Source organism: Hylobates moloch, unplaced genomic scaffold, assembly GCF_009828535.3.
Source record: "Hylobates moloch isolate HMO894 unplaced genomic scaffold, HMol_V3 SCAFFOLD_3, whole genome shotgun sequence".
In the NCBI taxonomy this organism is placed as follows: domain Eukaryota; kingdom Metazoa; phylum Chordata; class Mammalia; order Primates; family Hylobatidae; genus Hylobates; species Hylobates moloch.
In genome coordinates this window covers 143,704,961-143,821,336 of record NW_026652278.1, presented here as the reverse complement: position 1 = coordinate 143,821,336, position 116,376 = coordinate 143,704,961, and the positions used below count along the sequence as shown (strand labels likewise).

The 116,376-nt window shown below is 42.8% G+C and overlaps 1 protein-coding gene across 1 annotated transcript; it reads left to right on the top strand.

Moving 5' to 3' along the window:
* Window positions 1–29,112: 29,112 nt before the first annotated feature.
* On the top strand, window positions 29,113–91,115 carry TMEM154 (transmembrane protein 154). Its single transcript, XM_032148337.2, has 7 exons — window positions 29,113–29,240; window positions 56,760–57,020; window positions 57,111–57,149; window positions 65,292–65,319; window positions 66,575–66,660; window positions 68,748–68,805; window positions 81,245–91,115. The coding sequence occupies exons 1-7, from the start codon at window positions 29,177–29,179 to the stop codon at window positions 81,258–81,260; spliced, it is 552 nt and encodes a 183-aa protein (XP_032004228.1). The 5' UTR covers window positions 29,113–29,176; the 3' UTR covers window positions 81,261–91,115.
* The last annotated feature ends 25,261 nt before the right edge of the window (window positions 91,116–116,376 follow it).

Genomic DNA, 116,376 nt, shown 5'->3' with positions numbered 1-116,376 from the left:
ACAATCAGCAAAATTTTCAAACCAAATGCCAAATCTACAGAAGCAAAGCTGGGGTTCAGTAGAAATCTGGGTTGACAAATGCTCAGTGTCAGGTCTCTGAGCCCAAGCTAAGCCATCATATCCCCTGTGACCTGCACATACACATCCAGATGGCTGGTTCCTGCCTTCACTGATGACATTCCACCACCAAAGAAGTGAAAATGGCCTGTTCCTGCCCTAACTGATGACACTGTCTTGTGAAATTCCTTCTCCTGGCTCATCCTGGCTCAAAAGCTCCCCCACTGAGTACCTTGTGACCCCCAGTCTGCCCGCCAGAGAACAACCCTCCTTTGACTGTAATTTTCCTTTACCTACCCAAATCCTGTAAAACTGCCCCACCCCTATCTCCCTTCGTTGACTCTCTTTTCGGATTCAGCCCGCCTGCACCCAGGTGATTAAAAGCTTTTATTGCTCACACAAAGCCTGTTTGGTGGTCTCTTCACAGGGACACGCATGAAACTCAGTACTTGGAGGAGCTGTCTTTGGAGCATTCTAGTGTTCAGAACTAGGAAAACCAGTTTCCTGAAATCTCTAGATCTGGTCAACAGTTTGTTTACAAGCCAGAACACAGACATTCACCGAGAAAACTAGGCTTTAGACCACTAATTCACTCCCAGGGAAATGCAGCACAAAGGAGAAACCACTGATTAGGGCCTGGTGGCTCCAGGAGGACTAGGGTCCAGCCAGCGTGCTCTGAAGGCTATAGTGCCCACCCCTCAAGGGCAGCGACCACGAGCGAGGGTTAGAGGGTTAAGTGGTGCTGTATGAAGGGCAGGTGAGCGGCCAAGCAGAGTTGACACACTCTCCATGAAGCTATTCCTTTCATTTTCTCCTCAATCCGTGAACATTTCCCCCTCAATGTTTCCTTCGTCCTCTGAATACTAACATGCCCCAGGCTCTCTTATAACCCCACCCCCCAAAATTCCTAAATTTCTCTCACCTTGAACTGCTGGCACTCATTTTTCCTTTTACTACCAAAATTCTCAAAAAAAGAGGTATCTACACTCCATGTTTCTCCACTTCCTCATAACTCTCTCATTCTGTGACTTTCTCTGATGCTTCTTAACTGAAATTGCTGCCAAAGATGACCACGACTTCACCAAGTTCCCAAATCAACCGTCTCCAATTCATTCTTATCCTTCTTGACATTTTGTTAGCATTTGACACTGATGACCACTGCTATCACTTCCTTTTTGACCTCAGGGACTTCTCAGTATCTTGATTTCCTATCCCTGGGGCCTTTCTCTATTTCCTTCTTCAACTAATTTCTCTCCCACTGCTTGCCGACCTCACTGAGTGGGACAGTATACTCCAGTGGTCACAAATCTGCACTTGGCAGTGCTCAAGCCAGTGCCTGGCACATTGTGAGCATTAGAAAGATGTAAGATTACATGGAAAGAATCTACCCCCTCTGGGCCCTCCCTCCTCAGTGCTCTCATCTACCTAAGGGTTTCCCCACCTCAATCTGCAACCCCTTCCACTGCAATGCTGGAATCTGTTAACGCAGGAGGGGCACGTTTCCTCCATGGATCTGACAACTCCACGGGGAGGAACCCCATCTTTCTCACTTTTGTAGCCCCAGTGAGTAGCACAGCGTAGACTACCAGAGAGTCTCGTTTTTGTTTGCTTGTTTGTAGGAAAAATGAAATAACTCAGTGTAGGTAACCTAAATGTCTGTCTCCAGGAGGCCTTTGCTTTTTTTTTTTTTTTTTTTTTGAGACAGAGCTTTGCTCTTGTTGCCCAGACTGGAGTGCAATGACATGATCTCAGCTCACTGCAACCTCTGTCCCCCAGGTTCAAGTGATTCTCCTGCCTCAGCCTCCCAAGTAGCTGGGATTACAGGCACCCGCCACTACGCCTGCCCAACTTTCATATTTTTAGTAGAGATGGGGTCCCACCGTGTTGCTAAGGCTGGTCTCAAACTCCTGACCTCAGGTGATCCACCTCCCTTGGCATCCCAAAGTGCTGGGATTACAGGCGTGAGCCACCATGCCCAGCTGAGCCCTTTGGTTTTAAAGCTGCAGATTAATGTCTCTGCGGCCTGCTGGACATTTCCACATAAGTGTTTCAGTTTAACTAAAACCAAACTCATGGATCAGAACTGCCATTCTCTCAGAAAGACTCAAAATTGCAGCATGATCATTGTCCTCTCTCCATCACCCCGACATACAGATACCTGGTCCTGGGGTGTCTTCTTCCCCTGTTCCTTCATCTAACCTACATTTTCTATCCCTGGAACTCCAACCTGGCTGAGGTTTGCACACCTCAATCGATACAGTGGCCTCCTACCTGTTCTCTTTACCTCCTGACTCACTCCACTGTTCCATCAAAGCATATTGCCGCCAAATCAATCATAAAGCACCATCTTGGTTCTGATGTCTGTATCCCTAATTAGCTACCAAATATCATTCCGGTAGTATTAAGTCAAGACAGGCCTCTGGCCTCCCTTCACATCCTCCAGTTCCATTCCTCCTGACATGAAGACTGAGACTTCCTTTCTCCAAAGACACACTGGACATTCCTACCCTGTGGCTTTACTCCAGTCATTCCTTCTTTTTGGAATATCTCCCTTGCTTTTGCCCTAGCCAGCTCCCAGCTGTCATTCAGGTAACCACCACCTGCCTTCCTGTATAGTTTTTTCTTCTGGCCATAAATGAGTGCTATATCAGTTTGTGTCTTGCTCTCCCTTGAGGGAAGGGACTGTATTCACAGTGCCTTGCACGTTTCAGGGCATAAACATTCATTTGCATGATTGAATTGTCACTTTATCACAACTTTGTATCCAGAGATCTGTGGTTTCCACAGCTACCAGTACCAGCTCATTTCTACCCTAGATGGGTCTGTGATAGCTGGGCCCCACAGAAAAAAGATCCTATTCAAGTTATCCCATAACCCATTTTTTTCTTTTTACCTGCATCCTTGTAGTCCACCTTTTTTCACCATAACCCATTTTTGCAGTCTAAGTTCCAAACTTCCCAGGAACCAAGATACAGTATTAAGGCAGCAAACAAGAGAAACAGTAGATATTTTGCCAACAGGAGGCGCTGTTCTTGACAGGCTAAAATCTGACACCACCTAGCTCTAACACCAATCCTAGTTTCAAGGGAGCATTTGGGGTGTTCAGTAGGAGGCCCTGGTTAATTCAGAATAGCTGCAGGGGATCTCCAGGAGAGAAGACGACTTGCATTAGCCTGTACTTAGTAGAGTTTTATAGATAGTGGTTAAACACTTGTTAAAAAGCAATTATTAAACAACTAAACACCTGCGAATGACCCCTTGAAGTGTGCAGTCTGAAGACAGCAGCATCCAATCATCTGCGAGCTTGCTGGAAATGCAGTCTCAAGTCTTGTCCCCAGCCTACTGAATCAGAATCTGCATTTTACATGACCCTCTGATGATTTGTGTCCACGTCAAAGGTTAAGAAGCACTGCCATAAACATTCTTTATTAATCTCTTTAAAAACATATTCTAAGAGTCAGTGTTATAAAAGTTGTCAGCAACCTACTGCTCTACAGGGACTTGCTTTGTCCTCAAAGGGCAAACAGTGGGAAATACTCATGACATGAAAGGTGTCACTGTTGACCTGTCCCATTCCTCCCAGTTGCTATCTGGTCCCTTCTCTTCCTGGCTCAAGTCAAGGGGCAGTTGTGATCTGAGAGGCTGTTGAAATAGAGGTGGTGGGGAAGAGCAGGGAGAAGTGGAGGGGTTGTATGGAGATGCGACCACCTCTCCTCACACATCTTCCTGCACTCTGTGGAGTGACTCTCCTGCTCCCCACTGCAGCAAGTCAGAAGCGGCCAGAGCAAGAAGCCTTGGCAGCAAGGAGTGCTGGGTGTTTTCTGAAGGACCACCAGCCCAGCTGGTTGAAGAGAAAGGCTTCCCCAAACCTGGAAGCAATGTAAACATCCACCAACAGATGAACAGATAAAGAAATTATGGTATAGCCATATGATGGAATATACACTCAGCAAGAAAACAGAATAAATTGTCGATACATGCAGCAATATAGATAAATCTCAAGATAACTTTTCTAAGTGAAAGCAGACAGACTAGAGAGAGAAAGAGGGAGAGAGAGAGAGAGAGAGAACATATACTGTATGATTGTATTTATGTAAAACTCTAGAAAATGCAGACTAATCCCTAGTGACAGGCAACAGATTGGTGCTTCTTGGGAATGGGGGGCAGGCAAGGGCAGGAAGGAGGGATGACCCAGGGTGCACAAGGAGACTTTTGGGGGCAATGGATGTGTTCTCTATCTTGATTTGGTGGTGATGGTTACCTGGGTATATATGAATGTCAAAATTTATCAAATTGTACAGTTAAATGCTCAGCTTATTTCATGTCAATGATACCTTAATAATGCCATTTAATAAACAAAGAGAGAGAGAGAAAGCTGCTGGTCAGATTAGCCAAGATCTAGGAACAAACGACAAGAGAAGAATAATGGAGAGAAGCCTGGAAGCCCAGAGCTGGGACAAGGTGGAAGCAGGAAGTCAGGTGCACCTCCTGGCCCCCACTGGCCTCCGTGCTGTAGGGAGGTGGTCTGCCTCGGTAGGGCTCCACCCTGGGCATGGCTGACTGGACAGGAACTCATCTGGCAGAGCAATCCAGGCCCCACTTCATCTCTGGTCCAAAGGATTCTTTCCAGAACCAGTGGAAGGCTGGCTTCCAGAAACATATGCTTCCTGTGATGGAGAGAAGCCACCTTCCCAAACTGGCTCTGAGAAGGACCTTGCCCATCATGGAAACAAGGGACATTTGGGGCCTATCCATTTGGAGTGATGCCTGGCTCTGTCTTTTCTAAGTCAAAGTCAGATGGCTGTTTGGCTGAAGAGTGCAGCATTGCTCACAAGGACAGCGGCCCCATGGCATGCAGTACTTTTTTGGGATGAGGGAAGAATGGAGTTAGCTGGATTTAGGGGCCTACTTAAGCTTGTCAGGTGCTGACCACCGGGTAGGCAGGGCTGCCTCCAATCCCTTTCACCCTGGAGCCTAGGTGAGAAATGGCTTATGGTGGCCATGATCAACCTCAGTGACTTCCACTTTGTGTGTGATCACTGAGGATATGTCACCGTGTATAAAGGGCAGCCCTGACAGAGCCCCTTCCCTGTCTATTTAGCCAGCGTCCCAAGCTGGCTTTCTTTACTAGTGTCACTTCTGCTAACTAAGCAGCCATAGCAATTTCCTCCAGGGCTGGAAGCCTGTGGGAAACCTGCATTTGGTCTTCAGTGACTCTGAAAGGGGACAGAGAAGCATGGACAAGCCCCACTGAAGAAGACTGAACATAGATATGGCATCACAGGAATTTACATGATCTGCTGAAGACAAACGCCAATGCTGGCTTCATATTTTGAAGATTAAAGTGTAATTTCCATATGGTAAAATTCATCGTAAGTGAATAGGTCAGTGAGTTTTGATGAATGTGTACCGTAGTGTAACAATCAATAAAATTAAGACATAGATCCACTCCATTACTCCCAGGATTTTCTCAGATTCTTCTAGTCAATCCCTCTCCCCTACCCCCAGTCCCTGGCAACTACTGGTCTGTTTTCTGTCCCTAAACATTTTCTTTTGCACAAATAAAACTCTAGAAAATGCAGACTAAACCATAAATCTGTAACCAAATAATATGCAGACTTTTGAGTCTGGCCTCTTTCATTTAGCATGTTTTTGAGGTTTATCCATGTTGCAGCATGAATCACTAATCATTCCTTCGTATTACTAAGTAATATTTCATTGTATAGATGTACCATAGTTTGTTCATCCATTTCAGTTGAAGGGCATTTGGGTTTCCAGACCTTGACAATTTTGAATAAAGCCACCATTAACATTCATGCAAAGCTTGTTATGTGAACAAAGGATTTTATTTCAGTTAGGAGTGAGATTGTTGGGTCACATGGTAAGTGCATGTTTAACTGTAAAAAGAAACTGTCAAACTGTTTTCCAAGGTGGTTGTACCATTTTGTATTCTGATTAGCAGTAGAAGAGAGTTCCAACTGCTTCACAACATCCTGACCAGCACTTAGCATTTATTGTTAGTTAGTTTTTATTTATTTATTCATTTATTTAAAAATTTTTTTGAGACAAGGTCTTGTTCTGTCACCCAGGCTGGAGTGCAGTGGCAGAATCATGGCTCACTGTAGTTTCCACCTCCCGGGCTCAAGCAATCCTCCTGCCTCAGCCTCCTGAGAGGCTGGAACTACAGACCTGTGCCACTCACCATGTGTGGTTAATTTTAAAATATTTTGTAGAGACTGGTCTCACTATGTTACCCAGGCTGGTCTTGAACTTCTGACTCCAGAGACCTCACTGGTATAAGCCATTGTGCCCAGCCAGTTTTTTTTTTTTTTTTAAAAGCCATTTGGATGGTCGTGATGGCTCATGCCTATAATCCCAGCACTTTGGGAAGCCAAGGAGGGCGGATCACTTGAGTCCAGGAGTTCGAGACCAGCCTGGGCAATGTGTTGAAACCCCATCTCTAAAAAAAAATACAAAAAAATGGGGGGTGTGGTGGTTGGTGCACGCCCATAGTCCCAGCTATTTGGGAGGCTGAGGTGAGAGAATCACCTGAGCCTGAGCCCAGGAGGCAGAGGTTGCAGCCAGCCGAGATTGCACCACTGCACTCCAACCTGGGTGACAGAATGAGAGCCATCCTAGTAGCTATGTGGTGGTATCCTGTTGTGTTTTTTGTTTGTTTGTTTGTTTGTTTGTTTGAGACGGAGTCTTGCTGTGTCACCCAGGCTAGAGTGTAGTAGCTTGATCTCAGCTCACTGCAACCTCTGCCTTCTGGGGTTAAGTGATCCTCTTTCCTCAGCCTCTCAAGTAGCTGGGACTAAAGGTACACACCGCCATGCCCGGCTAATTTTTTTGTACTTTTTGGTAGAGACAGGGTTTCTCCATGGTGGTCAGGCTGGTCTTGAACTCCTGACCTCAGGTGGTCTGGTCTGCCTGCCTTGGCCTCCCAAAGTGCTGGGATTACAAGCATGAGCCACCGCGCCCGGCATGGCCTTGTTATAGTTTTAATTTGCATTTTGCCAATGGTAAATGATGTTGAACATCTTTTCATGTGTTAGTTTGCCATCCATTAAGCATTTACACATTAGGCCAGTGGCTTGATTGGGGTTTCTGAGGGAATGTCAAGGCAGGGCAGGGTGGACAGTGTGGTAGTGGCTGGTTTGGATATAATTTTGGTGGGCTCCGAGCTGTAGTGGTGGTCCTAGGTTCCTGATACCAGGCCTGGGGATGATTAAATAGTGGAATATTGCCTCCTGAGGGCCAGGTAGAGGAGATGTGGCTCTGGATTGGTTAGTCTTCTTATCAAAGGCATGTTCCCCACTGGGTCCTTTGCTACCTCTAAGAATTGGCTAGCTCCTGGAGGGGCAGTCTCTCCCCAGCCAGAAAGGTTAAGATGTCAAAACATCGCAATATACAGAAAATCTGAAAAATATTTACAATACACCATGGGAAACCTGCTACAGTGTTGAATTTGCAGTAGGAAGAAAAGCTGCGGTGGAGAGTGGAAGATCACCAAAAGATCATCTCAAAGAGGATGTGAGTCTGGGATGGAGTTGGTTCAACATTAGGGCCCAGATATTATTCAGGAGAAATATTTTCAGCAAGCACCCACTGGAAATGTAGCAATGTGGTGCCTGGCTCTCAGCCATCAGATGCCCAGCTGCCAATAGATGTCATGCCCCCTAACCTGCGGGGGAGGGGCTGTGAAGTCATTTTTAATCTGCATGCCCCACTCCCACAAGACAGTCTGACAGTGATGGATACGGCTCAAGAGAAGTGCTGAGAATGCCACAGGCTGACTCTCCCAGATAAAGAACATGAAATGATTTCATTACTTTTGCTCTCCCTGAGAGCTCTCTAGAAAACAATCATTGGTTTAAGCAATCAGCCTCCAGGCCAGAACCAGCAGGCCTAGGGAAGGAGTGACTTTTTTGTTTTTCTCGGGAGGATTGTCTAGGTGAAGTGCTTAGGGCATGAGACCTGGGCCAGAAATGGCTTTTACTCTCATGGTCCTATTCTGAAGATTTATTTGCAGGCTTAGGGATGTTCTAGTTGCAAATAATTCTCTTTGCTCAGTGAATGATTCCCCATCCTCATCCCTTACATGAATCACATGAAAGAAGGCATATTTCTTCCCTTTCTAGCCCCAATGGCATTAGAGGTCACGGTTGGTTTCTTCTTGGGGATACAGGAATAGCCACCCACTCCCTTTAACTGGGTGCATGGTTTGGCCCAAGGCATGGGGTGTGACCGAATGAACTTATCCCAACCCAGGCCATTCACCTGATGGTTTGTGTTCTGCTGGAGAAAGATCTCCACTGGAAAAGGCCTGGACCTGAGGCTCATTCCAAAGGGCCCTGGCTTAACACTGCAGAATCCTCCTTCCAACCTGCACAGCTTTGAGCCTTCACTGTACCAGGGTCTCTAGCAGACTTACACGGATAGAGAATTTACTACTCTATCGAGGGCTTCGAACTCTAGCCATTAATTTTTGAATGTTTTTAAGGCACTACTGCAACGTGTACGTTTTGTTCATTGATTTCTTTAAGTATTTATTGTGGTATATATGCTGTTGTTATAAATTATTTAGGTTTATGAGTTGGTGCATTCCATTCTTATGCATGCCCTGCAGAGCCTAAGAACCCTAAAGAGATAATTATTATATATGCTCAGTTCTTAGATGTCCTTGAATAGTGTTCTCACCACGCATAGAAAACACGAGCCCCAGGGGAGTTTTGGTAGCCAGCTTGTTTTCTCCTTGAACTGGACATAGATGGGAGGATGTTTTTTTTCCTTCCTGCTCCCAAATAACTCTTCTTTTCTTGCATATAGAAGAATACAGAACTAAATATTTAATTAGGAGAATAAACACCAGGAGCTTGTAAAGAACTCAGTGTGAAGAGAGAGAGATAAGAAGTTTAAGGCAGGTGAAGAAGCCTTCTTACACATATCCATCAAGAAAAATCATAACATTTTGTCCAGTCATGGTGGCTCATGCCTATAATCCCAGCACTGTGGAAGTTTGAGGTGGATGGATGGCCTGAGCTCAGGAGTTTGAGACCAGCCTGGGCAACATGGTGAAACTCTGTCTTCAATAAAGAGACAGAAAAAAAAGAAAAGCAAAAATCATAACATTTAGAAAAGCAAAATAAAGAATATGTAAAAGTCACCCATAATTTCACCACTCTGAGTTCATCATTGCTCACATTTTGGTGTATACTCTTCTAGGCTGTGTAGGTTGCAATGTGTGAATGTGCATTTTTGCATGCATGTGTTTTTTTTTTTTTAACAAAAAGTAGTACACTGTGCATGATTGTAACTTGCTTTTTAAAATTCAAATATATTGCCTGACAAAGACAAGTAAAAATAAAATAAAATTCAAATATATCACAACCATTTTTTATGTCCATGTACAACAGCATATGGATGTGCCACAATTTACCCAACTAATTCCCTCTAGGTTAGGTCTTTGCATCAAACTAAATAGACAACTAATAAGTCCTAAATGATTCTGGCACCAAAGTTCAGAAAAGAGCTTTATGAATTAGACAGAAATTAAGTGCAATGCCCATAGGCTGAAGACGGGAGGCTCACTAACCCTGAAGAATGGGGGAGAGAAATGTGCTGAGGGGCTAAAAATTAGGGTGGATAGAATACAAGTTAGGGAATGGATCTAAAATAGTTGAATCTGTGATGTCAAAAAAATATATAATTTGGAAGCTGAATATTCTAGTTGTTTTCCTAGGAAAGTTGTGTAACCCCTTTGAGCCTCAACTTCTTCCTCTGTAAAATGGGAATAATTGTTTCTCTATCAGAGTGACTGTAAACATAAGGAGTTATACAAGACTCTGAACACTGCCTGTCATAGAACAAGTGCTCAATATTTCTTAGTTCCCCTGCTCCACTTCTACCTCTTTGGGTTGTATTGCTCTGGGAAAGTGTGTGGAGGCGAGGTTTGGACTCTGCACTGTGAGTGGACTTGTGTGCTAATGTGTTCTGATAACACAGGGGCCAGTTGCTTGGAAGGTGGTCAGAAATCAGTGAGTTTCATGCAGATGATTTTTCAAGTTAAAACAAACTTCTCCGAGTCTGAGGTCTTAATGAAAATTCTCTGGGTCTGAGGTCTTACTGAAGTGTTTTCCTTTCACAGCTTTAGTTGGCTGGCAGGTGTGGTGTAACACACTCGTTCTCAGAGTGCGGTTCCCAGACAGCAGCAGCATTACCTGGAACTTGTTGGAAATGCAAATTCTCAGGCTCCACCCAAGACCTACAGAGTCAGAAACTCTGGGGCTGGAACCAGCAATCCATGTTTCAACAAGCCCTGCAGGTGATTCTGATCTCAGAGATTGACTAGTGTGGCAAGAGTCCTGGAAACCCAGAATCGCTAGGTCTGGAATATACTCCAGCTCACCATTCACCGTGGGGCTTGGGCAGGTCACTTCCTTCCTCTAAACCTTCATTTTCTCACCTGGACAATGGGGAGATACTATCTTCCTCGTGACCTCAAATGATTGTTTCACAGGCCCAATGAGTTTAGAAAGGAGAAAGACATTCAATTAATGTATTCTAGAAATGGAAGATATACTTATTATTCTTGGTTCTTAGGCAGGGCAATGTAGAAAGCATCCCTATTTGATGAAGAACGGTTCTATTTTGATCATTAAAAGAAGAGTCTGTGCCCTCCTTGGAAAATCTCATTGGATGATTTAACAGCCACCATGGCAGTTTCTCCTGTGTAAACCTAAATCCCTGTGCAAAGACAGTCAGTATCTCAAAATGCAAGGATGATATCAGTCACTGGCAAGAAAAAAATTCTGGCAAAGTAAAAAGCCCTTAGACATGCAGAATAATGTTTATGATTTGTTCTCCTTTTTCAGCTCTTAGTGAAAATAGAGAACAGCAAGTCACCCGTTAGAGGTGCACACCCCTCGTCTACATGAATGGTATTACGTTGTCTCAGCCCTCCTTTCTTTCCGGCTGCACAGTTGTGCTTTCTTTCACCTCTGCTCAAAGGCTTTATTGTGCTCCCCTTTATTAGTCATCTTGGTTTCTCTTCTCTGAACCCTTTCCAGCTTCTTTAGCCACAGCCTCCTATGACATTCAGTCCTCTTCAGTTCTGGAGCCCAACATATACTTATTAGGCTGGTGCAAAAGTAATTGCTGTTTTTGCAACTAAAAGTAATAGAACCATCAGAGAGGGTGAGCACCATCAGAGAGGGTGACCTCATGGTTCTAGCACACTCCACGGACAAAGCACTGCCCTGATGCCTCAGATGAAGGCTATGGCTCCCAGAGAAGCACTGGTGTGGATCAGTTTTACCCTAATTTTTCTTGTCATTCATGTTTTATTTTCATTTCCCTTTGTGTACCATCTTTTGTTTGTGTCTAATGATATTTTCTGTTCTCCCAACTTCTTTGATTTCCTAAACAGAAAGTAAATTTAATATATTTATATTTGCACAGATATTTAGAATAAATGCGCCTAAAAAGATTGGAGGGAGAAACACCAGTATCTTAAAAGTAATTTTCCTTGGAAAGTGAGATTACAAGTGATTTCATTTGTTTTCTTCTTGCTTCTCTGAATATTTAAGTTTTTTGATGGTTGACACATCTATTGTTTAATTTTTTAAAGAAAATGAAAATTGGAAAATTAACTCTCTGCATGCTCACAAAACAAAGATTTAAAACAAAATGCTTAAAACCAATGCTTGTGTTAAGTGAGGTCTCATAGACCCACATGAAAGTGTCTTCTCCTGCAAGACACAAAGCTGTGCTTGGTCACAAGACTGTTGAGGACTGTCTCAGTTTTAGCCCTTGGAACTAGGCAAACCAGGACAGGTGGTCACCCTCTCTCCCAGCCCCCTCCATCCTCTTTTTGTCTGTTAAACCGCCATGGCTGCCCACTGGTCTGTTAGGGCCCATCTCTCTTGGATCTTGCTTTGTCATTTCTAGGGAAGTTCAGCTCAATTGAGCCTTGAGGTAGGAAGACACCTCAGGAGCAATATTTGTGTCTGCTGGTTCAGGTGAGGCTTAGCGGGAGTCAGAAGGCAAATATGAAGAAGCAATGGAACCAAGCTCCCTACCAGGGAGAGAGGGAGAGCAAAGCCTTTGGGCCACCAAGAAAAGATGAAGGTCCAGTGGAAGAATAAATGTTGCTACGGGAGCTATTGAGAGTGCTTTGTGGACCCACCTCTTGAGAGCGTGAAGACAGAGTAAGCAAAGTCCAGGCTTTCTTCCCACTGACATTATTTGGGAACTTTTGTTACCTGTATTTCTCTCTTCTATTTTAAATATGTTATTTTTTTTATCCAGAGATCTAAGTTTATGAATGTTTCACTCTAAATCAGTGGTTCTCAATGCTGGCTGCCCAGGAAAATCACCTGAGAACCTTCTAAAATGCTCAGGCCCCATCCTAGACCACTAAAATATATATTATTTTCATTCTTTTTTTTTTTTTTTTTGAGACGGAGTCTCGCTCTGTCACCCAGGCTGGAGTGCAGTGGCGCGATCTCGGCTCACTGCAAGCTCCGCCTCCCGGGTTCACGCCATTCTCCTGCCTCAGCCTCTCCGAGTAGCTGGGACTACAGGCGCCCGCCACCATGCCGGGCTAATTTTTTGCATTTTTAGTAGAGACGGGGTTTCACCGTAGTCTCGATCTCCTGACCTCGTGATCCGCCCGCCTCGGCCTCCCAAAGTGCTGGGATTACAAGCGTGAGCCACCACGCCCGGCCTATTTTCATTTTTCATATGTGTATATATATGTATATACACACACATATCTAATGATTACATATAACATATAATTATTATAAAAGAATTTACATATAATATTGTAATTACATAGTATATAGAGATGTTCCTTGAATTATGATGGGTATATGTCCCAATAAGCCCATCATAAGTTGAAAATATCATAAGCTGAAAATCCATCTAATATCTCAATAAACCCAGTGTAAAGTCAAAAAAATCGTATGTTGAACCATTACAAGTTGGGCACCATCTGCATAATATTTTATACATATGTAAAATTAGGGTTGCTTCCTACGAGGTGGACCGGCCCAGGCTGGAAGTGAGGACATTATGTTCCCATCAGTGTGTGTTTATTTATTTATTTATTTTTAAGAGACAGAGTCTCACTGTTGCCCAGGCTGGAGTGCAGTGGCGAGATCATGGCTCACTGCAGTCTCAACCTCCTGTGCTCAAGCGATCCCCCTACTCAGTCTCCCAAAGTGTTGGGATTATAATCATAAGCCACCATGCTCAGCCCCATCAGTGTTTAGAAAGCACAAGAGACGTCAGTCAAGAATTTCAACCTTGGCCTATGCTTTTCCACACTGAGAGCCCACAATCTGGGATCCAGATGGAGTAATTTGAGGGTCAGAGGCTGGTATGCAGGGCAGGTATACGTAGACCTGCTGGAGAAAAGATGTGAGCTGCGTGCATACTTGTTTTATGTTTCCTCCAAAGCTTATAGCCAGGCTGTTGAGGAACATGGGCAGCAAGTGTGAGGTCAAGGAAGCTATCAAGGGCCGGGCGCGGTGGCTCACGCAGCCACTTTGGGAGGCCGAGGCGGGCGGATCACGAGGTCAGGAGATCGAGACCATCCTGGCTAAAACGGTGAAACCCCGTCTCTACTAAAAATACAAAAAATTAGCCGGGCGTGGTGGCGGGCGGCTGTAGTCCCAGCTACTCGGGAGGCTGAGGCGGGAGAATGGCGTGAACCCGGGAGGTGGAGCTTGCAGTGAGCCGAGATTGCGCCACTGCACTCCGGCCTGGGCGACAGAGCGAGACTCCGTCTCAAAAAAAAAAAAAAAAAAAGAAAAGAAAGCTATCAAGAGCAAGAGGCCTCTTCAACCTCACCTCTCAACCTAGAAGCTCTAAGCCAATGGTTCAAAACCATGGCTATACAATAGGAGCACCTAAGAGATTTCCTAAAAATACAGAGGCCAGTTCCTCATGCTCAAGGTTCTGACTTGCTTGGTTTGAGGAAGGGGCTGGTTTATCCACATTATTTAAATATTCTCCAGGTGATTCTAAAGTGTAGCCAGAATGAGAACCGCTCATTTTAACTTTGGTAGGGCAACCAACTAGGTGGTCAGCCAGGACGTGGGGCAGGGGAGTGGGGAGGGGTAAAGTGGCTCAGAGAACCGTGTTTGCCCAGCAAAAAGATGTTAACCCTGGAATCGGTCTAGATGCTGATTTTTATTTGGCCCTTTTGCCTACTGATTTTTTTTCATTTTACAATTTTTTTTTTTTTTGACATGGAGTCTTGCTCTGTTGCTCTGGCTGGAGTGCAGTGGCACAATCTCGGCTCACTGCAAACTCTGCCTCCTGGGTTCAAGCGATTCTCCTGCCTCAGCCTGCCAAGTAGCTGGGATTACAGGCATGTACCACCAACCTGGCTAATTTTTGTATTTTTAATGGAGACAGGGTTTCACCATGTTGGCCAGGCTAGTCTCGAACTCCTGACCTCAGGTGATCTGCCCACCTGGGCCTCTCAAAGTGCTGGGATTACAGGCATGAGCCACCGTGGTGGCCTCATTTTACAATTTTTAATGTTTTAAAGTGTCTATTTTTCTTTTGGATTCACAGGTGTTAGCTACATCAATTCCTGGGGATTCTGTTGGCTCTGGAGGACTTGTTAAAACAGATTGCTGGGCCCCACCCCCAAGGTTTCTGATTCAGTAGCCCTGGGGTGGGGCCCAGTATTTGCATTTCTAGCAAGTTCCCGGTTTATGCTGGTGCTTCTAGCCAAAGAACCATCCTTTGAGAACTGCTGGGCTTAATTTATTTTATCGTTTCATCTTTTCGATATCTTAGTTTTCTGGATTTAATGTTTCAGTTAGATCTCAATTTTCCTCAGCTTTTGTTTTCCTCTTCTCATTAAACTATGCGATATTTAAATTTTTTCTTAATCTGTATTTTAATCTGGATTCTTATATTAATTTTAACTCTAATTTTTACTCCATTTTTGTTTTACTAGTCATTTCCCCCACTTTTTAAAGTAGTTTTTGAGAATTCAACACATTGTTATTAACTATTCTCACCCTGTTCTAAAATAAGTTCATGATAGCTCTCTTGAACTTATTGTCTATCTAACTGAAATTTTGTATCCTTTGACCAACATCTCCCCAACCCCCATCAGTAGTTTTTAAATTTGCCCTTTTAAACCATATATGACAGACACCCTTAGTTGCCCACTCAAGATTCATTTTGCGCCCCCCTCTTTCTGTTAACCAAACCCCTATTTTGTTGAGGTATTGGGTAACAATGTGTTTCATGAGCCCCTTTCCAGTCTTAGGGGTGATTCTTGATTAGGCTAAACCAATTAGGTAATTCCATTTCCTTTGCCAGTGACAATGGTGATGGAGTGTGAAGGGAAGCCAGCTAGTGCTCTCTGAGAGTTTTTCTTATAACTCAGAAACATCATCTTTTCCAAACTTCAGACACTGTTGTGTAAGGGTTTGATCCTTGGAAGAGAAATAGTCACCTGGCATCTATGAGGAAACAAACCTTAGGACCAAAAGTCAATAAAATGTTGAAGATGGCAGAGCAGAAAGACAGAAGGAACCCATGTCCTTGATGATGTTGTTTAAGCATTCTTTGGACCAGTAAGCCCTGGAACTGCCTTATCTGCAGACTTTTTTTTTTTTTTTTTTTTAAGAGATGGAGTCTCGTTATGTTGCCCAGGCTGGACCTGAACTACTGGGCTCAAGCAATCCTCCTGCCTCAGACTCACTAGTAGCTGGGACTACAGGTGTGCCACCATGCCTGACTGGGACTTTTTTTTATGTGAGATTCTCTATGTTTTTTAAGCATTTTAAGTGAGGTCTTCTGTTGCTTGAAGCTAAAAGCATCCTCAATGAAGTATGTCTTTTTAACCTTCTTAAAATAACTATATTTTTATTTGTCTGTAGATATTCATAGTTATATCTCATAATAAGTTCCTTGAGGCTGGGAATCATGACATTTTACCTGGAGTTTCCCAAGATCTTGAATACAGTACAATGTTGTTTGAGAGAACAGGCGAATTATTTCATTTGCATAAACATTAAGATTTCCTTCATGTCCATTTCCTGCTAATGACTGGAAACACTAAAATAAAATTGAGCATATAGCACTTTTTTTTTCTTTTTTGAGACAAGGTCTGTCTGTTGCCCAGACTGGAATGCAGTGATGCTATCTTGGCTCACTGCAATCTCTGCCTCTCAGGCTCAAGAGATCCTCCCACCTCAGCCTCCGCAGTAGCTGGGACCACAAGTGTGTGCCTCTAAGCCTGGCTAATTTTTGCATTTTTTTGTAGAGCAGGGTTTCACCACATTCAGGCTGGTCTTGAACTCCTGGGCTCAAGTGATCTTTCGACCTCAGCCTCCCAAAATGCTGGGATTACAGGTGTGAGCCACCGTGCCTGGCCCACGTAGCACTTTTGATTGTACAAAACAAAAACAAAGTGTCTAACTGCCTTAAGGGGAAAGGAAAGAGGGACTTTATTATAAGGCCGTCTGTGGATGGACCTAGCGCACTCTCAGCCCTACCGCTGATTCTCTCTGTGTCGCCCTCTCATCTGACCCAGGCGTTCTCTCTCGTTGACCTCTCCTTCTAGCTCCATGTTTGTGAGTTTCACCCTTTTCACTGCCAATTGTCCAATGGGCCACAAATCCTTCAGTCCAGATTTCAGAAGGACAAGTTAGATTTGCTCATTATCACTCCTCTAGGGCAGAAGACCTCAGGCCCGCTACCTTGTGGATCACTGGACAGCTTTAGGTCAAGTGCCACCTTTGATCTAAGCAGTGTTTACTTTAGAACAATAAAGTATCCTGATGCATCTTCTCTGAAACTGTAAGAGGAAGTTAGGAATAAAAGGCACTATGATTAATGTGTTTAGAAGGGCAATTTAGATAATAACTCTGGAAAGAAATGTATCGTGGTGAATAGTGGGTGACTCTTTTATTTTCTGCCTTTTTTTTTTTTTTTGGAGACGGAGTTTCGCTCTTGTTGCCCAGGCTGGAGTGCAATGGCGCCATCTCGGCTCACTGCAACCTCCGCCTCCCAGGTTCAAGCAATTCTCCTACCTCAGCCTCCCAAGTAGCTGGGATTACAGACATGCACCACCACACCTGGCTAATTTTGTATTTTTAGTAGAGACGGGGTTTCTCCATGTTGAGGCTGGTCTCAAACTCCTGACCTCAGGTGATCCGCCCACCTCGGCCTCCCAAGGTGCTGGGATTACAGGCGTGAGCCACCACTCCTGGCCTATTTTCTGCCTTTTACTTATCTGCATTTTTCCAGTTTATCTACAGTGAGCATGTAGTACCTGAAAAAATATTAAAATGTTTATTAAAATAAGAGTTGTAAGTAATTAAAAGGTAAAGACAGTCACTATTGGGTTTCATGCACAGCATGATACCGTGAGTAACTAAGTGCTTTCCTTTCTTACACTTTTTAGGGTGATGATCTCCATTTCAGAGACAGCAAATGTAAATGACACTAGATCCCCTGTGTACACACTGTAGGCTATTTTGGTTCATTTGAGTGTAGCATTGTAGTAATAAACCTATTTGGGTTAGTGTCAGGTGATTGCTGCTCGTAAGAGTGTTTGTGCTATGACTTCACTTACTATGTATTTAAATAGGCACCCAAAAGGACAGCCTGTGCAGGAGGCTATTTTCATCTGCTTCCAATTTCTCTGTAAGTTCTGTCATCCAAATTGTAGCAGACTACTCAGCCCTCAGTGAAAACCCACCAACATCAAATGCAATGCTTTTAAAAGCAATCAGTTTTATAATATGGGCAAGAGGAATAAATGTGATTTCAAAGAAAATGTCCTTCATGGAGTGGAGACTTTCTAAAACACTGGTCAAGTCATGTCACTACTGCCTTCAAAATGTCCAGGGCTCGTGGTTGCTGACTCTGATCTGCAATACCAAGATAGATGCTCCTTTACCAGTTATGACTGACCCCAAGGTTAAGGAAACAAAAGTTACCCACAGGTTGAGGGTTCAGGACCTGGCTGGCATGTAGAAATTTCTAAATTTCTATAGCTACAAACACACACACACACACACTCTTATTAAACACACTAACAATACCCCTCCTAACTCTGATTTACAACCCAGGCCACTATGACTCTGACTGGCCAGAGGACCGGCCTTACAAACATTCTTTTCTGATAAGCAATTGCAGACCTTAAGCCAGTTTCAGGCAGCTTATAAAGGCTGCATACAAACTGTTTTTGTGTTCTATAGTTCACTTTTTGATGTAAACAGCCAAATTCCAGCTCATTTTAATGCTAAAACCCCACCCCAAAGTGAACACAGGATGTATATTACATATGTTTACCCATTGCGCATGCACTTTGCTCCCCTTATAAATACGTACAACTTTTGCCCCCAAACCTGCTGAATATGTGTGATACAGGCTGTGCAAGGCATAAAACTCAACCTGTCCTTCCCCTCTTCAAAGAGACAGCACCTTCAATCCACACTTTATCTTCTCAGCTTGCAAACCAGTTATGTCCAATAAAGCTCCCCTTTCTACAGTTTGGCCAATTAGGTGGTTTTTTGGACGACACGACCTAATCTAGTTCTACTTTTCACTTGATCTCCAGGATCGTGTCTCTGCTTTCCAACCTTACTGTCTGCCACATCTCTTTCAACACCTCCACTTTCTAACTGCATGTACTTGTCCTTCCTTGAGCAAGTCAAGCACTTTCAGGTCTCTGTGTATGAAAAATTCCTGTGGGTGTATGACAAAATGAGACCAAGAGCCACCACCAAGGGGAACCCATTGTAGCTGTTTCACTGGCACTTGAGCAATTTTCCATCAGTCCCTTTCAGTAATGTCACCCCTGGCACTGTGACTTTTCTACTTTTGCTTCAGTGGCAGCCCCTCTCCCTGTCACCTTCTGGGGCATGGCACATATTCACCCAAGCATCTAGTTCAGAGATGACTTTGGTATGCCACGTGGGACAGGAGAGTCAGCAGAGTGTGGAGACAGGGCCAAAGACCTGGACTCCAGGCCGTGTGCCCTTGGATCTGTTGCTGAACTCCTACTTCCTCAGCAGCCACAGGGAAATAGAGAAGTCTGCCCTGCCAACTCACTAGGTTTGTGATGGGGAGCAAATGGATGTGGAAACACCTAGTAAACTGTGAAGCACACACAATGTGAGGCATTAACTGCTCAGCAATCTCATTATTCACTTTTTAGTACAGGGTTTCTCACACTCCATACTTCTGACATTTGGGGTGAAATAATTCTTTGTGGTTGAGGGCTGGCCTCTGTGTTACACGGTGTCTACCCACTAGATGCCAGTAGCACCACGAAGTTGTGACAACTGAAAATGTCTCCAGACATTAACAAATACCCCAGTCGAGAACCACTGGGGTTTAGAATGAGCTTTTAGAGTTGCATTCTGGTCACCCTTCCATCTCTTCCCTCCAACTGTGCCTCCAGCCTCACCCAGAGCCTTTTCTGGTCATCAAATAAAGCTTTAAAAAAATTCCATGTTGGGATGCCTTCCCCTATCCCACACCGATGTTTCATAAAGATATGCTTCCAGTTATCTATGTACGGACTCAGTAGCTTCTCTGGATTCTGTCCACAGAATCTTCTGCAACAAAACTTCATGGCCGGGTGCAGTGGCTCACGCCTGTAATCTGAACACTTTGGGAGGCTGAGGCAGGTGGATCACCTGAGGTCAGGAGTTCCAGACCAGCCTGGCCAACATGGTGAAACCCTGTCTCTACTAAAAATACACACACACACACACACACACAAAATTAGCCGGGCGTGGTGATGGGCGCCTGTCATCCCAGCTACTCGGGAGCCTGAGACAGGAGAATCGCTTGAACCTGGGAAGCAGAAGTTGCAGTGAACCAAGATCGTGCCATCACACTGCAGCCTGGGCTACAGAGCGAGATTCCATCTCAAAACAAAACAAAACAAAACAAAACTTCCTGACTTAAAGATGCTTTCTCTTTTCTTTCTCATCCCTTTGGTTTTTGTTTACTAGGCAATCCTACTTTTGACTTATAATTTCTGACTTTGATACATAGTTTCTCTTAAAAATCCAAGTTTTTTTAATTGAGTCATCTGTCTTCCTTTTCCACTGGTGTCACCAACCTACTTAGGGGCCCAAAAGTCATTGCATAATTGTACGTCTCTTTTTTTCTCCTTACACTTCTTTTCTTATTTGGTTTTTAATATTAAGAAGGTAATACACAGTATTAATCTTTTTTCAAATAGTACACAAGTGTATTAAGGGAAACCTGCCTCCTTTATTTTCCCTCCTGCTCCTCCTCCCTGCCCTGTCTCACCTCAGGTTTCAATCTCCTTCTCCAGAGGTGCACTCTTAATTCCTGGAGGATCCCATCCTTCCAGTTTTCTATGCATATGCAAGCATATTTTTTCTCCTTGCTTTTCAACACGCTAATGTTTTTATGTGAAGACAATGCTTTTTCTCTTATTTTGTCCCCAGCCAGAAAAATCCTCAATCCCTAAAGACGATCAAAGAGGGAGGTTTTATGAGTGCTCTACAAGCATCTAAAATAAGCTTCCTCTCCTGCCAAAGCCCCACAGGAGCATGGCATGCACTGTAATTGATGACAGCCTGAACAAGCTCCAGACATCACCAAGCAAACACCTTTAGGTATTCACACACAAAAGCCAGGCATTCAAACCTCCATCCTATTGGATCTTTTTTTTTTTTTTTAAGAGGCAATGTGGCAATGTGTTTTGCAAAGGACCCTGAGGAGAAAGGACAAACAGGTTTATGCAATGGAGAAAAACAACTCAACACCAGAGGAGGAGAATGTAGGCAGGGTGGGTGTACTGGGCTCATTCCAGCGAACGGCCTCCCTTGCAAAGGTTCAGGAGTTAATCTCCTGGCAGGGAGACAGTAAGAATTGTTTTATTTGTCCCTGATTCAGTAACTTGTGACCATCTACAAACGTAGGTGCCTATATGCAAGAAGAGATTTTTTAAACTCATTTGAATAAGGGCCATTTTAAGATTCTTTAATTCTTGTATTCATTTAACATGTATTACTTGGCTCTAGGCTCGCCTGGAGGGCAGGGCTTTGAGTAGAAGGAAGTCATAAAGTTAACTCAGGTATGGATCCTGCTTTCCAGAAGCATTTCCAGAAGCGTATTATCAATTAGTGCAGAAAGAGATCATCTAAATTATATCATCTGAATATAATGTGATAAAGATCACAAGTACAGCTTAAATGCTGCAAGTGCTATTAATATCCTTTCAGTCCAATAAACACTTCTGTGAACACGGGTTCTAACACAACTGTCCAGTGACTCAGGAATCCAAGATGCCATGGGTGAAAACATAGCACGACCCAGCTGAATATAATTGCTGGCTCTAGACTGAGCAGTGGTTCCTGCAGGAGAAGGGAAAAAGATGACCGTGGCAAGTTAAGTGTGAACAGTCCTATCTTCCAAAGGCTTTACAGTGTAACCTGACAGCCAATTTCTCGAAGTTTTTCTCTGCTTACCAAAAGCAGTTCTTATTTTCTTCTCTGACTTTCTTCACTCAGGTTTGCAACTCCTGAATGAAGAATCCTAAGAGATAAATCAATTCGCTATTGCTGCACTAATGCTACGGAACAATCTTATATCCCTCCATAGCCCATAATCATAACCACTTAGTTTCATGCTCATGGGTCTGCAGCTGAGGTTTGGTTGACTTAGGCTATACTAGCCTGGAGTCTGGGTTTCTGATTTTGTGTTCTGCTTCACATCATGGGGCTCATCTTCGAAGATCATAGAAATGCAAGATCCCAGAAAGACAAGAAGGCAAGTCAAAGTCTGTGATGGCTCTTAGAGACCTTTACCCACACCCAGCACAGTGTCTCTCCCATCCATATATCTTTGATCAGAGCAAGTCATACATGGCCTGGCCCAGCATCAAAAAGGCAGGGACATAAACTTTGCCAACTCTAGTGGAAGGAACTACCAAGTTGCAAGGACATAGATGAACAACTGTAATTCAGAAAAGGCACGAAGAACTGGGAACGATGATCTAGTCTACTCTAACGGATTGCCATTTTTCACGAAGAGAGAATGTAATAATGAGATATGTAAGCAAGTGACCTCTTGCCGCATAGCAAAGTTGTTGTGGACCTTTGGGTGCTAAAGCATTGTTACCAACACCAGTGCTTTTTTTTATGTGGTCGTAGCTGAGACGATCATCACTGTGGATATGAAGACTTTTGTTCCTGGTCTCAGATAAGCTTTGCACTTGCTGCTTTGCAGATAGCGAAGCAACCACGTCATGTTTCTTTTCGGTGTATTTTCCTGTTTATTTCCTTCCTCCTGCCCTGATTTCACAACTGTCATGCTTCTCCAGCCCACCCTGTTTATGGCTGTCTATTTCAATTCAGTGATACCCAGCTGTTTGGCAGTTCTGGAAGGCACCACCCTCTATTCTTACCCTGACAGGGCTGTGATGTTGCTGTAAATACAGGCCTTCGTTTCTGGATCTCAGTGATGATGGAAAGTCTTGAGGACCTGGCTGGGTTGTTTGTAGCAGGTCCATGTCTTTAGAAGCTGAGGTCTACCTTTGCCCCTGAAAATCTTTGTATGTGCCTCCCCACCGGGAATCTGATAGACTCATGGGATGTGAGTGCCGGGTCTTAGAGATCATCTACTCAGCCCTACTGTTTTACATATAAGGCAAATGAAGGCAAGAGAATCCAATTAGTGAAAGAACTAAGACTGGGACCTTGGACTTCTGGTGCTCAATCCAGTGGACCCACCATGTCTCACCACATCCATCCTTCCTTGGAGACAGTGCATTGCATTTTTACTGAAATTATCATGAATATAAGTGGCAGGATAGTAAATGAAATTCTATAAACATAATATGTGTTTGGGAGTCCTGGACAGTCTCTGTTTATACACCTACCTAAACCCATCCAAACTAGGAAATTAGACCATTTGATCTACAAAAAGGAGGCCATTCTAAAATATAAACATAAGGAGTCAATTCTTAGCTCTTGATCCTCTAAGGGCTGAAGAACCAGTGTTGTATTTTAGAGACAACTTTCCCTATCAACTCTTTAGCATTCTGGAGGCAATTCTAGAGAAAAACGGAAGTGGGGATAAAGGATGGAGCAAGGGAGAGACCCAGAAATAACTGAAGTTAATCCCAAATAACTGGGAAATCACTAAACTGATTGTATTAGTAAGTGACTGCATTTGGTTTACCACTAGCAGAAGAATTGGAATTCAAAGTTGATGCTATAATAGAAAACTAGAGCAAGTTACCATTTTCCCATATCTAAATTTGTTACCTGTGAATTCTATACCTCCGGCCAGTTAGCAGGATTGTAATACCAACCGCTAGTACAGGAAACAAAGTGGAAAAATACTGCTAGTTAATATGTATAGAAAAAGATCTGGAAGAATTTAAAAACAGAATAATTTTGATTCTTCTTTTTATGTATTTTTAGTTTTTCCACAACAAACATGTATTGTCTCTGTAATATGAAAAATAAGTTATTTAAATTGAAAACTAGTCACCTGTTACCTTTTCTCACCTGGTACAATATCCTTTCAAGTTTTGCTTATTTCTGGCACTACCCACATATATACCTTGGCACTGGAGTTCCTCCTAGCATCTTTCCTAATTATTTTATTTTATTTTATTATTTTTTGAGATAGGGGCTCCCTCCATTGCCCAGGCTGGAGTGCAATGATGCAATCATAGCTCACAGCAGCCTTGAACTCCCAGGCTCCAGTGATCCTCCTGCCTTAGCCTCCTGAGTAGCTGGGACTACAGGTAGGTGCCACCATGCCTGGCTAATTTTTTTATTTTTTGTAGAGATGGGATCTCACTGTATTGTCCAGGCTTTCTTTTATAATTTGCTGCATCCTCCACATCTTTGTTCCTTTGTTTTTTCTAGGTCTATTGGTGTTGAAGATTTAGTTGGCAAGGGCACTATCAACTGTGAATCGGGAAAGTCAAATTCAACAGAAAAGCAAAAGAAGAAACATTGAGGCCATCAATCTGCATGTATCATTCTGGAGTGGACTTTGGTATAAATACTGTATATTTATTAATGAGGTATGTCCTACTTGCAAAATGTGTGGAGAGACTTGGGGGGAAAAGGCCTTAAGATATGATTTGATCAAAAACAAAACAGCAATAGGAGAAGAAGTCTAGTTCCTTTTAACAGATGCAGGAGACCACAGATGAGTGAGACTAGGGTAATCAAGGTGGGGAGACAGAGACACAGCCAGGTCTTCTGGATGTATTCTGATGGGTGTAATGTGGGTGGCAGTAAAAGATGAGCATTTTGTTCAGCTTGGGTTAGGGGGAGGAGGAAGGCTTCTAAGATATCTCCCTGCTGGACATGTCTTCTAAATTAGGGCTAGACAGATGAGTTACAGTTAGCCAGGAAAAGAAATATTCCTAGAAATGGTAAAGGCACCTGGGCTAATAAAAATTACACAACCAAGCTTAAACTTTTAGTTCCAGGCTTCCTGGCAGTCAAGGCAAAACAGGAAAATACAATGTGCTTTTTATTTCTCACCTTTGGAGAAAAAGGATCTTTCTAGGAACTAGCAATAATTTCCAGGAACTAACTAACAAATGATTCTCAAGTTTTATCTATTATGCATAAAAATCCCCTCAAACATTACGAATACAGAGTTCTGGACCTCAGCTCTAGGGATTCTGACTCAATAGTTCTGGCATAGGGTCCAGGACTCTGCATTTTAACAAGCTCCCCTGAATAATTCTAACATAGGTGGCCCCCTCCAGTGCACTTCAAAAAATACCACTGTAAAGGGATTTTCCCCCCATTTACTCACTTCTCTGTTCTCTGTCCTAAATGCTGAGGATAGACTGGAGAGCAAGACAGAGAATGCCATTGCTCTCAGAGGGCAATTAGAGGAGGACCACGGATGTTCACCAGTGAGCTGATGCTCTGCCTCTTCTCAGATGAGCCACAGCACCCTCTAGCCCAGAGCTCTGCAGTCTGTCCCATGTGTCAACTGCCTCTTTAACTCCTAATCACAATCCTTTACAGTTTCATGTTGTGGTGACCAGGCCATCTGCCCAGGCCTTGGAAGACCCTCTCATGGAAGCCCCTAGGATTATCCAAACCTTGCAATAGCTCGTCTGAAGAGTATTGGCAGCCGGGATGCAGAGACAGAGACCCCCAAGGGTGGAGATAGGCTGGTCAAGATGAACCTGGCTGTGCAGGCTCCAGCTGCTCCCACTTCACATGCAGCGAAATTGCTGTCAGCCCCTCTCCTGGCTGTGGCTTCTCTGCACACCCTAAGTTTCAGCCTAATCCTTCTGCCCCAGCCTCTGCCCTGCCCGGCTACCTCTCTGGGCATTCCTTCAGAACCTGGGACTTCAATCTGCCTCCTCCCTGCACCTTCCTAGCTGGCTTCAGAGCAATACACAGGCCCCATCTGATGTCACTATTATCTTGTCTGAGGGCCAGCCCACAGCCAACCAAACACCCAGGAGCCATCCACTGCCACTAGCTGGCATTTAGACAGAGAAAGAAGCCCCAGAACATTTGTGTGTGAGTGTCAATGTGAGAGTGTGTGTGTGTGAGCATGTGTGCACATTTCTGAGTATGTGAGTGTGCCTGTGGGTGTGTGTTGGGAGACTGGAGGTACAAATGGACAGTGGCCAAATAATATATGCAAAAACAGAACGCTGACTCCCAGCTTGCAGCAACTAACCCCGGAAACCAATTCACTATCTTCAATAGCAAGTCTAGGAAGCCAGCCTGCTAGAAATCAAACTTGTAGGAGGTCAGAGCACCTCCTGACAGATTCCCTTATTTTTATCTCCTCTTCTGATCTAGCAGCAGCAAAATATGCACCCCCTTACCAATCACTAGAATTTGCTGCTGGTTCCCCATGCCAGCAGCCTCCCTTCAGGCCATACCTGAGCCTTGCTATTTTTTTTTTTTTTTTTTGAGACGGACTCTTGCTCTGTCGCCCAGGCTGGAGTGCAATAGTGGGATCTCGGCTCACTGCAACCTCCACCTCTCAGGTACAAGTGATTCTCCCGCCTCAGCCTCCTGAGTAGCTGGGATTACAGGTACCCTGCATCATGCCCAGCTAATTTTTGTATTTTTGTAGGGATGGGGTTTTACTATATTGGCCAGGCCGGTCTTGAACTCCTGACCTCAGATGATTCGCCCACCTTGGCCTCCCAAAGTGCTGGGATTACAGGCGTGAGCCACTGCACCTGGCCCCAAGCCTTCCTTTTATCCACTATAAAGTTTTCTCATTCCTTGGCCTGCCTTTAGGTCTTTGCCAAAATGCAGTGATGGTGATTGACTCTCTTGCTATGTCAAGCTCTGAATTAAATATCCATTGCTTGGTTTCATTTGCTTGTGCTCATTTAGTCTTCATTTATTTCCACCATGTGCATGAATGTGTGTGTGAGAGATAGCTGTGTGTGTATCTGAGTGCATGTGCACATCTGCGTGTATTGGGAATGGCAGGATTGGAGTGTGAAGAGGAATGCGGAGAAGGCTGTCTGCACTCACTGGAAGATCCTATCATTTATCTGGATTTGTTCCCTTGGAGTCCCTCTTCTTTTATGGCCCATGGAGTTGGTGGTGGGGAGGGGGCGGGGGGAAGGGAGGGAGGATTGGATGAGAGTCACTTTTGTAGTACAGACAGTTGATTGTAAAAGTCACACTCCTTTGTGTAAAGTAATAAAGAGTCCCTAGACATGGTTCCCAGTGTCCCTTCCTGCCCTTCTGAACATGATGACGCACCATACTTCTTTCCTGCTTTCAGACAGCCAATGGCAGTCTCCAAAGTGACATTACCCCTGCCTGTGTGCCACTCACTCTGAGGTTCCCCTGTGCCCGACATCTGGGATGGAGGCCCTGACTTCCTGCCACCAGTGCATCGGGATTTAATCTGAGGCCGGGTGGCTACTTGCGTAAATTAATGGTTGCTAAAATTAAAACAGAGGTAAATAGCCCTTTACCTACCACACAGCCTCCCTGGGATTTTAACTGCAGCAAAGAGATCATTGAGGTGTTACAATTTTCTGATCAATGATGGTAATATTCTTGCCCCTAAGATCAGCTTAATCATGCTAAGGGTCTTAGAGAGCACAGGGGTCAAAAGAAAATTATATGGTTGGGCAGGATTTCTCTGCAGCTCCGGTTTATTTTGTACCCCACTCTGATTTAGTGTTGCACTGCTCAGAAGCAACGCATAGTGCACTTGTTGAAACTGTAATGAACTGTTTGGCCATGTCATGGGGCTCAGCAGAGGTCCACAGAATAAGACAGTCTATGGTCCAATCCACAGATACCTGACTGCAAAAGCTTCCACAGGGAGCTGAAGTTTAAGATGAAAGAAACGAAGGCTGACAACGTTGCCCTTGCCAAACATTTGCCTCCAGCCTGGGATTCAACAATGTTTTAAGAACATTTAATAATATTTTAATAGGGCATAAATGGTAAAATGGAGAGAACTCCCAAGCCCTGGGCCTGCTCTCTTGCACGTGTGTGTCACAGCTGCAGAAACACGTGCTTGTACAGGAATAATTGCCACCCCAACTCTGTACCAGCAGGTCTTGGAGCCCGTGGTCTATTCACATGCTCAGCAAGTGTTTAATTAATAGTTCTTTCTCTGTTGTTTTCAAATCAATCACCCAGTTTTGAGCATGTCTATTTTCTCCTGCTGTTTGTTCTGTATTGTCACCTATGGTGCAAAAAGCATATTTTATCAAGAGTTGACTTAATTGCCAGTTTAAAACATTTCAGTGCATACTGTAAATCCATTAACAAACTGATCATTACATGAATCACCGACCTATTTCTTGTGGATAATAACTGAGATAAACAGTGACTAATGACACTGAAAAGCAGCAATGCATTAAAGAAAAAATTAACAGCTATGTCAGGGGCTAAGGAATTCCAGTCACCTCATATGTTTGCACCAACCAGATCACTGAAGACAAACGACGGGAAGTGGTGACTCAGATGGTAATCTGCAGGGAAAGGTTTAGAGATGAGATGTGTCTGATGCCTCAACACTACCCCTCTCTCCATCTGTCTGTCTCTCTTGGCACCACGGTTATGAAACTGTATTCTGAATGCTTAGGCCCTAAACCTAAACCAAGGGAAGGACCTCCAATAGAACACCCAACACACACTAATCTCCCCTGTATACTAGACATGACCTTTCTGTATTGTTTCGATTGGATAGGATTTCCACCATTATTCTATTTCAATTCAGTCCTGTTTGGTTTGTTGTCTGAGAACTTGATTGTCAAGTAAGAAGGAAGGAAGGTGAGATGCACCTACCTCCACCCTCAGAGCATATTCTCCTTTGGAAATGGACCTTGAAAAGATCATTTCTCTCTGGGGAAGCAGAACATAACCTTCAGGTGTGGGTGTGGCATCCACCTCCATGTGGCGTGGGCCTTGGTGGGAGGCGGGCATTGGAGGGTGGAGAAAGGAGAATGGGCCTGGCTAGAGAGAAGTGGTCTGGCAGTTTTCTGATGATGCAGTTGTCCCTGCTGTCTGGGCCTGCGCTATCCAACACAGCAGCCACTAGCCACTTGGAGTTATTAAAATTTTATAAAAATTCAATACAATTTAAAATGCCATCAGCACTAGCCTCATTTCAAATGCTCAGTGGCCAATGTGGCTGATACTGTATTGGACGGCACAGACTTGGAATATTTCCATCAGGGCAGAAAGTTCTACAGGACAGCTTCTTCCTAGGCTCTAGGCAGCCCCGGAGCCTCACCTGGGGGATAAGCAAAATCACAGCGTGTGGTCCAGGACCCCTCCCAGTCCCAGGTGCCGAATGACATCTGAGCAAGGGACTCTGTTGCCCCGGGGACGGTTTCAAAAGCTGGAGGCCGAGACTCCAAAGGGCTGGAGAGGCGTGCTAATAGAATCAGTGCTTCAACAGCAACTTCTCTTTTGCAATCCTTGCTGGTCTGACAGGCTTCTGCAGAATTACATCACTTCCTAAAAAACAGGCACACACCTCTCCTTCAAGTCAGCACCGACCCAAACAAGCAGGAAACAGGAAATGTTCACGTTTCAGAGACGCTGCAGCCCGGCGCAGCATCCTGAGCGCGCCTCTCCCGAGGCGAGCGGACATGCAGGCTCCCCGCGCAGCCCTAGTCTTCGCCCTGGTGATCGCGCTCGTTCCCGTCAGCCGGGGTAAGCCGCCTCCACTTCCTACTCCTGGGAAGGAGGATCGCAAAAGCTGGTAGGGTGCCCGAGGCTACAGAACTCTGCCGGGGAGGGTGACACCCAGAAAATCTAATCCTTTCTGTGAAAGAAGTGGAGAAAATTAGAACTCCCTTTTTTGGGGGGTGGGATGGAGGGGGGACTTTGCTTATCGCTGCAGCTGTCTAGTCTGGCTCCAGCTCTCTCACTTCACTTAACCCTCTTTCAGTCTTTGTCCTCTAGGATGTGTGCGTCCCTGTAATTTACCAGCTTTAATGGGCATGTTAAGAAAACCATAAACTTTTTGGCAGTTTAGGTAAAAGAAAAAAAAGCTTCAATCGGCTGAAACAGAGACATGATTAATTTGCTTTTAATAGTGTGGGCTGAGAAGTCTGCTAGTTCCAAAATCTCCTGGAAAAACTGGGGTGTGAAAATTTACTACTAGAAAGCATACTAAGGAAACGACATAAACTTAAAAAAAAAAAAAAAAGGAAACGGGAAATTATCCGAAGAGCTACCAAAGAGCTGTGTTAGAGGGTACCCCCCTAACACATCAAGTGAGCTCTTTCATCTACTTTTATTGCACCTTGTTACTTTTACAGATTTTTTTTTTGCATTGATTGTTACTAATGAAGATTTGTTTGAAAAAGTAATATGATTGGAGCCAATCAAAGGTAATGAAAAAAAACAAAATACTGAATCTCATTATTATGGCTAAAAGCAACAACTGATTTACACCCTTGCCAGTTGCTACAACAAGCACAAGTACCCTCAGCTGCCTCTCTTGTTGACTTGCCCTTGGGCAGATACGCTGGCTGCCCATTGTTTCTGTCAATGAACACCTACTGCTTCTAGTGTAGGGCAGTATTTATCAAGCAAAAGGAAAGTTCTCAAGCTACAGTTGTTTAGATAGAATGAAGGACATCAGCCACAACCTAACAGATGTGACAGCTTCCTGGAGGTCAGCAGCCAGCACCCAGCCACCCCACCCCATCAATTTCTCTTCCCCTGGGTGTTCTCCATGTGGTCCCCCAGGCATCTGAGGTAGAAAACAAAGTGGAAGGCAAATCATTCCAGCTGAAAAGAGGTCTCATTAAATTGAGTTTAGTGTTCAGAGTGGGTTTGGAAGTTGATGTGTTGTTTTATGCCCAGTGTTTTGGAGCTGGAAGGGAACTTGAAGATGATGCAGCTCAAACCATACTAGGCACACAGGTGAAGAAACAGTGGTGGAAGAAGGGAGATGTCTGGGTCTTGCTGCTAGTCAGCTCTCCTGGCTTCTACTCCAGAGTTCTTTGAGCTCCTTCACACCCCCACCACCACTCCCGCTCTCCCCTCTCCCAGCCCCCAAACCAATTACTGTCTCTGCCAAGAGCTCTGGAACCTTTGGTAGTAGGACATCAGGGAAGAAAAGCCTAGCCATCCTCCTTCCACTTCTTCTATTGCGCAACACTGCCACAGGTGCCTCAAACACTCCCTTAATACTAATTCATCTTGCCTGAACTTTTTTTTTAGCTTCTAAAAAATGATTGAGTCCTAGTGTCTGCAATTCAGGAGATGCGAAAAGAGAATCCAAAGAGACTCGGTTAAAGTTGCCTTTCTAACACCTGAATCTGATCACGCACATCTTCCCCCTTAAGGACCCCTCATTTATGCCCCTTCACTTGTTCCTCATTTTTGCCCCTTAGACTCTCACTGCAACCTCCTTCCCGGTGGCACCTCCTTCCAGCTGTCTTCCCACTCCGTGGCTCTTGCCTATAATGAATACATTCTTTTTCCTACCTAGCAAATTCTTATATCACCTTAAAGGGATCAAACTAAATGTGATCTCCTCCTTGATGTCTCCTTTCTCTGCCCCTTCCCTGGAGCTCTACTCGTACCTGCTGCTGTGCCCTCATAGACCTAAACTTCTGCTAATCACTTTGAACCATAATTGTGTCCATGCCTCCCAACTGGCTGTGAACAACTCCAGGGAAAATCCTCTGTAGTTCATCTTTGACTTTCCAAAATCCTGTAAGGGCTCAGTATAAATTAGAAAATAATTGTTGATAAATATGAAAATCATCCCTAGAATGGATATGAGGCTGATTACAAAAAAAAAAACAAAAAAAACTGATAGCTCCTGTAAACAGGTAGTGTTGGAATGTAAAGAGAAGTCAAAGAGGAAAAGTTGCATTTCAGTAGAGTGCAGGGATTACCTAAATAATCCAACATGCTCATTGGGCCCTGCCGGGATTCCCAATGTCTGAAAAATGCCCACTTGCAAAAGCTGTTGAATGAAAGCTATGACTTTGAGATGATTCATCATGGAAAAGGTGATTTTAAATTAAAGATTTTTAAGATTAATGTACACTACTTTTAGCTAATAGTGCCTAAGGCTTCAGGATATGAGTTACTTTCTAGGTGTCACAGGTATATTTCCTTGAATTCTTCAAAAAATACCTGGGGATGTTTGTTAGAAGAATCCAACCTACTGAACGGCCTGACACTCTGTTTGTGAGTACACTCTGAGATGCATCTCAAATTAAGCCTTTATTAACAACGAGCAGGCAACATGAGATAATATCTGCAGTTGCATGAGACCAGCACTGTTACCTCTGAGGCAGCGACCTCTTCTCTTTTTAGAGATAGATAGCCTGACACAGAATTGAGTTCTACCCCAAGAGAAATAATTCACTTGGAAGTTACCAGGAGAGAAATAAGAAAGCAGCATTTCTGGAACTATAATCAAATGGGTGAGCACAGTTAAAGGAAAGCTTGGGCCTAGGTGTCTTGGCCAGTGTAGAATCCTAAGAAAGTTCAAACTCAAGGAGATGTTCTGCTCATGGAGTGAAGCGGGGCAGGGGTGTCCCCATCTCTGTTCTTTATGCCCTGTCAGTGTCAGCTTAACACTATCAGAAAACCAAAAGCAATTTCCTAAATACCAAAAGCATGGGATTTATTAGTTGCTACAAGCAGAATTGTTGCAGAAGGGAGAGCTAAAGGCCATGAGGCAGAAACAAGGATGCTGTGACTGTTTTGGTGGCCAAACAGAGAGGAATGGGAGATTTTCTGTGCTGGTTCAGAAGAATAAGAATTATATAAGTATTGGATGAATCTTGACAAGGAGAGAAAGAATAGTAGAAAATACTAGCTGTGTAAGTAAGGCTACACATTCTGACACTGTGGTATCTCATATCTTATTTTAATGAACATGGCTGACATCTGCTATTTCCTGGGACAGTCCCAATTTCAAGTATTAATAACAATGGTAGCTCACATATATAGAACTCATTATAGGTCAGGCACTGTTCTAAATGCTACATACACTAACTTGTTTAATTCTCAGGACAACCTTATAAGGTGGGCACTATTATCCCTGTTTTTACATTTGAGAAAACTGAGGCACAGAGAGGCTAAGTGACTTGCCCAAGGTCACACAGCTAATTAGTGAATCTAAGTAAGATTCTGCCTCAGGAGTCCACACTCTAACCATACTCTATACTACCTCTGGGTTTCCAGGCTCTGCCAGGCTACTCGTCTAGTTTTGGGTTTAGAAAACTGTGATTGTTGAACCTTTCCAGCTGTAGGTGCGGCACAGAACTCTTGGCTAGGCTTTGCGGTTGCTGCATGTCAATTATACAGCTGCATTTGTTTGCACTGGGGCAGAGACTGGCTGACAGGAAGAGGAATGATGAGAGTTGGGTTAAAACTCAGACTACTCAGGAGGAAGGGAGGGGCTGAAAGAGGTGCAGAGTGAGCACAAGAGAATCTGGGGATTTAAGACTAGAAGCAGGAAAAACAGAACGTTGAAGTCACTGGGTAAGAGGCTTCAGGGTGTGGGAACCAGCGAGGAGAAGAACAGCCTTATGTCAGGCAGTCACTGTGGGAGAGCCCTACTGAGAACTGGCCTTTACGACCAAATACTCTCAGGGACTCCCCCAAAAAACAGACAGAGAGGATGAGCTTTAAAGTCCTTCTGTGTCTGAAATTTGGAATCCCAGGAAACCATAAGAGGGAAGATATTGACTGGGATGGGCTCAATTCTGTAATGAAACAGTGCAAACTGCAGCTTGCCTATTCGTATGTAGTTTGTACCACTCTCAAATGTCGGCAAAGACATGGAGAGACAGGAACTCTGCACTACTGGTCCAAGGGCAGATTAGTGCAATCACCTTGTCTATTTTGATGGTCAAGCCATCCATTGGGCTTTTAATTTTAGTCATCATTATTTGGCATTTCTAGAAAATTTGTTCTTTTTTTCTTTTTGAGACAGAGTTTCACTCTTGTTGCCCTGGCTGGAGTGCAATGGCATGATCTTGGCTCACCGCAACCTCTGCCTCGCGGGTTCAAGCGATTCTCCTGCCTCAGCCTCCGGAGTAGCTGGGATTACAGGCATGCACCAGCACACCCGGCTAATTTTGTATTTTTGGTAGAGATGGGGTTTCTCCATGTTGGTCAGGCGGGTCTCAAACTCCCAATAGCAGGAGATCCACCCTCCTCGGCCTCCCAAAGTGCTAGGATTACAGGCGTGAGCCACCGCACCTGGCTTATGTGTTCTTTTTTTATACACATTGTGCTTTGGGTTTTTTTCCCTTGTGTTATTTATTCCTTCTTTTATGTCATTATTTTAAACATCTTATTATCTATTTGGTAACTTTTAGCTAAAGTTTGTGTAGGTATAATCTTGCTGCTTGTCATATCTGTTGCCTCACATTCTTTTTTTTTTTTTTTTTTTTTTGAGATGGAGTCTTGCTCTGCTGCCCAGGCTGGAGCACAGTGGTGTGATCTCGGCTCACTGCAACCTCCACTTCCTGGGTTCAAGCCAATTCTCCTGCCTCAGCCTCCCCAGTAGCTGGGATTACAGGTGCATGCCACCACACCTGGCTGATTTTTGTATTTTTAGTACAGACAGGGTTTCACCATGTTGGCCAGGCTGGTCTTGAACTCCTGACTTCAGGTGATCCACTCACCTCGGCCTCCCAAAGTGCTGGGATTACAGGCATAAGCCACCACGCCCGGCCTTGCCTCTCATTCTTGATGGAAATCCTGGGGGCCCTGAGAGCAGAACCTGGTACACCGAGAATGGCTCACCCTACTTAGTGGAACCCCAAATTATCTGATCCCATCACCAAGGTACTATAAAGTGCTCTAAGCCCCAATTCTTTTCTAATATAACCCCAGCCTTGTCATCACAAACCAGGATTTGGAAGAAACTGAGACAGGGGTGTGCTTAAGGGAGCCCATGATTGGACCTCAGGCTTAATCCCCAGCCTTGAATGGGAAGTGGCAGGCATCAGAGGTCAGCTTCCAAGAGCTGCAGGAGGAAGCAACAAAGCCTCCATGAAGGGGTAAGCTGGCCGACCAGAGCCGGCAGTAGAGCCAAGCCAGGCGCCAGAAGTAGGTAACCAAGGAGACTGAACTGATTGCCCTCAAGAAAGAAGAAAGGAATAGAGCAATCCTAACTGAAAATCAGAGGAGGGACCACGTTCCACAGGTGTCAGGATGATGGCAAGATCAGCCTGGGGTAGCTGACCTGACTCTGAACTTTTTTCTTATACCATGGTCTGAAGTTTTAGCTTTAACTCTTGACCCAGTGAATGGACAGGAGCTCCCTGAAAACATTATATAGCCTGTTATCTCCCTGGGCCCACACCTTTGTTGAGGAAATCCCCATTGGTAGATATAACTCCGAATTTCAACTTCCTCTAAGCATTTCAAAATATATATCTCTCCTAAGCCTTAGGCATTTTCTTGCTTTCTTGAGATTTCTTTATGCATTTAAAAGATTGCCTTTTATGTTTCCTTCAATATTTCTAGGTGTTGCACATTGGGAGAATTTTCAGGTTACCACGTTTATCAGATTATATGAAAAAGGAAATTTTTCTATACAACCATTCTGGAGAATAATTTGGAAATATTACATAAGCAGAAGATGTTCATGCGCCACAATCCCAAGAACTGACTCCTAGCTCACTCACAAATGTGCAGTCAAAAGATATGGCTGAAGTTGCTGATGATAACATTGTTTGTAAAAATGAAGAACAAAGCAAAACAAAATGAAAGCAACCTAAATGTCTATCAACAAAAGGAAAAATAAAATTAAGTATAGTCACAGAATGAGTACAAGATAACAAGTAAAATTAATGAATTCCAGCCAACTGTATCAGGGTGAATCAGTCTCAAAAGTCATGTTGATACATGTGTCAAATGTATAAAACCAAATGTATCAAAAGTCATGTTGACGAAAAAGTCAGTTAAAGATTATTATGCCACCAGGGATGGTGGCTCAGGACTGTAATCCCAGCACTTTGGGAGGCAGAGGCAGGCAGATCACTTGAGGTCAGGAGTTCGAGACTAGCTTGACCAATGTGGTGAAATTCCATCTCTACTAAAATTACAAAAATTAGCTGGGCATGGTGGTGCACGCCTGTAGTCCCAGCTACTCGGAAGGCTAAGGCAGGAGAATTGCTTGAACCTGGGAGACAATAGTTGCAGTGAGCTGAGATTGTGCCACCTCACTCCAGCCTGGGCAACAGAGTGAGATTCTGTCTCAAAACAAATAAAGAAGTAAATAAAATTATTATGCAGAGGCGGGGTGGGAAAAAAAAGATTATTATGCATAGAATAATTATACTTATTTAAACATTTTTAAATATCCAAAATTAAGCTATATATTGCATAGGGACATAGACATGTTTGAAAAGTGGGAATGATACACAGTAACTTTAGGACAATAATTACCTTTGATGAGTGAGGAAGAGAAATGAGATCAGGGAGGGGCATATAGAGGGCTTCAATTATATCCAAAATATTGTTTCTGTCAGCAAAAAGATGGTAGTCCAGGGCTCAGCAAACTAAGACCCATGGGCCAAACCCAGCCAGCTTCCTTTATTTCCAAGCTAAGATTGATTTTTACATTTGTAAATGTTTATATCTTTAATGTTTATATAAATAAGTGCTTTCATAATAGCTGGTATTTGCCTCTTGGCCTAAAAAATCTAAAATGTTTACTCTCTAGCCTTTTAAGAGAAAGTTTGCCAACCTCTGCTCTTGTCAGTATGGAAAAATTTAAGATAATTAGGGGATGAGTGCCTTGTTATTTGTTAAATCATTCTCTATTCTTTTCAGTAGGTATACTTTCATAATGAAAAATAATGAGAGAGCCTGTGATTTCTTCTTGCTCTTCTCCATCTTTCTTTTTCATGTCTCCCAGTCTCTTTGAAGATGGTCAATACACTCTTATTTTCTCGCATTCCATTCATTTCTCAATCCTCTGCCATGTGGCTACTGTGTCAGGTACAGATTTCAAATAGCTCTGTCTCCATCACCAGTGCCTCCTAAAATCTAAACCCAAAAGACCCATTTCTGTGCTTATTTTATGTTTTTCTCCATAGCACTTGTCCTAATTAATCAGTGATTGCAGCTCTCTTATCCTTGATCTTCACGATGCTCTTTTCTTCTGGGTCTCCTACTGTGACTCTGATTGCTTCTTTCCAGTGTTTGGTTATGAATCTTTCTCTACCACCTGCTCATTTCATGTCAATGTTCTTTTCTTTTATCACTCCTTACACCAGTCCTGGTTCATGACAACCCTTTTCTTTGTTTTTTTTTTAAGGGTTTCACTTTGTCACTCAGGCTGTTTAGTACAGTGGCACGATCCTGGATTCAAGCCTCTGGGTTCAAGCAATCCTCCCACCTCAGCCTCCTGAATAGCTGGGACTACAGGCGCATGCCACCATGCCTGGCTAATTTTTGCTTTTTTTTTTTTTGTAGAGATAGGGTCTCTCTATGTTGCTCAGCTGGTCTTGAACTTTTGGGCTCAAGCCGTCCTCTCACTTAGGCATCCCAAAGCGCTGGGATTATAGGCGTGAGACATTGAGCCCAGCCACACCCACTTTCATCTCACTCCTGGGTTGAGGATTCCCAAATAACCACCTCCAGCCAGACCTATCTGCCCAACCTGGTATTTTCATCACCAGGTTTCCCTGGACATGTCACAGGGGCCTTCAACTCAGTTCCAAAACAATGCTCATTCTTTGCTCCCTGCCAGTTCAGACTCCTGTGGGCTCTCACCTAGGCTATTTTCTTAACTTCTTAACCAGTCTTCTTGCCTCTAGTCTCATCTCCAACCCATTTTCACATAACCTCCAGCGTGATGGTTCTGCAATAAAAATGGAATGATTTCCTCCTGTACTCATCCCTCAGTGGTTCTTCATCTCCTTGAGATAGAGTCCAATCCTCTTGGCATCATTACAAGCTAATGATGAGCTGGTCTTGAGTTCCTTTCCTGCTTTACATTCGCTACTTCCTGCTTCCCACCATGAACCCTATAATACAGCCACTTGAGTGTGCCAAGCTCTGTCAGGCCACTGAGTCTTTCTGTATGCTGTGCCCTCAACTGTAATGCCTTTCTCTTCCCTCTTTGCTTGGAGAACTCCCAAGGTTCAACTGACTGGTCCACTCCCCTGCATCAAATACCTGAGTACCCCTTAGCCCCAAATGCAATGAATGTCTTCTTCTCCCATGTGCTCATGAGACTTTGTATACAAACACATGATGACTTTTATTAATCTGTATTATAATTACTGACTTGCATGCCATCGTCCCTACTTAACAGCCACTTCCCTGGGAGGCAGAAGCTGGTCTCATTCACCTTCACTTGCCAAAGCTTAGAATGGCGACTTGCACGTTAATAGGCACACAACAAAAGTGTAGTGGCTGACTCAATGAACGCATAAACAACATGAAATTTATCAAATGCCCCAAGATTTACTTGTATTTATGAGGAGATTATAATCATTTAAATAATAAAATCAAAATATAGCAATACTTGGATAAATGTTATTTTTAGTTAACCCAGCTTTATAATTTTATTCCAGAATATTAGCTAACTATCCCAAATCTTTTATTTATTTAGTTAGTTATTTTATTTTATTTTTATTTTTTTGAGATGGAGTCTCACTCTGTTGCCCAGGCTGGAGTGTAGTGGTGCGATCTCTGCTCCTGCAACCTCCGGCTCCTGGGTTCAAGCGATTCTCCTGCCTCAGCCTCCCGAGTAGCTGGGATTACAGGCACCTGCCACCAAGCCCAGCTAATTTTTTTGTATTTTCAGTAGAGATGGTGTTTTACCATGTTGACCAGGCCGGTCTCAAACTCCTGACCTCAAGTAATCTGCCCACTCGGGCCTCCCAAAGTGCTGGGATTACAGATTACAGGCGTGAGCCACTGCACCCGGCCTCCCAAATCTTTTAATGTATGAACAGTTCACTTCTGTCCCTTCAAACCAAAACAATTATTGCACTCCACCCCCACCAGCCTTCCTGGAGAAAATACTATGTAGCTGCAGAGAAAACGTTTTTACCCATCTTCTGAAAATATGAACACAAGTTCAGACCCAGAAAAATACACATTAAGTGGCAAAATTATTTACAGAAAGGACACACAGTTACAAGCATTTTGGGGAGACATTTGAAAGGAAAACAAAGGAAATACAAGTTCCATAGATACTTAACTTCAAGCCAGTAACAGCTGATTTGATAGCTTTAAAAATAACTAAACTTTGTGTAACATAAAACTCATGGGAAAATCTACTTCAGTTGTTGAGGAAAACACAGACATATTTCCTGAGTAATTAAAGAAGGTGGTTAAAAAAAGAGTTACCTAACAGAACAGTATTCTGGTAGTTGTTCTGCCATCTTTTCCTTAAAACCAATAAATCTAGTTTGTTTCTGAATTTTTTCTATGTTTCATATGAGTTAAAACCATCGTTGTTATTTTCTACTTCACACTACGCTGTAATTTTCAGAAACGGGATTCCAATGGTTGCCAAGGTTTGCTGACATGTTATCATTCCCTGACAACACTAAATTCATTCATTTAAAAATTGATTTATTCTTTTCTAAGACTTACACTTGTTTGCTTATTTGTTTATGATTAAGATTGCCAAATTTAGCAAAAATAAATAGGACAACCAGTTAAATGTGAATTTCAGATAAGCAATGCTTTTCTTTAGTATAAGGATGTCCTTTACGATTTAGTATAAGTATTTAGTACAAATATTACATGGGACATACTAATACTAAAAATGTTTCATTGTTTATCTGATACTCAAATTTAACTAGGCATCCTGTATTTTACCTAGTAATTTTATTTTGGATTATGATTATCTTTTATCAGGCAAAGACCATCTCTGTGTTGGTTCTGGTTCATCACTAACGTCATAGACATGTTGGTTATGTACTGCTACATATTAGAATAATATTTAGGCTGAGTCCTAGATCAACCATTCAAATAAAAAGAGACCATTTCTGAAAAAAAAATACTGATAATTACATAGAATAAAACCAGGAATTCAAGAGCAGGTCAACTTTTAAAAAATCTATGAATGTAATCACATCAAAAACTAAGTTAGGAAAAAATAAGTTTGTATTAATAAATGCACAAGAGAGATTGACAGAGTGAGACTAGCACCACATCGATAGCTCCAGCCACGATAGGAAAATTCAGAGTGCTTGAGCCTAGGAGGCTGTTCAGGATGGAAAGGCAGGATTGATTCTCTTTGAAAAGATAAAATAGGACCAGAAGCCCAGTTGCTTTAGGGATCTGTTCGGGGCTTAACTGATCCAAGGAAATGCGACCCACGATTCTTCAAAACCTCAGCAACTTGTTTCCTTCTTCAGCCTCTTGTAGGAAAGCATCAAACGCTGTTGCTCCTATGCTCCTGATTAGGCTGGCGACGGGGACTCTGGTGCACATCCTCTCCCTGTTGTTCCTCCTTCACTCTTGGTGGTGACCAAGCCCCTGGCGTGGCAGCCCACAGCGTTCCCTGGTTTCCTGTTCTTTAACTTATCACGAGCACACACCTACCAGTTGTTGTTTTGTTTGTCTGTCTTCCAGTTTTTCTCTCTGGCAATGCTGAGCTTGTGCTGAGCTGAGCAAGGAGTGGGATGCCCATGTACCCCATGAAAGAGCTCTTCACCTATGGAATGGGGTGGCGGTGTCTTCCCACCCTGCCTCAGAGGCCAGGGAGACAGCAGATGTCTTGAGGCAAGGGCATGGCTGGGAGTATCTGTTTTCTTTTCTTTTTTTTTTTTTTTTTTTGAGACGGAGTCTCGCCCTGTCACCCAGGCTGGAATGCAGTGGCGAGATCTCGGCTCACTGCAAGCTCCGCCTCCCGGGTTCACGCCATTCTCCTGCCTCAGCCAGGCCCGCCACCACACCTGGTAATTTTTTTTGTTTTTTAGTAGACGGGGTTTCACCGTTTAGCCAGGATGGTCTCGATCCTGACCTCGTGATCCCCCCGCGGCCTCCGATGTGGATTACAGGTTAACCCACCTTCAAGTTACTCTTTTCAATTGTAATTTTGAAATTGGCCCTTGAAAAGAAGAAATATAATAAAATAAGTAGAAATATAATAAAATTGGGAAAGTATTCAGTTTGGCAATAACGATCATTTAATAATCTTTTTTTTTTTTTCATTTCAAAGCACTTTCATGTGGCTTATCTCATTGATGGTACGAAGGACTTTTTTAAAGTTTTAAAATGTAAAAATACACATTCTTTAAAACTGCCAGGTGCTACAGGCTACTGTAGGATTCCAGTGTATAAAAAGGTAGTCAGGTGGTCAAAAATGCAGCTTCCCCAAGTGAGTGACTTCAAACCAGAAACAGCCTTGGGGCCTGAGCAAATCTGATTAAATGTGAGCAAGCTTCCTCTTAAAAAGACATCAAAATAAAAGTTTAAATGAAAAAGACATTGGAACATTGTGGGTCTCCCCATTGTAAAACATGTTTTAATCTGATAGTAAATTACAGTTGCAGGTGTGCTTCTCAATTCAAGGAGGTAAAAATACAACAAACCCTCACAAGTAATTTCCCAGAGCAGACTACTGGCTGAAAGTGTTTTACCAGACAACCTCCTCAAAACTAGAAAAAAGAATCCTTTCTTTATGTTCTTTTGAGGCAAGGCATCATCACCTCTACTTATCTGGTGGCTGAAGAGAAAAAGTGTACAAAACACAGGCATTGCTTGATGATCTCAAATACCTTTCTATACTTACAAGCTGCCATTAACCTTCAATGCTTCTGCCTTGTATCTGTTCAACCACCTATTTATTCTGTCCATATGTTCTTCAAGTAAATTAGTCAGAAAAAAAAATTAGGTGAAGGCATTCACTTAATAAAATTGGCAAATATGTAGAACAATTGAGCTTATAAGAAAACAGCAATCCCTCCTCTTCTCGAGTCCTGGTCCCAGACAGAATCAAGTCACCTGACATTTACATGGGGGCAAATGCATGAACCACCCTTATTGTTCCTGCCAAAAAAACTATGAACAGGAAATCTCATCATTTAGGATGCATAAGTTGTTATTAAGCAATTCCTCCATTCCCTAGTGTGTTTGAAAAATTTAGATGGCTTTTTGAGAGAAAACCACTTTAGATTTCTCTTTCTTTGTGAATAGAGATACACCGTGTGTGTATGACTGAAAGGAAGTTGTTAGGGGAAGGAGGAGATCAGACTGGCGAAAAAGGTGAGAGCGTGACTGGCAATTTCATCACAGACCCACCAGGCCTATTGGACATTTCCTTCAGTCATTCCTTCCACACACAGCAGATGGGGTTGCAGGTGCTGGGGTTACGTACAAAACAGTGAAGGAGACAGATGGTAGACAAGCACAGAAATGAAGTAATTCTAGATAATAAATAATAAGTTAGTACCGTTTGGAAATGAACTAGAGAAAAGTACAGAGCACTTCAGAGCAGCATCTGTAGTCCATGAGCATTGGTGTCCTTGTAGCACTGTCTGCAGTCCATGAGCAATGGTGTCCCATCACCACCATCTATAGTCTGTGAGCGTTGGTGTCCCAGTGCCACTGTCTGTGGTCCATGAGCAACAGTGTCTCAGTGGTGTCATCCGTCCACTTGGAGTTAGTGTCTCTATGCAAACACAACCTCCCACAGCCAGGCTGTGTCCTGAAGAGTCTGGCATGGTTATTCTCATTTTAGTCTCATTCTGTCCCTGACCACATCACAATCAGATTCCACAGATGCTGAACAATTGATTTCTAAAAAGAGATCAACTGAAGAGTTAAACTGTTTAATGGTGCATACTCCAAAATGCAAATTCTGGTAGGACTTGGTGGCTCATACCTGTAATCCTGGCAGTTTGGGAGGCTGAAGCAGGAGGATTGCTTGAGCCCAGTAATTTGAGACCAGCCTGGGTAATGAAGTGAGACTCCCTGTCTCTACAGAATTTAATTTTGTTCCCAAAGGCTTCTGTGGATGGTTCTCTAATCACATTTAAAACTAATGAGGACTGTCTTCATGAACAATGGCAAATTAAAATAAAGTCCACTCAGTTATTATTTAACTCAGTCATTCTCAACCTAACATACATACTTACTAGAGTTATTTGGGGGAGCTTTTAAGAAATACTGTTACCCAGGCCACACCCCCAGATATTCTCAAATAACTAATTTGGTTAGGGCTTAAAAACTTCCCAGGTGATGCTGATGCACAGTAAATGTGGAGAACAACAACAGGTGTGACTGATAAGTAGCCACAACTAAATGAGATTGTTTGAGCAACTTCAACCAGTATGCCCTGCAGACCAGCAGCATCAGCACAACCTGATTACTTGTTCAAAATGCAAATTCTGGTAGGACTTGGTGGCTCATGCCTGTAATCCTGGCAATTTGGGAGGCTGAAGCAGGAGGATCGCTTGAGCGCAGTAGTTTGAGACCAGCCTGGGTAACAAAGTGAGACTCCCTGTTTCTACAGAAAATGCAAAAATTAGGCGTGGTGGCGCACGTCTATAGTCCCACCTACTTGGTGGGCTGAGGTGGGAGGTTTGCTTGAGCCAAGGAGTGCAAGGCTGCAGTGAGCCACGTTCATACCACTGCACTCCAGGCTGGGCAACCGAGTGAGACCCTGTCTCAAAAAGAAAAAAGCAAATTCTTGGGCCCCCTCCCAGACCTATTACATCAGAAACTATAAGACTACCCCCAGCAATCTGTGTTTTAAGAAGGGCTGTAGGTGTTTCCGGTACACATTAAGGTGTGAGGACCACTGGCTTAAAGCACCGACCAAAGCTATTGCTGATAGCTGTTCTATTAGCCATAACACTTTCTGGATATGCAGGGTTTAAACCCTGGCATGCATCTCACTAATTCAGGCTTATTCAGGAAGGTGTGATGGTCACAGCCCTCTCTCATATCCTAGCTAGACTCTTCCAGGTTCTTGAAACTTCAGTGATGATTTTTAAGCTGTTGTGTTCTGGTGATAGAGTTGGCAGCTGCTAGGCAAGCCTTTGGCATCCAACTCCTTGACCTTGATTTTTCTCAAATTCACCAAGGAGCATAGAGAACAAGACAGGGAATGATCTGGTGTGGCTCAGGGGAGGCCAGAAGTGGGCAGGGTCTAGAGAAGTGAGTCTCAACTTCAGCTGCATCCTGGAGCCACAAGGAGAAATGTAAAAATTATTGAGACTTGGGTTCTACCCCTAAATATTTTGGTTGATTGATATTTAGAACAGGGTCTTGCTCTGTTACCCAGGCTAGAGTGCACTGGTGTGATCATAGCTCATTCAGCCTTGGACTGGACTCAAGTGATCCTCCTGCTTCAGCATCCCTAGAAGCTGTACCCTCAGGTATTTTGATGTAATGAGTTTGGGGTATGATGTGGGCATCAGGTTGTTGAAAGATGCCTCAGTGATTTTATGTGAAGACTAGGCTGAGAACCACTGGAAGACTTCTTGGTTTGTTTTTCTCTCCTCCTTCTAATGATAATCAGGCTCTTTGTTGTATACTGAGGTACAGAAAAGAATGAAAAGGAGTCAGGCTTTTGGGTTTGATTTCTTGATCATCCTGAAATTCAAACATGTCAGTTACTCCACAAAGCAGGGAAGAGTTTGAAGCCTTGACATCTGACATGTTTTCTTTCATTTCACCATCTTAACTATAAAATTGTTTAAATAATTTGCGCATGGAGTTCACATAATTGACAAATGAAACAATGGGGCATCTGACTGTGGTCCAACATGCTTCATGACATCCTGAGTTTAGTAGTATTCTCTTGTCATTGTTTTATTTCACATTGTATTATTAATGTGACAGTCTTTCAGTCAATTTATAATACTTTCTTCTAACTTTAAAAGCTACAGCTTGGTTGCAGTTTTTAAACATGTTTTTGTGTTTATTAATTAAGCTTCAAAAAAATTTTACTTTAAATTCCAGTGTGCAGGTTTGTTACATAGGTATATGTGTGGCATGGCAGTTTGTTACACCTATCAACCCATCATATAGGTTTTAAGCCCTGCATGCATTAGGTATTTGTCCTAATGCACTCCCTCCGCTTGCACCCCACCCCCCGACAGACCCCAGTGTGTGTTGTTCCCCTCCCTGTGTCCATGTATTCTCATTGTTCACGTCCCACTTATGAGTGAGAACATGTGGTGTTTGGTTTTCTGTTCCTGTGTTAGTTTGCTGAGAATGATGGCTTCCAGCTTCATCCATGTCCCTGCAAAGGGCCTGATCTCATTCTTTTATATGGTTGCATAGTATTCCATGGTGTGTATGTACCACATTTTCTCTATCCAGTCTATCATTGATGGGCATTTGGGTTGGTTCCATGTCTTTGCTATTGTAAATAGTGCATGTACATGTTGGTTGCACATTTGTTTCACTTTCAGAAAAAGAGAAGTTAGCTAGTTTGCTTCCTGGAGAAGCAGAGTCATTTCCACTTAGTGATGATGCCCTGAGCAGGGATAATGCGGACACTGTGCTGCCCAGCTGTTGGGGCTACCAAGCGTTACCTCAAACATTTCTTCTCATTTACAAGGATTTCCCCGTACATCCTCACCAGATGTGTGAAAGATGAGTCCCAGATGTGTTTGTGTGAATATTGTCAATAAGTATGTGTAAGTGACTCTCTACACTGTGCAGTTTATTATCGACTGATCTTAAGATTTTTGGATTAACAATAAAGTGAAGTATTGCAGCTTAGTTTCATCATTCACATGACTGACCACTTCCCTTATCTCTTTAAAATGCTACATTATCTGAGCAGAGAAAAAGAGAAATGGTGAAATGGAGGGAGACTTCCTGGGAGAGTTTGTGTTGGGGTCACTTGAGATGACTGTGACTTGGCCACCTAACAGGAGTGGCTTTTGCCAAATCTGCAGCTTATGAGCCCACCAGCCTCGGCCCTCACACCCAGTGATCTGGGAGTTTGGTCCCATGCAGGGCGTGAAGCCACGCAAGACTGACCTTTACCCACCTTTCTGCTTCTAACCTGTTGTCTTCCTTATTTCTTCTCTTCTATTCTTTTGCTTGTTAATGCCTCTTTCTTTGCCCTCTCACCCTGTGTCCTATTTCTGTCTTCTGCAGCTTTGCTAGTTTTACCTCTAGCCCCACCTCTTTTACCCTGAAATATGCCCAAATTTAGATAAGGAAGTAAAGTAGCAGTAAAATGAGGAAGTTATACCAGGCAGATTAACCTTCTGGGGAACAGCAGAGAAACAGGCAAGTACAGAGCTGGGGGAAAGAGAACAGGCGATGGATGAAGAAAATAACAAAGACACAAATACCTGGCCTATGTGTGGTACTTTATGGCTCCTAAAGCATTTTAACAGTTCTTATTTCACTTACTTTCATATGAACACTATGGGCTAGACACAGCAGAAGGCCTACTTTTTTGGCTTTTAGGAAATGGAGAATTAGAGAGGGAGGGAATTCTTCCCAGGCCCCAAGGGTGCAGAGGGCAGCAGCCAGTCTCAAGCCTAGCTCTTCTGAATTCAAATCCTGTCTTCCTTCCACGATGCTATGGTTATGTCCTTGGAGTCCTGGAGCACAGCACAGGAAATACCACTGGGTGTTCTGGGGGGTTCACCTCCAGACTTATTTCCTGAAAGAGAGTTCTGCCTTCCTCCCAGTGGCTGGACTCCCGAGGTTGTAAAAGGTCACTTTCACCCAAGAAGCCCAGGATGCCGCCCGCAGGAAATCTCCATGGATGATTATGGGCCTTAGTCAGTGTTTCTTTAAACACAGTGGTTTTAGGGAGCCCCATGTCCACTGGATTAAGAGTGGCTGTTAACCCATAGGCCATGGGAGGGACACCTGTCATGTTTTGGGGAAAAATCCCTCGAGCTGCCCTCTGCATCCATACTTTTGTGGCCTTTGGCACCTCCTCTGGTTTCCACCCTGTTGGTGTACACTTCCGATTTTCTTCCTAACTCTTACCCTTGTCACCTTGGCAACCCACTCCTGGCTGCTGATCTGATTCTATGGCTCATCTTTGTTTGCCAGCCCCCCTTTTGATGACATTTGATTCCTCCTTGCACAAACTCTTGGAGCTGATCCCCAGTGTTTTCAACTTTCCTCCCTTTGACATCCCAGACTCCCTGCACACCCGGTTCTTCCCTTAGTTTCTGCCAATTCTTATTATGTGAAAACTGGAGTACTAGGGTTGTCTTAGAGAATTTTTCAGATCAGACCACCAAGAGTAGTTCGATGCTGTCCCTCCCTACCCTGCACCTAACACCCTCTCATGCTCTCCCCATTTTTAGATACACTGTAGAACGTGCTTGCCTATGTGCAAACTGAAGGATGAACAGAGGTTTATTGCAGTATTGTTGGAAACACAACAGAACCTAAATCTCTATCAATAGGAATAGATTATAATACATTCAAACAATGGGGAAAAAAGCTCTCTATACAGTCGTGGAATGATCTTCAAGTAAAATTTTAAGTGAAAAAAGCAAGGGGCAGAAAGTATATACATTGTGCTACCATTTGTGTCAAAACAAGAAAACAGGAAACAATACTTATACTTGTATATGCATAGAGTTTCTGTCAAAGGAGCAGAAACGGTGGTTACTTCTGGGGAAGGAAACTGAGTAACCTGGGGAAAGGGTGGTAGTGAAACTTCCTTTCTGAACTAAGTACCATGTGCAGATTACCTATTCAAAAACTTTACTTAAAAACAAGGTAGAACACTTTGGAATCAACAGAGATGTGGAAATAGATGGGACCTTGGGGATCGCTCCTCAATTGTACAGATTAGAGCATTAAGTCATTAAGGGAAAAGTAATTTGTCCAAATTCTATAAGTATGAAGTGACAGAGCTATGACCAGACCCTCATCTGTTATTTGTCACCTATGCTTGAAGAAATGCACCTTCAAAACCCAGTAGAAATTAACAATATAAATGACAGGATTGCACCCCAGGGCAAGACATTCAAGATTCAGTTTCTTCATCTGTAAAATGTGGGCAATAAAGTTGTGAAGATCGAATTAGATAGCACATGTTTATCCTAGCAGCTAGCACATACTAAGCATTCAATACATCCCAGTTACTGTTATTTATTATTTCGAAGCTATCATAGAGTTGGGGGGAGAGAGAGAGAGAGAGAGAGAGAGAGAGAATGAGAACAATCCCTTGATTCTCATTTATTTAGCCACTAGAGAATCTGAGAGAGCAAATGATGCTTAATGCGGAAAACACATGTGAGGGCATGTGGGAGGGGGCATTGCAGAGAGAACGTTCAGCCTCTTTAACTCCACCGTTCCACCAAGGGCCACCTGTGAACAGCGTTGTCTCATGCTGAAAAGTAAATGTACACAGTCCAGGACCATCTGGTATGCTTCTTTCTGTTTCTCTTTTATTCCCGACTGTCTAGATGTCCCCATTATTCTTGTTAGCTTGTTTCCTTTCCTATTTTCTCTTTTCCCGGGGCCACAGGTCAAATGGTGACTAAGAGTGCAAAGTGTTCCTCTAGGGACTTCATTCACCTTCCTCAGAGAGGCACTGAAAAGACCCTGTCCTTCTGGGCAGCTTTGCTGGCAACGCATCTGAGCTGAGGAGCCTTAGCATGAGCCCCAGCAAAGCCGAGGTTTCTGGGAACCCTTTCCTCTGTCCTGTCTTCTGCCAGAAAGCCACCTCCTGGTATAGGCAGAGGAATGGGAGCAGGACGTTCCCTCTCATTCACCACTTTATGGCCAAACTTGATGATTTGCAAGCATTGCATTCCTCCCTGAGGGAGGGAAAACTCTGTGTGGGGTTATAAGCTCTGGTTCTGCCATCGGCCCCCTGGTTTCAAATCATCACTCCTCCATGTGAGCTCTGTGATCTTGGGCAAGTTGTGTAACCTCTTTGCCCTAATATCTATCTGAAAAAATGGTGAGGACAAAATGAGATAATCAATAATCTGGGTACAAGGCAGAGCATAGAGATTGGTTCTTTTTTTTTTTTTTTTTTTTTTTTGTGAGCAACATGGCTGTTTATTTCACCTGGGTCGAGATTGGTTCTTAGTAAATTCTCAAAAAAAGACGCTGAAATAGTAACAGCAGCTACAGCATTCATAGAAGTAACCAAAAGAAGTAAAGTGAGGGGGGCGGGGTCTGCATACTCAAGGAAGATTCACTGACCTCTAGGTAAAAGGATTATTACCACTAACCGCACCAACCACCAACCCCATTCCCCACCCCACACCCAAACTCATCATACCCATATGTACCAGTCTTCACTGGCCAAGGTTACCAGTGAAAATGCTATTTGATCTGGCTGCAGTAGTTCTCCAAGCAGAATCATTTTAATGAGGAGGTTTTCTTTACTAGTTCAGGGCGATACATGATATATCAAAGGCTTTAACATATATGTGAATACATTATTGACTTACCCAATTTTAAAGCCTTAAAAAGTAGTCCCCCCTTATCCACAGTTTTGTTTTTCGTGGTTTCAGTTACCCATGGTCAACCATGGCCAAAAATAGTACAGTACAATAAGATATTTTGAGAGAGAGAGATCACATGCACATACTTTTGTGTAGTATATTGTTGTAATTGTTCTATTTTATTACTAGTTATTCATTGCTTACTGTGCCTAATTTATAAATTAAACTTTATCATAGGTATGTTTAGAAAAAAAACACAGTTTATGTGGGGTTCAGCATTACCCATAATTTCAGGCATCTTCTGGGGCCTTGAAACATGTTCCGCTTGGATAATGGGGGACTACTGTAAATGTAGGACAAAGCCACTTAACTCAGAAGGCAGAGATCAGTAAGTGGTAGATTTTTATTGACACATAATATTTTACATACTTATAGGGCACATGTGATATTTTTTGTTACATGGATAGAATCTATAATGATTAAGTCAGTGTATTGGGGGTATCCATCACTTTGAGTATTTATCATTTCTATGTGCTGAGAACATTTCAAGTCCTGTCTTCTAGCTACCTTGAAATATAAAATATATTATTGTTAACTACAGTCATCCTACTCTACTATTGAACATTATAATTTATACTGTCTATCTAACTGTATGTTTCTACCCATTAACCAATCTCTCTTCTTCCCCCACTCTTACCCAAACACCCTTCCAAGCCTCTGATATTTATAATTCTACCCTCTACCTTTGTAAAATCAACTTTTTTAGCTCCCACATATGAGCGAGAACATAAGATATTTGTCTTTCTGTGCCTGTCTTATTTTACTTAAAATAATGACCTCCAGCTCTATCTATGTTGCAGCATAAGATATGATTTCATTCTTTTTTATGACTGAATAATATTCCATTGTGTATATATACCACATTTTCTTTATCCATTCATCCATTGATAGATACTTCGGTTGATTTTATATCTTGGCTATTGTAAATAGTGCTGCAATGAACATGCGAATGCAATTATTCCTTTGATATATTGATTTATTTTCCTTTGGATAAATGCCCAGTAGTGAGATTGAGGATTGTATGGTAGTTCTCTTGTTAGTTTTTTGAGAAATTGCCATACTGTTTTCCATAGTGGCTGTACTAATTTACATTCCCACTGACAGTGTGTAAGAGTTCCCTTATCTCTGCATTCTTGCCAGCATCTACTGCTTTTGCCTTCTCAACAATAACCTTTTTTTTTTTTTCTTTTGAGATGGAATCTTGCTCTGTCACCCAGGCTGGAGTGCAGTGGTGTGATCTTAATTCACTACAACCTCCACCTCCTGGGTTGAAGTGATCCTCCCGCCTCAGCCTCCCAAGTAGCTGGAACTACAGACTTGTGCCACCATGCCCAGCTAGTTTTTGTATTTTTAGTAAAGCTAAAAATTTTGTATTTTTAGCTGGCCAGGCTGGTCTCAAACTCCTGACTTCAGGTGATCCTCCTGTCTTGACCTCCAAAAATGCTGAGATTATAGGCATGAGCCACTGTGCTCAAAAATAACCATTCAATGAAATGATATCTCATTGTAGTGTTGATAGTTTGTTTTTTGTTTGTTTTTAGTCTCTATTTCATTTAGTTCTGCTCTGATCTTTATTATTTCTTTCCTTCTACTAATTTTGGGTTTGATTTGCTCTTGCTTTTCTAGTTCCTTGAGATGCATCATTAGATTGTCTGTTTAAAATCTTTCTACTTCTTTGATGTAGGTATTTGTTACTATAAACTTCCCTCTTAGCACTGCTTTTGCTGTATCCCACAGGTTTTAGCATGGTGTGTTTCCATTTTTATTTGTTTCAGGCCTTTTTAAAAAAATTTCCTTGTTAATTTCTTTCGTGATTCGGTGGTCATTCAGGAGCATGTTATTTAATTTCCATGTATTTGTACAGTCTCCAAAGTTGTTCTTATTATTGACTTGTAGTTTTATTCCATTGTGGTCTGAGAAGATATTTGATATGATTTCAATTTTTAAAAATGTGTTGAGCTTGTTTTGTGTTCTAACATTGTTTTCATGGTGATAAATGTTGTTCTTTTGCTTCTCAGTGGACTCCCTTAAGTGTTTCTTTTAGGGCCAGTCTAGTGGTAATGAATTCCCTCAGCTTTTGCATGTCTGGGAAAGACTTTGTTTTTCCTTTGTTTTTGAAGGATAACTATGCTGGGTATAGAATCCTTGGTCGACAGGGTTTTTGTTGTCATTGTTTTGTTTTCTTTCAGCCCTTTGACTATATCATCCCGTTCTTTCCTGGCCTGTAAGATTTCTGCTGAGAAATTAACTGTTAGTCTGACAGGGGTTCCTTTATAGGTGACTACATGCGTTTCTCTTGCTGATTTTGGATTCTTTCTTTGTCTTTGATGTTTGACAGTTTGACTATAATGTGCTGTGGAGAAGTCCTTTGTTGAATTGTATCTATTTGGAGAATTCTGAGCTTCCTGTATCTGGATGTCTAAATCTCTTGCTAAACTTGGGAAGTTTTCATCTATTGTTTCATTAAACAGGTCTTCTTTTTCTTTTTCTTTTTTTTTCAGGCAGGATCTGGCTCTGTTGCTGAGGCTGAACTACAGTGGCATGATCTCAGCTCACTGCAACCTCTGCCTCCAGGGCTCAGATGCTCCTCCTGCCTCAGCCTCCTGAGTACCTGGGTTTTCAGAAGCATGCCACCACACCCAGCTAATTTTTGTATTTTTAGTAGAGATGGGGTTTTGCCATGTTGCCCAGGCTGGCCTTGAACTCATGAGCTCAAGCAATCTTCCGTCCTTGGCCTCCCAAAGTGCTGGGATTGCAGGCATGAGCCACTGCATCTGGCCTTGTTTCATTAAATAGGTTTTCTAACACTCATTTTCTCTTTGTCTTCTTGCTTTATGGTATCTCATATGTCACACAGGCTTTTCTCATTCTTTTTTCTTTATTTTTATCTGACTAGGTTATTTCAAAAGACCTGTCTTCAAATTCTGAGATTCTTCCTTCTGCTTGATTTAGTCTATTGTTGAAGCTTTCAAGTATATTTTATTTTATTTTATGAATTCTTCAGGTCCAGAATTTGTTTGGTTCTTTTTTATTATCTCTATCTCTTTGGTGAATTTCTCTCATTCGTACCCTGAATTGTTTTCTAATTTTGGGTATTGTTTTTCTGTATCCTCTCATGGCTGGAGTGCAATGGCATGATCTTGGCTCACTGCAACCTCCGCCTCCCAGGTTCAAACGATTCTCCTGCCTCAGCCTCCCGAGTAGCTGGGATTACAGGCATGCACCACCATGCCCAGCTAATTTTGTATTTTTAGTAGAGATGGGGTTTCTCCATGTTGGTCAGGCTGGTCTTGAACTCCCAACCTCAGGTGATCCACCTGCCTCAGCCTCCCAAAATGCTGGGATTACAGGCATGAGCCACTGCGCCCGGCCTCTGAATTTACTTTCATAGGAGAGGAAAAAGTTCTCCCCTATGAAAGTAAGGTGTTTCTATGGTGCTGGTTAGGTAGAGTGCTTTGGCTTTGATTCTGGGTATGTACATTAGTTAGTGTAGTCTCCGTATGATTTATTCTGCTAGAACCAGTACCAGCAGTATCTGTGGCTTCCCCAGCAGCTTAGGATGTGGTTGCTAGTGGAGGCTGTGGTGAAGTATTGCTGGGGACTAGGATACCAGGTGGGCCAGTCTTCAGGCTCCAGTGGTGACAGAGGTGGGTTGAGCATATCTGTCCTTGGATCCCAAGGCAGCACACACTGGCACTGGTGTTAGTATGTCCAGGCAGGCTGGTTCTTGGGCTTCCAGGTATCTTGCTTGGGTGCTAGAAATGGTAGTGGTTAGCCAGGCAGGTAGGCAGATTAGCGTGGGTGTTGGCAGTATCAGTGGTAGGACAACACTCTGGGTCCCAAGTACCCGTGCTGGTGTTGGCAGTGGTTGCAATGGACTGGGCAGGCCAGTCCCCAGGCCTGTAGCTGGTACATGAGGGTGGATGCCAACTATGATGGTGGCAGCAGAGTGGGTAGTCCCAGCCTCAGGCATCTGGGAGGAATGCTGTGGTGCCAGTGGTGATGGGCTGGACTGGGCTGGGCGATCACCAGGCCCCAAATGGCACAGTCAAGTACTGCACTGGGAGACAGCTGGCCTGTGCAGACCTGTTCTTTGACTCTCTGGTGGGGCATGCAGTATCTGGTTGTAATAGGCAGGGGTGAAGCAATCCCCAGGCTGCTGATAGAAAGCTCAGGTGAAGGCAGCAGTGACTACATTGCTGCCCGCTACTGCAGAGGATGGGATTGCTTTCAGTGGGAGCAACCATAGGCAGCCAGCTGGGGCAGGGGCATGCTTTTCTCATGCTTTGGCCCTAGCAGCAGCAGTTTATAGCAGCAATAGCTGTGAACAGTGGAGTTTGTCCTTGAGGCACATAAACATGTGTGAGCGCCCCTCTGCTGGCCAGGGGTGGGGGGAGGGGTGCTGCCAGTGGCTCCTACCTTGGCCCTGGCAGCAGCAGCCAGCAGCAGTGGTGGCTGCAGGCAGGGGCTCCAGAGACATGGAGATGCAGGGGCTGTTGGGCCCTAGGGCAGGATACAGTCTGGTGGGGGCTGGGCCCTCAAAGTGGCACTGTGCTACAGCCACTAGGGCTCAGGGGTGTGTGGGACTCCGCATAAAGTCCCTCTCTGGAGCAATGCCATTGCACAGTCTACAGGCAGCTCTCAGTGTTAGTCTCAGGGCCTGTGAGAGTTGAGGGGCTCTCCCATGGCTAGGCTGCAGGAGTCTGCAGTGGAAATATGGACCACTTACCCTTTCCCCACATTGGGGAGCTTCTCCTGGCTCCCAGCCAGTCTCAGCCAAGAAGGATGCCTTATTTCCCTCTTCTTCCTTGCTTTAAGTGTTGACTGTTACTACTCTGTTGAATTCCAGTGTTCTCCCTTAAATGATCAATTCAAAATGTAGCTTATCTACTCACTATTTTTGTTATTTTTTGTGAAGAGATGAGTGCCAGATGCATCTAGTCAGCCATCTTGAAGCCCCTCCTCTCTTCAAAAATTGATAGTTTTTTTTTTCAATCCTGCCTTTGGCATATACACGTGAGAAGCACCAGTGAGTTTACTCTACAGTTTGTAATTGATTCTGATGGTTTGGGGTTGCATTTACTAAAGGGATTATCAAATGAATTCCCTGATGTGGGAGACTGAAGTATTTATTCATACAGTCAACACAATTAGATTCTTACTGTCTTAGCTCAGATGCCATAACAAAATACCACAGACTGCGAGACTTAAACAACAGACATTTATTTCTCACAGTTCTGGAGCCTGGGAAGTTCAAGATCAAAGGTGCTAGAAGATTCAGTATTTGGTGAGAACTCTCTTCCTGGCCTGCAGTCGCCACCTTTCCATATCCGCACATGGCAAGGAGAAAGAACTCTGGTTTTCTTATCTTCTCATAGGAGCAATAATCCCATCATAGGGTCCCCACTCTCATGACCTCATCTAAACCTAATGACCTCTCAAAGGCCTCACCTCTTAGCCCTAATCCATCATATTGAGGATTAGGGCTTCAATATATGAATTTGAGGGGAATGCAAACATGCAATTCATAGCAGTGACCAAACATTTTTATTGTTTCAACCAAAATCAGAGGACTCCATTGTCATGGGATTATGAAGATAGATGAAATATTGAATTGGCTCTGCAATGTCCAGTTTGATCATTCTATAAAGTAATTGCCTAACCTATACCGCAGAGTGTGGTTTAAAGCAGCTGACTTCTCTATTTGCATAGTTCCTTTCACCTTAGAATAACTTTCTTATAAATTATCTCATTTGATAATTTTTCTGTAGCATCAACTTACAAGGTATTTTCCTCAGTTGGCCCCTTCTGAAAGGTAGCAACATTATACAATATTAGGACAAAGACCTTCAGCTTACCTTACCATGATTACTGCTCAGACAAGTAGGGAAAAGTTTTTCAGACAGTCATCAAGTCAGTAGTCCTTTCTCATCCTGATAATTTTTATTTTCCTTTTCTTTTTTCTTTTTCTTTTTTGTTGAGATGGAGTGTCGCTCTTGTTGCCCAGGCTGAAGTGCAATGGCACGATCATGGCTGACTGCAACCTCTGCTTCCTGGGTTCAAGCGATTCTCTTGCCTCAGCCTCCCAAGTAGCTGGGATTACAGGCATGCACCACCACGCCCAGCTAATTTTTGTATTTTTAGTAACGACAGGGTTTCACCATGTTGGTCAGGCTGGCCTCAAACTCCTGACCTCAGGTGACCTGCCCTCCTTGGCCTCCCAAAGTGTTGGGATTACAGGCATGAGCCACTATGCCCAGCCAGGATGGTTTTTCAATATACTCTGAGGTTCAAATAGAATAAAGGTACTTACAGTTTGACAGTAGGGAAAGCTCTACAGATGCATGTAATAAATAAATTTAAATATTGATGTCATTTCCTTAGTCCCTAAGGGAACTGTCCCTTGAGAATTTTACTTTACCAATGAGATATGCATCATATTTTTATTTAGAGTCCAGGAGGATTTCTGTCAGATAATCTCAGAAGCAGACTCAGCTCTATGCAGAAAGTGAGACCTTATACTGAAATCTGAGCAGTCAATTCATTTTCTTTTCTTTTCTTTCTTTCTTTTTCTTTTCTTTTCTTTCTTTTCTTTTCCTTTCTTTTCTTTTCCTTTCTTTCTTTCTTTCTTTCTTTCTCTCTTCTTCTTCTTCTTCTCTTCTTCTTCTTCTTCTTCTTTTTCCTTCTCTCTCTCTCCTTTTTTTTTTTTTTTTTTTGGACAGACTTCCAATGGCGCAATCTCAGCTCACTGCAACCTCCACCTCCTGGTTTCAAGCGATTCTCCCACCTCAGCCTCCCAAGTAGCTGAGATTACAGGCAGCCGCCACTATGCCCAGCTAATTTTTGTATTTTAGTAGAGATGGGCTTTCACCATGTTGGTCAGGCTGGTCTCGACCTCTTGACCTCAGGTGATCTGCCCACCTCAGCCTCCCATAGTGCTGGGATTACAGGCGTGAACCACCGTGCCCGGCACAGTCAATTCATTTTCAAAGAATTATTTTCCATTGGTAGGTAACCTTTTATTTAAATATTAGGACACAGACAGGCGCAGTGGCTCACACCTGCAATTCTAGCACTTTGGTAGGCTGAGGCAGGTGGATCACTTGAGGCATGGAGTTCGAGACCAGCCTGGCCAACATGGTGAAACCCTGTCTCTACTAAAAATACAAAAATTAGCTGGGTATGGTGGCACGTGTCTGTAATCCCAGCTACTCTGGAGGCTGAGGCACGAGAATCGCTTGAACCCAGGAGGTGGAGGTGCAGTGAGCTGAGATCATGCCACTGCACTCCAGCCTGGGCAATGGAGCAAGACTGTGCCTAAAAAAAAAAAAAAAAAATTAGGACACAGAGTGCACTTCTTTACATCTAAAAGTGCTGTATGGCATGTACTTAACTTTTAGTAAATGTGAATTTAAATTTATTCGGACATTTTATTAAAACATTATCATATCCTATAGGAGATGTCCTGTAATATCACATAACTTGGCTTGGAAAATCACCTTTAACATGAGGAAGCTTCCGAATGCACTTTGCTTAAGCGTATCTAAAACGTCTGGTCAATGCAAAACTGCCTACCTTTGTGCGAGGTTTTTCTCTGAGCTCTGATTCCATATTCAATATACTCCCAGATTGAGCTTCATTTATGTTAAATCAATGTTCTGTGTCACACTTAGCTTGGAGGCCAAGTATAGTGGGTCAAATTTGTCACAGAATGTATCTAGGAATAATTTTAAAATCATTGACAATATAACATACTAACTTTGTCTCCATGGCAATTTCAATTTTGTATCTGTTCCCACAGGTAATTATGAGGAATTAGAAAACTCAGGAGATACAACTGAGGAATCTGAAAGACCAAATAAAGTGACTATTCCAAGCACATTTGCTGCAGTGACCATCAAAGAAACATTAACTGCAAATATAAATTCTACCAACATTGCTCCGGACGAAAATCAGTTAGAGTTTATACTGATGGTGTTGATCCCATTGATTTTATTGGTCCTCTTACTTTTATCCGGGGTATTCCTTGCAACATACTATAAAAGAAAAAGAACTAAACAAGGTAAATATTTGGTGTATTCCCATTTCCAGAAAATTGCTTCATGTGTTAGTGAACAATCAATAAAACAAAATATTCTTTGCTTTGATACAGAACCTTCTAGCCAAGGATCTCAGAGTGCTTTACAGACATGTGAGTATTATCCTAAAACCTGCCTACAGGTGGGGGTGGGATTGGAGAAGGAGCAGAGATGTTTTAAAATTAAGCAACAAGGACTACATATAATAGTAAGCGATAAATAATACGTTTCATTGAAATTTTCCAGAAGTGAATATATGCATATTCCTTTCTTAAAAAAAAAGTTTAATTGAATTTTAAAATACAGGTGCACCTTGTTTGGTTGCACTTTGCTTTATTGCACTTTACAGGTATTGCTTTTTTTTTTTTTTTTAACAAATTGAAGTTTTGTGGCAACCATTGCATCGAACCAGTCTATTGGTATCATTTTTTCAACAGCAGATGTTTACTTTGTGTCTTTGCATTACATTTTTGATAATACTCACAATATTTCAAATGTTTTCATACTACTATACCTGTTATGGTGATCTGTGATCATGATCTTTGATATTACTGTTGTAATTGTTTTGGGGTGCCTGAAACCATGCTCACGGAAGACAGTGAACTTAATTGATAAACATTGTGTGTGTTCTGACTGCTTCACCAACAGGCCATTCCCCATCTCTCTCCCTGTCTTCAGGCCTCTCTATTCCCTGATACAGAACAATATTGAAATTAGGCCAATTCATAACCCTACAATGGCATCTAAGTGTTCAAATGGAAGGAAGAGTCACATATCTCTCATTTTAAGTGAAAAGCTAGAAATGATTAAGCCTTGTGAGGAAGGCAAGTTGAAAGCTGAGATAGGCTGAAAACCAGGCCTCTTGTGCCAAACATTTAGCCAAGTTGTAAACGCAAAGAAAAAGTTCTTGAAGGAAACTAAAAGTGCTAGTCGTGAACACACAATGATAGGAAAGCAAAGCAGTGTTATTGTTGATATAAAGAACGTTTCAGTGGTCTGGGTAGAAGATCAAACCAGTCACAGCATTCTCTTAAGCCTAAGCCTAATCCAGAGCAAGGCCTTAATTCTCCTTAATTCTACAAAGGCTGAGAGAGGTGAGGAAGCTGCAGAAGAAAAATTGGAAGCTAGCAGATGGTGGTTCATGAGGTTTAAGGGGAAAAGCCATTTCTATAACATAACAGTGCAAGATGAAGCAGCAAGGACTGATGTAGGAGCTGCAGCGAGTTATCTAGAAGACCTAGTTCAAATCATTGATGGAGGTGGCTACACTCAACCATAGATTTTCAATGTAGATGAAGCAGTCCTCTATTGGAAGAAGATGCCATCTGACTGGGCATGGTGGCTCACGCCTGTAATCTCAGCACTGTGGGAAGCTGAGGCAGATCATTTGAGGTCAGGAGTTCAAGACCAGCCTGGCTAACATGGTGAAACCCTGTTCCTACTTAAAAAAAAAAAAAAAAAAAAAAAAATGCCATTTAATACTTTAATAGCTAGAGAGGAGAAGTCACTGCCTGGCTTCAAAGCTTCAAAAGATATGCTGACTCCCTTGTTAGACGCTAATGTAGTTGGTGACTTTAAGTTAAAGTCAATTCTTATTTACCATTCTGAAAATCTGACAGCTCTTAACAATTATGCTAAATCTACTCTGCCTGTGCTCTATAAGTGGAACAACCAAGCCTGGATGTTAGCACATGTGTTTATAGCATGGTTTACTGAATAAGTTAAGTCCACCGTTAAGATCTACTGCTCAAAATACAAGATTCCACTAAAAATATTACTGCTCATTGACAATGCACCTGGTCACCCAAGAGGCCTGATGGAGATGTACAAGGAGACTAATGTTTTCATGCCTGCTGATGCAACATCCATTCTGCAGCCCATGGATTAAGGAGTCATTTTGAATTTCAAGTCTTATTGTTTAAGACATACATTTTGTAAGGCCATAGCTGCCATAGATGGTGAGTCTTCTGATAGATCTGGGAAGGAATCTTCTAGGAAGAATTCACCATTCTAGATGCCATTAAGAACATTTCCGATTCACAGGAGGAGGTCAAAATATCAGCATCAACAGCATTTTGGAAGAAGTTGATTCCAAGACCCACGAATGACTTTGAGGGGTTCAAGACTTGAGTGGAGGGGTCACTGCAGATGTGGTAGAAAGAGCAAGAGAACTAGGATAAGAAGCGAAGCCTGAAGATGCCATGGAATTGCTGCAATCTCATGATAAAACGTTAAGTGGCTGAGAAATTGCTTTTTGTGAATGAACAAAGAAAGTGTTTTTTTGAGATGGAATCTACACCTAGTGAAGATGCCATGAACATTGTAGAAATGACCACAGAGGATTTAGAATATTCCATAAACATAGTTGGTAGAGCAGCGGCAGGTTTTCTGAAAATCGTCTCCAATAGTGAAAGAATTCTATTGCGGATAAAATGCTATCGAACAAAGCATCGTATGCTACAGAGAAATCTTTGCGAAAGAGAGTCAATCAATGTGACACATTTCATTGTGATCTTACTTTAAGACATTGCCACAGCCTTCCCAACCACCAGCAACCACCACCCTGATCAGTCAGCAGCCACCAACATCAAGGCAAGACCCTCCTCCAGAAAAATTACAACTCGCGGAAGGCTCAGCTGATCGTTAGCATTTTTTAGCAATGAAGTATTTTAAATTAAGGTATATACATTGTCTCTGTAGACACGATGTTGCACACTTAATAGACTACATTGTAGGGAAAACATAACTTTTTATGCATTTGGAAACTAAAAAATTAATGTGACTTGCTTTGTTGCAACACTCACTTTATTGCAGTGGTCTGGACCTGAACCTGCATATTTCTGGGGGATGCTTTTCTACTGCTGCCATCTTTGTCCCTAATCCAGATGAGGATCCTGTATAATTTTAGCCAGTAAGCCAGTATAACATTTCCCATCACTGGGGAAAGAGAAAGGCTGATCAAGGAGTGTGTCAGATCAGGGTTAGGGATGGGAAGGCTAGAGGCCTTGGGGTCATCACCACCAGAAGAGCATTCTTTCATCTATATTTCTGTTACAGATTTTATTTTCTCCCCCACCCCACATCCCAATTTGATCTTGAAAAGTCCTGGAGGAAGCATTGTTCTTGTTCCCATTGAAGCTATGCTAACTTTCATAATCAAATTCTTCAACTGTCTAAAGATTACTAACATTAATCTGAAAACGAATTAGATAGAAAATTCCCTCAGTCAGAGACCCACTTTGAGAGTATTCAGTTGTGATTCAAGGAGCATCACATGCTAGGAGTCAGAGTAGTTCTAGGTCCAAAGCAGACTTGAGTACTTTTGGCTTGTGCTAGTAAAACTCGCTAGGATTCAATTTTTAAGTTGAAGCCTTTATAGTCTTTCCAAAAAGTTACTAAAAGGATAGGAACATCTCTAATACAATACATAGTCATACATGTATACAAAACTCACTTTATGTCCCTCACACCCATGACAGGGCACCTCTGGCTTTGGGGCCATGCCCTTGTCCCACATGCCTACCTCACTGTCTCTGTGCTAGAGGAATATTTCATAGCCAGCAGATGAGGCAAACGTGAGCTGGGGAAGAAGCCCTGAAGAGTATTTCCTTTCATGGCAGAGGCCCATATAATGGATTCCAAAGAAGTCGGAAATACACATATTTCTCAACTGCTTGAAATTTCCGGACTTCCTAATAACATGGTCATATGGAGGCTTCTTTCTAAGCTTAAGAAAAAAAAGCAAACAGAGCTTTTTAAATTTTTTAAAATTCAGGGAAATTCATCATTTCCTTCCCCAAACCATGGCTGGTTTTACCTAATGGAGTCAAGGGGTGGGGGGATATCCACTCACATGGTGAGGCTCTTAGGCTCCAAATCCAGAAATTGATTTTTCATTGAATTTCATTGTGAAAGTCTCAAGGTTCAAAAGCCATTTACAAGCGAGAGCCAGCCTCAACCTCAGACATGGTTCATGCATCCTCTGCTGTAACGACACTTGAAGTATTTGCTATTCCCAGAACTTGACTTGACTTTCAGGATGCCTCCATGCCTGGTTGATACCATTTCTTCTGTCTGGAATTTTCTTCTTGTCTGCTTGGCAAACTGCCATCCCTTTTTCCAGGGCCCAGGTCTGTTTTTGTTTTGTTTAAGAGAGAGGGCCTTGCTCTGTCACCCAGGCTGGAATGAGGTGGCACGATCATAGCTCACTGCAGCCTCAAACTCCTGAGCTCAAGTGATCCTCCCACCTCAGCCTACAGAGTAGCTGGTACTGCAGGCCTGTGCCACCATGCCTTGGTAGTTTTTGATATTTTTAAAAAATGTTTTGTAGAGATGGAGTCTTGCCATGTTGCTCAGGCAAGTCTCAAACTCCTAGGCTCAAGTGATCCTCCCACCTCAGCCTCCCAAAGCACTGGGGTTACAGATGTAAGCCACCATGCCCCCCTGCTAGGGCCTAGTTTTTAGGAAGCCTTGAATAATCCTCCCCTAGGAAAAATTAATTATCATCTCTTCTGTGCTCTCAGAATACTTTGTTCACACTCTTTGTTCACAGCATTCACATTGTCATAAGTTGGTGACTTGTTTCCCTCTCTCCCTCCCTCCCTTCCTCCTTCCCTTCCTCCTTCCTTCCTTCCTTCCTTCCTTCCTTCCTTCCTTCCTTCCTTCTTTTCTTGTTTCTTCTTTTCTTTCTGGGTTATGTGGTCGTTAAGGTCCAGGAGAACCAAAAGCTAGTCTTATTTGTCTTGTGTGACAGTGTGGCGTTGAGGTTGAGAGTCCAGACTCAAAGCACATACACTGCTTGGTTGGCTTGCACTTCCTGGCACTGTGACTCTCTGATTAAGTTTCTTCATCTGTAAAATGGGCAAATTCAATACCTACCTCATAGAGTTGTGAGAATTAAATGGTTTATATAGGCAAATCACTTAGAAAAAATCAGTACCTGGCATAAGTGCCAAGTGCTAGCTTATTATCATCCCTTTACCTAACTCAACGCATAGCCCAACACACACTAGCTGCTTGTATATGTTTGTTGAATAAGTGACTTAATTAAAGAATGTTAGAATGTTTTTTAAAGAACCTCTACTCTCAGAGGGAAAGTCAAATTTGTACATTATCCTTACTAAAAATTGGTACATGATTTTTATCTTAAATATGCCTAACTTTAAAAAACACAACAGAGAAAACTTAGAATTTCAAAACAATTGGCTTATCACAAAAGTTTTCGATAGAGGTTTTATTTGAATTTTTTTCTCTTATCAGCCAATGCTTTAACACAGACATGACCACTAACTGCCTAACAGAAGGACAGCTTTTCAGAAAAACTGAATGCTAAAAGTTAATAAAAGCAGAATATTTACATTAGCAAAATTTGATTCTTTTCAGGTAAAATACAACTATCATGGAAGGTCAGACCAGCGTTTTGCTTGGAAAGCTCCCACAGAAATGTTTTATGGGAGGGCATGGATACCTGCACACTATGTCCCCTGGGAAAGTTAGAAGCAGACATACTGTTTCTTACCCCACATAGATAGAGCCTGGTCTATTATACTATACCAGGAAAGAAGTCTTTAAATTTGACAATGGGAGAGGACTTGGCCAAAACTTTTAGAACACTTCATCTGATTGGAAATTACTTTTTCCTTTGGGCTGGTCCGTTTCATGTCCGGGGAAAGGGAAACATGCTGTAGTAACGTGATGTTCTGCTATCATTCTTCCTAGACCTCCTGGCATTAAATTTGCAGTGTCTTGATGTGCGAGGTCTCTCTGAAAGAGCTGTAGGGAAAACAGCTGGCGATAAACTACCACTTTAAACAGGCTGTGGCTACATGATGCCTGGCTTACTCAGTAAATCTTCCGGAAAGAGACTCTCTCTCTTGCTCACTGCTCAGCGTGGAAACAAGATAAGGAAGCCAGAGGCTCCTGTAGCTCCTGCCCTCCCCTAGCCTCCACCAGACAACCCCACTATCGAATGCACAGAGGAGAGGATCTGAGAGGAGGGTACTGTCAGGCTAAGTGTGGGTAACATAGGAACTGAAGGAGGAAGACAAAGTGGGTCAGAGGAGATGAAATGGAAGGATTGTTGGGGGGAAAATGGAACGGGAGGCTTGAGATGGGGCTTTATAAGAGCTGCATTTGCCTCCTGGTTGCAAAGGGAATAGGTGGCTATTCATAAATATATATAGGCCAGGTGGAGTGGAGCGGGCAGGGCCTGATTGCTGAGGACAAGTAATTGGTCTCCCTCCTGGTTTAATGCTCTGCTCTTTGTGCGCTCTCCCAGATGTTTTTCTGTTGCCATGGTGGCTGGAGCAGAGGTAATAGCCATGGAGCAGGGAAGATGAGGCCATAGAAAGCTTTTTGCTCTGTTTTAATACTGATTACAGGAGCTTCACATTTGGTGCATCTGGAGCACTTTTGTAATGGCTTTTAAAAGTTTTCCTTCATCTGCATGCAGGCCAGCTTTTGCTCACCCTGAAGCCTGTGGGGAACCCGGATTATAAAGATAAATCCATGCCCACAACGGTGGGGCCATGCAGCCACTTGCTCTCTGGGAAAATAGTCAGGGGTTATTCAGCACGGGAAAAGGGAGAGGGGGGAGGAGGGAGTGACAAAACAGGAGGATCTTTACGGGTCACCTGTAGGGGTGTTCAATTGTGTAGGAGCTTTATTTATAGTAAAATTCCTTAAGGAAATAGCCTGTGTATTTTAGATAGAAAGTGTGTGTTTGTGGAGAGTGTGTGTGTGTGTGTGTGTGTGTGTGTGTGTGTATTCTCCTTTCCCTCATCTAAGTTTCTGAGGAGTCAGGCATCTGCAGGAAGATTTAGATGCCTACTGGAGGGCAGAAGGACGTAGCCTGCAGCTCCTGGAAGGCAAGCAGTGATGGCATGAAACTTACATCTGTGCCCAGCTTTCCTGGATTAGCAATGCCATTCAAGCTTGCCAACCCACAGGAAATTACAGCAGCTCACTGCTGCCAGGAACTCAGTTCCAGGTGTCTGCTGGTTGTATTCCTTCACTGAGGACCTCGATTTCTCCAGGACAGAAAACGGGAGGCCTTTAACTGCCAAGGATCAGAAACCTCTGACTATTTGGTGGGCCCCTACAAAGTGGTTTGCTTTTCGATAGTTTTCACATGATAAATGGTGCAGCAGGCCTATGCTATCCACTCAACATCATTGCCTCATTTCTCTGGATGTGTTGGTTCTCCTGCCAAATGAAACAGGGCTTCAGCTGGGATATCAGGCTCCAATTCTCACCACTTGTTCATTTGGAGTCTGATGTGCATTAGAGCCATTTTGTGAACAGTTACCTGACTCTCACCTCAACCAACAGGAACTAAAAACAGGCTTGTTGGAAGTTTCACTATGCTAAGTCCGAAATATTGGACATGAATTGAACCCCAGTGCTGGACAATTGAGGTTAACATCTAATCATTTATTCCACTGATACTGACTAGGCATTTACCAGGTACTGGGCTAGCTGGCTCAGAGCTGAGGGGATACCACAATAAATAAGACAGACACGATCCCTGCCCCTTCGTACTTTGTCTAGTGAGAGAGACAGACAGAAAAAAAAAATCAAACAGACGGGTTGACCAATGAGAAATTGTGGCCAGTATTATGAAAGATGCAAGCAAGGTGCTGAGCTGGGGAGCAACAGGAAAGATGGGCCCTTCTTTAAATAGAGTAGGTGGGGAAGGCCTCCCTGAGGAAAGAGTATTTAAGCTGGGACCCTGAGGATGTGAGGGATGCAGCCATGCAAAGAGCACGGGTAAAATGAAAATTCCAAGGGGAGCCGTTGATGGAAGAGCCCACATCCTCCGCCAGGAGTGAGGCACAGTGCCACGGCGCTCAGCATGGTGTATCACAGGAGATGAAGCAGCAACCTTTAGATCTGGGACATTTTACTGAAGGAGGCCAAGGAGCAAGCCCTCTTGTTTCACCCTCCCTTGCCTTTCCTTACCAATGTTTTCCTCTTCTCGTGGATGTAAAAAATAAAGACAGATGAACATCTGATCTGAAATGAGCGTTCTCAGCAGACCATCCACATCTAAAAGAAAGCAGATTTCACATGGATTAGGACCTCGTTTTAATAGGGCAGTCCGCACTTGTTTGACTCTAAGTTAATGATTGCTCCTTTAAAAATGTTACTTAATGTCATTTTGCTTTCTTTGTAAAGGAGACTTCAGCTGTTGTTGAAATTAAAAGTTGTTACAGAAGAACAAAGCTAACATGACCTTTATGTTCATTTCCTTTTAGATGAACTGGGAAGTGAAAACTTGAAAGTGTAAGTTTTCCCTGCTGTGTAAGTTTTCCCTGCTGCTTCTGATCCACCTGGGGTGTGAACAGCAACAGTTAAGGCGGACAGCTGCCTTTTCAGGTGTTTTTGTTCTGACACCTTGCGGGACTCTCCTGCTTCCCAGGCGGGGCTGGAGATCCCTGGCAGCCTAAGGGAGGATGTGCTGGCATTCCCAAACCCTATCCAGCGTGTGAGTGTGATCTGGGCAAGGACAGCGTGGCATCTGCTTTATTTCGTTGTCCTACATTCAGAAAAGAATCTGAATGCTACCAATTTCAAGTGCTTAGCAGTTAAATATTCTATCCCTAGCTGTATTTCAAGGACGTTGGTTCATTTACTCTGATTAGAAATTTTATCACCAGGAAAGATACTTGAGCTGGTATTTAGCAGGGAGCCCTGATCGAAGCAGAAGTTCACACAGCAAGAACCCCCAGCGATGGGAGAGAGAGAGGAGGAAGAAGGGAAGAGTGGGAGGAGCAGGAGGAAGGGAGAGGAGGGAGGGAAGGAGGGGTGGGAGAGAGAAAAACAAGCTTCCACTCAGAAGCATGCTCTGGGGTGATGCCATATCCTCCCCATCTTCCAAGCAGCCTCCTGGTTTAGAAACTTTGTCGCTTCCTCTATGCAGTGTACCGCCTACGCTGCTTTCAGAGCTGGTGGTCCCTCTTTCCCCACCCCCATCTCCACTAACCACGGGCTCTGTCCCCTGACTGTGCACTTTGAGCTTCTGCAAGTGAGGGCGGTGAATTTCTGAAAGCAACTGCTCCATTTCTCCAAGAGAGAAAGGCCTGGGAATTGAAGGGACAGGTGATAACTGTAGCCTGTTGACAGTGGCCTCTTGACCTGGGGCACTGATCAAAACACCCCAAAGAACAGGAAGTGAAATTAAGCAAGCCTAAAATGCTTAATGTGGCAACTCCCCGGAAGCGCCTCACCCTGGGAGCCTTGCAGACTTGACTTTGCACCTTCAGGGGAGCAGTCTCCTGGGTTCCCTTTTTAGTCCACTTGCTGGGCCCGTGGGCACCCCACTTTTGGACCTGTGATAAATGTATGTTTGCTTGTGTGGTAGCCTTTCTTCCTATTAAAGTTTGATAGTTTGGAATAGGGCAAGCACCCAGGCTTCCCTAGAGCATAAGGCACTGAATCAAGTTCATCTTCCTCAGGATCAGCATTCTAGTCTCTTTCCAAATGAAATTAGGCATCTTTCACATTTCTTTCTAACAAGCCTTTTGCTCTCTATTTCTAGCCCTATTTTTGAGGAAGATACACCCTCTGTTATGGAAATTGAAATGGAAGAGCTTGATAAATGGATGAACAGCATGAATAGAAATGGTATGTGGTAACCTAAAGTTGTTTTTTTTTCTTTCCTCTCTAGTAACAGAAGGCTGCAACAGCTTTATAAATAGCTCAATAAATCCTGGAGCGAGACAGAGCCCAATCCCACATTAGATCTGGTACATGCAGATAATAAACTTGGTCTGACAATACTTAAATATTCAGCTTAATTGGTGCCACTTGTTTTTATTTCTGTACAAGTTGTTGAAATGGTCTTTTTGAAGAAGAAAATGGTATTTTATTCAAGAAAGGAAATCTCTGAGGCCAAATGATCTGGAAAAAGTTAGCATCTGGCATTATCTTATACATTACAGAATTTAAAGATCTATAATTTTAAACTGACTATGGATATAAAACTTTATCAAATGTAGTATCCATAGATCTGTGCTGTTCAGCATAATAGACAATCACCAAATGTGGCTATTTAAATTTAAATTAATTAAAACTAAAATTAAAAAATATTGAGTGTTTAGTAGCCAATGGCTACTAAGTGGACAGAGTAACGTAGAATATTTCTATCACTTTAGAAGGCTCTATTGGACATTGCTCATGTAGACGGTGATATACATACCCCATATAACAATTTCCAATTGATATCTGGCAGTAATGGAAGTATATGTTCCTTACTTTTTAGTAAATCAATAATGGCACTTTAAAATGATGACAGCTGCTTTTTCTTTTTTAAATTCCCTTTAAAAATTAATTATTTTTACTACTTAGATTAAATTAATAAAACCCAGCATTATCATATCATTTGTATTTTTTACCATTTATCTTAAAAAAATACCCTAGGGTCTGTCAAATTCAACACTCTACAGTAGAGTTAGAAAATTCAGAGACTGGTTATAAGAATTACTACTGCCAGGCCAGGCACGGTGGCTCACGCCTATAATCCCAGCATTTTCAGAGGCCGAGGCGGGTGGATCACCTGAGGTCAGGAGTTCAAACCCAGCCTGGCCAACATGGTGAAACTCCAGCTCTACTGAAAATACAAAATTATCAGGGTGTGGTGGCACATGTCTGTACTCCCAGCTACTAGAGACGCTGAGGCAGGAGAATAGCTTGAACCCAGGTGGTGGAGTTTGCAGTGAGCCAAGATGGTGCCACTGCACTCCAGCCTGGGCGACAGAGCGAGACTCCATCTCAAAAAAAAAAAAAAAAAAAAAAAAAAGAATGATTACTACCAGAGGCTTATCAAGATGTGATTTCAAAAAAGAGTCACTCAGCTAACTTGTACAATTTCTAACAGTTTTTCATATTGAGGAAAGAAGGACTCTGTAAAGCCATTCTATTTGAGGATGGGGCAGGTCACTGAGATAGTCCTTCAGGAATCTCATTTTGTTGTTTTTCAGTTGCTAAAAGTAATATGCATACATAGTAGAATTTGGAAAATGCAAAAAAAAAAAAAGGTAGAAGAAAAAAATTCACCACAGAAAGGCAATCTCTTCTTACTATGTTGTTGTATTACGTTTTGTGCCAGAGATTGTGTGAAATATAAAATCATGATTCTGTCATACTCACTAAAACCAGAAAACTGGAAAAGGCATTTCTATTTGACAACTAAAGCTGAGTTATTTTGACACATAGGTGATAGAATCAAAGAATTTTTTTGCCCTTAAAAATAACGAGTGGTGTAATAGAAAAGAACTCATGACCGTAGGAAGATCGGCTGTTTTCCCACTTTACCCAATTCTTTTCTACCATGCGATCTGATGGAAATCATTCTGCAGACACACTGGAACCTCAGGCGAAGCCATCTTATTCCAGTGTCTATCCTGAGACGTGCAGATTCTAGCTTTTGGAGCACTGGGGTGCTACAGGGACAGAATAACCAAGCAGTGATGAATTGTGTCCTTTCCAGGGTCAGAGGCACGTTGAAGTTTTGTATCTGTGTTATTAGTGCTTTTGCCATTTCGAGAGCCTTGACATCATTAATCTTTTCACCACTATCACTCCTTGAGGAGGCCATTTTTGTGAAAGTAACCAGACAGATCAGAGAACTATGGTATTCAACTGTATCAGGTTTGTGGATAGAAAATACAATTTCAGTAACTAACAATGAGTTTGCTTTTATTCTGTCCTAGCTAACTTTGAATGTTTACCTACCTTGAAGGAAGAGAAGGAATCAAATCACAATCCAAGGTACTTCTTATTTCTACCACAGATTATATGTATATGGCAGGGAGGGATTGGGAACCAGGGTGGAACACTTTTTGCTTGCCTTCTCCGTGCCTATAAGTCGTATGAGATCATTTACATGGGTGGATATGTGCATAGTGTGGAGAAGAGGAAGTGTGTTATAGAAAATAGAAGGCTACAAAGTAAATATCCTAGGACTCTTTATCTTTAGAAATAAATGAGTATTGACATTTCCTTGCCCTTCTAAAGAGACACTGTTGCTTCAGCTTCTGTTTTAGTCATAAAACTTTCCAATTATGACAAACTGTAGGTTTGTTTACCTTGGATAAATAGATGTTTGGTAAGGAAAACAGATGGAGGCGACAGTCTTAAAGTGGGTAACTGTAAACTAGGAGTGAGAAAATAAATGGGAATTTTTAAAAAATGTTCCATTTTACCACTAGGTGGCTCTGCTTGATAGAAAAATTTTAGTGCTTTGGGGTTTGGGTGTATAGTTTAGCATTCCACAATCTCATTTAAATTATATTATCTTTTGTGAGGATAGAAATGACCACGTTTGGGGTGTTTTGATTAGAGAACTGTTTTGTCAGGACATGGGAAGTGTTCTAAGGAAAAAGGATTGATGGTTCAGAAGGTTGGGGACTGGCTCTGCAGAGCTCTGCTGTGACCTTGGAGGTACTGAGTTGTTGGCAGCAATCACTCATGGACACCCAGAGAGAAGAGAACTTGAGCCTACGCCTGAGATATCACACTTGTGTTGGAATAAATGGAATAAACCTTCAGGCAGGATAAATCCTCTCCCTCCATGTTCACCAGAAGTCTGGTGCCAGTCATTCACTTGTCACCGGGCAATCCCCGAAGCCTGAGCATCGCGCGGGAATACTGATTATTAGGCAGTGGTTGGGGCAGTCAGATGTTTATCTTCGGACCCTTTTTCTGCGTCTCCCCCCTAAACTTTACTTAAGAATTCACCATCCCAAATCTCTCCTCACATCACACCACCACAGTCTTACTCAGACAAACCTCAGCTCTGATGCCAAAGTCTATAGCTATTGTAGATTTAGGTCAATATCACCACCCTAGGCATTTTCATGTTAAGATTATTGCCAGTTCGGGAAGGATTCTATCCTATTTAAAAGAGATTCCAGGTCATGCCTGGTGGCGCTTGCCTGTAGTCCTAGTTACTTGAGAGGCTGAGGTGAGAGGATTGCTTGAGCCCAGGATTTCAGGATTGTAGTGAGCTATGATTGTACCACTGCATTCCAGCCTGGGCAACAAGCAAGAGCAAGACCCTGTCTCTAAAAGAAAGGGGGGGAGAGAGAGAGAGGGAGACAGAGAGAGAGAGAGAGAGACAGACAGAGAGAGACACTGATTAACAAGCAGGTAGAAGAAAACAAAATGCCAGGGGGAATATTACAAAGGAATATTTTCTCCATGTTTTGACCTTACCTGGAAATATGTAACTATATATGTCTGGTACAGGGCTCAAATTGCTACTAAAACTCCATAAATATCTTAAGTATCTTATTACTCTATCACTGATGAGCACCCTCAATGATGCTGAAAATCACCCTCAGTGGTTTTTACATTCCTGCCTTTCGCTCTTTGAAATTGTTGGCAACATGGAAGAAGCTTAACATTACAGAATTGTATGGCAGTGAAAACTCCTTAAAAATCAGATTTTTGGCCAGGCAATGTGGCTTATGCCTGTAATTCCAGCACTTTGGGAGGCTGAGGCAGGCAGACCACCTAAGGCCAGGAGTTCGAGACCAGCCTGGCCAACATGGTGAAAGCCCGTCTCTACTAAAAATACAAAAATTAGCCAGGTGTGGTGGCAGGTGCCTATAATCCCAGCTACTCAGGAGGCCGAGGCAGGAGAATCCCTTCAACCCGGGAGGCGGAGGTTGCAGTAAACACTGATCACACCATTGCACTCCAGCCTGGGCAACAAAAGTGAAACTCTGTTTCAAAAAATAAAAAAAGTCAGATTTTTTAAATAATGAGAAAATGAGTCAGAGCCTTAACATAGTTAAATTATTGTTTCAAAAGGGAATGTCTACATTTCTCTGTGGGTCCAGAGCTGTGTGGCATTCACAGGATGGCTGTCAGGCCTTCACTTTATGCCCTCTCAGTGATGCCAGCACCAGCATTCGAGAATGAAGAATGGCAAGTCCCAGATCTTTGTACCACTAGGCACTTTCTGATTACTTCAAAAGTTATTATGCTATTGCAAAGTTAATTTTTTATTCACTAAAAATCTAAGAAAAGTACATCGGATTTAGAACAAAGCCCAACACAAACTAAGTTCTTAATAAGCACTGGTTATTGCTAGTATAATTATTGGGAAGTTAAAACTGATATACAGAAACTCACTGCCTTTCTACTAAGACCCAGCTCACTGGATTAAAAAAAAACAAACTCACTTCCTTCATCCTAAGCCAGTATCCTAAGACCCAGACACATCAATATTGGTGGGCGAAGAATTATTTTTGTTCCTGTATTCTCTAGTGGTTTCTTTCTGGACCTACCAGTCCTGGGAAATCAGGAATTTGTTTGATCTACTATGAGACTTTCAGTTCTCCTTAATTACTGGCATAGGCCCATTAATGTTGGTGATTTCAGAATAGTTCACTTATCACTCTGGAGTTTTTTGGTGTTTTGTTGTTTTGTGTAGAGACAGAGTCTCATTCTGTTGTCTAGGCTGGAGTGCAGTGGTGTGATCATGGCTCACTGCAGCCTCAACCTCCTGGGCCTAAGTGATTCTCCCAACTTAGCCTCCCGAGTAGTTGGGACCACAGGTTTGTCCACCATGCCTGGCTAATTTTACTTTACTTTATTGGGGTGACAGGGTCTCCTTATGTTGCCCAGACTGCTTTCAAACTTTTGGGCTCAAGCAATTCTTCTGCTGCCTTGGCCTCCCAAAGTGTTGGGATGACAGGAGTGAGCTACCGTGCCTCACCTAGTCTGAAGTTTTTAAAAGGATATTAACACCTTATAACTTGGATAATCTTTCTTTTCTGTCATAATTTTATTTACATTTCTTTTTCCTATCCTAATGTTTTAATTACATGGATAATCCATAAAATGTTCACTTTGAGTGTCTACCCTGGGACAAAAATAAGATTTCTTTTTTCTCTAAAAGCTTGTGAATTGTTATGGATACAGGTGGAAAGTGCATTAGTGGGTCATTGGACTTAGAATCAGAAGACTCATTTTCAGACCTAATTTGAATGCTTGTTTGTTCTTTAGACTAAAACAAGTCACTTTAGCTCTCTGAGTTTTAATTTCTTCATCTTGAAAAATGGAAATAAGAACATCTGTCCTTCTAGTTTCACAGGATGATGTAAGAGAATGAAACTACCTAGCTAGGTTTTATTTTTATTTTTTTTTTGAGACGGAGTTTCACTCTTGTTGCCCATGCTGGAGTGCAATGGTGCAATCTTGGCTCACTGCAGCCTCTGCCTCCTGGGTTCAAGCAGTTCTCCTGCCTCAGCCTCCCAAGTAGCTGGGATTACAGGTGCCCACCACCATGCCCGGCTAATTTTGTATTTTTAATAGAGACGGGGTTTCACCACATTGGTCAGGCTGATCTTGAACTCCTGACCTCAGGTGATCCACCCACCTCAGCCTCCCAAAGCGCTGGGATTACAGGCATGAGACACTGCACCTGGCAGTAGCTAAGTTTGAAAGCACCATGAAAGTGAAACTAATTATTCTTATGCAGGGGCAATAGTTCTTCCCCCTCCCACACTGGGATTTTAAAAGATTATTTTTAGGGCAGTTTTAGGTTTACAGCAAAATTGAGCAGAAAGTACAGAGTTCCCATATACCCTCTGCCCTCACACATGCACAGCCTCCCCCATTATCAACGTCCCCCATCAGAGTTCTACATTTGTGGCAATCAATCAACCTACATTTACACACCATTATCACCCAAAGTTTTCCATTGGCTTTTACCTTGTGCATGATTCTTCCTCTGCTGTTGAAGTAGTATACAGGTGAATTTAATGCTTCAGAAAGTATGTAACAGTCATTAAAAATTGAATTTAGTGGAAAACACACTTCTCCTTTCTCCTGATAAAGACTTCTGGAATTCATTTACAGGGTTCCACTTTCCTTGATGCTAGAAAGACATCTCTGACATAGAACCTCTGTTATCTATTAAGTCCATAGAACTTACATCCACCATGCTTCTGGGAAAAGGGAGTCAATCTGATAACCATCCTACACTGAATATACCACATTGTGTGCAAAGACTTCAACGCTTCAACCTTGTCTTGTTAGGGTCTATAATCTCAGGGCTTTCATTCAGAACTTTATCCTTGTCTCATTGGCCAGTCCTTGTTCATTACTTTTCTCTGTCTTCATTGAATGGATATTCTTCCCGAGCTATGGAATCGAAAAGACAGCACAGGATTTTAATAAGGACTAGAGATGTACAAAATACTGTGGGAAGTGGACACTATGGTTTTCATGTTTTAAAGAAATCAACAGGAAAAGCAACAAAGGAATCATGGTGGAGGGGAGTGTTGCATATTCTTATTTTCCATCTTAACATCTTTTCTGTGATTCATACCTGCTATGTGCCTGGTGCTGCACAGGGGCATAGTGCCAGTGGGAGGAGGGTGCTAGGAGGGGTCTGCCCTCAAGTTGAAGAGAATTTCATCCCTGATCTCGTTAAGCATTGCCAACACATGGTAACCACAGAAAACAGATCCTTTTGGTTGGTTTTATTATTGTTTTAACTTCTGTGTAGAAAACACACTCCCTTATTGCCTAACCCCACCCTCACAACACCCTCCCAAATGCCACTAGATAGTGGTGCAAACAAGAAAAAGTCCCTTTTATCATGACTCTTCCAATCTAGCCGCCTCTTCCTTCTTCTGGAGGCATTTGTAGTTAGACGGTTTCCTGAAAGCTTGCTGTTTCTGTCTCTGCAATCTCAGATGAATAACCACAGACAAGGAATCGCAAATATTAGCCAAATGCCTGTCTTCTTTCCTCTTATATCTCTTGACCACAGGGATGATTTTACATTGAGCAACAACATAGGGAAAGATTAGGGAAAGAATTAGATTTGGTTCTGCTCAAGTGGATTTATAATTTTGAAAATACAGTAATAATTACAACGATAGTAAGACATTTACATCACATTTTCTATATGCTAGTGCCTGAGAAATTAACTAAGAGAGAGTGGCAGTATATCTATTCTTATGATAATTCTACTGCTTATTCTATAGTTTATGTTTCTGAGCTCAATGTCATTATAAAAATGGGTCGCTTCACTATTTTTCAGGAAAAATTTAGGTTAGTTTAATAAAGAATTTTGTGGATTTCTTCCTGTTTCATCCCTTTTCTTTGTCATTTTTTGAGAAAGTATAATTTTTGATGTAGGTCTTCAAAAGACATTTATTGAGCACTTAATATGTGCCTGACACTGTCTACATCATGTCAAAACAACCAGTTAAAAATAAAATAATTTGAGTAAACTTAGAACTCAGAGAGGTTAAGTGGCTTGTTCAAGTTCACATGGCGGGTTCGTAGCTGATAAAGCTGAATCTGGAGAAAATTTTCTTTTAAAAGTGTATTTTCATTCTCTTTTATTATCTTGTTAAAATAAGAGATATTTCATAAATTAAAAGACAAATTATAGATTAGAAAAAGAAGAATACTCAGCAGCAAGAAAGCCAGCCACCATGAGGCTAATACAGGAAAGTACTCAGTGAATGGTGTGTCTGTCACTCAGCACAGTCCTTGACAACACTTAACCGTTAATTGCAAGAAAACAGCAGTTTTGTGTGAGGTTTTTTTGGCCTGTCTGCTCAATTAAATCTTTGTGACCGCTTCTAATTTTTCTCTTTGTGCGGAGGCTTCTTTCCTCTTTTCTTCTTTAGTCCCTCAAAGTTATTTAAAAGTATATAGATTCTTCTTGACTGACAGTGGGGTTAGGTCCTGAGAGACACATTGTAAGTAAAAAAATCATCATAAGTCAAAAATGCGCGATATTTTCAAATTATAATGTTTATCCAGAGATAGCCCCATCGTAAGTCAAGGAGTGTGGTGAATACATATCAATTTTGCTCCATTGTAAAGTCAAAATTGTAAGTTAAGCATTGTAAGTTGGGGATCATCTGTAATTCAAGTATTAAGTGTCGGATTCTCTCAAATCTGAGCTTGATATTATGAGGGATACAAACTAACAGTTTATAATCCTGCAGGATGATAACCTCAAATAATATTATTAAAACGCAGATGCACGCGCGCACGTGTGTGTGTGCATGTATGTGCTGGATGAGGGAAGATGTACTTACTTTTCAAAACCACAGCATTGCTTGAATAGTGGCCCAGATTATATCTACAACGTTGGCATGATCTATGTGCATGACTAGGCTTGCCTCTGATGTTAGCCAGATGCATTACCTCAATCGTTCCACCTGAGACCAGGCCTCTTGCAGGAAGGAGCAAGGACATTCTATTGAAGAGAAAGGGAGCCTGATCTAATTGTTATGTGACTTTGTGCTGAACCGAACTCTGCACTCCCCCCAAAAATGAGTTGGCATCGTAACACAAGAAAGGTTTAACATAGGTTTATTGCCATCTTTGGAGACAGTACATGGGCTGTGGTCATAAAGAGGGATTGTTACAAGATAGACTGGTCAGGAGAACAAAGATGACTTATCTAATCTTGACTGCAACAAAGGGGCAATTATGAAACAAGGTATTACAGTTGCATCAGTCCTTATTTAACTGGTAGCATGCCTATTACGTGCCTTCTTAAAGGAAACAATGCAATGATGCTTTTTAATCAATTAAATTTGGTTTTATTTGTCAGCCTGTTACTATACAGGCTTTTGGGAAAGGTGTTCCACATTCTTTTATTTATTTATTTATTTATTTATTTATTTATTTATTTATTTATTTGAGATAGGGTCTCACTCTCTTGCCCAGACTAGAGTGCAGTGGTGTGATCTCAGCTCACTACAGCCTCAACCTTCCCAGTCTCAGGCAACCCTCCCACCTCAGCCACCCAAACATAAGGTATAAGGTTGGTGCAAAAGTAATTGCGGTTTTTACCATTACTTTTAATAGCTGGGATTACTGACACGAGCCACCATGCCCAGCTAATTTTTGAATTTTTTGTAGAGACAGTGTCTCACTATGTTCCCCAGGCTGGTCTCGCACTCATGAGCTCAAGTGGTCCTTGAGGCTCAAGCACCCTGACCTCCCAAGTTGCTAGGATTACAGGCATGAGCCACCACACTTGGCCCACATTCTTAAAATATCTGTCTAGCATTCCTAGAAAAATTGCTCGCTAATGTTACCAGCATAGTTAAGTTACCAAAACTGCTTTCAAACTAAAGGTTTGAAAAGGGATCACTTATTTGATTTGTTGCAATTCTGTGACAGTTTGCTAAGATCTTTTTAACAGAGAACTCCAGGATTTTTCAGAATTAAAAATGTCTAGGTTTATTTGATGATTCCACAGAGAGAATAAGTAGCCAAAAAGACAGGAGGAAACATATCTAACTAAATAAAGGAATGAGCATTTGGGAGAGAATGCCTCCAGGCTCAACTGGTGGGCCAGGTCCCAACTTGCTGATTTACCAACACGCCTGATGTCCATCCCAGCACCAGTAAGAGTTGCTACACTCTGGGAGTGGCCTGATGTCCCACAAGTGAGGCAGCTAGTACACTGTGTAGCAGTGCTTGTCAATTGCTCATGGTCCACAGAGCTGTGGCAGTGGGCACCATAGCTTGAGCTTCTTTTCCTCTTTGGTGCTTTAAGTTTAACAAGTTCTTGTTGATTGACAGTGTCTCACACTGAGCCTTCGAAATGCTTCTCCTTAGAAATTTAAAGTTTGTTTTGGAAGATGGTTACTAAAAGCCTTTGGATATTTCAAACAATATTCATGCTAGTGTTTTACCAACAAACACTGGCTACTTATGTAAAACCTGCAAAATAAGGATTACTAACATTCATTCATGTGTCTGTGTGTCAGGCCTGGAGTATGGCATTTCACCTGCATTTTCTCATTTATTATTTATAAAACAATAAAGCTCATGGTATAGTTATGTATGTTTTGCAGGTGAGATGAGATGAGAACACTCCGGCTAAGAAAGGTTAATTTGCCCAATGTCACATAGCAAGAAAGTGAACCCTAATTCAGACTCAGGCCAACTGACCCAGGGCTCTTATCTACTATGCTAAAAAAGCCACTCATTAGCACACACCAACATTGGTAATATCATAAAAACAGCACAAACATAAACTACCCAGGGATAAACTTAACTGAAAAAATGCAGGGGATAATATAAAATGTTCAGATTTTTATTGTGGCACATAAAAGACTTGAACGAATGGAGAGGTATACTGTGTTCCTGATGAAAGACTCAACAGTGTAAAAATGGTCATCTTAAATTCAACCCAGTCATCTTAAAAATCCCTATGCACATTTCATCTGGAAGAATAACTGTGCAAATAGCCAGGACAATTCTAAAAGAAGGAAAAAGTGAAATTGTAAGATGGAATAAGGGTGGGGAGTTCACAGGGAGCGTGTCATGCTTGATCAACAATTAAAACAGTGTACACTTGGAACCAAATTAGAATTAACATTTCATAGCAAGCGGATTATTTAATAAATAGTCTTGGGACAACTGACTAATCTTTGGGGGGGAAATTTAGAGCTCAACCTCATGCTTTATACTAAAATATACTCCAGGTGAGTTTGAGTGTTAAGAAAGAAAAAAATCCAGAAAAAATATAGAAAAATATTATATAGCTTTAAGGAGGGAACTAGTTTGAAAGCATGACACACAAGTCAGAAATCATATTTGAAAAGGATAGATTTGGTTGGGCACAGTGGCTCACGCCTATAATCCCAGCACTTTGGGAGGCCGACACGGGTGGATCATGAGGTCAGGAGATCGAGACCATCCTGGCTAACACAGTGAAACCCCGCCTCTACTAAAAAATACAAAAAAATTAGTCAATCGTGGTGGCAGGTGCCTGTAGTCTCAGCTACTAGGGAGGCTGAGGCAGGAGAATGGCATGAACCCGGGAGGCAGAGCTTGCAGTGAGCCGAGATAGCACCACTGCACTCCAGCCTGGGCAACAGAGCAAGACTCTGTCTCAAAGAAAAGAAAAGGATAGATTTAACTACATTAAAAACTTAACGTTCTTGTACTTCAAAAAACACAATACGCTGGCTGGCCATGGTGGCTCACACCTGTAATCCCAGCACTTTGAGAGGCTGAGGTGGGTGGATTGCTTGAGCCCAGGAGTTCGAGACCAGCCTAGACAACATGGCATGACCCTGTCTCCACAAAAGTTAGCTAGGTGTGGTGGCACACAACTGTAGTCCCAGCTACTGGGGCAGTGGGGGAAGCAGAGATGAGGTGGTAGGATTGCTTGAGCCCAGGAGGTCGAGGCTGCAGTGAGCTAAGATCTTGCCACTACACTCCAGCCTGGGTGACACGGCAAGATCCTATCTAAAAATATAATAATAATTGTTCCACTTTAAATATGGGCAGAGACTATTAATAAGCAATTCAGCAAAGGAAGAAATTAAAATTACCAACTAAGCTTTGCAAAAAGTTTATTCTTTGTAGTAATAAAAAAGTAACAGTAAATATGATACCATTTTCACCTATTGGACTCACACAAAAAAAGAAAATAATAATATTCAATGTTGGAGAAGACGTGGGGAAAAGGATATTTCCCTAAAAAGTAGTGTTGGAAGAATGTAAATTGTAAAAATTTCTAGGAAAGGGGGATAATGTGACAATGGGCCATTAAAGCTTTAAAATTGTATAAACTTTGACCTAACAATTCCTTTTTTAGAGATATATGCAAAGGTAACTATTGGAAGTTTCCAAAGATGTAGCAAGGTTTATAATAAATAAAAATTAAAAATTTGAAGTAGCCTAAATGTTTAACAATAAGGGATTGGCTAAAAAAAGTTTTTGATTTAGTGCGACAATAGAAAGCTATGTATACACTAAAAAGATGTTGTATATTTATTAGCAGAGACAGATGTTTACATGTGAATGAGAGTGAGAAAAGCAGATTACAGAACAACATATAAAATATGATCCCATTTTGTACAAAAAGGATATATATCATTATCACAGAAAAATCTTTGGGAGAATAAATACCAAAATGTTAATGTAGTGAGATTATTGGTATTTTTGTTTTGCTTATTTGTATTTTCTATTTTTTAACCAATGAATATGGATGAATTTTATAATAATTAACTTTAAAAATCACTTCTATTATAACAGCTGGACAAAGATTAATGTTGTGGACAAAAGAGAGCTTTGCCTTTGTTGTTCAGCTATGTATTATACTCTGCTTCAAGTGGCTGAAATTTCAAGATAAGGTCAGAAAGGAAAACATGCAATTCAGAGAGTTATGTTCTATACAGATAGACTCCTGAATCTTTCAAATATTCTCTCACTACCACCCAATTTCTAAGAAATTAAACCTCCTTGGCCAATTTAAAAGTTATTCAGGGTGACATAAGTGAAAGGGGTTGTCATATCTACTCTTCAGATGAAACATTTCTAAATTTTCAACCAGGCTTTTCATTTGAAATACATTTTGATATGGTTTGTCCTTTTTTTTTTTTTTTTTTTTTGAGACAGGGTGTCTCTCTTACCCAGGCGGGAGTGCAGTGGCACAATCACAGCTCACTACAGCCTCGAATGGTAGGGCTCCAGCAATCCCCCACCTCAGCCTCCTGAGTAACTGGGACTACAGGTGTGCACCACCACACTTGGCTAATGTTTAATTTTTGTAGAGATGAGGTCTCACTGTATTGCCCAGGCTGGTCTCAAACTCCTGGACTCCAGCAATCCTCCTGCCTCAGCCTCCCAAAGAGCTGGGATGACAGGTGTGAGCCACCACGCCCACCCTAGTTTGTCCTTTTGTTCACTTCCCTGCCTCAGATAAAATTCTGTCCTCCCCCTCCTTTCCCATTGTTCTTCCCTCCTTATGATAGCTTCTGCCTCTGTCTTCACAACATGAACGAACACCACACACAAACATATACACAATGTCTCCTGCCCTTTCATGGGTAGATCCATCCATTATCTATCTACTTATCTACCTATTTATCTATCTATCTATCTATCTATCTATCTATCTATCTATCTATCTATTTATCTATCTATCTATATGTGTCTCAGTTGCTCCGAAGTCCTTTTAGAAACACATGGAGTTTCACTGAGTAGGAGAACACTGAAGTAGGAGTCAGAAGAATATCACCTATTGCAGACTATCCACACCTATGAGCGAGGGAGATACCAGATCTGTTGATCGTTATCATTCATGCACTCCCTTGGAAGCAGAGGTCACTTCAAATAGAGGCCTGCTAGGATGTGAGTGAAGGGAATACAGAACTAAAAAGAGAAGCGTGAGGAAGGGAAGTGCCACCTGTTTTCCAGGAGACTTGGTGGAGCTGTGGGCCCACCAGGAAAAAGCTGTAGAGCCAGATACTTGGCAAAGACAGCCAAGTTAGAAGCAAAAGACCAAATTAGCCAACAGTGTGGTCATGTTCAAATACCGTATTCATCATTTATGTCGGCTCACACCCCAGGATGCCTGATGTTTGAATTCTAAATGACACTGAGAAGGCCCCTCCAGCTCCTTCGTAGGTATGAACAAAATGGGCTATTGAAGACATGCCAGGACCACAAACTCTTGAGAGAAAACAGCATGTGGAAAATTTGTTTCAGAAAAAGGCAATTTAGCATGTATTCATAGAGAATGGAATTAGATTTATTAAACGGGGAACCCCCAACTCCATCTGGTTCTCTCTGCATCAGCACTGGGGAGGGCTATGAGGAGAAAGAGCTAGGGATTATTTTTTGGCTTTCATGGATTTCTTCCTCAGGGATCAAATATAAAATTCAGACTGACCTTCGTTTCAGAAATTGTAAGCTGGACACCATTGGCTTCCTGATGGTTTGTGATCTCTTCAGTCACCTCCACAATGGAGTGACCAGCTCTCTTTAGCTTCTTAGAAATATATATTACTGTTGGCCGGGCGCGGTGGCTCACACCTGTAATCCCAGCACTTTGGGAGGCCAAGGCAGGCAGATCACGAGGTCAGGAGATCGAGACCATCCTGGCTGACACAGTGAAACCCCGCCTCTACTAAAAAAAAAAAAAAAAAAACTACAAAAAATTAGCCAGGAGTGGTGGCGGGCATCTGTAGTCCCAGCTACTCAGGAGGCTGAGGCAGGAGAATGACCTGAACCCAGAAGGCGGAGCTTGCAGTGGACCGAGATCGTGCTACTGCACTGCAGCCTGGGTGACAGAGCCAGACTCCATCTCAAAAAAAAAAAAAACAAAACAAAAAAGAAAGAAATATATTACTGTTTTTGTGTGTGTGTGTGTGTGTCTCTGTGTGTGTGTGTGTTTTTTGTTTTTTTTTTATAGTGACAATGAATCCTAAACCTGAATGGCGCTCATGTTTTCCAAGAGAAGCAGCCCTTGAGGGAGTCCGCTGAGGCTGCCAACAGAGGATGAAGAGGATACAAATTTAATTAATTTCAAATCAACATAGACACAAGAACCTTTTGCTGTTTCTTCCAACGCCCACTCTTCCTAATGATGGCATCACTTGCACTTGGAAGAATGTGCAATTGAGAAGTACTAGGAAAAGGCCTGGCTGCCATCCATGGCTGCCTCTGAGGATGGAGAAGGAGGCGGGTGATGTGCTCACTTCTGATCAACACGCGTTGCCTCCTCTCAGCCAACTTCTAGCTCACTGCACTCACTCCGGTCGTGATAAATGTTCATCACCTTTCTGTTTCATTCCTTAGGGCCTAAATCAGGAAGCTGTTTTATCGATGGTTTCCTTTTGGGTCACTAACCAGCTTTGGGTAATTTCCTCTGATTATTCAAGTCTTCGGACAGGTAAACTACATTCAGCAGGAACTTTTCTCAAGGAGTGTTATGTCATGGAAAAGACACCAAACACAGCAAGTATTTTAATGAATACACCATCCCAGGGGGTCAGTAAGCTCTGCCTGCCAAGAAGACACAGTGAGAGGGGTCCACAGTCCTGATGAGATGGTGTTTGGTAACTTGTAGACCCTGACATGGCCAGGTCTGGTCACCCTTAAGAACTTCTCAGAGAAACTAGGAATGTTCAGTGAAAGAACTAATGTTCTCCTCAGCCAAAATTCCCTTGCTTGTCAGCATTTCTGCAAAGCTCACACTTGTTTCACCATACCTCCCTTGGATGTGACATGTGGGTAGGAAGTATGTGCAGGTGGGAGTCATCTGTCAGCCTTCTATGTTTCAGAGATCCTGAAGGTGGTTTGAAACAAACAGAAGAGGAGCAGGAAATATCCGTGCCTGTGGCAGATCTCACTCATCATGCATAGCATTCTCTCCTGCCAAGCTGGGACAAGCCTCATGTCCTAACACAGCGCAACAGGAGGTCTCTGTCAGTCCATCAGAGATGACATTCTATGTGATATTTTTGACATCCTTGTGCTAAAAGCAACGGCACAAAATGGAAAAGGGCCTATTGACCACACCTACTCCAATAAAATCGATCTCCATTTATTCCTTAATTCTCTAAATCTGACCCCTTTAAAGCAATCTAGCAAATTGAGAGTCCTCATGAGGCTCTCCTTGGATACCTGATATTTTATTTCAAGAAAGAGACAAAGAAAATTTTATTTATTTTACTACCCACATATAAACCGAAGGGAGATGGGACTACCCAAACATCTGCTGCTCAATTTTGTGTCTTGTGCTTGAAAGTCTGCCCTAATGCATAACAAAAACTACTTGTCTCCTACCTTTTGGGATCCCTTTAACAAGTATTTGCCTTCTGAACTACGTGGATAATTTCAAAGGCAGAGTTCCAGACCAGAGAGGTCTTTCCACACAATGAAAGCTATAACTAGCTGGTTGTGTTTAACCACTGCTATCACGCTATCCTAGGACTGCATAGAGCTTTGACAAAAGACAGACTTCATGGTACACAACTTCAACAGATTTGTCTGTCATATTCTCACCAGCACATCTGAATGAGGCTTTGTGTTTTCCTTGCTCTCTTGCATGTTCCTTTTCAACTCATGGCCCACAGTAACTCTCAGATATTTATGCCAAAATTGCATACAATTGTTTTCTGAATCATAATTTGTCTATTTTTCTGCCTATGTGTGCTACTTTCAGTTTGTTTCTCATCAACATTTTGACTCTCAGAAGAGCCTCCATTTGCCTCTTTCTCTCTTTAGGTATCTGAGATCTTTGAATACTTGGGCCTTTACATTTGATCCAACCCTATCAAATAATGAACTTTTAGAAGTTCAGAGAAGTATCTGGGTCCTAGAACTTCATGTTGATGAAGTCATATTATATAATATGATAAAAATATTCTCATGCAGTATTTTAAATAATTTCAAATTCTAGAAGAAGCAAATTTCAGCGACATGTCATTGAGTTTTTATTTGGTAAAGCTATAATTGTGCAGTGTACAAAGCACTTTTTAAAAAGATAGTTTATACTGTCAAGGTATATGAAGTTAGTATACAGCCAGAACAGTCAAGCCTCAATTCTTGTACCTTGTATCTTTTTATTACTGTTTAATCAATAGATATCATATATTTATGACAGTTTCAAGAATTGTTTTTAAACCCAAACTTAATTTTATGTTTCAGACTATTGTTAGAAAAACAAAACGAAAAACAAAAAAACCCTCACTAATTTGCCCTAATTTGATAGCCAATCAGAACAAAATCTGACTTTAGAATATTTAAAAGATATGTAAATTTGATTGCATTTTTGTACATTTTAATCAAACTAGGTTAACAACAACATAGCCTAGTCAAACTTCTCAGGAAACTTGTTTTAATAAATATGTAAAAATACCCATTCGTGACTCTTGACCCAATGGTGTGACTGCTCCCTCTGGGAAGGGCTTTGTTACCCAATGCAAGACCATGGCCTGGATCCACCTTGATGTAGGTGGCTCCTGGGTAACCCACATCAAGCAAGTGTGATAAAGATGAGTAAAACTGGTCTTGGGAAAACAATTTCATAGTTTTTTTTTGTCCCAGTTATGCTATATAATACAGGAGAACCAAAAGCGGTTAAATTATTTTATTTTTTAGAGACAGGGTCTCTGTGTTGCCCAGGCTGGTTTCAAACTCCTGGGCTCAAGCAATCCTCCTGTCTCAGCCTCCCAAAGTGCTGGGATTACAGGCATAAGCCACTGAGCCCGACCAGCTGTAAAATTATTATATTCATTTTCACTATGTGCTACTTCTCACCTGACTTTTTTTTTGAGATGGAGTCTCGCTCTGTCACCCAGGCTGGAGTGCAGTGTCACAGTCTCGGCTCACTGCAACCTCCGCCTCCCAGGTTCAAGCAATTCTCTTGCCTCAGCCTCCCGAGTAGCTGAGATTACAAGCCTGTGCCACTATGCCCAGCTAATTTTTGTAATTTTAGTAGAGAGCGGTTTTCACCATGTGGGCTGGGCTGGTCTCAAACTCCTGACCTCAAGTGATCCACCAGCCTCGGCCTCCCAAAGTGCTGGACTACACTTGTGAGCCACTGCGTCTGGCCACACCCTGACTTTCATTGTAATCTCTGGATGTTTTATGTAACATATCTGGGAAATAGGGCTTATGGCAGAATTGGCCCACGTGGTGCAGGGCTTCCAAGTTCCAAGTCTCATTTTTAGTAAGTCTTCCTCCATTCCAACCCCTGGATCCACCACTTCCAACAGCCTGGATCCACCTTGATATTGACAGCCAGGCAGATGCTTCTGCTGATCACTGCAGCTCTAGCAATGGAAATGGATGTGTTAAGAAAATACTTGTGTATTCTTTTATTTTGGTTGTTTAAACTATTAATTCACACCATGTTTGAAAAAAGGCCTTATGTTGACTAAAGAAAACATAGGCTTTAGTTTCAGCTTCTGTCAGAATTAGTACCAATTCTGAATCTGGTGGAGTGATAAGACATGGTTTCATGCTGGGAAGACACTGCTGAAATCCTCCTTGTGGGAGAACATGGACATTTTATACTGAATTAAATTAACACATGTGACTTTTCACATTCAGAGACATTCAGGATGAATTCTGGGGTTTCCATTTAATAGCTATAACAGGCAGTCCAGAACAACTTCACATATAGCAGCATTTCTGCTATGTGACAATGACCAAAAGAGTTCCTGTATATTAGTGTCGAGTGGAATTTGTCAAATTGCAGAACCCAGACAACCAATTACCTGAATTATTATTATTATTTGTTTTTAGCAACTCTTTGGCTTTATCTTGATACTGTCTTGTCTGCCACCAAAGTTTTATTTCCTTCTTAGTCCTCTTGGGGATTGTTTTTGGGTCTTTTTTTTTAAATTTTTCTTTTTTGAGACCGGGTCTCACGCTGATGCCCAGGCTGGAGTGCAGTGGTGTGATTATGGCTCACTGCAGCCTCAACTTCCCAGGCTCAGGTGATTCTATTACCTCAGCCTCCCAAGTAGCTGGGACTACTGGCGTGCACTACTAGGACTGGCTAATTTTTTGTATGTTTTGTACAGATGGGGTTTCACCATGTTGCTCAGACTGGTCTTGAACTTCTAGGTTCAAACAATCCTCCCACTTCAGCCTCCAAAAGTGCTGGGATTACAGGCATGAGCCACCATAACCGGCTGGAATTATTTGTACCTGGACCTGGTGTTTTGTTTTTTTGACCTACTACCTTTTCTAAATAACATATCATGTTCCTGAGATAGCAGTACATACAATTATGTAAAATAGAGCTTTATATGAACTCTGTACATCCTCTAAGCTCTTTTTGAATGATATTTTTAGACGTTTCTAAACCAAAGTGCTTAAGATAACATGAAGACATTAATTTCATGAAGACTGTACAAGTTTAGAAGTACAATGTAGACCTGTTTAAGACAAAGGTGGATGGGCTTTGGGTTTTTTTTTACAATTGGACTTCAGGTACAGAAGGCTTGGGTAATGGTACTCCTCAGTTCATATCACCTTATCGTTAGCCTTTAGTATTTTGTAAATAAGTAACTGGACTTTTATGAAAAGCATATTCTTAACAGTTTTCCGTTTCCTTTTTTTTTTTAAGGTAGGGTCTTGCTCTGTTGCCCTGGCTGGAGTGCAGTGGCACAATCTTGGCTCACTGCAACCTCCACCTCCCAGGCTCAGGCGATCCTTCTGCCTCAGCCCCCCGAATAGCTGGGATTATAGGCGTGCACCACCACATGAACAGCTAATTTTTGTATTTTTAGTACAGACAGGGTTTCACCATGTTGGCCAAGCTAGTCTCGAACTCCTAGGCTCAAGTGATCTGCCCACCTTGGCCTCCCAACATGTTGGGATTACAGGCATGAGCCACCATGCCCAGCCAGTTTTCATTTCTTTGGTCTGCATGTAAAGGACTAAAGGAATGATATGTAGCTACTACACTGCAGCAAACAACATTTTTCCAGCGTAAAAATCAGTGGAGAGTAAGCATTGTATTACTCTGACTTCGATGAAACACCTCAAATTATAAATAATGCCAGGAATATGTGAAAACTCCACATGTTTAATAAATGCCAGCTTTCAGAAAAAGCAGAGATTATAGGTATTCAACAAGTTAAAAAATAATCTGGTAGATAAGTAATAGTTTAACACGTGTATCTTGTATTTAAAGTTAACTGAAAATTATGTTAAAAAAAAACCACTGTGTTTGACTTTCTTTTGTTTTACAAGAGATGCAGAGTATCTGCTGAGAACGTCAGTTAGATCATCAGATGTCATATTTACCACGTAGCTTTTGTCCCAGCAGCATATAAATTCTACCTTGTAAGCCTCATTTTAGAAATGGTCCCAGCCAGGCATGGTGGCTCACTTCCCAACACTTTGGGAGTCCAAGGCTGGTGGATTGCCTGAGCTCAGGAGTTCGAGACCAGCCTGGCCAATATGGTGAAACTCCATCTTTACAAAAATGCAAAAATTAGCCAGGTGTGGTGGTACACACCTGTAATCCCACCTACTCGGGGGGCTGAGGCACAAGAACCACTTGAACCCAGGAGGCGGCAGTTGCAGTGAGCCAAGATTGTGCCACTGCACTGCATCCTGGGTGACAGAGCAAGATTCTGTCTCAAAGAAAAGAAAAAGAAATGGTCCCATTGCTATGGATTAGAACTAATTTGTAAAACTATCAGAATTTTAAGACTGATTAGAGGTTTTAGGTGTTTTTCTCCTACTTTGCATACTGAGAATAATATGTATAGTATTTTTCCAATATGATTTACGATTTTTTAAATGTCAGTATACATATATGTATATAAATTATTCTCAACTCCATTTTTTTAAAAATAAAATAAGTACATGTTTGCTAAATTGCTCATTTGGCAGTGATAGATTGAAAAACATTTATAAATTTAAAAATAAAGCACTATAAGATATGAGGAATGAATAGTTTCTACATGAATTTCTATGTAATTAATGAATATCAATATTTAGAATAAAAGTGTACTTGAGGGTAAGATATTTGTTTACTAACATGTTTTATTTACTAAGAGTAGAGGTGAATTGTGCATCTTTCTAAGGAAAAGTTCTTTTAATTTCTGTGTCTATGAAAAAGAATTTTTACCTTCATAATTGCACTCTTTTGATCCATATAATTCTTAAATGAAACAATACCAATTCAAAAAGGGACCTGCTTTGTATAAAATTGTCTAACCTAAAAATTAAGTAGACTTTCTGCATATCTAAAATATATCATTATATATTCTTGTCTTTATTCTTCTTTACAAAACGTTTTTAAATGAAGGAATGAAATGTTAATTGTTCATGAGAATATGACTTTTAAAAATATTTCTAGTAGGCCAGGCATGGTGGCTCACACCTGTAATCCCAGCACTTTGGGAGGCTGAAGCAGGTGGATCACCTGAAGTCAGGAGTTCGAGACCAGTCTGACCAATATGGTGAAACCCTGTCTCTACTAAAAATACAAAAATTAGCCAGGCGTGGTGGCAGTTGCCTGTAATCCTAGCTACTCGGGAGGCTGAGACAGGAGAATTGCTTGAACCTGGGAGGCGGAGGTTGCGGTGAGTGCCAAGATTGAGCCACTACACTGCAGGCTGGGTGACAGAGTGAAACTCCGTCTCAAAAAAAAGAAAAAATTCTAGTAAAAATGGAAAAATCCACAAGAAAACCTTCTCTTTTTTCCTGATTACTCACTTTTCTTCATGTCTTTAATTTTAACATCATCTCACACCTTGATATTAGAAGAGAGCAAGGCTGAACGGCAGATTCATAAGATGTAGATAACATGAAGACTTCCTTGAATAAGGATTTATTCTTTCAGCTCACAGAGACCAGTTAGTATTATTGACAAACAACAGGCAGGAAGATTTCTCCTAAAAGTCTCAACTAAAGTTAAACCTGGTCCATTACGGCATCAATCTACCCCTAGAAACTGATGCAGAGTCTATTTCCTCCCTGTTTTAACTAGAACTTAGCCAGACTGGAGACAGCATGGACCCAAAGAGCATGCAGTCCCACAGTTTGGGAAAGGATGCATCTTGACTAGCATTCATCATGTGGATCAGTTAGGAATTAAGTTCCTGATTTAAGGTGAGCTGGTATGGCCACTCCCTGGTCATCTAGGACACGAGTTCCTTCTAACTCTTCCCCACCTTCATTAGTACAGGGCTTCTTTCCTGTGTTGCCACGTGATCTATGGTTGTAACTCCAGCATGATATTCACAATAAGGAAAGAGAGGGAAGCAGCACAAGAGTGAGCCTCCCAAGTAGGTCAGCCACTTTTAAAGAGCTTTCCTGCCAGCCCAGTGAAGCAACTCTGCTTACATCTCATTGGCCAATCTCTGCAAGGCAGCAGGGAACAGTCGTCTCTATGGTTGGTACATTATCACTTCCAACAATAAGGGATTCTGTCTCACAAAGTGGTGGAAGAATATTAGGTATCTGAAGAGGTAGCCACCCTGGCCAGAAGGTGCTAAACACTAAACATACATCATCTCATTTAAATCCTAATAATTACTTATGAGGTAGGTTTAGAGAACTTATACCTTGTTCCATGTCTCTCCAACTCCAAAGCACAAGTTTTTAATCACTGCACTGCACTGCCTCCCCAATAATTAGCCATAGGAAAGTCTTTTAAAAGGCATCACTTGGCGGGGTGCGGTGGCTCACGCCTGTAATCCCAGCACTTTGGGAGGCTGATGCAGGTGGATCACCTGAGGTCAGGAGCTCGAGACCAGCCTGGCCAACATGGTGAAAGCCCGTCTCTACTAAAAATACAAAAATTAGCCAGGCATCATGGCACGCACCTGTAATCCCAGCTACTCAGGAGGCTGAGGCAGGAGAATCACTTGAACATGGGAGGCACAGGTTGCAGTGAGCCGAGATCACACCATTGTACTCCAGCCTTGTCTAAAAAAAAAAAGGCTTCAGTCATTGTCAAGGATGCCTCAAGGTGAGCATAGCCTGAGATAAGAAGTAACAGAGGCTGCAGGCTGAGATAAGAAGGAACGGAGGCAGTGAAGGCAGGACCCTAGGCCCAGAAGCAATGGTCTATCACCCTGAGAAAAAAGCCAGGGCTTAGAATAGGGGTGATAAGTAAAAAGCCTGGTTTTAAAATCTAAGTACTGGTAAAGGTTTGGTCACCAGGTGAAAAAATAAAATTCCCACTTACTAGAGCTGACATAAACAGCGTATGATCCTCTTTAAGGTTGCAGTGGAGAGGCATGTCCAGGGACTCTCAAGTTAGAGACAGGTGTGTTTAGTGCTAGAACTGGAAAGACATTCAAGCAGACTGGCATGTTGCCTCTTCACAGCCATAGTCGTGCTGGCTTGCAGTATACTGCAGCCTAGAATGTACATAGGACTGTGGAGAACAGCAAAATCAGCATTGCTTGGGATTCAGCCTGAGCTCAAGTGGCCCACCCCTGGAGGCATCCAGTGTTCATACTTCCCAAGAGAGAAAACCTGATTGGATGGGTGTTTCAGTGGTCTATTGCTGCTTAAACACCTCAAAACTTAGCAGCTTAAAAAAACAACACTCATTTATTTTTCACACGAATCTGCAATTTGCACAAGGCTCAGTGCAAATGGTTCAACTCTCTCTCCCATGGCATTGGCTGGGCAGTTCAACTGGATCTGGGGGTCCCACTTTCAGATGACTCACTTACATGGCTGGCAAGTTTGTGCTGGCTGTCAGATAGGAGTCCAGCCATCCTGTGGTCCAGGGCCCTTGGCTGTTACCATGTGGGCCTTTCCATAGACTGCTTGCGCTTCTTCACAGCATGGCAGCTGAGTTCCAAGAGCAAGTGTCCCAGGAGAGCAAAGTAGAAATGCGTGGCATTTTTATAATCTAGACTCAGAAATCACATCACAACACTTCTGCCGTACATTATTGTTTGAGACAGTTACAAAGTCTACCTAGGTTCAAGGTGAAAAGGACATAAACCCCACCTGTCTTTGGAGGCATGTCAAAGCCACATTATGAGAAGAGCAAGTGGGCTAAGGGATTTGTTGCAGGCAGCGTTGGAAAATGTGATCTGCCCAAATTGGTGTGTCTTCATGCAATATCGAGGAAATATATTAGGTAGTTTCATGTCAAGGAACATTGTGGATATTTGACCTCCCTGAATCCAGTGCCTATATGCTCTTTGGCTTGGACACAGACCCCTGGTCCAGTAGTCTGTAGTAGGTGGTAGAACTAGTTTTACCAACTACATGAGTCATGAGCCATGGGACTGAATGGGTTGTAGGTGGATCAGACACGTAGAAATGTATGACTACTCTCAAAGCATGAGGTTAAAATGGGAGCAGATTAGACTGAGCACCTTGAGGATAGGGATCAGTCTTACTCATCTCTGTATCCGGAAAAGTGCTTGGCACTACTGCATGCTCAATAATAATGGAAAAACCAATTATTTAATGAGCTGGGAGTTACATATCATCTTTCCTTAAGTACCGAATCAGTCTTTATCATCAGTAAGTACAGAACTCAAATATGGTATTGTTCATCTTCCATCACCATTTTCTCCCAAGTTTCCTGGTTTAATTGCATTTTCCTCACTTTCCATCTAATGGATCCTGATGTCATTCTTTCTCTTTATTTCATATTGTCCTATTGTGTGTATTGTACTGTATTTTTAGCTACATTAAATCCAACATGGAAGGAAGCAGAGAACGATCATAACTGAACTAACAAGCAAGTGGAGGTGGAGAGAAAGTGGCCCCAATTTGGAAGGTGAAGGAAAACTGGGGATGGAGCATTAAAATGCTCGAAGCGGCTCTTTCCAACCTAGATCTGAGCTTCTCTTCTTTGCCCTCTGGAGGGTCCACAGAGAAAGGAAGTACAAGTTTTATTAAGAAAAAGAGGAAAGCATCTGTTTTAGGTGATAATACAAGCCTAAGAGAAGGATTGTTTCTTCTCTGGGCAGGAAGACAGATTCACAAAATAAGAGGCACTGTAAATCCTTTCTGAGATGTTCCCCAGCACCTCCGAATGTCACTGAGATCAACTAAGCCAGTTAAATGGGCTAAGACCCACTTACCTCTTAACTCCATGAAATCCATGCAAAAATACCTCCATCTTGTTACAAGTGCCAACTGATTGCTTTTTACCTGGCACGAAGGTGCCTTTCCGTTCATAACCCACCCTGTCCCATTCCTAAGGGACCCCATCCTTCCTCTTGGCTTGTACTCTCAGACTCTCTGCCTTCCGGCAACTGAGATGAAGATTCTGAGGAAGCAGCCACATGAATTCACGTCAGGATCAGTGTTCCAGGGGCGTCCAGAGCATGAGCAAGAGAAGCAGGGTTGGAGGGTGTGGGTTAAACAGGAAAAACTAAGATTAGTTGTTAAAACCAAAGGGGCAGGGGAGGGGTCAAAATCTGGAATATAAATTAGAGGTGACAGGGAAACAGAGGCAGACTGGAAAGGGGCAGGAATGAGGTGAGGAGAGGCGGTTTCCACAACAGAGCTGAGCTATGCAGTCTGCCTTTATTGGCCGCTGGCTGCACAGTGAACAGGGGTCAGTGTGGCCTGAGAGTGCAAGGCTGGGAAGGACACTAGACAGCCAATACCTTCTTTTTGTCAGCATCGCCCAGTTTCCCTGTTAGGCTAGAAAGCCCAGTTCCAGAGAAACAGTGTGAATCACAGACCCTAAACTTGCACCCATGCTCCCACGGCATCAGGGCACACACGCTGACTTCCACAAGAGCCGCGCAAATGCTAGGAGCTAACTGGGTCAACTGCGGGAGGGGGCAGCTCCACCCACACATTTGGCCTTATCCAGAGCCAGTGACATGAGGCCCAACACTTTTCTTTGCATTAAAAAAAAAATATACACACACACACACACACACACACACACACACACACGCACATATAGTGTTTTATATATATATACTAAATAAATACACTTCTAATTGTCTCTCTGTAAGTGTAATAGTGGTGTGTTTGTTTAAACAAAACTCTTGGTTCCAGTGAGAAAATGTCCAACTCAAACTAGTCCAGACCAAAAGGAAACTTATTGGCTCATGTCATGCCGGGAAAGGGCAAGAAGTTGCCAATTCCAGGGACAACCAGAACTAGGTAAAATTGACATGAGTAACAACAAGATCAGGGACTCAAACACCATCAGGCTTCTCCAGTATTTTGTCTTTCATTCATTCTCTGGGACCAGCTTTCTCTACAGGGCTGTAATTATTGCAGCTGGGAGCTCCAGGAGTCTTCTGTCTTTACCACCGGAGTAGAAGGGAAACTCCTTCCCTGGGTCCAATAATTAAAAGCCTCCCCCCCCACCCCCCACCACTAGATGAATTTGATTAGACTATCTGGGTTTTATGCCTAACCCAGTAAAAATGCGTACAGGGATGGAGTGGGCCTGACATTTTTCTCTACTCCTGCAGGTGGCTGAGTGGATGGGCGGGTGGTGGGTGGTCAGGTGGTTGGCAGTGGGGAGGAGATACAGGGGAAAGCAGTTTCTAAAGGGGATCAGAGTGCTAGGAACAGATGCCGGGCACTCGGGAGCAGCCAAACGCAGAGGTATCCACCATGCATGTGTTTCTTTCCCTCCGTACGTACTTATCCACATCTAGAGAGTCAGAAGTTGAGAAGAGCCAGGTTCTCTGGATGGTGGATTTACTAATGCTTTTCATTTCCTTCTTTGTGCATTTTTAATATTTTCCAAATGTTCTACAACACATACATATTGCCTTGTAGTATATATTTTTTTTAAAAAATAGAGTGAATATGTTTTTATTAACCAAAGAAGAAATATTAAGAACCAAAACAGAAAAATCCTAATTTTAGGTCTAATATTCTTATAGCATAAATGTTGCTTGAAAATCATTTGCTAAACTGAACAAATATATTGAGGTGTATGTGACCAGAACCATTTTTTGTAGGAAGGAGAAAGGATCCTGAAAGGGGAGGTAGAAAACCCTCAAAGATTTGCTTCTTGGTATGGAAGGTACAGGTTTTTTCTGCATGCATTCCTGTAATCCAGGCTGAACACTCTGCCCATTTCCCTTTGGAAACTATGGGAGAATCAGGGAACTTTCTGGGCCTCTGTATTCACCTTGTGGCTCAATTCACCAGTTAGGGCAGGAGAGGAGGATGTAAAGGCAGTTGTCAAGACCCTGAGAAGCTAAATGGGAACAAGGCAGAACTGGAAACATTTTTTCTTCCCATAATGCATAATGTCTAATCACTTAGATTCTTTTCATGTTTTTGCTGTAAGGATCATTTAACATGAAATAATATTTTGTGTAAAGAGCAAAACTAGCCTCCATTTTAAATTCCGTTCCTTGTATACTTCTGTAGTTGCTATAATTTCTACAATTAACATATACACATTTCACAGAGTAAAAAAATGTATATTGCAAATAAAATCCGGTTAAATTTTTTAAATTATCATTTTAAAAAATGATTTTGAATTCCACCAGCCTAGCAAAGCAATTTTCATTTTCAGGAGTGTGTCGGAGTCTCCACCTATCTCTTTCTAAGAAAGAGAAAGTGAGAAGGGTCTGGAAGTGGACCACAGCATGGAGTTACACAGGATGACTTCCTCCAGCAGCCCAGAGGGAGCATGCAATGGTTTCCTGAAAAGAGAAGGAGCATTTATCAGCTGCGGTGGAAGGGTCAGTGGGAGAGGAAGCTAGTCAGAAATCCTGGACAGAGAAAATACTAGAAGGCTTCCCTCAAGATGCCACTGGGATTCACTCATTCAGCAAACATTTTCCTGAGTGCCTACTATGCACCAGGAGTTAAAGATACAGAGAGGAGGTGAGATATTGTAGAAAAGTCGATGGCCCCTGGAGCCAGACTGTCTGGGTTTAAAGCTGCTTCTGTGCCTCTGGACAGGTTACCTAACCTCTTGGTGCCCCAGGTCTCCCACAGACTTTTGGAAAAACGACTTGAGTTGATAGATACGAATGCTCTGAACAGTGAGTGCCTAGAGTGTGGTTAGGATTCTGTCATGCTGGCTGTTACTATTGCAGTCTCTGCACTTGAGGAGTTCACAGTCCAGTAGCTGAAAGAGCACAAACTGGAAGTCTGTGGGACAAGACGGAGGACGTGACAGGTGCATTTTTTTAAGATAGAGAGTTGCTGGGTGGCTCCCTCCTAGACGGTTGGTAGATCATGCTGCCCCGAAGTCTGAGCCCAAGTGTTATTTTGTAGGTGCCTGGGTCACAGCAGGCATTCTCCCACAGTGAGAGTCATTCTAAGCAGGAATGATGAGATGATGATGAAGACTTTTATTGAGTACTCACTCTGTGACTGGCACTTTTCTAAGTGCTTCATGTGAATTAACTTGCTTAACTCCCCAGGACACCAGTAAACTCTTGCCCCCATTTTACAGATAGGGAAACTGGGGCACAGAGAAATGAGGTGACTTGTCCATGGTCACACAGGTAGCTTGTGGACAAGCTGAGAGTTGAATACAGGTAGTCTGTGTCCCACATCAGCCTGTATGTTACTAGCATCACGTTGAAGATATATCATGGACATCAACTGCAAAAGAATTGTGCCAAGTGTGACCCTGGATACTATTCACCCACTCATTTGAGTGTCATTCATTTGTTGCTTCAGTTGACATTTCCTGAGCCCCTTGTCTAAGTAGGGCACAGTGAGCCCTCTTGGGTACAAAAAGGAAGCCAGGATCCTCCTGTCAACAAGTTGATTCAGGAGATAAGGCTTGTACCCAAACACAGAGTAGCAGGTTCCCGAGGAGCATTTACAGTGCTCAGACACAGGAAGAAGAGATGGATGACCCTGGGTTGGAGAGAGCAGTTGAGTTTGAGCTGGGTCTTAAAGGACAAAAGGCCCTTCAAGAAAATGGCATTCCCGCCCTGGGGAGGGTGTGAGGAAGGTGTGAGTCGGAAAGCGCAGGACTGCCTGGCTTGGCTGCAGCACTCAGGGTGCACAGGGGGAGTGGCAGGCGATGAAGTCTGCACCAGTGGCTAGGGCCTCCTTGAAGAGCCCTTGAACTCTGGTTTGGCAAGTTGGATTGCATTTAGTAGGAAGTGAGGAGCTTGTGGAGGCTTTTAAGAATGGATCCTCTTCCCCTTATTCTGTCTGGAGACAGTGCACAGAAATGGTCCCTCTAAGAGGAAGAAGAAAAAGGAAGAACAGGTCATCAGCCTCGGACCTCAGGTGGTTGAAGGAGAGAATGTATTTGGTGCCTGCCACATCTTTGTCTCCTTCAATGACACCTTTGTCCATGTCACTGACGTTTCTGGCAAGGGAACTACCTGCCATGTGGCTGCCGAGATGAAGATGAAAGGTGACAGGATGAATCCTCACCACACACTGCCATGTTGGCTGCCCAGGAGGTAGCCCAGTAGTGCAAGGAGCTGGAGCATTACTGCCCTACACATTTGCAAACTCCAGGCCACAGCAGGAAATAGGACCAAGCGCCCTGGACCTAGGAACCTCAGAACCCTTGCCTGCTTGGGGATGAAGATCGGGGCAGATCGAGGATGTCACTCCCATTCCCCTCCAACAGCACTAGAGGAAGGAGGATTGCCATGGTCACCACCTGGGAGCAGGAGTCCTCAAAATATTGTCTGTTAATAAATTGCCTTCATGTGTAAATAACAACAACAACAATAAAACAAATAAGAATGGGAGTCAAATGATCAACACTGGGATTTGAAGAATGATCCTCAGCCTGTGGAGGGGGAGTTCAGGAAGAGAAGGCAGGAGAGAGAAAATGAGCGCAGCAGCAGGGGGAATCAAGAAAAGAGGAGGAGAGAAAGAGGAAGGGCACTGCAGAGTGATCAGGTCACTGCCAACCCTCCCTTTGCTGCTTAAAACCTTTCAAATGGCTTCCCATTGGTTTGAAAGGAAGCTCAAAGTCAGCACGGTCTGCGTTGTGCCTTTGCCTCTTTGGCTTCTAGAGCTTCAGCCAACAGCCTTCTTTTCACTCAGGGAGTATATCAGCCCCTTCCTTCTCACCTGCTGTTTACTCTGCCAGAAGTGTGACTGCCTTCCCTACTCTTTACCATGTTAGGTTCCATTCATCCTTCAGATTTTAGCTCAGTGTGTATTCTCAGTACCTTTTCTTTGTAGCACTTGACCCAGTGGCAATTTTACAATTGTTTGCATGATTATTTAAGTAATGCCTGTCTTGACTGTAAGCTTCCTGACAAGGGGTAAATGTCTGTTTGGCTTATTCTTGTATCCTCAGCATCAATCATCTCTTGAGATAAGATGCTCTTAAAATGTTAGATCAATGAACGGAGAATCTGAAAGATTTGGTAACTGAATAAATAAGAGGATGAAAGATAACACCAGGCTTTTTAATCACTAGTGACAGGTAAAGTGGTGTTGCCATTTACAGCAACAGGGAACACAGGGGAAACAGTTTCCCAGGGGTGATTATGAATCTGGCATTGTACATATTGACTTGGAGGTGCCAGCAGGTTATCAATTTGTCCAGCAGGCCATAACAAATTTACCACCACAGTTTAAGGGACATATTACAGCCAGGAAAATAAAGAATGAAGAGTTTGAAGATGTATCCATAAGAATTAGTTTGCCTTCATGTAGAAAAAAAAATCCAAAAGGATAAAGGCTTAATATGTAAGGGTTTATTTTTTTCCCACATGAAAGCAGTTTGGGGCTGGGCTCAGTGGCTCATGCCTGTAATCTCAATACCCTGGGAGGCTAAGGAGTGAAGATCACTTGATCCCAGGAGTTCAAGACTACCCTGGGCAACATAGTAAAATCCTCACCCCCACTCCTCCTCTCTACAATTTTTTTTTTTTTTTAATTAGCTGGGCATGGTCACATGTGCCTGTAGTACCAGCTACTCTGGAGGCTGAGGTGGGAGGATTGCTTGAGCTCAAGAAGCAAGTCTGCAGTGAGCCCTGATTATGCCACTATACTCCAGCCTGGGCAACAGAGTGAGACCCTATCTCAGAAAAAAAAAAGAAAACAAGAAAACAAGCAGTTCAAAGATAGAAAGTCCAGGGCGGGTAGGCCGGCTCCACGGTCATCTGAGAATCATGCTCCATCTCTCTGTGCTGCCGTTGTTAGCATGTGGGTTCTATCCTCAAATTCTCCTTTGGTAGTCATCAAAACATCCTTCCTGGCAGCAGGAAGGAAGACGGGGGAAGGTGAAATGAACTCTCCGAAAACCCTGATCCACTTACATCTCACTGGCCAAAATTTAGAAAAGGGTGCATTTACTCCCAGGAAAGCTGGAAAATGTGGCCTTTTAGGAGGTACATTGCTACCTTAAAGTCAGGGATTCTGTTACCAAAGAATAATGGACCGGGCGCCGTGGCTCACGCCTATAATCCCAGCACTTTGGGAGGCCGAGATGGGCAGATCACTTGAGGCCAGGAGTTTGAGACCAGCCTGGCTAACATGGCGAAACCCCATTTCTACTAACAAATGCAAAAACTAGCCGGGCATGGTGGCACGGGTCTGTAGTCCCAACTACCTGGGAGGCTGAGGCAGGAGAAAATGCTTGAACCTGGGAGGCGGAGGTTGCAGTGAGCTGAGATCGCGCCATTGCACTCTGGTCTAGCTGACAGAGCAAGACTCCGTCTCAAAAAAAAAAAAAAAAAAAGAAGGAGAAGGAGAGCTATTGGGTGGGCAATGGCTTATTTTACTACTACAGGAGACAGCCAAGGTCTAGAGAGAATGTGCTCCTGACTGAGAGGAATGACAGTAGCCAGTAATAGACATACAGAATTTTAGAGGAGCAAGGAATCTCAGCAATCGCCTAGTCCAGTCCCCGCCTTGGCCAAGACCACACAGCACGTGTGTGGCAGAGCTGGGGCCAGAATTAGCTCCTCCTGAGGAAGTAAGTGATGGAAAAGACCATGGGGAATTTGCAGAAGCTCCACCTGAGCGTGCCTGAGTTAAGGGCTGACTTTATGTGACACTACAGCAACTCAGAGGAGAGTCTGGGATGGAGCAGGCTTGGGGTTGAATCCCAGCTATGTGACTTTGGGTGAGTTACCCAGCTTCCCTGATCCTTGGTCCTCATCTGTGTAATGGGGTAATGGCATAAAATAGGCACGCTATAAATGGCAGTCATTCTTATCACTATTTTTAGAAAGCAACAAATATTTTTGGAATAATTGAATCTGAACAAATGAAACACTAATGAATGAAATTAGAACAGAAAGCTATTTATCTTAGATGGTTGGGTGATTTGCTCAATGACAGATATAAAGCTAGATAGGTGGTTTCTTATATACCCTAGCTTTAAATTTCATTACTCTAGCTTCCCATATTTGCCCTACAAGCACTGATGTTGCCTTGGACTTCCTGTGGCCTTCCTGCCAAACCACGCTACTCTCCTCTGTGACATTTGATCCCGTTCTAAATACACCAGTCCCATAAAGGAGAGTTAGACACATGCTTCCTCCACTCCTTGATTTCATTTTCCTTTTCTCACCCTCACATATCCTCATATACCCCCTTTCTCACTACTCCATCTTTATCAGCTTCTTCTCCCGTTCATGCAACACATTTTGAGTGTTTACAGAAGACCGAACTTAGTATTGAGGGACAGCCTAAAGAAGACAGAAACCATAGAATCTGGCCTCAAGCTACTTGCAATATGAAGAAAAATGCATGGCCTCAGTGCCTCTTTATCAGACATCATGAGTTTGGGGTCACATATACAGATATCTGCCTTGTAGCTGTATGTTTCCCACCTTCCCCCTTTACCTCTGCCATTTTCCCATCTCTCTATCATTTGCTACTTTACCTAGTTTTATGTTATAATTAGTAACTATTTTGAAATTTAAAAGGCTAGGAAACAGTTATATTTATGGCCTTTTCTTTATTGTCTTAAAAGCCACTTCATCAACTTAATATCAACACTCGAGGTAAAATAGTATTAAATTACCAAATGAAACATGCAAAAATCTGTAAACACTAAAAGCGAGAGTCTCATTAAAATTAATTTATTTTCATTGGGCATAAACTAGATTCTAATTTTATTTGGAAATGCAGGATTTATGTCTGTTGTAAAATATGGCAATAAGTCCCACATTGCTGTAGCCAGGACTATATGCCAGCTGGAGAGGACATGGAACTCAATATTAGATTATCTGTGAAGGTTTCACATCCAGAAAGCCTGAAGCCCTCTCTGCAATAAGAACATTCCTGCATTTCCTCTCCTATGGGCTTTTGCTTCTGCCACTAACTAGCTGGGTGGCTTTGGGAAAGCAGTTTCATTTCTCTGGGCCTCAGTTTCCCCATTGGCAAAATAAAGAAGCTAAATTACTTCCACATCAACAGTTCTCATGCTAAAGTGTGCGTAAAAAGCATCTATGCAACTTCTTAAAACTGCAAAGTCCCAGTGCACCCCCCTGCCCCAGAGTCTAATTAAGTAGCCCAGGGTTTGGCCCAGAAATCAGCAGTTTTAATGAACACTCCAGATAATTCTCAAGCAGGGAGTCTGATGACCACACTTCGAGAAAAGCCACTCTAAGCTCTTATCCAGCCTCAATATTCTGAGTCTTTCTCTGAAACATATAGCAAATAAATTCTAGAAGAAAGAGGAGGAGGAGAAGAAAATAAGAGAAAACCTTATTATCCCTGAGAAAGAGTTCTGAAGGGCAAGTGTTGAGATTAGCGGGGCTGAGCTGTTTGCACTGACCTCTCTCTCTCCTGAGCACCTGAGCACCCCGCTCTCAACCACACATTGGGGAAGATTGATCAGAGGCTGCCTACTATATTATCTGACTGCTCCCTATGAATGAATGTCTTATCTCCTTTAAAGTGTGAGTCCTCCAGCCGCAGGATCTGCTTTGACCTATCGGGCATTTTTAGCAGTCCCTGAACAGTGCCAGCTGAGCCCCCAAAGGCCTGATGAGATGACAACACAAGTAGGGTGATGGCCAACTTTGAGTCCTGGAAGAGGAGCACTTTTCAGTTTCCCAGCGGAGGGAAAACATCACTCAAGCTTTTCTCCCCTAGTATCCAAGGACAATTACTTTATTTACTTATTTTATTATTTTTAATTTTAATTTTTTAATTTAATTTAATTTTTTTTTTTTTTTTTTTTTTTTTGAGATAGAGTCTTGTTCTGTTGCCCAGGCTGGAGTGCAGTGGCACGATCTCGGCTCACTGCAACCTCTACCTCCCGAGTTCAAGAGATTCTCCTGTCTCAGCCTCCTGAGTAGCTGGGACTACAGGCACGCACCATCATGCCCAGCTAATTTTTGTTTTTGTTTTTTTGGGGTTTTTTTTGAGACAAAATCTCACGCTATCGCCCAGGCTGGAGTGCAGTGGTGCCATCTCGGTTCACTTTAACCTCCGCCTCCCGGGTTCAAGCAATTCTCTGCCTCAGCCTACTGAGTAGCAGGGATTACAGGCGCCCGCCACCATGCCAGGATAATTTTTTTGTATTTTTAGTAGAGACAGGGTTTCGCCATCTTGGCCAGGCTGGTCTTGAACTCCTGACCTTGTGATCTGCCTGTCTCGGCCTCCCAAAGTGCTGGGAGTTTTGTATTTTTAGTAGAGACAGGGTTTCACCATGTTGGCCAGGCTGGTCTTGAACTCCTGACCTCAGGTGATTCGCCCACCTCTGCCTCCCAAAGTGCTGGGATTACAGGCACAAGCCTGGCCAAGGACAATTACTTTAAAAGACCAGCTCTCTTCATTATGGATCTGAGAGGGTGAGGCAGGGATGCTTAATTTTCCCTGATGGGGGTCTTCTTATTGCTGGTGAAGTTTAGGGTGATAAGTACAAGTGGGCATTTCTTGGTGTTTAAATCAGGAACTGCCTGATACGGGAAGCTGAGATAATAACAGTAGGTAAAACTTTGTGCCATTTGTCTTAGTCAGCCTGGGCTGCTATAACAAAATACCATAGACCAGGTGGCTTGTAAATGATAGAAATTTATTTCTCACAGTTCTGGTAGCTGGGAAGTCTAAGATCAAAGTGCCTGCAGATTTGGTATTTGGTGAGGGCCTGTTTCCTTGGCCACAGATGATACCTTCTTGCTGCATCCTTATATGGTGGAAGGGGCTAACTAGCTCTCTGGAGTCTTTTTATTTTTATTTTTAGAGATAGGGTCTCGCTGTGTTGCCCAGGGTAGTGTAGAGGTGCAATTATGGCTCACTGCAACCTGAACCTCCCAGCTTCAAGCCATCTTCCCACCTCAGCCTCTGGTGTAGCTGGGACTACAGGCATGTGCCACCACACCCAGCTAACTTTTTTTTTTTTTTTTTTTTTTTTTTGAGACAGAGTGTCACTCTGTTGCCCAGGCTGGAGTGCAGTGGCATGATCTCAGCTTACTGCAATCTCCACCTCCAGGGTTCAAGTGATTCTCCTGCCTCAGCCTCCTGTGTAGCTGGGATTACAGGCATGCACCACCACGCCTGGCTAATTTTTGTATTTTTAACAGAGATGGGATTTCACCTTGTTGGCCATGCTGGTCTAGGACTCCTGACCTCAAGTGATCCACCCGCTTTGGCCTCCCAAAGTGCTGGGATTACAGGCATGAACAACCATGCCTGACCTAACTTTTTTATTTTTTGTAGAGACTGGGTCTCACTATGTTACCCAGGCTGGGCAAACTCCTGGACTCAAGCAATCCTCCGGCCTCAGCCTCTCAAAGTACTGGGATTACAGGCGTGAGTCACTGTGCCCAGCCTGGGGTCTTTTGTAAAAGGGCACTAATCCCATTCATGAGGGCCCTGTCCTTATGACCTAATCACCTCCCAAAGATCCCAGCTTCGAATACCACCATCTTGGTGATTAGATTTCAACATATGAATTTTGGGGAAACACAAACGTTCAGACCATAACACCAGGAAACGTTCTAAGTAATTTACCTGCATTAACCCATTTAAACCTCACAACAAGCCTATGAGAGAAATACTATTATTCTATTAGTCTCCCAGAAACCGAGGCACAAAGAGGTTAAGCAACTTGCTGAGGGTCACACATCTAGTCAGCAGAGACCCAGGATTCCAGGCAAGGCCATTTGCCTCCGCAGCTGAAGTTCTTAACCACTTTGCTCGACTGCCTCTCATCTGTTTGAGGAGTCTCAGCTCTCCTGCAGCTGTGGCCTGTGAGCCCAAAGAGCTCCTTAACCATCCCTTTTCCGGTGTTCCCATTGGCATCTGTGTTCCACAGGACGACTATGCGGAGGGAGAGCCAAGCAGAGAGGAAGAAATGTTCTGGGGGATAACCAGGGGCAGGCCCAGTGCCCTCCTGCTGAAGTGCTGGTGAACACTGACACTCTGGGAAAGCGAATAGCCTGGTAGGCAGACAAAACACAGAAACTGCTTAACAGTGTTGATCAGACCCTTCAGGGCTCTGCTGTAAACGTACGGGCAGCCGCAAGAAAAGCTGGAGCAATTGACAGCCTCTCTCCATCCTGCCCCAGTCACTTTGAAGACAAAGGTCTGATGCATTTTTCTTTGAGGGTTGTACCTCAAATGAGAGTATGCTCCTCTCGTTCTTCAGTTGATTAGATGAAAGAGATAAAACGCCGTGCGCATATTAAGTTCCCCCTGCAGGAGGTGAGCAGACAGATCTTCACTGTAACCATGCGTCACTGCCTAGATTTGAAACAAACACACCTACAAAGACACACTGGGCGTAGACTCAGTAAATAACCAGGTGACTGACACCCAATTTCTGCCACTGAGTTGTTTTCCTCATCTTTTTTTCTCCTCATTTTTCACTGCTTTGGAGCTGTCCTGGGTGGCAGCCTCCTCCCCATTAGCATGCAGCACTATCCTTCCTCTTCCACCTTCAGAGTCCTGGGACCCAGACTTAGTACAGAGGGGAGAAATGAGGGCAGGGCTAAAGAGGAATGCATAAAAAATAAATGAGCCATTCATAAAAATGAATATTATTACCAAAAGGAACCGTCTGCCAGCATCTCTATGTATATATTAACTCAGCTGCTATCTCTGTAACAACAAGGAATTAAGCCAATGCCTCATCTTTCTAGTGGCTGCTCAGTTGATTTAGTATTAACTTGAAACAACCCATTGTGAAATGAGCACTTCACTTTGCCATAATGATGATGATGTTTCGCCTATACTATTTTTTATAACGTAAGCCTGAAAATTGGTAAAATAAATTCAGCTGTGCTTAGAACGTTCTTACAGCTCTCCCAAGGAGCCAGAAATTCAGGTGGGGGGAAATTGCTTAATTTAACCAGCTTCATGAAGTCATTTCCACAAATTCTAAAAACTGGCTTTATTTTTCTTTAACTTGGCATATCTTTCCCTGAAAATCTGAAATGCCAAGATGTTGGACTTTTTGCTGTCTACATGAGTAACCACAGATTGCTTCTTTTTTTTATCCCTTCACACTGAAAGGCACACATCTTGGATGCCTCTCTTTTTCTCTGAGGACTGCAAGTCTGTCTATGAAAGAAGCCTGCAAAGAGCCCTCATGCTGACAGCTCTGTCCCAGAGACCGTCTGAGCACCTGTTTCTTATTTCTTGCCTGGCGTTCTGCTGGGTCGCATGCGTCTTTTCATTCTTTGCCTCTCCCGGTTGATGTTGTGTTCTGCCCCCTCAAGAAAACTGTGACTATACAGAAAAGGCAACTGACTTCCACATGTGGCTTGTGGAATCAGTGTCATCGCTTTGCAGTCACCCCTTGTAAATCTCTACAGGCTACAAGCCTGTGTCTGTCCCCTGTGGTTCCGAGAACAATCCGCAGCAAACACTGACAGGAAGGGCCATTATGGTCATTGATGTTCTCACCATCTGGAATGGTTACAGTTGTCAGGCTCCGAGATGACTCACTGTGCTGAGGAATCATTTCTCTAATGTCAGCACTAATCAGGAGGGATGAAGCCGTTGCTAAGTGCTGCTGCGTGAAGAAAATACCCTGCCAGATGAAAAGGAAGGGCTGTTGCTTTGCTTTTGCCCATTTGAAAATGAAGTGGCTCCGAATGTCATCTTTGCATCCATCTAGTGATGGGCCATCCTTCACGTTGGAAGCTGGCACCTCTGTTTCCATGGACAGAGGACCTGCGCCGGGCTCTCTGTCCTTCCTCTCTGTGGCCAGCTAGGTAATTCTCTCATAGAAGCTTAAAGTCTGGCGTGGAAAGGGCAGCAGAAACAGATGGGGATGCAGTTTTTTATGCAATCCCCTCCCTCAAGCATCTGCCCCAGAGCTGGTCTGTGCAAACCCTAATCTCACCACAGGAGCCCTCCACCCTACTGTTGGAGTTGGCTCCTGTGGAAATTCTCATTGGCACCTGGAGAAAAGGGCTCCACAGGTGTGCCCCGAACCTGAACTGTGTGCTGGGTGCCTGGAGAGCCCTGGAGACAGGGCAGAGCATAGGGCAGGGTTCCTGCCATCAAGGTGCTTACCAAACTGCACTGCAGGGGCCCTCCCCTCAGGAAGGCAGGCTTCCCAGCCTTCTCTGACTGCAGGAGAAACCATTTCATAGGTGTTTCTAGGAAGCCCACTGAAAGGCAGCTTGGGGGAGAGATGGGTGTTTGCTTAGAGCAGAAATAATGACTGCAACCCAGATCCAGGAGGGCAAGGTGCTCCCTTTCCTTGATAGGAAACCTGTCGTGTCAAGAGGCCTATCTGCGCTGGAACTTTCCATTAGTACAGTCTTCTGCAAATAGTAGGGAGCAGCCAAAAACGATCCAGAATCGCTAGGCAGCAGCCTCTCCCAAGGGCTGTTTGCCTGGCAGGAGTTAGAAAGGAATGTCTATATCCTGAGGGCTTTCCCACTCAGGATTCCTGGAGTGCAACAGGAGTGGATTCAAATAAACCAACCCTCCCTATGGAATGAAAACTTTCTGTATTTTACAATAGCATGACCTTAAACCCAGACTCTAAAGCAGCAGTCCTCAGCCTTTTTGGTATCAGGGACTGGTTTCATGGAAGGCAATTTTTCCACAAGGCAGAGGGGCATGGATAGTTTTGGGATGAAATTGTTCCACCTCAGATCATCAGGCATTAGATTCTCATAAGGAGTGCTCAATCTAGAGCCCTCGCATGTGCAATTCACAGTAGGGGTCATGCTCTTGAGACTCTATTGCCGCTCTGATCTGGCAGGAGGCAGAGCTCAGGCGGTAATGCTCACTCCCCCACCGCTGCTACTGCGAGGCCCAGTTCCCTGCAGGCCACAGACTGGTACCTGGTGAGGGTTTGGGACCCCTGCTCTAAAGGATATCTGGTGTGGCAACTCCCAAAGGAAATGATGAAAACCCTTAGTTATCAGGGGAGTCTGATTCTCATCTGTGCTTTTCGTGTGACATACGAGGTCTGCTGGTCCCCTACTGTGTCAGTTTCCTAGGGCTGCCATCACAAATTACCCACCAACTGGGCACCGTTAAAAAAATACATATATTCTCTCACAGTTCTGGAGGCTGAAGTCCAAAATCCACACATCAGAAGGGGTTCCCTCTCTGTTCCAGGCCTCCCTCCCAGCCTCCAGCAGCTGCAGGCAACCTTGGCAATCCTTGGCTTGTACCTGCATCACTCCAGTCTCCACCTCCATCTCCACAGGGTCTTCTCTCTGTATCTCTGTGTCTTCTCCTCTTCTTACAAAGACACTTGCCTTTGGATTTAGGGTCCACCTGGTTAATGAGGGGAGAATAATCTCACCTCAAGATCCTTAATTGAATTATATCTGCAAAGACCATTTTTCCAAATAAGGTCATATGTACAGGTACCACGGCCGAGGACTTGGACATATTGGTAGGGGGCCATAGTTCAACCCACTACACTCACTATCTGGGTGTTCTTTTTCCAAGCCAGGCTTTGCTGGGATGCCTCATGGACCTTGAAATTGTGTAAATTGTATTACTCGAAAGAGATGCTTCCTGTGACATGTTGGGGAAATTGCCTGCTGCTAGTTGTTCTCACTCTAGGAACACAGTCTCTGTTTCTACAGGCTTGACCCTCCAACCTTGGCACTCTTGCCCAACCCTTCTGGGCTTCTTTTTGTGGCAAAGGAGAAGAGTTATCCTCTGCTCTGTTTAGTGGGAATACTGCGGTCCAAGCTGAAAGCCCACCCTGCCCTTTTCCCCACTGGGCAGAAACAAGGATGCCATGACATTTCCCCTGGAGGTGGCAGCTTAGGTTGTAATTTCTATTTATTTATTTATTTATTTCTGTTTGTTTATTTATTTATTTATTTATTTATTTTTGAGACGGAGTCTCATTCTATTGCCAGGCTGGAGTACAGTGGTGCAATCTTGGCTCACTGCAACCTCTGCCTCCCTGGTTCAAGTGATTCTCCTGCCTCAGCCTCCCAAGTAGCTGGGACTACAGGCACACGCCACCGCACCCAGCTGATTTTTTTGTATTTTTGGTAGAGACGAGGTTTCACCATGTTGGCCAGGATGGTCTCGATCTTCTGACCTCATGATCCACCTGCCTCGGCTTCCCAAAGTGCTGAGATTACAGGCGTGAGCCACCGCGCCCTGCCAGGGTGTCCTTTTTAACCTTTTCCCACCCTTGCCATGGGCAGCCACATCTTCCTTTTCTCTGATCTTCTTCCCACCCTTCCTCTTCTTTGGCTTTGCTCCCACAGCTGCTCGCCCTTCACCAGTGTTCCTGCGAATCCTATTGTAAGGAAATCACCAGCATTCTTCATCTTAAAATACAAGCCAACACTACACAGCATTATAGGTTACCAGAGAAACTCCTTTAATTCTCACAATCAACCTGTTACTTATTATGCCACTTTCACAGACAATAAAATGGAGGCCCAGAGAGGCTGTGTAAAGTGCCCAAGGTCAATAAGTAGTAGGTAAGGGGAATGAGACATAAATCTACAAAGTCTGGCTCAAGCGTCCCCTGCCCACCTGCTCTGCAAACTGTCTCAAGGTTAGCAACAGAGGGAAAAGCCAGATGCCTCCCCTCTGCTCCCTGACGTTCACCATCCCTTAAGACGGTCCCACTTGAGACTGAAGCTCACCCTCGTAACACACTGAACCTGGTGAAGACACACAACTCTACCTTTAATTCTTCTCAGCACAACCACAACTGGGCTGAAATCCTTAAAGCAAGACTGAATGGATACTCAGAGTAACAACAGGTCACCACCTCCTCTGGCTCTCAGACAGAGGTACCCCGACACCTTGCTCCTGGGCTGCCTCTGCAATGGAGTCTGTCTTATTCCCTTCCCCAGAGGGACGGGGTCAAAAAAATTACTTCTAAATCCTGGCCTGAAGAGTAAGTGAAGGGTATGAGAAGAAGGGGCTGCTAGTGCTGTTCGCCTGCCTGCCCTCGAATTTCTGGTCGTCTACTGAAGGCCAGCCTTTTCCCTGGGATAATCCCCCCAATACACACACACACACACACACACACACACACACACACACACACACACACCACACACACACACACACACACACACACACACACACACACACACACACCCCATTGAGAAAGTTCCTCCCTCTGACCTCAAGAGTGTAGTCTCACCATATGCTCTCAACAGGAGCCCACATCGTGATCCAACACAATAAACCTGGCATCACCCCCGAGACCCTCAGGCTCATCCTTCCTATCTACCATGGAGGAAGCAGTCTCTTACCATCTCATCAGCAAGGTGGTGCTCATCACCTTTCATCCTGTTTTTGGTTTGCTTGTTGTTTGTTTGTTTGCTTGTTTTTTGAGACAGAGTCTTGCTCTGTCACCCAGGCTGGAATGCAGTGGCATGATCTCGGCCCACTATAACCTCCACCTCCTGGGTTCAAGCCATTCTCCTGCCTCAGCCTCCTGAGTAGCTGGGATTACAGACATGCTAATTACACGCCTGGCTAATTTTTGTATTTTTAGTAGAGACAAGGTTTCAACACGTTGTCCAAGCTGGTCTCAAACTCCTGACCTCTAGTGATCTACCAACCTCAGCTTCCCAAAGTGCTGGGATTTACCAGGTTCAGTGTGTTAAGAGGCATGAGCCACTGTGCCTGGACCTGTTTTCCTCTTGTAGGGATTTGTCAGCGTAGGCTTGTTCATATCTCAATGAGCCATTTCCTCACTGCTATAATGAAAAAGATGTTTCTTTAAAGAGGTGACTAGAGAACAAAAGGAACTAAAATTATTGAGGAGTATTAGGAATGTTCAATTCTTGTTTCATGTATTCATTGCAGTGTGAAGACATAAGGCATCAGTGGGCTCACAGTGCTATCCAATTAGCTCAAAACACTCAGAAAGTGAACTTGACAATGACACTGACAGGAAAAAGCTAACAGCTGGCTTCCAGGAAGCTGTCCTGAACATACATGCTTTATTTTATCTTGTCTTCACAGCCAAAAATGTTAGGGCTTGGCGGCACTGCCTTCTAGTTCCTGCCAGTGCCAGTGGCTCCAACAGTTAATGGTAGGGTGTGGCATGTCAAAATTATTTCAAATTTAGTTATATATCAGTGCTGGTCAAAGGCTGCACAAGCTGCAGAAGTGAAAGTATGCTTTTGTATTTGGGACAACCTGCAATTCACCTTCCTAAACCAGTGCCTATGAGCAACAGAAGTTTTCTGGGGTTTTTTATCCCCCCAGTATGAACGTATTTCTAATTTTTATTTTCTTTACTTTTTATTTTTATTTAGTTTTATTTTTTGGAGGGGTGACAGTCTTGCTCTGTTGCCCAGGCTGGAGTGCAGTGATGCAATCTTGGCTGACTGCAGCTTCTGCCTCCAGGGTTCAAGTGATTCTCTTGCCTCAGCCTCCCAAGTTGCTGGGGCTACAGGCACACGCCACCACACCTGGCTAATTTTTTTTATTTTTAGTAGAGATGGAGTTTCACTATCTTGGCCAGGCTCTTCTCCAACTCCTGACTTCAAGTAATCCACCTGACTTGGCCTCCCAAAGTGCTGGGATTACAGATATGAGCCACCTCGCTGGCTGATTTTTAAAGTAAACACAAGTTATATGTTATGTGCTGAAAATCTGTCACTCAGGCTGGAGTGCCGTGGCACAAAAATGGCTCACTGCAGCCTCCACCTCCTGGGCTCAAGTGATCCTCCTGCCTCAGCCTCTCCAGTAGCTGGGACCACAGAAATGCACCACCATACCTGGCTAATTTTTAAAACAATTTTTTGTAGAGATGGGGTCTCATCATCCTGTCCAGGCTGGCCTCAAACTCCTGGGCTCAAGCCATCCTCCTACCTTGGCCTCCAAAAAGTGCTGGGATTACAGACGTGAGCCACTGCATCTGGCACATTTATCTCTCTTAACCACTTCTGGTTAAAAACAGCAACTTGCTATAGTGATTATGATAGTGTTTTAGGATCGAGTTCTTCAAATGATAAATATGATATTCCCAAATATGATTACATTTAAATATTACATTAAAAACTCAATTTACCAACAGTTCATAGTCTGAGTTATTATGAAAGCAATTTTGTTAACTATAAGGCAGCCTCTTGCAGACTCAAAAGAGATGCTTAGAAAATGAAGGTTATTGATCTTTTAAGTTAAGAAGCAGCAAGGAAACTTAGTGATTCTGGGCCAGGCACTGGTGGCTCACACCTGTAATCCCAGCACTTTGGGAAGCTGAGACAGGAGGAGCACTTGAGCCCAGGAGTTCGAGATCAGCCTGGGCAACATAATGAGACCCCCACCCCCACCCCCCGACAACCTCATCTCATTAAAAAAAAAAAAGGGAAAAGAAACTTAATAATTCAACTTCTTATATTATAAATGAGAGGACAAAAAAGGTTTGTTAAGTTTGGAATGATTCATCAAGCCGCAGAAGGGACACTTTTTAGCCCTGTGAATAATTCACATCTGGCCTTGGAGCAACTCAGATTGCATCTAGAGCCATGGCTTATTTCTAGTGGCTGAGCTGAACTGAATGAATGCCACAGTGAACCAGACAAGGGCCTCTTGGCCATTTTTAACACCTCCCATCCAGTTCACTTAAGGTTAGAGATATTTAACATTTTTTGCTTTTTTTTTTTGGAGGCAGGGTCTCTCACCCTGTCACCCTGTCTGGAGTGCACTGGCATGATCTCAGCTCAGTGCAACCTCTGCCTCCCGGGTTCAAGTGATTCTCATGCCTCAGCCTCCCTAGTAGCTGGGACTACAGGCATGTACCACCATGCCCGGTTAATTTTTGTATTTTTTGTGGAGACAGAGTTTTGTCATGTTGCCCAGGCTGGTCTTGGACTCCTGAACTCAGGCAATCTGTCCGCCTCGGTCTCCCAAAGTGCTGGGATTACAGGCATGAGCCACTGCACCTGATCTGCAATGTTTTTTAAAAACCTCAGGACTCAGCGGTTACATTAACCATGGCAACCACACTCCTGCTCCGTCTAGCCAGTGGTGCAGGAAGACCAGTATTTACAGCATCAGTTCTTGTTTGCTTGCTTCCTCTCCCTTTTTGCTGTTGATGTATTTTATTGCCAATTAAATTCCCCTTAACCTTCTGACTGGCTTTGTTTTGGCCTACGTACAATGCTAGGAACAGGAGGCTTCGATTTGAGCTTAATCCTGCTATAATATCACGTTTTGAACTCGGAGTTGGCATTTAAACGCCTTTGCACCTCATTTCCTCATTTGCAATATAGAATTCATGAACCAAGAATTTTTAATTTGATAAGATCTTGGATGCTTTATTGTACAGCAAAATATTTTCTGTCTCTCTGTCTCTCTTTTTTGAAGATGAAGAAACTGAAGATCAGTGAAGTTAAATGAATTACTTAAATCTACCACCTCCCAGGGTTGATAATGAAAATGAAGTAATAAGCAAACCATTATGTAATACTCTGAATTGAGTTGCCTTTGGCAAAATATTGAGGTAAATAAAGGCTGTTTTTTTATATCGCCTTTCAGCTCCCCAATCATCTCTGAATACTATTCAAATTTGCAGCCAGTTTGCCAGAAAGGAATGGAAATGCTATCTAGTGTGGCTTTTGACATTCTACTTCAGGACAGCTGTATTTGTACACCTTGGGAGATATGCACAAGAAGTATTGTTAGTTAAGCAACCTTTAGAAGTATGTAGGTTGCGTGCCGGTATCTCCTCAGACTTAGCACTTTACTGCTACCATAGAATCGTAATCATAAAAAGTCTGATACCACAGTAAGACGGTGCCTAGAGAAAAATGGACAAGATTTTGGCAGCTTGGAAGACAATCTCCAGGTATGAAAGTAATTCTCTGTTCTTCCTAAAAGCTTGATCATTTTGAAGACAACCCAATATGAAACAAAGTGAATTTAGAATGTGCATATGAATAAAGTGTGATTAATTTTCAAATACTTTCACCTTGACTATTTTAGTTCGGAAATGCTGGCCTAAATTCTTCTTTTATATTTTAATTAATTAATTAATTTTGTATTTTTAGTAGAGATGGGGTTCCACCATGTTGGCCAGGCTGGTCTTGAACTCCTGACCTCAAGTGATCTGCTTGCCTCGGCCTCCCAAAGTGCTGGGATTACAGGCACGAGCCACTGCACCTGGTCATTTTCATTTTTTAATTTTAGATTCAGGAGGTACATGTGCAGGTTTGTTACACGGGTATGCTGAAGTTTGGGCTTCTAATGATCCCATTGCTCAAGTAGTGAATGTGGTAAGCAATAGGTGGTTTTTTTAACCCTTATCCCTCTCACTCCCTCCTGGCTTTTGGAATCTCCAGTATTTATTGTTTCCATCTTCGTGTCCATGTTTAGCTCCCACTTATAAGCAAGAACATGGGGTATTTGGTTTTCTGTTTCTGCATTAATTCACTTAGGATAATTGGCCTAAGTTCTTAAAATAGACCTAGAACTACGTCTTGGGTCAGGGCTGCAAACAAGAGTTGAAATGGCGGGGACTCATGTTAGACCTTCCCAGCATTAGAATCGCTAAGAAACATCTTTATAATGAAAATTTTCCAGGTCGTAGCACTAGATATTTTGAATCAATGGCAGTTGAAAGAGGCCTGAGCATCGGTATTATTTTGAAGTTCCAGATGTTTGTCAGGATCTACTGATGGGATGCATTGGCCATATACTCAGGTACATCTTGAGAGGTCTAAAGTGAAGACAGTTTACAGCAAAATTTCTGTGAAAGTCAGAATCCTGGCAGAGAATAGATGGCATACTCAAAGTGGGTAATTTGAAGAAATTAATAGAGAAGACGTACAAAGTCATGGATAGGGGTAGAGAAACCCACAAGGGATGATGCCATCCTCCAAGATTAGAAACAGCAGGGGGCCACCACCGCTTTAGGCCCAAAGGGCCAAGGAAAAGGAGCAGTTATTGGAACAAACACAGGGTAGCTGAATGGACAGGGCCACCTGGCAGGATTTCTGGCCTTGTAAAAGGATGCAGTCATTGTACATCAACATTTATAGCAGCATCATTCACAATAGCCAAAAGGTGGAAACAACCCAAATCCATCAATAGATGAATGGAGAAACAAAATGTGGCATATATACATACAATAATATATTATTCGGCCTTAAAAAGGAAGGAAATCCTCCTGCATACGACAACATGGATAAACCTTGAAAACATTATGCTAAATGAAATAAGCCAGACATAAAAGGACAAATGTTATATGATTCCCCACCTATGTGAGGTACACAGAAGAGTCAAATTCATAGACACAGAAAGTAGAATAAAGGTTACTGGAAGCTGGGAGGCGGGTGGATAATGGGCAGTTATTGTTTAGAAATGGAGATTTCTGTTAGGGATGATGAAAGGTTTGGGAAATGGGTAGTAGTGATGGTTGCTTGACATTGTGATTTGTACATCTAAAAACGGTTAAGATGTTAAATATTATGTATATTTCACGACACCAAAAAATGCAGATAAGAAAAGAAAAAGATGCAGACAACCCACAACAATTCTTCAGGGAGCACCTGAGGAATAAAGTCCCTTATTCTTCATCCTCCCGCCCTCCAATCTACAGCCAGAGTCTCCCGTTGGTTGAACCCGACTGAGATGCATCAGCAAAGGGAGCCCGTTAATGTATTTCACAAAGATCAGCATCCAGGGCACAGAACAGGGTAGAGATGAGAGGAAGAAGATCAGAAGGAACAAAAGGAAGCTGGACAGCTTGGGTCCCTTATTCCATCATCTCCCCTCTAGAGAAAGCATCAAACCAGCTACCTTAGTGTTAAGAAGAGTTGGTATGAGGAAAGCTGATGGCAGTGTTTTTTCTTACCCAGAAACAGCGGTATACATCCAGTAAGCCCAGCAGTATGTTTTCCAATGAACCCAGAAAATCTTTGTTTAAATGCCATGCTGTTTATTTATTTACATCTTTTGATCTAGAAATCCTACCTCCTGAAATCTGCCTTAAAGAAATAATCAGAGCTATAGACTAAACATTGCATAGAAGAATATTCACTGGAACATTATTTATAATCACAGAAAGGAGCAACTAAATGTCCAGCATGTAGAAGATAATTTTGTATAACAAACAGAAGGGCAAACTGATTTTATGTTATAATGCCAATAGTGTAAAAAAACACGGTACAAAGTACACTACAGTGTTAGAATGGTTATCTTTGAATGACTGAATTAAGAATGATTTTTTTCAAGGTTTCTTATTTTTCAACATTTCTTTCTTCAACATGATTTACTTCAATAATCAAGAAAACCCAACACATATGTTTTAAAACCTTATGGCTGCCTCACATGATAAATATTCCTAATATGGAGATCTCCAGAATCTACTCTGCCATCCTGTGTAAAATGCATTGATTTACCTGCTGGCTGCCTATTAATTAGAAGGGAAGCAGCCAGGGGAAGGGCAGCCAACTCCCCTGAAATAGAGAGTGTGCGTGGCTGAGGGTGCAGCTTTCTTTGATGGAATATTGCTAAACGACGAAATTCTATCTCCCACAAGAAATTATTTCTGCTGGCTGTGCAAACATCAGGCTGCAGCCTGGCCTTGCAAAAGTGGCTGCTTTACTATTTATTTGTAAAATCAGCAAAGCCTATGCATGAACGGTCACAGTGGCTGACTTTACAAGCTACTCACGACAGGCATCTGCACATAGAAAACCATAGCTCAGAGTATATTCAACCTATTGTGATTCCTTCTTATTTCATGTCTTTCCATTTTGAAAGGGTGTTGATTTACACAAGGGAGAATGATCTTTTTGTGTAAAATGGCTTTGTAGACATATGAAAATATCTGTTAACCTAAGCTTGGTACAATCTTGCCTACCTTTTGTGCCTTGTTTAACCATTTCTCACCCTTGCACAGCTCACACTCTAGGACAGCAACCTATCTCATCAGCAATGCTGGGTGTGTATGGAAATGTGCCTCCAGAAGGAATTGAGCACTGGTTGGGAATGACAGCTTTGGAAGGCCCTCTCCATTGATACTCAGTCCAATTCTTCCCAAGGTTTGGAGGTCCCACCCAGGAAAGGGGACATCTGCATGGCTCAGAGGCCATGCTGAGTCTCTCGGTGCTGGGCCACTATGCTTAAAACCGCCTGTTAATGACAATGGCCAAGTCAATACATGGTGGCACAGAGGCACCTGTCTACTGCTGGCTTGATACCAACTCATTTCATAAAGTCAGCAGATAGTAAGAGATTTTAACCCACACACACTGTACTTCTTTCAGATTGAAACTTGGTGAAGTCCCCAAACTTTCTATCCCTCAAGGATCATTTGCTGTCAATTTCACCCTTCAAATCATCTTCTGGAGTTATTTATTTATTTATTTTTTGAGATGGAGTCTTGATTTGTTGCCCAGGCTGGAGTGCAATGGTGGGATCTCGGCTCACTGCAACCTCTGCCTCCCAGGTTTAAGCGATTCTCCTGCCTCAGCTTCCCAAGTAGCTAGGACTACAGGCACACACCACCATGCCCAGCTAATTTTTGTATTTTTAGTACAGACAGGGTTTCACCATGTTGGTCAGGATGGTCTTGATCTCTTGACGTTGTGATCCACCCGCCTTGGCCTCCCAAAGTGCTGGGATTATAGGCATGAGCCACCGTGCCCAGCCTGAAGTGATGTTTTAACCACGAAAATTAATTTTGGCATCAGTGGAATCAAGAAAACATTACAAAAAGTTACGAAAATGCTTTAGGATTTTTTAAATTAGGATATCAAAGAATGAACCACTGAGAGCAGTTGTTCTTAGCCAATTAGAGTAGGCACAGCAGAAAACCTTTACACACACTGCTTGGGACACATCCCAATAGATTCTGACCTAGGAGGTCTTGGGTGGAGACTGAACATCTGTGTATTGAAAGTATTCCACTTATGGCAATTATATTAGGAAACTGCTGGAAGAAATGAGGCAATTCTAATAGCATTTATGGTCCATAGACTAAATTTTAAGGGACAGGATATATTTTCTTTTATACTTGGCTGCATCTACTTAAGAAGGCATTTACTTGCTGCTCATTCCTGCCCCAGACTATGACATCAAGATTTGAGTGAGATCCAAGAAAATAGCCATCTGAACATAAAGCAGAATTCTCTTCCTTTGTTAACAATGTCTTCCATAAATGAGCAGCTCACTTTCCCCACAATAATGCCATACCTGTGAATTCTCTCTCTCAAGAATTCCTATTTCTTAATGACTGGAATGGCATTATTTCTAGAGAGAAATTAAGTGTGAGCATAAATAGCTTGGCCAAGTTCACAAAAGACAAAGGCAGACATATCTGAAGATGGCCAGAGATGCGAACGTAACACTGTGGTTGCCATTCGACTCTTAATATAATGCATCTATTCATGCAGAGGAGGGGAGGATTTTTAAAAAATCAGTAATGGGCAAAAAATATGATTATTGCCTTTTTTCCTTCTATCCTGCATAAATGTATCACACTATCAAAGTTATCAAAACACCATCGGACAAGGTCAGAAAGGGAGGCAAGTCTACCCGCCTCCAGGGTTCACCCCGTGGGTGTACACCTGTGATATTATTCATAATATCCTAGGGAGATATTACCCCTAATATCACAGTGGGTGTACACTCTGTGTTATTATTCATAATATCCCAGGGAGATGATATTAATCCTAGTATCACAGCAAATGTACACCCTGCGATATTATTCGTAATATCCTAGGGAGATGTTATTACTCCTAATATCACAGTGGGTGTATACCACGTGTGTACACCCACTGTGATATTATTTGTTATATCTTAGGGAGATGATGTTACTTCTAATATCACAGT

What these genes read in the sequence shown, in the direction of transcription:
- TMEM154 (XM_032148337.2), top strand. Translation starts at nt 29,177, where the DNA reads ATGCAGGCTCCCCGCGCAGCCCTAGTCTTCGCCCTGGTGATCGCGCTC. An exon ending in GCTCGTTCCCGTCAGCCGGG is followed by an intron (nt 29,241 to 56,759) that starts GTAAGCCGCCTC and finishes CTGTTCCCACAG; the next exon opens with GTAATTATGAGGAATTAGAA. An exon ending in TCAGAGTGCTTTACAGACAT is followed by an intron (nt 57,150 to 65,291) that starts GTGAGTATTATC and finishes ATTTCCTTTTAG; the next exon opens with ATGAACTGGGAAGTGAAAAC.